Here is a 144,179-nt window from a genome sequence, read left to right as displayed (position 1 = left end):
GATAAGAGCATTTATATATAAGATGTACCAGCGGCGTATCTACCATGCTTTTATCATGATACACCTGTCCCATGATTTAATCACATCCCAAAACCAATCGTTTAACCAAATCGTTTATCTCGTTTAATTTGTTTCAAATCGTGTAACTCATCCCACAATCGTTTAACTCGTTTTAATAGTGAAAATACTTTTGGTCGCCTCGCTAATAACATTCAAACCTTCATGACTCGCCTATCTCGCATTAACAAACCACCAAAGGGTAAGTTAACAATCATCAGGTTCGGTCGCTACCCACCTAACCCACACATAACCATGGGTGCAGTCTGATAACGGGATTTGTCAGATCCTATGGTACCATAACCTAATACTGGTCGGCTCGGCCAAAGCTAATGAATGTCATTCGTTATGTAATAACAACCAACAAGTCTTGTTCACCTTATTGAAATCGTTATTAGTTTAGTATAAACCATTGTTTTTGAAATTATCGTTTAAACCTTGAAATTCGTTTTGTACATATGAATCACCCCAAAACAATTGAAAACAGTAAAATAGTGGAACTATGTACTCACCTGAGAATGCTTAGCGGTCTTTGAACAACAACCAAGCAAAGCTAGAGGGAGCACGGAATCAATCGGCAACCTAATAACTATATAAATAAACCGGACCTAAGTCGGAGGATCGGATAGGATGAGGTCTTGTAAACCAAAATGAGTTATAGGAACTCACATGACATGGTTTGACAATGCCTACATACTAGATTGAAACCTACCTAAGTGCTTTCGACCCGTTATGACCCATTAAGGTAGCTTATGCTACTTTAACGCGTCATTCGCGCAAACGCGCATTCGAGACGTCTAACTAGTCCTATGACAAGTATTATATGCCTAAACATGTTTAAATATGTTGTAAAATCAGCTAAGTGACAAAAGTTTGGTTATATATGCTTAAAGTCCAATTATGCATGAAAAGGGCCTTTTGGTAATTTACCTAAGGCATATAATCTACCTATCATATAACTACTTAAACTCGGTGACCATAAGGTATAACCTCGGAAGGTTATTCCCTATACAACTATGGTCACTAAACATGCTTGGTCGGATCCTAAAGATCGACCAAACAGGTCGAGTTCGAAAGTCTAAGCGGTGGTTTAGACCGCTTGACTTACGACTCTACACAAGCACTAAACTAAAAGTGACGAGCTAAGCATGTTAAAACATGCTTAACTAAGTTAGAAAAACAGGTTTTGATATCAAAAAAAAGTGTTTTGATACCTAGAGTAGTTTGGTTGCAAAATACGCTTAAATGCGCATTTTGACCGAAACTACGACTCGTCACTACGCCTAGTCAACGTGGTAATCAATGGGTATAGTCACTAAGGATTATAACCAACATGATTACGCTCACGTTGTGAAGTTCAAACGAACTTCTCGTTGACCAACTCGTGGTCAAAGCTGAAAGTCAAACTAGGTTTGACTTTCGAGCTAGGAAAGCAATAAAAGAATGAAAGAAGGCTCACTAAGGGTCCTTGCTATCTTTTCTACAAAGAAGACAAAGTCCCAAATGCTTGAGAGGGCTCCCAAAGCAGATGTGAAGAAGAGAAAGAAGAAATGAGCAAGGAACAAGTGAAATGGGATGGCCTATATATAGTTTTTCACAACCGTTAGGATCATTTCTTGGAGAAGAGGGCATGATCTAGGCCATACAATTGTCAAAGAATGATTGGGGGACTTGTTCTCCACACAAACCAGCCCATAGCATGAAAAACCATTGATCAAAACCATTGGAACAAGAGGAAATGACCAGATTCAGTGTTTCTGCAATTCTGCTGATCTGGGGACTGCTTACGGACCGTAAGCACATGTCCATACGGTTCGTAAGGGACCTTCAGACCAGAATCTTTAAAAAATGACAATTTAGCCCCTGAACTTGCAAAACTTGCATTTCGGCTCATTTTTGACACGTTTAAGCCTCGTTAACCTCATTTCAAGGCTCTAAAATGAAGTTAAAGTATAGAGAACTCAAAACATACTCAAAAACATCTTGGATGTCGGTTCATTTGGTCGTACGATCGCGTTGTTCGGTTAATTACGACGGAAGTCGTAACGAACGCAAAAACGGTCCAAATTAAGCGACGAATGGAATTTTATCATGCCAATCACTAAAATAAAATATTTTAATGATTACATAAATTTTTGAATGCCCGGATATATTCAGAACGTAAGATATGCGCGAAAATGCAAACTTGTGCACTTTTTGACGCTTTTAGTCCCTGAAAGATCAAATAAGCATATTTTCGCACACCGAACCCCTCAAAGCTTATTTCTAAGCTATGTTTAGGTTATTTATGGTATGTTTAGCTTATGATCAAGTTCCGGACTGTTCGTTACAGTACGAATCGGCATACTTTTGCAGTTTGTCGAAATTAGTCCCTGTAAGCGAATAAACTTGTTTTCAACACACCAAACCATCCAAAACTTATTTCTAAGTTATGTGAAGGTTATTTAAGGTATTTTAAGCTTATTTCACTATCCCATAGTGTTTGTCGCATTAAACTGACTGCGTTTACACACCAGTTTTGCGTATAACTTTCAAGAAAGCGATTTAGAGCTTGAAATCGAACGAGAATTGATATGTGCAAATGATACACATATTTATACAAATTCCAAGTATGAAATACAATATTTCATTGATTTGGTATCTGTTCGATGGTCTTGGTGGCACAGATGTCACAGTCTGCCCTACTTCAGAAAATTTCGTCCCGAAATTTAATCAGAGGAAACTTGTGAGAGCTCGAAACATGATGTCGAAAAGATAAGACAATACTGGTTGGGTTCTGAACTTCTAGTAACTTTAGTAACATTATGCTTGCAATGTAAGAGGGACACTTATATACAAGTATATGAAGTGCCATTGGTGCGTCCACCGTACCTCCATTACATCGTTCACATTCCGTTATTGTTGCCACTATCAGTTCTTACACATGATAAATCTTACTGTGGTTTCCGTGCACTGATTTTCATAATTATGTACGCGTCCATAATTACGTAATTCCTTGCATAGTCCACACAGTGTATTTGATAATGTGTAGGGAAGAACCAAATGAACGAACCTGTGATGAGTGTGACTAGACCATCATTGAGTCCTTTAGATTAATAAATGATCTTTTAAAACAGACTACCTAGAAGTCTTTCCAGCTATATCACATGTCATTCCTGACCAGATTTGAATTAATCTTTTTACTAGACCGCTCAAGGGGTCTTTTTCGTATTATGGAATGGTACTATATAATCCAAGGGTCTTAACTATCATGTAGAAGCCCATTAAGGATTTAAGGTAGTACCTTTGGATATCCTACTATGAATCCCTCATATGAAGATATGGAGGATTCTACGAGGATTTGGATAACAAATAACTCGGATTACAAAAACATAAAAGAAACACATAATCACATAATCGTTTAACTTGACCTTTAATTTGTTATCTTTGGACACGGGTATTTAAAGCATACCAGGAAATCCAATCCATGGATTTCATTTGGCACTTTAAACATCTTCAAAAATCTAACTATGAAGATAGAGAGATCTTGATAGGAATTCGGCTTGTCCTTATTGAATTTTAATGTACGTATTAAGGCGTACAAAGAATCCAATCAAAGGTTCCGATTTGAGCGATAATCATCCACAAGGATCTAATTGCAAAGATAATAAGATCCTATATGGATTTCGGAATTCGAATAGCAGGGGATGCTTCGAAACCTTGCACTAGACGTGCTTAGGTCGACACACGAGGAAGAATCCTCATGAATTTGAGGTGCTAGCTATGCCAAGGCGACATATGAAGCAGAATTTGGAGGTTGGGTACAAGATTGAAAAAGTAAAACCCTTAGTTATCTGACCAAGGATTTAAAGTGATTACTCCAAATGTCACTTGTATTCGGTACTTCGTTTCTTGAAACGAGTATTTAGAATTTTCGAGGAAATCATGAGCGATCACATGAATGGAAGAACTACAAGAGTAGTTTGTAAAGAACATAATTCTTTGGTGTAGGTATTATAGGGGTATGCCATACACACGTGTAACTACACTTGTACATCAGAATTGTGATCAACGATTTATTTATAAACCAAACAGGTTGTTTCAGAGTTCAACAAAAGAAACAAAAGCATAAGTTTCTAATTATTTCAAGCATCAGCTTCTTCTAATCAGCCCAATGCTCATCCGTGGGTCAGATTTGCATTGACAAACTTTGGGTATTCGTCCCTGAAATGACTCGTCTCGTCATAGAAGTAGCAAGTTCCAGGAGGAAAACGAGCTTGTGCTGGATTTGCTTGAAGTTGAATAGGGTTCTGAATAGTTTGGTTTAACATAGCAACTGAATGACAGTCTCTTGCCAAATGACCAACAAGTCCACACTTGAAGCATATTTGGCATCTGACACTAGCATGGTGATGGAGGTTACACTGATGGCACAAAGGGGCTGTTCCTTCGTATGGTGCTCGAGTAACAGTAGGACCTGCAACAGCTTTGTTTTGGATGACAAAACGACACATGTTAACCAAATTTCCCCATCGCCCGCAGTGGGTACATTTGAAACAAGGTGCTTGATTCGGATGATGGCCATTGCATTGATTGCAGAAAGGAGCAGTTCCCAAGTACCGCTTCTTGGCTGGTGGTGTTGCCACCTGACCAGGTCCTGCTTGATTTGGTGCAACGGCTGGAGGATTCTTTAAGGTCTTACGCTTCTTTGACCTTTTTGAAGGCTTGGCTTTTGCTTCCTTTGATGCATCTCCGGTGGTTTCATCCTGGAGACGGGACATGGCAATAGCTAATTCAGCAGTCTTCAAGATTACCTGTCACACCCCCAAAATCCACATGCGGAACACCACCGCTTGGAGGCGTGACTGACCAGGATCCAGCCACCAATTATACTGAGCATTGAATTAATAGTAGAAATATTTGATAGCCAAAGTAGTTAGCAACATCATAGTTTAAGTTCGATAATTAGTTTAACAAAACAGCGGAAGCATAAACCCAATAGTTTTAAAGACAGTCCTTAGTTCAAGATAGTAAAGCCCAACACATGGGTTTGACGAACACTACACATCCCCAAGCAGCAGCTCCTGAGTCACTGGTTACCTGCAAAGCATGCAGTAAGGGGTCAACAATAATGCTGAGTGAGTTCACTAGTTGTCCAGTTTTAGTTTACCAAAATCTTAAGTTGTTTAGATAAAGCATTTATAATCACGTTGTGGGGAGCTACCCCATCTGTAAGCTCACTAAACTGTAGATACCGAAACTGTTGACGGAATATTATCGTGCCCCGAGTCAATGTCTATCGTCATTGACCATGTTGCAAGGTCTACTAGTTCACGCCCGATCCCCCCGGTCACGGTGTGAGGTTGTCAAACCTAATAGCGCTATCAACTAATAACCCGTTCGCCCCCGGCGATTAATCGGTACTATAAGCAGGGACTTAAAGTGATAGAGTTTCGTTTAGTATGGCTAGTTGTGATTTATAAATAATATCCAAACGTATCTCCCCCGGAGATAGTAATTACCCATTCTGATTTCCCCCGGAGTAATGGGTCAAAAGTGTTTTCCCAAAGTTGGTAGTTTGTTCGTGTCCCTCCGCGGGACGCATGCTTTTAGTGTGTGAACTCACCTTGGGTTGCTCGGCAGATTAGGTTACTTGTCAAACACGTTGGTCACCACGTCCTACCATGGTTACCGGTATAGGTCAGGTTGGGTGTACAAGCATTCACGTAAAATCTACACATAACTAACACGTAGCATGAATACAATTTAGGCAGTGGGTTATTGGGCCGGTCCTATCATGCACACATTCAAACAGAACACATAGTCCAGTTAACAGATAGCCCATATTACACATAATGGCCCAATAACCAAAATGGACAGCCCAGTCGCAACCAGGTGATCTCGAGTCGCAACCATGAGGTCTCGGCTTGTCACGCTATGGTTGCGAGTCGCAACCGCCGTAGTCTCGAGTTGTCACGCTGTGATTACGAGTCGCAACCGTCGTAGTCTCGAGTCGCAATTGTGTGCTTTCGAGTTGTCACGCTATGGTTGCGAGTCGCAACCGTGTGATCTCGAGTTATCACGCTATGGTTGCGAGTCGCAACTGTGTGGTTGCGAGTCGTAATGCTGTCCCTTTCATGTTCACGTGTTGATTCAGATACATCAGTCCAAAATGTACTATGTAATCAGACCCAAATCAAGTAATAGCCAATAAGGTTTCACTAACACTTTTCCTAATCTGTCTATTAGTAAAAAATGGATCAAACAGTTAGGTTTTTCAAGTATTCATTTTAACATTCAACCATCTTCATCACATATTCATCATTCTAGGGTTTTCTCATTCACACAAAGTAATTATAAACATGCATTTTATGAGTCCCAACACATGTTTTAACAAGATCATTATGCAAGAAAACAAGAGAAATATACTTTTGTAACATCAAACATGAATTTGGTTGATTTATCATAATTCCTAAAATATCATTCTAGCCATTTTGAATCATGTTATCAAACACAATATCACATAATGATTTACACACATCATTAAACCCACAATTCACTTCAAAGATCGTGCATAACATTTTTAACTCTCATCTTTCTAGCATTCAAAGTAGGCATCATAGTTCACTTAACATTTAGTAAATCTCAAAACTAACCGGTTGAGAAGAAGGAGCCGAAAACAAAGAAAAGGAACCGAGAAGATGGAGTGTCCGAGTGGTGATGAGCTTGTCCGAGATTTCTTGACCGAGATCCAAGCTTGAACCGAAAGAAGAAGAGAATGGGTTGTTGTTTGGGGTTTCTAGTGAGAGAGATTAAGGAGTGTGTTTGTGGTAACTAAAGAATGAAGAATGAGGGGAGGTTGGTATTTTATACAAGGTTCAAAATAGGCTAAGGGGGTTTTCGGCCCAAGCCGGTTACGGCCCACTCGAGACCGAGTGGCCCACTCGCAACCGAGTGGTTGCGAGTCATGGTCTCGACTCACTAGTTTATACACGTATACTTATATATATATAATATATACACAACGCATATCATGCAAAAAGATCACGTTTTCATTTAATAACATATATATACACAAAATATTACAAGGTGTTCGTTCGGAAAAACCTAGAGTGTCACATTATCCCCAAGTTTTAAGAACTTTCGTCCCGAAAGTTAAAGCAGCCACTGTCAAGCTAGAGTGTTTCAGCGGGGTGTCACATCATCCCCCCGTTAGTTTGGAATTTCGTCCCGAAATTCGGTTGTAGCTTCAGTGCTGGGGTTTTCGTTAGGGAACAACTGGGGATACTTGGACTTCATCTGGTCTTCCCGCTCCCAGGTAAACTCTGGGCCACGTCGTGAGTTCCAACGAACTCGCACGAGAGGTATCTGGCTACGTTTGAGGGTTTTGATCTCTCGATCTGTGATCTCAATCGGTTCCTCAGTAAAGTGTAGCTGTTCATCAATAGTGAGTTCCTTGAGAGGAATTATGAGTGTTTCATCTGACAGACACTTCTTCAGATTAGACACGTGAAAGACATTGTGTACTGCACTCAGCTCAGTAGGCAGGTTCAATCTGTAAGCCACCTTACCGACTTTCTCGGTAATTTCGAATGGTCCAACATATCGCGGATTCAGCTTGCCGCGTTTACCGAAACGAACCACACCCTTCCAGGGTGAGACTTTAAGTAGAACCCGGTCCCCGACCTGGAATTCTAGCGGTTTCCTACGCTTATCAGCGTAGCTTTTCTGACGGTCACGAGCTGCCGCCATGCGTTGCCTGATCTGGGCAATCTTTTCCGTGGTGTCTACCACCAGTTCTGGGCCTGTGAGTTGACTGTCACCGACTTCCGCCCAGCAAAGAGGTGATCGGCATTTACGACCGTACAATGCCTCAAAAGGTGCCGCCTGAATATTAGTGTGGTAGCTGTTATTGTAAGAGAATTCCACCAGCGGTAGATGTTTCTCCCAGTTCTTGCCAAAATCGATCACACATGCTCTAAGCATGTCTTCCAGGGTTTGGATGGTGCGTTCAGACTGCCCATCCGTTTGTGGGTGATAAGCGGTGCTCATGTCCAAACGTGAGCCAAAGGATTTGTGCATAGCTTGCCACAACTCGGAAGTAAAACGAGCGTCTCGGTCGGAAATAATAGAAGTTGGCACCCCGTGCCTCGAAACTACTTCCTTTAAATAGATTTCTGCCAAGGTAGAAAACTTGTCTGTTTCCTTAATGGCCAGAAAGTGTGCAGATTTAGTCAATCGATCTACTATCACCCAAATAGTGTCATTCCCGCGTTGGGATCTAGGTAGCCCCGTAACAAAATCCATGGAAATTTGCTCCCATTTCCACTTCGGGATTTCGGGTTGCTGGAGTAGGCCTGCTGGTTTCTGATACTCAGTCTTGACTCTTGCGCAGGTCAAACATTTGCTAACGTAAGCCGCTATGTGGGCTTTCATACCAGGCCACCAGTAAGTGGTCCTTATATCGTAGTACATCTTATCTGAACCAGGATGTACTGAATAACGGGACTTATGGGCTTCGTCCATCACAAGCTCTCGTAGATCTCCGTAAAGTGGGACCCAAATGCGCCCTGCCACATAGTAGGCGCCGTCTTCTTTTTGCTCTAGTCGTTGTCTCGATCCTCGCAGGGACTCAGCCCTGATGTTTTCCGGTTTCAGAGCTTCAATCTGAGCATTTCGAATCTGGGTAGGGAGGTTAGACTGGATGGTAAGTTGTAACGCTCGCACGCGCTTGGGCGTAGTGTCTTTTCGGCTGAGGGCGTCTGCCACGACATTGGCCTTGCCCGGATGGTACTTGATGGCGCATTCATAATCATTCAGGAGTTCGACCCATCGGCGTTGTCGCATGTTTAATTCCTTTTGCTTGAAGATATGCTCGAGACTCCTGTGATCGGTGTAAATGGTGCACTTGGTACCGTACAGGTAATGTCTCCATATCTTAAGCGCAAAGATCACCGCTCCTAGTTCCAAGTCGTGCGTAGTGTAGTTCCTTTCGTGCGTCTTAAGTTGTCGAGAGGCGTAAGCAATAACTTTGTCGCGTTGCATTAGCACACAACCGAGCCCATGGATGGATGCATCGCAGTAAACCACGAAGTCGTCAGTGCCTTCAGGCAGCGAGAGAATAGGAGCACTACAGAGATTATCCTTTAGTTTCTGAAATGCGGTTTCCTGAGCTTCACCCCATTTATAAACCGTACCCTTCTGGGTAAGAGCCGTGAGAGGCTGAGCGATCTTTGAGAATCCCATGATAAATCTTCGATAGTACCCTGCTAGTCCTAAGAATTGGCGGACTTCGGTCGGAGTCTTAGGGGTAGGCCAATTCTTTATTGAGTCGATCTTTGCAGGGTCGACGTGGATTCCATCCTTGTTAACCACGTGCCCAAGGAAATGGACTTCTCGAAGCCAGAAGTCGCATTTCGAGAACTTGGCATACAGTTGCTCATTGCGAAGGAGTTCGAGGATAAGGCGTAGGTGCTGTTCATGCTCTTCTTGACTTTTCGAGTAGATCAGGATGTCGTCTATAAACACGATCACAAATTTGTCGAGGTAAGGTTTGCACACTCTATTCATGAGATCCATGAATACCGCGGGCGCGTTGGTCATTCCAAAGGGCATAACGAGGAATTCATAATGACCATAACGAGTTCTGAATGCAGTTTTGGAGATGTCTTCATTACGGACCCTTAGTTGATGATAGCCTGATCGCAGGTCAATCTTAGAGTAGTAGCTTGATCCTTGCAGTTGATCGAATAGGTCGTCGATTCGCGGGAGAGGGTAACGATTCTTGATGGTAACTTTGTTCAGCTCACGATAGTCAATGCACATTCGGAACGTGCCATCCTTCTTCTTAACAAAGAGTACCGGTGCTCCCCAGGGTGATGAACTAGGGCGGATAAACCCTTTATCCAATAGTTCCTGTAGTTGAGTAGAGAGTTCCTTCAATTCTGCGGGGGCTAGTCGATAAGGTGCACGAGCTATTGGCGCTGCTCCGGGAGCTAGCTCGATTTGGAATTCGACCTGACGGTGGGGAGGGAGTCCAGGTAATTCTTCAGGAAATACCTCGGGGTAGTCACGCACTACTGGAAAATCTTCAATCCTCTTTTCCTTTTCCTGCGTGTTGGTGACAAGTGCTAAGATAGCGGTGTGCCCTTTTCGTAAACACTTCTGGGCTTTCAAGAACGAGATAACGCCGGAGATTTCTCCACCTTTGCTACCTTGTACAATAAGAGGGTTGCCAGAACGGCGGGGAATACGAACTGCTTTCTCTTGACAGAGGATCTCAGCGCGATGCTTGGATAACCAATCCATACCGATAACGACGTCGAAGCTTCCAAGGGTAACAGGGAAAAGATCGATGCTAAACGTCTGACCAGACAATTCTAGTTTGCAGCCTTTGATAACATGTGAGGCCTCGATGTTTCTACCATTAGCTAACTCGACGATATGAGGTGAACTTAGTAACGAAAGCGGACGCTTAAGCTTCTTACTAATACGTAGGGACACATAACTAGCATCGGCTCCAGAATCAAATAACACAGAAACATAACGATCATCAAGTAGGAACTTACCCGCCACGACATTGGGGTCATTCCTTGCTTCTCCAGCTCCAATCACAAAAGCCCTTCCTCTAGCACCATTCCCAGCATTGTTGTTCTGATCGTTGTTTCCAGCTCCCTGATTGTTGTTGCGGTTCTGGTTCAGTTCAGGGCAATTCTTCTTATAGTGCCCCTCAGCTCCACACTGGAAACATCCCTTAGCGTTCCCGTGATGTTGCTGTTGCTGGTTCTGCCCCACGGGACGTGGACTCCTACAGTCCTTGGCCTCGTGCCCCATCTTGTTACATCGCTGACACTGACCTTTCCCACACGGCCCGCTGTGATGTCGATTGCACTTGTTGCACTTGGGGTGGTTACCACGATAGCCACCCTGTTGTTGAGTGCCCTTGTTGTTTTCCGTTTTCCTTTGCTGTGCTGGGGCCTGAGTGGGGTTAGCATCCTTGCTTTGATTTCCTTCCCACTTACGCTTGTTGTCACTAGAAGTTCCGACAGTAGCACTGATCCTTTTGGGCAACCTGCCCTCTTCTACGGCCTGATCAGTAAGTTTGTGAGCAAGTCGGACGATCGGCTGAATGGTAGTGAGGTTGGCTGAAGTTACATGGCTTCGAATTTCTGGAGCCAAACCCTTGACGTACAACTCGATTCTTCGATACATGGGTCGAGACATGTTTGGGCAAAGAGCAGCATAGTCGTTGGACAGCTTGGTGTAGGTTTCAATCTCTGACCCAACCATCTTAAGCGCATAGTACTCGTTCTCAAGCTTGTGGATGTCATCCCGGTGACAGTACTCCTCCTTAATCATGTCCTTGAAATCCTCCCACGCAGTAGCATTAGCAGTTTCCAATCCAAACATCTGAATTTGCGCCTTCCACCAGGAAAGCGCATTTCCTTCAAGCGTAGCAGTAGCAAACTTCACCCAATTCGCAGGGGGACACTCACAGATAGCAAAGACAGCTTCAACTTTCTCAATCCAGTGCAGAAGACCTATGGCACCCTCAGTGCCGTTGAAAGGGAGAGGCTTGCAATCCATGAAAGTTTTGAAAGTACACACAGGTGGTTGCGCAGGTGCATGCTGACCTGTTCGTGAGAAGCGAAGCGTACAGATTTAGGGATAAAAGGCGATGTGGCGGTAGGATCTAAACATCCTAGGGTAACGAGTTTACCTCCAGGGTGAGCTGCGAAAGCTGCAGCCACCGTGTTAAGCAGGTTAGTGAATTGAGCCTGAGTCATGTTGATGTTTCCTCTTCCGCGTCCACTCATTGTCTTCATAACCAGAAAACACAGTATGAGTGTGATGTTGTAACGTAGCGAGAATGAGATAGAAGAGAGAGGTGTATCTATCTAATTAGGCACACTTAGTATGTATAGTAAAACAGGAAACATAAGGTAAGCAAACAAGTAAACACTGGTCCGAGCTATGAGGTCAAAAGTGTTGAGCCTTGCACTTGGAGTGTAGTGTCGTCGTGAGTCACAGGTTATAGTCTGGTTTTTCCAAAAAGATTTTCCCCTTTTTAAAACCAAGTTCACTATAACCAATGGCTCTGATACCAATCTGTCACACCCCCAAAATCCACATGCGGAACACCACCGCTTGGAGGCGTGACTGACCAGGATCCAGCCACCAATTATACTGAGCATTGAATTAATAGTAGAAATATTTGATAGCCAAAGTAGTTAGCAACATCATAGTTTAAGTTCGATAATTAGTTTAACAAAACAGCGGAAGCATAAACCCAATAGTTTTAAAGATAGTCCTTAGTTCAAGATAGTAAAGCCCAACACATGGGTTTGACGAACACTACACATCCCCAAGCAGCAGCTCCTGAGTCACTGGTTACCTGCAAAGCATGCAGTAAGGGGTCAACAATAATGCTGAGTGAGTTCACTAGTTGTCCAGTTTTAGTTTACCAAAAACTTAAGTTGTTTAGATAAAGCATTTATAATCACGTTGTGGGGAGCTACCCCATCTGTAAGCTCACTAAACTGTAGATACCGAAACTGTTGACGGAATATTATCGTGCCCCGAGTCAATGTCTATCGTCATTGACCATGTTGCAAGGTCTACTAGTTCACGCCCGATCCCCCCGGTCACGGTGTGAGGTTGTCAAACCTAATAGCGCTATCAACTAATAACCCGTTCGCCCCCGGCGATTAATCGGTACTATAAGCAGGGACTTAAAGTGATAGAGTTTCGTTTAGTATGGCTAGTTGTGATTTATAAATAATATCCAAACGTATCTCCCCCGGAGATAGTAATTACCCATTCTGATTTCCCCCGGAGTAATGGGTCAAAAGTGTTTTCCCAAAGTTGGTAGTTTGTTCGTGTCCCTCCGCGGGACGCATGCTTTTAGTGTGTGAACTCACCTTGGGTTGCTCGGCAGATTAGGTTACTTGTCAAACACGTTGGTCACCACGTCCTACCATGGTTACCGGTATAGGTCAGGTTGGGTGTACAAGCATTCACGTAAAATCTACACATAACTAACACGTAGCATGAATACAATTTAGGCAGTGGGTTATTGGGCCGGTCCTATCATGCACACATTCAAACAGAACACATAGTCCAGTTAACAGATAGCCCATATTACACATAATGGCCCAATAACCAAAATGGACAGCCCAGTCGCAACCAGGTGATCTCGAGTCGCAACCATGAGGTCTCGGCTTGTCACGCTGTGGTTGCGAGTCGCAACCGTCGTAGTCTCGAGTTGTCACGCTGTGATTACGAGTCGCAACCGTCGTAGTCTCGAGTCGCAATCGTGTGCTTTCGAGTTGTCACGCTATGGTTGCGAGTCGCAACCGTGTGATCTCGAGTTATCACGCTATGGTTGCGAGTCGCAACTGTGTGGTTGCGAGTCGTAATGCTGTCCCTTTCATGTTCACGTGTTGATTCAGATACATCAGTCCAAAATGTACTATGTAATCAGACCCAAATCAAGTAATAGCCAATAAGGTTTCACTAACACTTTTCCTAATCTGTCTATTAGTAAAAAATGGATCAAACAGTTAGGTTTTTCAAGTATTCATTTTAACATTCAACCATCTTCATCACATATTCATCATTCTAGGGTTTTCTCATTCACACAAAGTAATTATAAACATGCATTTTATGAGTCCCAACACATGTTTTAACAAGATCATTATGCAAGAAAACAAGAGAAATATACTTTTGTAACATCAAACATGAATTTGGTTGATTTATCATAATTCCTAAAATATCATTCTAGCCATTTTGAATCATGTTATCAAACACAATATCACATAATGATTTACACACATCATTAAACCCACAATTCACTTCAAAGATCGTGCATAACATTTTTAACTCTCATCTTTCTAGCATTCAAAGTAGGCATCATAGTTCACTTAACATTTAGTAAATCTCAAAACTAACCGGTTGAGAAGAAGGAGCCGAAAACAAAGAAAAGGAACCGAGAAGATGGAGTGTCCGAGTGGTGATGAGCTTGTCCGAGATTTCTTGACCGAGATCCAAGCTTGAACCGAAAGAAGAAGAGAATGGGTTGTTGTTTGGGGTTTCTAGTGAGAGAGATTAAGGAGTGTGTTTGTGGTAACTAAAGAATGAAGAATGAGGGGAGGTTGGTATTTTATACAAGGTTCAAAATAGGCTAAGGGGGTTTTCGGCCCAAGCCGGTTACGGCCCACTCGAGACCGAGTGGCCCACTCGCAACCGAGTGGTTGCGAGTCATGGTCTCGACTCACTAGTTTATACACGTATACTTATATATATATAATATATACACAACGCATATCATGCAAAAAGATCACGTTTTCATTTAATAACATATATATACACAAAATATTACAAGGTGTTCGTTCGGAAAAACCTAGAGTGTCACAACTTCGCCTATTCGTTGGGCAACTTTACTAGCCTGTTCGGACATCTGAGCGTCGTTGCGATGAAGTGACATTCTGAAGGAAAGGAAAGACAAAGGGGGAAATGAATGAAAGGCTACCGAGTAATCAAAATAGAATGGCAATGCATAAAAATTGCGATCATTTGTTTGTTACCTAAGGCAAACAAATGAGACGGTGACTAATCAAAGTAAATGGGTCATATTAATGTATCACTGAAGACATGCTCGCCTATAAGTGAACACTCACCCCAAGAGTTCCCAGGTAAGAGTGACTGGTCCGATACTGCGGATTTGTACGAACACTCTAGCCTTAGACAGAAAACTCAGGGTACAGGCATTGACTCTTCTAGTTTGCACGTGTTCACATTATTTAGACCCGAACTTTGACGAGATTTTGAAAACTCAAAAGGCATAAAGCCAAAGATGAATCAAACCGGAAGGGTTCAAAACCGTATAACAAAGGGTTCAAAACCTAGTAATCAATCATCCTAGAACAAATGATTAATTTTCGAAGCGGATTCGAAAGTTATGTTCATATTGTGGTTGTCACCTAAGGATAGGTGACGGTATTGTTTTAAAATCTAAACACAAGAATCTTGTGTTAGGGTCCTAGGAAGGTTATAGACTAGGTCAAAGCATTACTGATAACCTAATTCTCTATAACCATGAGCTCTGATACCAACTTTTCTGTCACACCCCGACCACGTTAAAACAACAAACCGTGGCGGAAACGTCGGGGAGTGTTGTAACAGAATCATTGTTTCAAAACACACGGAAATTTGAAGTTTTGTTTTATTAAACATTAAACGTTTACATCGTCTTGAAATCTAACAAAGAAGTTAAACATAGTCTATCATTGTTATTAAGTCACTAAGGCCTCGTCCAGTCCTATATGAGTGTGCATTCTAGCAATCGACATCAATCAACAATACCTGAAACATATGTGAAAACAAAGTCAGCAAAGAAATGCTGGCGAGTATATAGGTTTTATGAGAGTGTCGAATTCATGGCTAGTTTATATGTTGCAGTACCTTGTTAGACTACAAGAGTCAAATACAAACCTTGTTTTGAAAAGTGTATTGCAACATAAATAACCAACTCAAATCAAATTGGTTATAGTTTGTTATAAAATCTCGTAGCCATGATTCTTAACCCAAAACATTTGTCTTATCAAATCAAATTGTAAAACGTCTCGTAAAAACTTGTTAATAAAACTTGTATGGTTTATATCATTTCAAAAACCTCGTTGTGTGACATCGTTTTAAAATCGTTTCCCCGATGAACTAAATAATGACACAAAATGTAGTATGATAAGAGCATTTATATATAAGATGTACCAGCGGCGTATCTACCATGCTTTTATCATGCTACACCTATCCCATGATTTAATCACATCCCAAAACCAATCGTTTAACCAAATCGTTTATCTCGTTTAATTTGTTTCAAATCGTGTAACTCATCCCACAATCGTTTAACTCGTTTTAATAGTGAAAATACTTTTGGTCGCCTCGCTAATAACATTCAAACCTTCATGACTCGCCTATCTCGCATTAACAAACCACCAAAGGGTAAGTTAACAATCATCAGGTTCGGTCGCTACCCACCTAACCCACACATAACCATGGGTGCAGTCTGATAACGGGATTTGTCAGATCCTGGTACCATAACCTAATACTGGTCGGCTCGGCCAAAGCTAATGAATGTCATTCGTTATGTAATCACAACCAACAAGTCTTGTTCACCTTATTGAAATCTTTATTAGTTTAGTATAAACCATTGTTTTTGAAATTATCGTTTAAACCTTGAAATTCGTTTTGTACATATGAATCACCCCAAAACAATTGAAAACAGTAAAATAGGGGAACTATGTACTCACCTGAGAATGCTTAGCGGTCTTTGAACAACAACCAAGCAAAGCTAGAGGGAGCACGGAATCAATCGACAACCTAATAACTATATAAATAAACCGGACCTAAGTCGAAGGATCGGATAGGATAAGGTCTTGTAAACCAAAATGAGTTATAGGAACTCACATGACATGGTTTAACAATGCCTACATACTAGATTGAAACCTACCTAAGTGCTTTCGACCCATTACGACCCATTAAGGTAGCTTACGCTACTTTAACGCGTCATTCGCGCAAACGCGCGTTCGAGACGTCTAACTAGTCCTATGACAAGTATTATATGCCTAAACATATTTAAATATGTTGTAAAATCAGTTAAGTGACAAAAGTTTAGGTTACATATGCTTAAAGTCCAATTATGCATGAAAAGGGCATTTTGGTAATTTACCTAAGGCATATAATCTACCTATCATATAACTACTTAAACTCGGTGACCATAAGGTATAACCTCGGAATCACTAAACATGCTTGGTCGGATCCTAAAGATCGACCAAACGGGTCGAGTTCGAAAGTCTAAGCGGTGGTTTAGACCGCTTGACTTACGACTCTACATAAGCACTAAACTAAAAGTGACGAGCTAAGCATGTTAAAACATGCTTAACTAAGTTAGAAAAACAGGTTTTGATATCAAAACAAAGTGTTTTGATACCTAGAGTAGTTTGGTTGCAAAATACGCTTAAATGCGCATTTTGACCGAAACTATGACTCGTCACTACGCCTAGTCAACGTGGTAATCAGTGGGTATAGTCACTAAGGACTATAACCAACATGATTACGCTCACGTTGCGAAGTTCAAACGAACTTCTCGTTGACCAACTCGTGGTCAAAGCTGAAAGTCAAACTAAGTTTGACTTTCGAGCTAGGAAAGCAATAAAAGAATGAAAGAAGGCTCACTAAGGGTCCTTGCTATCTTTTCTACAAAGAAGACAAAGTCCCAAATGATTAAGAGGGCTCCCAAAGAAGATGTGAAGAAGAGAAAGAAGAAATGAGCAAGGAACAAGTGAAATGGGATGGCCTATATATAGTTTTTCGCAACCGTTAGGATCATTTCTTGGAGAAGAGGGCATGATCTAGGCCATACAATTGTCAAAGAATGATTGGGGGACTTGTTCTCCACACAAACCAGCCCATAGCATGAAAAACCATTGATCAAAACCATTGGAACAAGAGGAAATGACCAGATTCAGTGTTTCTGCAATTCTGCTGATCTGGGGACTGCTTACGGACCGTAAGCACATGTCCATACGGTCCGTAAGGGACCTGCAGACCAGCAACTTTCAAAAATGACAATTTAGCCCCTGAACTTGCAAAACTTGAATTCCGGCTCATTTTTGACACGTTTAAGCCTCGTTAACCTCATTTCAAGGCTCTAAAATGAAGTTAATGTATAGAGAACTCAAAACATACTCAAAAAATCTTGGATGTCGGTTCGTTTGGTCATACGATCGCGTTGTTCGGTTAATTACGACGGAAGTCGTAACGAACGCAAAAACGGTCCAAATTAAGCGACGAATGGAATTTTATCATGCCAATCACTAAAATAAAATATTTTAATGATTACATAAATTTTTGGATGCCCGGATATATTCAGAACGTAAGATATGCGCGAAATTGCAAACTTGTGCACTTTTTGACGCTTTTAGTCCCTGAAAGATCAAATAAGCATATTTTCGCACACTGAACCCCTCAAAGCTTATTTCTAAGCTATGTTTAGGTTATTTATGGTATGTTTAGCTTATGATCAAGTTCCGGACTATTCGTTACAGTACGAATCGGCATACTTTCGCAGTTTGTCGAAATTAGTCCCTGTAAGCGAATAAACTTGTTTTCAACACACCAAACCATCCAAAACTTATTTCTAAGTTATGTGAAGGTTATTTAAGGTATGTTAAGCTTATTTCACTATCCCGGAGTGTTTGTCGCATTAAACTGACTGCGTTTACACACCAGTTTTGCGTATAACTTTCCAGAAAGCGATTTAGAGCTTGAAATCGAACGAGAATTGATATGTGCAAATGATAAACATATTTATACAAATTCCAAGTATGAAATACAATATTTCATTGATTTGGTATCTGTTCGATGGTCTTGGTGGCACAGATGTCACACTGGGGAGATCAAGTTTCAAGAAAGCCGGCTTCATGAATAAACTTATCATGCTTACCTTGAGGAGACTGCTTCTTATCGCATGGTGTGTGAGTGGCATAGAATGCATAAGGATTGGGAGGCTTTCAGGGTGTCACAGAAGAAGTTTGCTAATGATGAAAAGCGCTTGGCTCAGTTAAAAGCTAAATTTGAAGTTGATCAAGCCAAGTTTGAGGCTGATCGTAAAACTGACGAGTGGTCTGTTGCGGGTTGGAAGAGGAAAGCGGAAGCCGAAGCCGCCTTCCTTTCCGAAGAACACAAAAACTGGAAGAAAATTTGCGAAAAAGATAATGCTGAGAAGGTAAATCTCCGAATGTCGTCACTAATCTCAAGGCTGAGATTGAAAAACCGAAGAAACAGGATGCGGAGGTAGAAAAGTTGAAAAAGGAGAAGGCTGATGCAGAAGCTGCGCTAGAAGAAGCGCGTTCTCATAGGGAGCGCAGTGTGCAACGAGAGGTACAAGCTTGCGCCACTCTTGCTCTTAGAGATAAAGAGTTAGAAGAACTTACTGCTTTTCTTTCTGACCAGGAACAATTTAAAACGGATCTGGAACTTGCGCATTCCGAAAAGGCTGAAACCTCTCGCCGTTTGACTGAAACCGAAGAAAAATTGGAAAATTCTGAAACGGCGCGGGCCACAGCGGAAAGCGAGCTTGAACCTTTAAAGAGTGATATGGCATGGCTAAAAGATCGTGGAATTTCCTGTGTAAGTTGCTTCTTATTTTTCGTTGCGGGAATGTTTTTGTGCCTTCTTGTTATTTACCCTTTCTTATTTTCATAGGTTGTTGAATCAGTGTTGAATTCTGAGGAGTTGGATAAAACCGTTGAGCGTTTAGTTGTTGCTGCGCGAAAAGGACGGGTATGCCCAACGATACGCTGAGTGTTCTCAGCATGTGAATAGCGCTTTGAAGGTTGATTGGGATATCAGCAAATCCGCGACTTATGGCGTTAACACTGATGTTACGCTTACTGCTTTGAAGGCAGAATTTAACAACTTGCAGCTTCCCGTTATGGATCTTATAAATGTTGCGCTGCAATCTGACGATCACGTGGCACAACTAAATGTTGGGATTGAACCCTAACAGAGGAATAGATAATGTAAAGCCAAAATCGGATCTCATCAGTAGACCATCAATAAGCAGCAGTTTACCCTATGCTCTCCCCTTGACAGTGGTTATCTAACAGCTCATGGATTTTAAAGTGCTGCTCAAACCAAACTCTGATGATTACTTAACAACTGCTGAAGACTAACTCTGTTGCTCTATCTACTGCTGTGTTCTAAGTACTGCTGAAGACTCATGCACTGCCCTCTCAAAGACTGATCACCTTTGAAGAAAGCACTGAAGACTCAACATCTGTGCTAAGGCTACAACAGTGGAACGTGAAGCAATAGTTTCCTTATGTTTTGTACTTTAGTGATTATCAGATATTACATAACAGTAGTTTGTATAGAACAGTATTTATAGTTTGTTAGGTCGTTAGATGTCACTATCATGGTGACGTCAGCTGAAGCATATCAGTAGTTTGGTTTGCCTATAAGAATGACAGTACTCTGTACTGTTACACTTGATCGTTTTGAGTGAGTTTTTCTCCTCAATTCATCCTTTCATCTTGTGCAACCAACTCTGGTATATCAGGCTGAGGGGGAGTTTAGATTGTAAGCCTGCACTGTAATCTTTTGCTTTTATGTAAATCTTTTGACTCAATGAAAAGCAATTGTTTATCAATCTACACTTTCCTTTGTTTGTGTTTGCAAAGTTTGCTACTCATTTCCGCTGCACTTATTTATGCAAACAAACACAATCACAGACAGCCCTTAGATCCTAACAATTGGTATCAGAGCTTGGACAGTCAAATATCTTACAATCAATTTGACATAACCGTTCAGCTCAAAAGTTATTGATACTAAAGGGTTGGTTGTATCCAGTTGAAAAACAGAGTAATGAGTGAATCATGGTCAAAATGGTTATTCAAAAACTCTGTAAATCAACCAAGATGTCATATGACACACAAATCTCACACAACAAGTGTTTTCATGCATGTCACTCATAGTTTTCAGATCTGTAAAATATCTGATAAATTATGGGATCGTTCGATGCTTTCAAAATTGATTTCAATTGTTGTTTTGATATTTGTGATGTTTTCAATAAACAACTAAAGTATGTACCTCAGTTCAGCAAAACTTGTGTTCATCTAAAACACTAGAATACTGCTGAAAAGGAAAAGAGGGAATAAAACTTTGGTCAAAATCTCTCATGTGCTCAAAGGCAAGTTGAGTACCTTCAAAAGGACCAAATCGACTTTGTCTAAACATATTGAGAAAATAAGGTGTCAAAACAGTCCTAATCATAGGTAATGTGAGATCTGTAATGAAACATGATCAAATATGGTCAGATCTCTCAAAACATTGCTTCAAAGTGATTATGGACAAAGCATGTTCAAAATATAATCTCCTAGTGAGTATTTCTGAACGTGTAAATAAACAGGGTAAAAAGGGAAAATGGACAAATCTCAAAGTGTAGCTATCTCAAAACTTTTGAAATCAAAAGAAAAGAGCATAAGCAGAAAACACTTTTGAGGTTAAAGTTAGGTCATCAGTGGTCATCATGCAACTGTGTGCATTTATCAATACAGAAATTGTTCCGGTAACAATGGCATCTCAAGTGATTGTGCTTAAAATGGATTTACAATCAATTGACAAGAAAATGACCCAAACAATGGTCAAAATAACTTGAGAATAATATGATCATGAATTTACTGGAAAGTTGTCGGATCCTTTTGATTTTTTTTTCAAAACTTCCTTTGATTTTGTTAAGGTGTTTTCTTCTATATTAAAAACCATATGTATTTTATTTATTTTAAAATATATTATGATCTTTTTACTCATTTTTTATAGTAAAAGTTCATCTCTGATCTGGATGTAATTACCTTATTATTGTGTGTAATTACTATCCTTAAATTTAATCAAAAGGAAATGGCACACATATCGAGATCATATTAAGCTCAAGTTAGGTTTCCACTGTTCATAAATTGATTACAAATTGACTTAGACTACTGAGATACTCATGTTCTAGTTCCAGTAATTAGACACAAAATGAGCAGCTCTAGTAGAAATGTCTTCATCATCTGGGATGCTAAACCACTGTCTGAAAAATAGACAGATGGCAAAACCTTGAACAAAATTTCTGAGAATCACTGCTGACAATTTAATCTTGATATTATGCATCTAAAATGTGTATTGTTAAGAATAGCATTTCTGGTACTCAACAGATGATAGACAAGAGATTGTGCTTTTACAAGAACAAATCATTTTCTACATCTGAACAAACAGGTGCTAAAAGAATTTGTCAAAAGTCAAAACACTGCCGCACAAACAGTTGTTAAACATATGATCCTCATTGGTTTTTATCCACTGTTGTTCCTAAAATGCTGTTGTGCCATAACATCTGCTCTCTAAAGTCTGTCCACTGCTATAGTGTCAACCTCTGCTCTTCAAAAACACCGATGTTTAAAATCTTTGTTCCATCCACTGTTACACCCACCGTTTCATTTTATTACCGTTGTAACTACTGATACTTTGTGACAACCCTCACTAAACCAGGTATCCGTACGACTTAATTAATGACTAATTACTGCTTAATTACTGTGCTTACTTGAAATTACTGATGAACTGCTACTTGATTTCTGATACTTGTATATTCCTGCATCATACTTTACATACCGTCACTACATTATTTACATACTGAACTCTAGTGACAAACATGATGCACAAAAGCACAGTAGCACTATGAACGGATAACCTATTGTGTCACACCCCCAAAAATCCACCTGCGGAGTATCACCGCTTGAGAGCGTGACTGACCAGGATCAAGCCACCAATCATACAGAACATTGTATAAAGTAAAAGTAATCACATTATAATCCAAACCATTTCCATATGAAAGGTGTTTCCAAAACATAAGTAAGTTAACATTGTTTAGCGGAAGCGTATTATTGTAAAACCCATAGCAAATAAGTATCAGACATCAAAAGTGTTTAACAAGGTGATCACGATCCAAGCCCCACAACGACCAGCTCCTCCGTGTGCAAGCTCCAAGTACCTAACGATCTGCAAGGCATGTAACAGAATGATCAACAAACTAGTTGAGCGAGTTCACAGAAAGTAAATGCGTAATAGTAAGTTCGTTTGCAACAAGTGGCTCTACTGGGCCGATTGTATGTTCTATTGGTGGTGGTGTTCCACGTTACTGGTGGTGGTGTTCCACGTTTCCTGTGGTGGTGTTCCACGTTTCCTGTGGTGGTGTTCCACGTTTCCTGTGGTGGTGTTCCACGTTTCCTGTGGTGGTGTTCCACGTTTCCTGTGGTGGTGTTCCACGTTTCCTGTGGTGGTGTTCCACGTTTCCTGTGGTGGTGTTCCACGTTTCCTAACCACTAGACTACTCGTAACTATAGGTATCCTTCACAACCGAGGATAGTGATGTGGTAGTCTAGTCATAGTGTCAATAGAGTATCTAATCAACCTTCCAATCCCATTCCCAACCCCGGGAACCCCATGCCTTGGTAAGAGTGTGAACTCACCTTGGTTTGCTCGGTATGCTAAATAAGTGCTCACAGTTAATTAATCACGTCCTATGTATACACGTATAGCAAATCAGTTCATGCTCGAAATGTTACGCATGCAATTAATTGGTTCACATAGCAGTCAGTTTGCATATCAGTACAACACGTAGTATTACACGAATAAGTTCATCACCAAGCATGGCATGTAAATTAATTCAACATATGTTCCTCTGTTCAAAGCATTTTCAAAACCCTAGTATCTTTCGATTCATAATTCATCCTTCGACAGTCCATTATCCTTCGGACCGAAGGTTATGCTTCGGACCATGCCATCTTTCGGTCCAACTATCTTTCGGTCCAACTATCTGTCGGTCAAACTATGGTTCGGTCAACGAGTATCTTTCGGCCAAACAATCCTTCGGTCAACTACTATGGTTCGAGGGATCGGTATCTTTCGGTGTATTGATAAGTAACAGTTACGTTTATCCGATTAACCATTAACACAATTTTCACAAATCTGCTAACATCAACAAGATCAACCAAGCATGATTCTCATGTTTATCAAGAACCCTAATCTGAAACAAGATCATTCAAACTATCCGATTAACACATATGCGCCGATTACATAAACGTGTCCGATTACAATATTCTAAATCACAAGTTATCATCAAATCGTATTACCAATCATCCATTTAACAAACATAAATTTCCTATCCGATCGATCACCCTGACTGGATTAACTAGCCGATTAACAAAACGATTCGTAACACCGAACATGAAATCATTTGACCATAATCACAACAGATCCAATGTGCATACAATTCCGATTAATACCCATACACAATCATCTTACAAATCAGTTAACATACAACCAACATATTTACATACGATTGATAATTCAAGAAATCATGTACTGTGGACACTAACCGGGATAGTAAGCAAAAGAATTGATCAGCAAAGTCTCCGTAAGGGTTGTGGTTGCCGTCACAAATTAAAAGTGTTCTAGGGTTTTTCTCAAAAAAAAAACTGCCGACTATGCATGTGTTTCGTATATAACATTTCACAGTAATGGGCCAAGCCCATTTAAAATGACTGGGCCGAAACATATCGAAGGATATGTTTCGTGATTCTTCGGGCCGAATGATGTCGAAGGATATGTTTCGTGCTCGAAGGATATGTTTCGTGGTCCTTCGAGTCCTTCGAATCCTTCGAACTATGTTTCGATCTAGACTAAGTGTTTAATAATAATTCTAATAATAATTCCAATATTATTTTCTATTATAGCAAGTAATCACATATAGGCACAATGACGATATGTCTCATTAAAACACAACGAGTACAATTACAAATCCATAATTCAAACAGCTAGACAGTCAAAGTCAACGCGCATTAAATGCGAAAGTGAAAGTCAGAAACTCAAGTTGTCACATTATCCCCAACTTGAAAGAAATTTCGTCCCGAAATTTGGTACGCACTCACTGAGGAAGCTAGGTAAGCTGTATTATTCACTGGTTTTTCCCTGGGGTGTCACATCATCCCCCCGTTGATTTGGAATTTCGTCCCGAAATTCAGTAGTCGTAGCTTCAGCCTCAGTAGTGGTTGCATGGTTTTCGAATAACTGGGGATACTTTTCTGTCATTTGATCTTCGCGTTCCCAGGTGTACTCTGGGCCACGTCGGGAGTTCCAACGAACTCGAACAAGAGGGATTCTCTCGTGTTTGAGGACCTTAGCATCCCGGTCCGTGATTTCAACTGGTTCCTCGACGAACTGCAACCGCTCGTCGATAGTCAGTTCCTTAAAGGAACTATGAGGGTCTTATCTGACAGACACTTCTTCAGATTCGACACGTGAAATACATAGTGAACTGCACCGAGTTCAGTTGGTAGGTTCAGTCTGTAGGCTACTGGGCCTATTCCTTCAGTGATTTCAAATGGTCCAACATACCGTGGATTGAGTTTGCCTCGTTTACTAAATCGAACCACACCCTTCCAGGGTGAGACTTTCAATAAAACCCGGTCCCCGACCTGAAATTCCAAGGCTTGCTACGCTTGCCCGCGTAGGCTTTCTGACGGTCGCGTGCTGCCGTCATGCGTTGTCGTATCTGTGCAATCTTTTCTATAGCGTCCACTACAATCTCTGGACCCGTAATTCGACTATCCCCCACCTCTGCCCAACAGAGAGGTGACCGGCATTTACGTCCGTAGAATGCCTCGAATGGAGCGGCTTGAATGCTGGTGTGATAACTGTTATTGTACGAAAACTCCACTAAAGGGAGGTGCTTTTCCCAGCCGTTGCCGAAATCAATAACACACGCTCGAAGCATGTCTTGAATAGTTCGCTCAGACTGCCCATCCGTCTGAGGGTGATATGCTGTGCTCATGTCTAAACGTGAGCCAAACGCTTTGTGCATCGCATGCCGTAGTTCTGACGTGAATCGTGCATCCCGATCCGAAATAATAGAAATGGGCACCCCGTGCCTCGAAACAACTTCCTTGAGGTAGATATCTGCGAGAGTGGAGAACTTATCCGTTTCCTTAATAGCCAGGAAGTGTGCAGACTTGGTGAGTCGATCCACGATCACCCATATTGTGTCGTTCCCACGCTGAGATCTCGGTAGGCCTGTAACAAAGTCCATGGAAATTTCTTCCCATTTCCACTGTGGTATCGTAGGCTGTTGAAGTAGGCCAGCTGGTTTCTGATATTCGACCTTGACTCTCGCACAGGTCAAGCATTTTCCAACGTACGTAGCAATGTGGGCCTTCATACTAGGCCACCAATATGTAGTGCTGATGTCGTGGTACATTTTATCCGACCCTGGATGTACCGAGTAGCGAGACTTGTGTGCTTCGTCCATTACGAGTTCGCGTAAACCGCCATAGAGAGGGACCCAAATCCGGCCCGTGACATAGTAGGCGCCGTCCGCCTTTTGTTCCATTTGTTGTCGTGAGCCGCGTAAGGCTTCAGCCTTGACGTTTTCGGGCTTCAGGGCTTCTGTCTGAGCAGCTCGTATCTGAGCAGGAAGGCTAGACTGAATCGTAAGCTGTAGCGCTCGCACGCGCCGTGGTAAAGTGTCCTTTCGACTAAGGGCATCCGCCACAACATTGGCTTTGCCTGGATGATACTTGATAGCGCATTCGTAATCGTTAAGTAACTCGACCCATCGTCGTTGACGCATATTCAAATCCTTCTGCTTAAGGATATGCTCGAGACTCCTGTGATCGGTGTAAATCGTGCACCTGGTACCGTACAGGTAGTGTCGCCATATCTTAAGCGCGAAAACAACAGCTCCCAGCTCTAAATCGTGCGTCGTGTAGTTGCGCTCGTGAACCTTGAGTTGACGAGAGGCGTAAGCGATAACCTTGTCGCGCTGCATTAACACACATCCCAGTCCCCGAATGGATGCATCACAATAAACCACGAAGTCGTCTGTGCCCTCTGGCAATGAGAGGATAGGTGCATTGCAAAGTCTATCCTTTAGGTGCTGAAAAGCAGTCTCCTGGGGCTCTCCCCAGCGATAGGTAACACCCTTCTGTGTCAGTAGCGTAAGTGGTTGCGCGATCTTTGAAAAGTCTCTAATAAACCGTCTGTAGTAACCTGCCAGACCCAAGAATTGACGTATTTCTGTCGGTGTACGCGGTGCAGGCCAGTTTCGGATCGAATCTACCTTGGATGGATCGACATGTATCCCATCCTTGTTCACTACGTGGCCTAAGAAGTGGACTTCACGAAGCCAGAAGTCGCATTTAGAAAGCTTGGCGTACAACTGTTCCTTCCGAAGGAGTTCCAAAATAAGACGAAGATGCTGCTCGTGCTCCTCCTGACTCTTGGAGTAGATCAGAATGTCGTTGATGGAGTCAAGAACATTTTTGTCTAGGTAGGGTTTGCACACTCTGTTCGTAATGTCCATAAATACGGCGGGTGTGTTCAATAATATCAAACCATTTATCACATCAATCATAAAATATAGTAGTTGAAATAATTCATAAAACCCAAAACATTTGATGTTCAAACCAAACTTTGTTCGAATAGCGGAAACATAATAATGAAAAACCCCAAAAAGAAGTCATAAGTTCAATTAGCGTTCATTGCGTCTCCTCCTCCTAACATGAAAACTCGACCTCTTGCCTCGTTGCCATTGTTATTGTTGTTTCCCCCGTTGTTGTCGTTGTTCCCGTTGCCCTGGTTATTGTTGTGGTTCTGATTCTGGTTCAACTGAGGACAATCGCGTTTGTAGTGTCCTTCTGCCCCACACTGGAAACATCCCCGGTTTCCACGCTGTGGTTGCTGCTGCTGGTTCTGTGGAGCTGGCGGTGGGAGTTGCTGGTTCTGATTTGCAGGCCGTGGACTCCTACAGTCTTTGGCCTCATGACCCATCTTGAGGCATCTTTGACAACGAACCTTATTACACTGGCCACTGTGATGTTTGTTGCAGGTGTTACACTTTGGAAGGTTTCCTCGATACCCTCCTTGTTTATGGCTGCTAGAGGAGTGCTGACTTGGACTCTGGTAGCTGTCCGTCTTTCGCTGCTGAGACTGCGCCTGCACTGAAGCTGACCCCTTGCTAGAATCCCCCTCCCATTTTCTTTTACTTTCACTGGGAGTAGCAAGTGTAGTAGAAGCAGTAGCGGTAGCAGTAGCACTGATACGCTTTGGCAGTTTGTTCTGATCCACTGCCTGATCGGTGATGCGATGAGCGAGACGCTGGATCTCCTGAATGTTGTTGAGGTTAGCCGAGGTAACGTGGCTCTGAATCTCTGGTACAAGCCCCTTGAGATACAACTCAATGCGCTTGTATGGTGGGTCTACCATGGTTGGACATAGCACAGCCAACTCGTTCGACCTCTTGGTGTAAGCTTCAATCTCTGAACCCACCATCTTCAAGTTGTACAACTCATCCTCCAACTTGTGAATGTCTTCTCTAGTGCAGTATTCCCTCTTGATCAGTTCTTTGAATTCATTCCAGGGTGTGGCGTTAGCAGCCGCCAACCCTAAGATCTGCACTTGTGCGTTCCACCAAGTGAGCGCAATCCCTTCAAGTGTGCCAGTGGCGAACTTCACCCTGCGAGCCTCAGGGCATTCACACATTTCAAAAACCGACTCGAGCTTTTCAAACCAGTGGAGGAGTCCAACTGCCCCCTCCGTGCCGCTGAACGAGCTAGGACGACAGTCCATGAAATTCTTGAATGTGCACCCAGGTTGTTGCTGAGCGGGTTGACCTATTGTGTACGAATAGGGCAAAGTTAGGTACGAGAATTAATGTAGGATCTAAAGATCCTAGTGTCTATACTGCAGGGTATACTACCTGCTTGGGCGGCTGCAACTGCCGCAGCAACGAGAGCCTCTAGCTGGGCTTGAGTCATGGTAATTCGTGCGGCCATTGATCTTCACATCAAAGGCAACATAAGTGAGAAAGGTTCGCGAATAGTGCGATGACAGAAGAGTGTAAGCACATAAGTATTCTCATGCTATGACAAGTTGTGAGCAAGGTAATGTAAGCATACTACGAGCAAAGTTCTAAGCAAATTCTAGCATGTAGGCAATAAACATAAACCTTATTACCTAAGAAGTTGAGTCTTGCACGTGGAGCGAAGCGTCGTTGTGGATCGTTGAGAGCACTGTTCTGGTTATAGTCTGGTTTTAATAAAAACGTTTTCCCCTTATTAAAACCAAGTTCTCTATAACCAATGGCTCTGATACCAATCTGTCACACCCCCAAAAATCCACCTGCGGAGTATCACCGCTTGAGAGCGTGACTGACCAGGATCAAGCCACCAATCATACAGAACATTGTATAAAGTAAAAGTAATCACATTATAATCCAAACCATTTCCATATGAAAGGTGTTTCCAAAACATAAGTAAGTTAACATTGTTTAGCGGAAGCGTATTATTGTAAAACCCATAGCAAATAAGTATCAGACATCAAAAGTGTTTAACAAGGTGATCACGATCCAAGCCCCACAACGACCAGCTCCTCCGTGTGCAAGCTCCAAGTACCTAACGATCTGCAAGGCATGTAACAGAATGATCAACAAACTAGTTGAGCGAGTTCACAGAAAGTAAATGCGTAATAGTAAGTTCGTTTGCAACAAGTGGCTCTACTGGGCCGATTGTATGTTCTATTGGTGGTGGTGTTCCACGTTACTGGTGGTGGTGTTCCACGTTTCCTGTGGTGGTGTTCCACGTTTCCTGTGGTGGTGTTCCACGTTTCCTGTGGTGGTGTTCCACGTTTCCTGTGGTGGTGTTCCACGTTTCCTGTGGTGGTGTTCCACGTTTCCTGTGGTGGTGTTCCACGTTTCCTGTGGTGGTGTTCCACGTTTCCTAACCACTAGACTACTCGTAACTATAGGTATCCTTCACAACCGAGGATAGTGATGTGGTAGTCTAGTCATAGTGTCAATAGAGTATCTAATCAACCTTCCAATCCCATTCCCAACCCCGGGAACCCCATGCCTTGGTAAGAGTGTGAACTCACCTTGGTTTGCTCGGTATGCTAAATAAGTGCTCACAGTTAATTAATCACGTCCTATGTATACACGTATAGCAAATCAGTTCATGCTCGAAATGTTACGCATGCAATTAATTGGTTCACATAGCAGTCAGTTTGCATATCAGTACAACACGTAGTATTACACGAATAAGTTCATCACCAAGCATGGCATGTAAATTAATTCAACATATGTTCCTCTGTTCAAAGCATTTTCAAAACCCTAGTATCTTTCGATTCATAATTCATCCTTCGACAGTCCATTATCCTTCGGACCGAAGGTTATGCTTCGGACCATGCCATCTTTCGGTCCAACTATCTTTCGGTCCAACTATCTGTCGGTCAAACTATGGTTCGGTCAACGAGTATCTTTCGGCCAAACAATCCTTCGGTCAACTACTATGGTTCGAGGGATCGGTATCTTTCGGTGTATTGATAAGTAACAGTTACGTTTATCCGATTAACCATTAACACAATTTTCACAAATCTGCTAACATCAACAAGATCAACCAAGCATGATTCTCATGTTTATCAAGAACCCTAATCTGAAACAAGATCATTCAAACTATCCGATTAACACATATGCGCCGATTACATAAACGTGTCCGATTACAATATTCTAAATCACAAGTTATCATCAAATCGTATTACCAATCATCCATTTAACAAACATAAATTTCCTATCCGATCGATCACCCTGACTGGATTAACTAGCCGATTAACAAAACGATTCGTAACACCGAACATGAAATCATTTGACCATAATCACAACAGATCCAATGTGCATACAATTCCGATTAATACCCATACACAATCATCTTACAAATCAGTTAACATACAACCAACATATTTACATACGATTGATAATTCAAGAAATCATGTACTGTGGACACTAACCGGGATAGTAAGCAAAAGAATTGATCAGCAAAGTCTCCGTAAGGGTTGTGGTTGCCGTCACAAATTAAAAGTGTTCTAGGGTTTTTCTCAAAAAAAAAACTGCCGACTATGCATGTGTTTCGTATATAACATTTCACAGTAATGGGCCAAGCCCATTTAAAATGACTGGGCCGAAACATATCGAAGGATATGTTTCGTGATTCTTCGGGCCGAATGATGTCGAAGGATATGTTTCGTGCTCGAAGGATATGTTTCGTGGTCCTTCGAGTCCTTCGAATCCTTCGAACTATGTTTCGATCTAGACTAAGTGTTTAATAATAATTCTAATAATAATTCCAATATTATTTTCTATTATAGCAAGTAATCACATATAGGCACAATGACGATATGTCTCATTAAAACACAACGAGTACAATTACAAATCCATAATTCAAACAGCTAGACAGTCAAAGTCAACGCGCATTAAATGCGAAAGTGAAAGTCAGAAACTCAAGTTGTCACATATTGAACATGCTGATAAGCCAGCATCAGGAAGATATTGCCTCTAAGGCCTGTATGAGCCAGAAATATTTCACTACACCCATAGTGAGTGTAGGGATACCAGGGTTGTAGAACTGCGTCTCTAGGGATAAGATACAATGACAGGATGTGCCTAGGACATACACTAAGCACAAAACTTAGCACTTTAATCAACAATTCAGCTTTTAGCTAACTAATAAAGTGCCAAAACATGAGAAAAATATTACTAGACACTTTCCAAAGTGTCGGGAATAAGTTGTGTCACTAAAAATGGTATTAACGACACTTAAAAGCTTTGTTAAGCACTTTAACGGATTACTATCCAACCGAACAACCGGACTATACCCGGAACATAAAAATATGGTCATTGACATTATCTGTCTTTTTCTGAGCCAGTTAGGGTCCCTGAATACCCTAACACCCGCTTTAAAACACAACACACAACTAACCGGGTTAATATTTAACTAACTAACTTAACCTAACTAATAAGCTAACTAATAGTTGAAAAGGGACTAGAAACCCCCCCCCCCTTAGAAACCGTCCCCAACTAGGGGACATACTTGGTCCTTCATAATAATATTTTAATCTTGATGTTTAATATCCTAAAGACATATGATCCATTGGTTATTAATCTTACATTTGTCTATAAGTAATTGAAGATGGCACTTGAATATTCACATTCCATAAACATCACAAGAACTACTCTCTCTCTTGCACTACAACTTCGGCCGAACTCCCCTATATATCCATCAATTTTTCGAGCTTCCTTCATCACATTCCAACATCACACAAACGTTAAGGATCGCATATAAGGAGTCTTGGTGCACTCGGAGCTCGAAGGACCTCATTCGCTAGCTTTTATCCTCTCATTTTGCGCTTAGATTCTTCCCTAGCCCCGAGCTAGTGGTATGTTGCTTAAATCACTTACTCGAACTATTTTGAAGTGGTTAATATGATGTGTAATGGTTAAAACTCGAAATCTTACAAGTTGATACTTCAAAGTCTACTAAAAACACAAATAAAGATGGTTAAAAGCTCATATGGTGTGTAAATGTTGTAGTATTTATTTTGTGTGGATATTTGGACCCGATCTATGTTGTGGTAGCTCGGGTCATCATTTAACCCGGGTTGGTCATGATCATGGATCATGACATAAAGTTGTTTTGAATGAAACAAGGGTTAAAGGGTGAAACTCTACCACACACGAATCATGAACTTGTGTAAAAGCGTTTTACTTGTAAAATAGTGTTTAAAACTAGCAGATCTACGTATCTGCAAGCGGTATTTTCAAAGAACCACGTATCAAAGAAATCATGTTTTCTAAAAACGGATCTTACACTAACAAGTATGATTTTTAGAACACACAAGTGTAAGCACTTGTGTAGCACAAAAGTTTCAACAAAATAACAATTTTTGTAAAACTGACGAGAAGTTGTAAAGACGGATTTTCTCTAAAAACGAGGTTTTTACGAAACCGGACTAACTTATATAAAGATCCACTAAAAGTAATGAGATTTACTTCGTATTTTGAGTAAATCACAAGTTCATGAAATTTATGCGATTTACATAATTATTAACTAGTTTGTTGTGTCGGAAATTGTTTTGGATTGTATAAAGAAGTTGTTGAATTGGTTTGTAAAAGAAAATGATACGCTTGAAAGCGTGGCCACCTCCAGTTACAGAGGAAACTCTGGCGAAATTTTTCTAAAAACCTAACACTTAGAATTATTTTCATTATAAGTGTTAGAAATACTTTTCGACATATTTTCAAAATATAAGTTTCGCCACGAATATATTTACAAAATTATCGGAGGTGGGATTTCACGAAATAAAACTTGGTAAATATATATTTAATATATATATTTTTCATAAATCACTTGATGTGTGTTTATGATTATTTTGTGAAGATACATAAATATTATTTTTAGAATAAAAATAATATTTTCGAACGTTAACGAGTCCAAAATAATACGAACGCCTCCACGACAAATATATAAGTTACATCGGTAATTATTATTACTACTCGATCGATAAAACGTAACTTACGCATTATACGGAAATATTTATGAACACGTATTTTTGTTAAAGTATTATTTTTGGGAAATTATGTGACATGAAAATATAATATTTTTGAGAAAAATACTTATATTTTGGGAATTAGAAGTAAATATATATTAAGTAAGGCTTAATATATTTCGTACACACATGTATTAAATCCCCCATCCTTGGGAAGGAAAATAATTACCAAGTATATACCAAAAATAAACACGAAATAGTTGTCTAACTATTTCCCAAAAACTTAAACCATAAAGCTAAGGCACGGCCGTCCGTCTAATAGAGTTAGTACATGTAGGTCGTTGCACAGCTGCTTGATTCGGAGTATACTTGGTAGAGACGCACCGACTGTGAGTTCATGTCCCCCTTTTCTCTTAACTGTTTTAGGTTTTCTAAACTGCGGGGGTGAAATACATGTTACTTTGATTATGATTACTTTATACATGGTATGGTTAGCGTAAGGAGGGTTACTATTTAGATCATGTGAATGGGTAGGCGGAAACTTGAGGTCATTAATCCTCAGGGTAGGACCGAGGGGCAGGAGCGATAGATCTATTTGGGTGTAGCGAGCCCAGTCCCAGGCCCAGCATAACGGACCTCGGGATGACTTTGTACCCGACACATAAATCTGCTAGGTTTGAGCCTTCCTACTTGCATTTTACACATATCAATGGCCTTGCAAACCATTGGTGATCTTTTTTTTCGTTATTTGCTACATACCAGGATTTTGATAAATACAAAGGTTTATTTACTCACTTACACATGAACTCGCTCAACATTATTGTTGATTTTTCAAATTACATGTATTTCAGGGAATTAAAGGATCTGGCACGGTATGGCACGTTTTCCCGCTGCACTATTTCCGAGGTCATCCGGGTTTAGGGAATGTGACTCTTTCCTGGACAAGTCACAGTCCTTAAACCATGTTCACGTTATGTTTGAGTTTGATATGTTTGTTGAACAATGTTTATGTCGTTAGGTTGTGTTACCGTTAAAACAATGTTGTTGTTTTTGGATTTTTAAACTTAATCGAATGGATGATCTTGCATGATTTTTATTCATATAGCTTTGTTATGGTTAAGCTATGGTATTAAGAAGTCACACCAAATTAATCCACGCTTCCGCAAAGCCAGGGTGTGACAACTTGGTATCAGAGCTCTGATCATAGCGAACTAGGATTTCTTCTCGAGTCTAGACTATGATCACTAGGGCTCTCACGAAAACATTTTTACTGCATACCACTTAAGTCTAGATCCAAAACGTTTTTACAAACAAATGTTGAGCACATTTTATTTATTTATTTTTAGGCTCAGTCTTGGAGGCTGAGGCTCGGTCTTGGAGGCCGAGGCTCGATCTAGGAGATCGAGGTAGAAGGCTAGTGAGACTAGGATGAGTAGGCTCAGTCTTGGAGGCTGAGGCTCGGTCTTGGAGATAGAGGCTCGATCTAAGAGATCGAGGTAGATAGCTAGTTGGACTAGGGAGAATATGCTCAGTCTTGGAGGCTGAGGCTCGGTCTTGGAGGCCGAGGCTCGATCTAAGAGGTCGAGGTAGATGATAGAGCAGTCTTGGAGACTGGGAGGAATTTGGCTAGTGGGACTAGGAGTGTTAGTCTAGGCGACTGGGAGGCTAGTGGGACTAGGAAAATTATGTGATTTCTTACTTGGTGACTAATGTGTTTGCCTGATTATATGACTGATTCTTTGTGCATATTTGTGTTATGCTACAGACATATGGACTCGCCCGGTACAGGCGACTCGGACACCACAGGACCCAGACCTATTGTATCTGATGACCTAGCATCTTCAGAGCACGAGGTGCACACGTCGGACGTTTCTAGCACGGATGAGGACGACTTCCAGCCCTTCGCACTACCTGACGGGGCTGATGAGCTCACCGATGGCCCTCTTGTTGAGTACCTACCGTTAGTGGAGATTCCTGCTCCCATACCCCTAGCTGTTTATCCTGCGTATGATTTACTTCTTGACGCCGAGGCTGACGGCGACATTGATCTGTATGATGATGAGCCCATCGAGGATGAGATCCAGGGCGAGGCCCTTCTTCCTGCTGGCGATCTTCTGATGATCGCAGATGCTCCCGCAGAGGAGTCACCCGCACACTCTCCGGTCCCAGACTCCTTTGAGTCTGTGGCATCCGCACCTTCCCACACTCTGAGCGCACAACACTTTTCGCATGGTTCAGATCCTGACCAGGCATCCTCTGTTGCTCCTATTCCTAGTTTTGCGTTTGACCATGATGATGTGGAGGATTCTGATCCTATCTTTCCCCCAGGGTTCGATCCCGATCAGGATATAGAGTTTATACCTATGGATCAGCCTGTGTAGGATCCAGTCGACCCAGCTGACCCAGTGGATCCCATCGACCCCGAGTTTGACTTTGAGATGGCTTTTGATGATCCCGAGCCTGCCATGGCCCCTGAGCAGGCAGCTGCTTTAGACCCTGCGTTTGAGGATGACCCAGTTCATGCTGACGCACCCCTTATTGAGACAGTGTTTGCTGACCCACCTGTAGATGATCACCCTGTGGATGCTCCATTGTTGGAGGGCGATCATGTCATTGCTGCTGGTCATGTTGATCACCCACTTATTGCTGATGCACCCGTTCACCCTTTTGTTGCTCCCCCACCTGATCCCGTTCCATTAGAGCCCGAGCATGCACTGTTCGCGACACACATGGATCAACCAGATGAGCACGCACAGCACGGGTGGATTCCTGCTGATGATGATGTTCCACCTATTCCCCCTCATATCCCTGATGCACGTCACGCTGATTTCTCTTTTCCATTTCCTCAGTTTACACCTCCAGCGCGACCTGGAGAGGGTTCCTCGGCCCATCCCTTTGGGCATGTGCCGACCTCTGTTCCCTTCATGCCACAGTTTCCACCTGTTTTACCCCCTGTTTCTCCATATCATGTGGCACCTTTTGATCCAGCCAGGGAGCCGTTTCTCTGGTCATCACCGCCTGTCATGCCACCGACTGACCCCTACCATCCCTTCCATGTAGGGCATACTATTGAGGACGTTTTGATGTCTTTTGTTTTTCAGCACGAGGCACACACACAGCGCATTCAGGAGCTTGAGAGAGCTTAGCCGCCGCCGTGTCAGTGCCAGGGTCAGACCCACTCTCTTTTGCAGCCTTCTCGACCTGTACCCCCAGATTATGCTGCACGCCTCTTTGCCCTAGAGCAGCAGGTTGCTTCTTTTATTCGTACTCAGAGAGCCATGGAGGAGGACTAGCTCCAGTTGCGTCGTTTGTTTTACACTCACTTTCCCCCTCCTCCACCGCCATCCGTATAGAGCTCATCAGTACCGTTTGGGTAGACGGTGGTGAGAAGACCGCGATTGCTTTTGACTACACAGCATTTTTGGAGACTACTTTCTGATTATGACTTTTGTTGATTTTGTACATGGGATGTAGTGACACTGATTTGATATAGTTTTTGGACAGGGGTGATGTAGCCCCTAGTTGATTGATGTTGTATGACACTGTGATGTACTGATGCACTTACTATGTGGTCTCGATATATGGCAATCGCAGTATTCTCATCATATTTGATGCTTGATTGATTATTTATGTTTTGATGACATGGGATGTTGTGTGAATGATATTTGTGATAAGAGATGATATGTGAATGATATACTGATAACATGAGATGTTATGTACTATTACTATTATTATATACGTGCGTTTTATTATGGCCTGACCGACGTAAACACATCTTTAGAAGATGCCGCCGAGACGTCAAGAACCGCAAATGCCTACCAATCAGGCAGAACTCCAGCAGATCATTGCTGCTGCCATCGCACAATACGCCGCCTCTCAAGGAGGGATTAGTGGAAGCAACTCTGGCAACACTGGCAACAACAACAACAACCCACCTCATGGTAATACTAAGTCATTTAGACATACCATGACCTAATTGGATATCTGTAGCAAAGATGCTAATGCCGTTCACATGTTAAACTGTACGTGCAGGGTGCACCTACAAGCAGTTTTTGGACTGCAAGCCGGTCAACTTTGATGGCACAGGAGGTGCTGTCGCCTTTGTTCGTTGGGCTGAGAAAACTGAATCTGTTCTTCGCATGAGCAAATGCGCACTAGACCAGCAAGTCACCTATATCTCTGGGCTATTCTTGGATGGAGCCCTATCTTGGTGGAATTTGCAAGTACAGACACTTGGTGAAGTTGCTGCCTACGCGCTAACCTGGACCGAACTGAAGGAACTTATGCGCAAAAAGTACTGTTCCCGCGCTGAAATCCAAAGATTGGAGACAGAGTTCTGGCATTTAAAGATGGAAGGGCCAAAGATCGCAGAATACGTTCAGAGGTTTCATGACTTATCGCATGTGGTACCCTACATGGTCACTCCGGAGTTCAAAAGGATTGAACGTTTTATTTGGGGATTAGCTCCTCAAATCATAAGCATGGTGACCTCCTCCAAGCCTGCGACTATTACTGAGGCGATTGATTTGAGCGTGGCTCTCACAGAGGAAGCTATTCGCCTGAACAAGTTTGATGAAGCGGAGCCAAAGAAGAAAGAGACTCATGTGGAGTCATCAGGAGGTAACAAGCGGAAGTTTTCAAACTTCAAGCAAGGCACTAGCGGTGTGGTTAAGAAAGGGGAATCAAGCACGCCAGCTCAGGTTGCAGCTGGTAGTGGGAAGAAAGGAAAAGGATTCATGGGCGCCCAACCCAAGTGTAATACCTACCAGCGCCACCATTCTGGCCGCTGTGGTTTGAAAATTTGTTTAAGCTTGTGGAAGGACTGGCCATTTGAAGGATTCTTGCTGGGCCAATATGGGCCAGAGAGGTCAGGGAGGATTCGGAAACAGAAACACCAACCGGGGCGGAAATGGAAATCACCCACAAGGGAACAATGGAGGTGATGGAAATCGAGTTAACAATGCTAATCAAGCGGGCGCTGAAAATCGTAACCAGAGGAACAATCAAGTTGGAAATGTTGGTGGAAATGGGCAGAGATCCGGATGCTTCAACTGTGGTGATCTTGGGCACTACAAGAGGAACTGCCCGGAGTTGAACCAAGCCCGTGGAAGGGTTTTCAACCTAGAAGCGAGGGAAGCGCGCCAGGATCCCAACGTTCCCTGTAAACCAACGCTATGCATCCGTTTTATTTGATACTGGCGCCGATTATAGCTTCGTATCATTAGAGTTTAAGAATATGCTTGGTTTAGCCGCTAGTAAGTTAGACATTCCATACTCGATCGAATTGGCGAATGGAAAGCTGGTAGAAGCCAATGAAGTTATCAGAGGTTGTGTGATCGAATTGGGAGAGCGTGAGTTTGCTCTGGATCTACTATCAGTCCAGTTGGGAAGCTTCGACGTGGTGGTAGGAATGGATTGGTTGTCAGGCAACAAGGCAAAGATAGTTTGTCACGAAAAGGTTGTTCGTATCCCAACTGAAGATGGTGAAACGATTGTGGTTCATGGAGAGAAGCGTGATACGCCGTTGAGGATTATCAGCTGCCTCAAAGCGCGAAAATGTTTACAGAAGGGATGTGCTGCCTTTCTGGCACACATTGTGGATAAGAAAGCTGAAGAACCGAAGATCGAAGACATCCCTGTCGTGAGGGAATATCCAGAAGTCTTCCCAGAGGACTTGCCTGGATTGCCGCCTCAGAGACAAGTGGAGTTTCGCATCGACTTAGTTCCAGGCGCTGCGCCTGTGGCTAAGGCACCCTATAGACTTGCTCCGTCTGAGATGCAAGAACTGTCGACACAACTTCAGGAGTTGTTAGACAAGGGATTCATCCGACCAAGCTTCTCGCCTTGGGGAGCTCCAGTTTTGTTTGTCAAGAAGAAGGACAGTAGTTTTCGTATGTGCATTGACTACCGGGAGTTGAACAAGCTGACGATCAAGAATAGATACCCTATGCCAAGGATTGATGATCTGTTTGATCAACTGCAAGGTTCGAGCTTTTATTCAAAGATCGATCTTCGATCTGGATACCATCAGTTAAGGATACAAGAGGAGAGTATCCCGAAGACAGCCTTCAGAACTCGATATGGACCCTACGAGTTTCTAGTCATGTCGTTTGGGTTGACAAACGCACCTGCAGTGTTCATGGATTTAATGAATAGAGTTTGCAAGCCGTACTTGGATAAGTTTGTGATCGTGTTCATCGATGATATCTTGATCTATTCAACGATGAAGGCCGAGCACGAACAACATTTAAGAGCCATTTTGGAGCTGTTGAAGAAGGAACAGCTGTATGCCAAATTCTCGACGTGCGAGTTTTGGCTGCGTGAAGTCCAGTTTCTTGGACACGTGGTAAATGGAGATGGAATTCATGTTGATCCCACCAAGATCGAAGCGATCAAGAATTGGGAAACGCCAAAGACGCCAACCGAGATTTGACAATTCTTGGGTTTGGCTGGCTATTATCGAAGGTTCATTGAGAACTTTTCAAAGATCGCTCAACCATTGACGCTCCTCACGCAGAAGGATAAGAAGTTTGATTGGGGAATCAAACAAGAAGAAGCGTTCCAGATATTGAAGGATAAGCTCTGCAACGCGCCAATCTTAGCATTACCGGAAGGTACGGAAGACTTTGTGGTATACTGTGACGCCTCACGTCAAGGATTGGGTTGCGTGCTGATGCAACGCCAAAAAGTTATTGCTTACGCGTCACGCCAACTGAAGGTACATGAAAAGAACTATACCACTCACGACTTGGAGCTTGGCGCAGTAATTTTTGCTTTAAAGATCTGGAGACACTACCTTTATGGTACGAAGTGCACAATCTTCACAGATCACCAGAGCCTATAGCACATATTCAACCAGAAGGAGTTGAATATGAGGCAGAGAAGATGGGTAGAGCTGTTGAATGATTACGACTGTGAGATTAAGTATCACCCAGGGAAGGCGAATGTGGTCGCCGATGCCCTAAGTCGAAAAGAAAGGATCAAGCCCATAAGGGTTAGGGCTTTAGAGATGATAATTCAGACCGATCTTTCCTTGCGCATTCGTGCCGCGCAGAAAGAAGCTCTCAAGGAAGGGAACCTTGAAGAAGAAAATCTCCGTGGGATGGAGAAGTTATTGGTACCAAACGGGGAAGGAACGTTATGTTTTGAGAAAAGGATTTGGGTTCCTTTGTTTGGAGGTTTAAGGAAGGTTATTTTCGATGAGGCACACAAATCGCGGTACTCTATCCACCCAGGAGCGGATAAGATGTACCAAGATCTTAAGGATTACTACTGGTGGCCTAGGATGAAAGGCGATGTGGCCGTTTATGTGAGCAAATGTTTAACATGCGCTAAGGTTAAAGCGGAATACCAGAAGCCTTCAGGACTTCTGCAACAACCGGAAATTCCCAAGTGGAAGTGGGAACAAATCTCCATGGATTTTGTTACGAAGTTGCCAAGAACGCCAAAAGGCCATGACACTATTTGGGTAATAGTGGATCGATTAACGAAGTCAGCGCACTTCTTACCTATCAGAGAGAAGGATAATACGAGCAAGCTGGCCGAAATTTACATGAGAGAAATTGTTACACGCCATGGAGTACCTCTCTCAATCATCTCTGATAGAGACGGAAGATTCGTCTCAAGGATTTGGCAATCCTTCCAAGAAGCTTTTGGCTCGCAATTGAATATGAGCACCGCGTTTCACCCGCAGACCGACGGGCAAAGCGAACGGACGATACAGACCTTGGAAGACATGTTGAGAGCTTGTGTGATGGATTTGGGCGGTAGCTGGGATAAGCATTTGCCTTTGGTCAAATTTTCATACAACAACAGCTATCACTCCAGTATTGGTGCTGCGCCATTCGAAGCTCTTTATGGCCGCAAGTGCAGATCACATTAGTGCGGCTCGTGACCGTCAGAAAGCCTACGCGGATCGAAAAAGGAAGCCTCTGGAATTTGAGGTAGGAGATATGGTTTTGTTGAAGGTATCACCCTGGAAGGGTGTGGCACGCTTCGGGAAGCGTGGGAAGATGAATCCGCGGTATATTGGCCCGTTCAGAATTCTGGAAAGAATTGGATCCGTAGCATACAAGTTGGATCTACCTGCCGAACTGAATGGTGTTCACGATACGTTCCACGTATCAAATTTGAGCAAGAGTCCAACGCAAGATACCGTTGTCATTCCTACCGACGAAATTCATGTTGACGACACGCTCCACTTCGTTGAAGAACCAGTTGAGGTTACAGATTGGAAAGTGAACAAGACCCGCCGGAGCAGTGTCAAGCTCGTCAAAGTTCGTTGGAATGCCAGACATGGTCCTGAATACACCTGGGAACGTGAGGACCGGATGAAAGAGAAATACCCCCACCTATTTCCTAAGAACCCTGCGACTAGAAGCAGAACTTAAAATTTCGGGACGAAATTTTTCTAACGGGGGGAGAATGTGACAACCCTCACTAAACCAGGTATCCGTACGACTTAATTAATGCCTAATTACTGCTTAATTACTGTGCTTACTTGAAATTACTGATGAACTGCTACTTGATTTCTGATACTTGTATATTCCTGCATCATACTTTACATACCGTCAGTACATTATTTACATACTGAACTCTAGTGACAAACATGATGCACAAAAGCACAGTAGCACTATGAACGGATAACCTATTGAACATGCTGATAAGCCAGCATCAGGCAGATATTGCCTCTAAGGCCTGTATGAGCCAGAAATATTTCACTACACCCATTGTGAGTGTAGGGATACCAAGGTTGTAGAACTGCGTCTCTAGGGATAAGATACAATGACAGGATGTGCCTAGGACATACACTAAGCACAAAACTTAGCACTTTAATTAACAATTTAGCTTTTAGCTAACTAATAAAGTGCCAAAACATGAGAAAAATATTACTAGACACTTTCCAAAGTGTCGGGAATAAGTTGTGTCACTAAAAATGGTATTAACGACACTTAAAAGCTTTGTTAAGCACTTTAACGGATTACTATCAAACCGAACAACCGGACTATACCCAGAACATAAAAATATGGTCATTGACATTATCTGTCTTTTTCTGAGCCAGTTAGGGTCCCTGAATACCCTAACACCCGCTTTAAAACACAACACACAACTAACCGGGTTAATATTTAACTAACTAACTTAACCTAACTAATAAGCTAACTAATAGTTGAAAAGGGACTAGAACCCCCCCCCCCTAGAAACCGTCCCCAACTAGGGGACATACTTGGTCCTTCATAATAATATTTTAATCTTGATGTTTAATATCCTAAAGACATATGATCCATTGGTTATTAATCTTACATTTGTCTATAAGTAATTGAAGATGGCACTTGAATATTCACATTCCATAAACATCACAAGAACTACTCTCTCTCTTGCTCTACAACTCTCGGCCGAACTCCCCTATAAATCCATCAATTTTTCGAGCTTCCTTCATCACATTCCAACATCACACAAACGTTAAGGATCGCATATAAGGAGTCTTGGTGCACTCGGAGCTCGAAGGACCTCATTCGCTAGCTTTTATCCTCTCATTTTGCGCTTAGATTCTTCCCTAGCCCCGAGCTAGTGGTATGTTGCTTAAATCACTTACTCGAACTATTTTGAAGTGGTTAATATGATGTGTAACGGTTAAAACTCGAAATCTTACAAGTTGATACTTCAAAGTCTACTAAAAACACAAATAAAGATGGTTAAAAGCTCATATGGTGTGTAAATGTTGTAGTATTTATTTTGTGGGGATATTTGGACCCGATCTATGTTGTGGTAGCTCGGATCATCATTTAACCCGGGTTGGTCATGATCATGGATCATGACATAAAGTTGTTTTGAATGGAACAAGGGTTAAAGGGTGAAACTCTACCACACACGAATCATGAACTTGTGTAAAAGCATTTTACTTGTAAAATAGTGTTTAAAACTAGCAGATCTACGTATCTGCAAGCGGTATTTTCAAAGAACCACGTATCAAAGAAATCATGTTTTCTAAAAATGGATCTTACACTAACAAGTATGATTTTTAGAACACACAAGTGTAAGCACTTGTGTAGCACAAAAGTTTCAACAAAATAACAATTTTTGTAAAACTGACGAGAAGTTGTAAAGACGGATTTTCTCTAAAAACGAGGTTTTTACGAAACCGGACTAACTTATATAAAGATCCGCTAAAAGTAATGAGATTTACTTCGTATTTTGATTAAATCACAAGTTCATGAAATTTTTGCGATTTACATAATTATTAACTAGTTTGTTGTGTCGAAAATTGTTTTGGATTGTATAAAGAAGTTGTTGAATTGGTTTGTAAAAGAAAATGATACGCTTGAAAGCGTGGCCACCTCCAGTTACAGAGGAAACTCTGGCGAAATTTTTCTAAAAACCTAACACTTAGAATTATTTTCATTATAAGTGTTAGAAATACTTTTCGACATATTTTCAAAATATAAGTTTCGCCACGAATACATTTACAAAATTATCGGAGGTGGGATTTCACGAAATAAAACTTGGTAAATATATATTTAATATATATATTTTTCATAAATCACTTGATGCGTGTTTATGATTATTTTGTGAAGATACATAAATATTATTTTTAGAATAAAAATAATATTTTCGAACGTTAACGAGTCCAAAATAATACGAACGCCTCCACGACAAATATATAAGTTACATCGGTAATTATTATTACCACTCGATCGATAAAACGTAACTTACGCATTATACGGAAATATTTATGAACGCGTATTTTTGTTAAAGTATTATTTTTGGGAAATTATGTGACATGAAAATATAATATTTTTGAGAAAAATACTTATATTTTGGGAATTAGAAGTAAATATATATTAAGTAAGACTTAATATATTTCGTACACACATGTATTAAATCCCCCATCCTTGGGAAGGAAAATAATTACCAAGTATATACGAAAAGTAAACACGAAATAGTTGTCTAACTATTTCCCAAAAACTTAAACCATAAAGCTAAGGCACGGCCGTCCGTCTAATAGAGTTAGTACATGTAGGTCGTTGCACAGCTGCTTGATTCGGAGTATACTTGGTAGAGACGCACCGACTGTGAGTTCATGTCCCCCTTTTCTCTTAACTGTTTTCAGTTTTCTAAACTGCGGGGGTGAAATACATGTTACTTTGATTATGATTACTTTATACATGGTATGGTTAGCGTAAGGAGGGTTACTATTTAGATCATGTGAATGGGTAGGCAGAAACTTGAGGTCATTAATCCTCAGGGTAGGACCGAGGGGCAGGAGCGATAGATCTATTTGGGTGTAGCGAGCCCAGTCCTAGGCCCAGCATAACGGACCTCGGGATGACTTTGTACCCGACGCATAAATCTGCTAGGTTTGAGCCTTCCTACTTGCATTTCACACATATCAATGGCCTTGCAAACCATTGGTGATCTTTTTTTTCCTTATTTGCTACATACCAGGATTTTGATAAATACAAAGGTTTATTTACTCACTTACACATGAACTCCCTCAACATTGTTGTTGATTTTTCAACTTACATGTATTTCAGGGAATTAAAGGATCTGGCACGGTATGGCACATTTTCCCGCTGCACTATTTCCGAGGTCATCAGGGTTTAGGGAATGTGACTCTTTCCTGGACAAGTCACAGTCCTTAAACCATGTTCACGTTATGTTTGAGTTTGATATGTTTGTTGAACAATGTTTATGTCGTTAGGTTGTGTTACCGTTAAAACAATGTTGTTGTTTTTGGATTTTAAAACTTAATCGAATGGATGATCTTGCATGATTTTTATTTATATAGCTTTGTTATGGTTAAGCTATGGTATTAAGAAGTCACACCAAATTAATCCACGCTTCTGCAAAGCCAGGGTGTGACATACTTGATCCATCAGTAGTTGTCAAAACAACTGTCCTCCATCATTTACCATTCCATCAGATGTTTGACACGTGGTCAGTTTTTAGCCTTCAGATCAAAATAACCGCTGCCACATCAGCAATCACTTTTTCCCTAAATAAAACCATGATTAAATCCAAACAGGGTTTTGCTGTCGAATTGAATTCCAAAAGTTCTCTTCTCATAACAGTTTCCCTCTCATAACTCCAAAAACTTCTTCGGTCTTCTTCATCCAAAATGACGAAACCAAAATCGAAGTCAAAATCAAAACCAGCATCTTCTTCCACAACAGCAGATGCCACTCAAATGGCTGCTGAAACACCGGAGATTCGCTACAAATCTCCACACAACTATGTAGGTATATTCACAAAACCTACCGATAACCACACCTTCGATTCCATCCTTGACATCCTTTCTGCATCAAAGTTTACAAAACTTTGATAACAGCAGACGCTCCTATTTACCTTGACACCCAGAGAGAGTTCTGGAAAAATGCCACCCTTAAAAACAAGGAGATATCATCGCCGCAATCAACTCCTTGATACAGGGTAAGAAGGTAAATATCTCACCAAAATCCATCTCTGAAACCTTTAAACTCGATGATTTAAATGGAAAAACCTCTTTTACAAAAGACGAGTTGGTAAAGGATTTCATGAAAAGGGGCTATGGAGAACAACCAAACAGGGACACCCTACAAAAGGGTTACTTCCCTTCTGCACCCAGATTTTTATTCCACACACTGCTCATGTGTGTTTCAAATAAAACAACGTCCTTCAATGAGATACCAACAAAAATCCAATGCCTGGGGTATGCAATTTTGAACAATGAAAACTATAACTACTCCCAGGAAATATTTGATGATTTGGTAAAGAACGTTGATAATAAGGCATTTCTGCTCTTTCCGAGGTTTCTAAGTTACTATTTTGAACAAAAATTTGTCGAGAAAGAGGAAGAAGTGCCCAAACAAGGTGTCTCATCCAAAATAAACAGTTTAACAATAGAAACTTTTTCAAGAATGATGGCACCAATAAAATTAAAAACAAAAGAGGGTGAGCAGGTCTTAGAAACTGCCACTGACCCTCAAGAAACCACTACTGAGCCCACTGCTCCAGGTGATCAGAGTAGCACACCCACTGCTCTGAAACCCACACCTGCCACCACCAAAAAGACCAAAAGAAAACCATCCAGAAAACCCACCAAACCCAAAACAAAGGCAACTCTGGAAGATGAGATCCCAGAGCAACTGCCAGTGACAACACAAAAGTCACCAGAAACCACTGCTGCTACTTCCTCACAGCAGATGGAAGAAAGATCTCAACCCCAGCCTAAAACTCCTCTTGCATCCTCACAAAAGGATCAGGTTGTAAGCACAGGGACACCAAATTATGAAGCTCTGTATCCACTCGGATCCATCTTCCACAGTCCTGATCCCAAGGACATGTCTCTTTCAACACCCATACCCTCACCAATCACATTACCACAATCAATAATACCCCTGTTGCATGCAGTTGATATGGCACAGACACAAACCAGTTCCTCTCTATCACCTGTTACTGAGAGTATACCTCCACAAGTGATTGGGTCTAATGCTCATACCTCTGCTATCCCAACAACAGCTGAGGAGGTTACACCCCCTGAGTTACAAGTAACTCTCGGTGGTAGTTCAAGTGGAGCAGCAACTACAACTGATGGATCAACAGATCTTCAGTTGGACAGTTGTTACATTACTAAGACTCCCTTGAAGGCAATTTCTTCTATAGCAACATCAGTAACCACCAGCAAGTTATCTTTAGCTACTGGTAACATCAAAGGTTCATCGATTGCTGAAGAAAGAAGTCCCCAGTACCAAGAAAAAGGGGCATCATTGGATGACTTTTGGGCTACAGCTCCTAAGTCACACATTGATACAACCACCGCTGGTGGGGATTCTGATGATCCTGTTAATTCAGGTGATGATTCAAAATACAATGAATTGACGGCCAGAGTTGAAAATCTGGAATCTACAGTTGCAGAAATAAAAGATATGGTGCAGCAGCTGTTAGAAGCTCAAATAGCCCAATCTTCTGCTCCTCCTGCTCAAGCACCTGCTCCACAAGCATTTGCTGCAAATAAGCTTTGGAATGTCTTCCAACCCATGCTTGAACAACAGCAACAAATGGCTGATAAAAAGCATGCTCTTCAAGTAAAAATGCTGACCAACATGGTGGAATCAAGGTTCAAAGACACTCAAGCAGATATCAAAGCTATAAAGGCTAGTATCCAAAAGACTGCTCAGAGTGAAAAAGCTCCATCTACCATTTTCTTCACGGATACACCCCTGGCAGATAATGCCAAAAAGGGGGAGAAAACCAAGCTGAAAAAGAAAGGTATAGAAGATGGGATATACTTTGAACCAGAAAAACCCAAAACCACAAAAACTTCAACAACTGATACAGCAGTAGTTACAAAAACTGATGTCAGTAGCCAAACAGCTGCCATCTCATCAACACACACACCTCCAACACACACAACTACTGTTTCAACAAACACCACCACAACTACTGCTCCACCTCCATCATCATCTGTGTCTATAACACAAAAACCACCACTATCATCATCTACAATCACATCACCACCACTGCCTCCTGCCATAGAGCAGAAGACAGCAGATGTTATAACATCTGTTGTAATGACAACAGTGGTTGAAACACCAGTTGTTTCAACTACTGTCAGTCAGTCACAGTCACAAACCACTGATCCACCCAAAACATCATCAGTCTCCCCTCCATTAAAAAGGAGAAGGGTTTTCATTCCTGATGATGAGTCACCACCACCATCACCACCATCACATCCTTCATTTCCTGCTTAAAAGCAGAAGACATCTGCTGATACATCAGCAGTTGTAATGACAACAGCAGTTAAGACACCAGTTGTTTCAACAGTTGTTAGTCAGCCATCCACCACTGCTCTATCCTTTCCTATATCTCAACCAAGGCTCTTTAGCAGAAAAAGAAAACCTATTACTGCCGATGAAGGGATACATGATCCAAATGCTGAAAAATATCCACTAGAGCTTGATGCCATCAAAAATGAGATGAGGCAGTTTTATACCTAAACAGATCCTTCAAAAAGAAAATTCTCCTCACTCATTGGCTACATAGCTCCAGAAGATATAACTGATTATCTTAAGTTAAAGGCTAGGCAAGCTAAAGTTAAAGCTAAGGTTGACAGTGAAAAGGAAAGACTAAGCGAAGTAGGCATCGCTAATAGACTGGAGTTCTACCTTGCAAAGGTTAAGCAGATCGAAGAATTTGCACAAGAGCTAGACAAAGAAAAGGCAGATCAAAAGAAGAAATTGAGATAACAACTTCTAGCCTTCATCATGAAAGAAAAGTTATATCCTACTGAAGAATCCCAGTTTAAAGAATGGCCTTTAGTAGCTTTGAAGCATGAGGCTGAAAGGATCCAAAGAATCAAAAATGATCCTTCAAAGAAGAAAACTGGTCCAAACTGGAGTAAGTACAAAAGACTCATTGCTGATCTCACTGCTGAATATAAAGGAAAGAAGAAGGAGTTAGTGGATGCTAAAGTAGACACTACTGAAGCCATATCAAAATGGTCTAGGCAGCAAACTGTTGATGCCTATGAGAGGTTGAAGAAAAGGAAGAAGAAAGAACCAATGATGAAGATGGAACAACAAATTGAAAACCTCAAGACAATGCTAAAATCAGCAGACAGTCCTACACTTGGGTCAAAACAAGATGAAGGCAAACAGCTGACTGAAAAAGAGGTCAAGGAAAAAGAAGCAGAGTTCTTCAAAGACACCATCATGAAAATGGGTCTGAAAGAAGATAGCTCATCAAAGCTTCAAAGCCTTTTTGTGAAATTATTAAACAGCCCTGCATCCTCAAACACTGCAACAGGCATGATAGAAAATGAAAAACAAGAGCTTACTGGACAAGAAACTGCAGAAGACATAGCTGCAGCAAACAAAGTCATAGAAGAAGCTTTCAAAAGAATGTCCGAGAGTTTGTATGTGTTTTCAAGGCCATTATCCCTCAACTCATCAGAAGATAAATCTCTCCCAAGAAACCCATTAGGCTTTAAATACTAAAGTGGATGTCTGATCAAAAGACCCACGTATTGACCCTGGTCAGAGCCAATGGTGAGGTGAAGCATATATCAAGGAAAGAAGCACTAGGCCTTAGTGTTAAAGATTTGCAGGATCTCCTTGAGCTCTCACTGTGCAGGGATGAAGATGACCAGAGTGCCAAAGAATTTGAAGCTGAATTCAAAGAACAAGCTAAGGCACTCTTGATGAGTAATAAAGGTCCTGAATAAGGAAGGGTTTTGGCATTATCTGTTCCAGGGGGAGATTGTTGGGATTGAACCCTAACAGAGGAACAGATAATGTAAAGCCAAAACCGGATCTCATCAGTGGACCATCAATAAGCAGCAGTTTACCCTATGCTCTCCCCTTGACAGTGGTTATCTAACAGCTGATGGATTTTAAAGTGCTGCTCAAACCAAACTCTGATGATTACTTAACAACTGCTGAAGACTAACTCTGTTGCTCTATCTACTGCTGTGTTCTAAGTACTGCTGAAGACTCATGCACTGCCCTCTCAAAGACTGATCACCTTTGAAGAAAGCACTGAAGAGTCAACATCTGTGCTAAGGCTACAACAGTGGAACGTGAAGCAGTAGTTTCCTTATGTTTTGTACTTTAGTGATTATCAGATGTTACATAACAGTAGTTTGTATAGAACAGTATTTATAGTTTGTTAGGTCGTTAGATTTCACTATCATGGTGACGTCAGCTGAAGCATATCAGTAGTTTGGTTTGCCTATAAGTATGACAGTACTCTGTACTGTTACACTTGATTGTTTTGAGTGAGTTTTTCTCCTCAATTCATCCTTTCATCTTGTACAACCAACTCTGGTATATCAGGCTGAGGGGGAGTTTAGATTGTAAGCCTGCACTGTAATCTTTTGCTTTTATGTAAATCTTTTGACTAAATGAAAAGCAATTGTTTATCAATCTACACTTTCCTTTGTTTGTGTTTGCAAAATTTGCTACTCATTTCCGCTGCACTTATTTATGCAAACAAACACAATCACAGACAGCCCTTAGATCCTAACACTAAAGGAAATCTTTCCGGATGAAGGTGAAGATTTAGTGTAGGTTCTTTTGAAATTGTATTGAACAATATTCTGTAATATTTGGGATGTATATCCCTTTCTTTGTTGGTGCGCTGTTGCGCAAGTAACTAAAACACTGCCGTGTTTGATAGTTTTAAGGCGTATTTGTAGGCCGATAATATTATGCTGTGTTTTTAGTTTACAATATTTTGCATGAAATACAATTACTTTGATTGAGTAGGGCAAATGAAGTTGGTATAAAGCTCATGTGTGAACTTATGGTCATTTGTGACGTAATCACTGACCGTTCATGAGGCTTTGTTTTGTAATTAACATAATGTTTTTGCGCTTACTAAAAGAAATTGCATGCACTTTGTAAGAAAAACACAAGAATAATAGAAACTTTGCTTGTTTATTTCGGGGTAGGGTACAGAGGCCATTACAAAGTTTGCTAATAAATATACGAGACTTAACTTACTCTATTCTCCCGCTTTGTCTTGATAAATCATGTCTTTCTACGCGGAGACCATAGAGTTTCTTCTTAGTTTTTCTCCCTTTTGCTCGGGTCTTCCTCGCCTCGAGTTATCTGCTTTATTTCCTTGTGCACGTTTTGTAGCAGATGTGTGAGCTCACCGCTTTTAAGGGCTTTCTCAATCTCGGTGTGCAAGGAAATGCAATTGTTGGTGGTATGGCCACTGTCCTTGTGATATTCGCAATACTAGGCCGGGTCTTGTCCACGCTTGCTTTTCATGGGGATCGGTGGCTTGAACTGATAATCTTCAGTGCTTAAAACTTCCGCGGGGGTTTTACTTAAGGGAGTCCATTGCCTCTCCCTGTTCTCCTGTTTCATTTTCCTCTGCGTGGCAAGTTTATTGATCGTTGCCCGAGCATCCTCAGATGAATGGTTTCCCGAGCCAGAATCGCGCCATCCCTTCTTGAATTTCCTTCCGCCACTTGAACCTAAGTCGGAGGGTCGGTTATGTGGTGGTGGCGGCCTATTAGTGGTAAGGTTCTTTTCTGTTTGTGCGTAAACCTTAGCTGCTGCCATCACTTTCTCCCAGCTCTTCGGGAGGCCTTCTGTCCCAGACAGGACCTTGATCATATCATCGCATCTGACCTCATATTTGAACTGTGCGCGAATCAGTTGCTCGTGAACTCCCCCGATCTCCAGTACTTCTTTGTTGTATTGAGTGATAAAGTCCTCCAGGCTTTCGTCTCATGACGCCAAATGTTCATCACATCTGATGTGTCTCGGATAGATCGTCGTTGTCGACTGAAATGAGTCAGAAATTTCTTGCGCAGATCTTTTCATGATGTGATTTTCCCGATGGGTAAATTATCGAACCAGATTCTTGCAGCGCCAGTAAGGGTCTGTACGAAAAGATGGAACCATAATGGTAGAGTCCAGCCACCTACTAGCCCTGCGCTTGTAAAAACCATCAAGTGGTCATCAGGGTCTGTCAGCCCATTAAATTTACCCACGTTGGACGGTAGTTTAGCTTTCTCAAGCGGAGCCAAAGCTATTTCCATGATGAACTTTGAATTTTCCGCTGCTTCCGCAGGGCGGTAGATCAAATCATAGTTGTGTTCACCCTCGGGGTTGTAAACCGCACGGGGTTTACACTTGTTATAGTTCAACCGACTAAACACACTGACGTTGTCACCTATGCGATAGGTTGGATCATCTTCACTGGTGTAGGTATTTCGTTGAGAACCCAACCTAGTGTGAACTGATGCTCTCCGGTAGGAATGTGACTCATCTCGATGCTCTCGTCGACAACTCCCAGATTGGGTATACTCATATCTTGACGGAGATCTGGAGTATACCTCTGTGTCTTCGATGTGAGACAGGCCCTCACGTTGAGAAGCATGAGCACGAGATCCTGGCCTTCGCGACTGAGTTTGAGGAGCAGTATGTGCACCCAGCTGTGTGTATACTGCATTTAGTGCCCCTTGAGACCTGACGTACCAGGAGACTGGTGTCACACCCCAACCAATGTTGGAAACATCGGGATGAGACGAAGTGTGAAGATTGCTAGAGACATCATAACGCTATTTGTGACAATATTTAAATAATCCCAATTTCATTTCATAACTTCAAATAGTCAACATTACACAAACTCAAATGACAACAAGTTCCAAAAGCAATACATAACAACATAAGCAAAATTGATACAACATATTAAACCTAAACGTCTATATGTGTATCTAGGCATCAACGCTACTTCTTTTCATAGCATCGTCATCATCAACCTGTAACATGTTTAAAAATACAATTCAATGCAAAAGCAAAGGCGAGTATACAAGTTTGATACATACATAGCAAGAGATAAGTTTTAAACAATTCCTCATAGCAAGCATGTGATTCAAGATGAACATTTAAATATGGTATGTGTCCAACATATCAAACCAAGAAAACGCAATATGCTCATGACATTACCGAAGATAAAGAGGCGGGTCGTTAATCCTATAGCGCTACATATGTCACGGTTTGGCTCGTACGAAGTTAATGATAAATTCAACACATAAGATAAATCCAAGTTTAAAGCATCAAGCCATCACGTATACAAGCATGTTATAGGAATGTTCATGTGTTTAAGCAAAATGTTCATGTGTAAGTTTGTTGATAGATAAACATGTTACACCCCAAAAGTGGTAAAAGTAAAAAGGGGAATACGAGTATACTCACAAAGTTTGCATATGCTTTCCAATTATCCAATTATTGACGAGTTGATGATGTTAGAAGATTGAATGTGTAGGGTTAAAGTTCAAGTATGCTTAGAGTCGAGATTCGGTATTTAAAACAATATAAAAGTAAGATATGAGAATAGCATGTGAAAATAATCATCTTCAACACTTAACACTTGTATGACACTTGGTAACCACAAGGGTTATGATAATGTTTTCATGAGTTGAACACCCATAAGAATCACAACAAGGTTCAGGTCTTAGGTGATGTTCTACTACTTTAACATATAAACACAAGTTCAACATCAAAGGTTCGAATGAGCGTATATATATATCTAGGTTAAGTACTACATATTATTTAGTCCAATAATTCAAGTAGGAGGTAGAAGATTAGGATCTTCATTTAGGCATCTCGTGTTATCATAGATGTCATGTATGGGGTAGGAAGAACATGCTTCCATTTAGGAACCCCTTGAATGTTCACCACTTCACTTGATGTAAAAACAACCAAGGAGGGTCACGAACTAGGATTAGCACAATAACATAAACAACCTAACTATAGAGAAATCATCAAATCATGTGAGGATTGTATGTAGGACAACCCAAGTTGTTCCATAATCACTCATTCATCAAGATCTAAGCTTGACATGATTTGTGGGTTAAATACCCTAACAAAACAGAAAGTATTTGAGGTTTTAACCTCTGATTTATAGTGTCTCAACCTTGTTTTTAAGCTTAACCAACCATAAGTGAGGTTGTAAGCATTAGGACATAGGTTTGAGATGAGATAGACTCAAGTTTGGTAAGAAATAACAAGGATTTCATGAAAACAAAAACAATTAGTGGACTTTGGAGCCTTTTTGCCGGAGTTCCAGGGACTTATTTACTGTGAAAAACCCATGGAAACGTAGATAAGGTCAATACAAAGTAGTAGGAAAAATAATCGAGTGAATCGGATAAGAATTGAGTAAGTTATGCTCATTTTCGTGAAGGGGTGTCAATCTGCTCGAGCCCTTGCTTTCAGCTACGGTTTGGAGGATGTTTTGAGAGTTTTTAGTGTTGCAAAAGTGGTAGGGGGGCTGGTTATAAGTGGTATTTATAGGCGGAAGGATTAGGGTTTCAATGGGTTGGGCTTTGGAAGTGTTTAGAAGGGGTTACACCTTGAAACTAGCCCACAAAACCCAACTATATGGGGCTGAATTTTGCTGAATTGGGGTTGCCATATTTCTTTATTTTTTTTATTTTTAAAACATTATAACGAGTAATTTTGTTAATGAAGTTGTGTAATAATATGCAACAATGTTTCCCCTAACTTGTAACAAGGTAAAATATGAAATAAAACATGATTTAACTAGGTAAAAAGTGTAATGTACAAGTATGTAACATGTTTGTAAGTGACAAGTATATGTCACATATTAGATGATTAACCGTTGTATAAATAAGCATATTATTAGAGGTTTCTAGGTATCAACAATTTAAGGACAAGCATGGACATGCATCGTGAATAAGTATCGTATAAGTATGAATTACAAATAAGGATTCGATGTACAATGAATTTGAACGTATGAACATGTATGAATATGTAGATGGTGAATTTAAAGAAATACGAATTTTATTTATGATCCAAGTCTCGGATTTTACAACGAAAAGACGACTACAATAATACAAGATTTCCAAAAATAGCATTACAAGTCGAGCTTTCTAACTATGGAAAGTATGAAAAAGCAGGGCGTTACAGTCTCCCCTCCTTTAGGAAATTTCGTCCCGAAATTTATTCAAGAGGAAGACCTTGGAGAAAAAGCATTTTGGCTAAAAGAATCGAGACTTGGGAGTTTTGAAACGTTTAGAAAAGTACGAAATTTTGAAGAACGATAGGATAGGAATTTGTTTGACTAAAATGAGTTGAGGCATTTAAGCATAGGTAAAACGTGTATGCGTGCGCATAGGCAAAGGAGTTTAAATAAGTTTGAATGTCCCAGAATGGAGAGGTATCTTTAAAATATGATATCCAAGAAGTATAACTTTCGTATAATGCGTTTAGTATTTTGATGAAAAGTGTGGTAGTTTGCATGGGGAGTCTAAAGCATAGTATAAAAATCACATTTATGTAAAAATTGTTTATTGAGAGTAACGAAAAGATTTGGTACTTTGAATAACGCGTTAAAGGTATACTAAGTACATTTACATAAGAGTAAAGAATAGGAAGACGGTTTTAAAGGTAATGAGATAAGTTAGGATTTGAATGTTTAAACAAGCTTGATTGCGAATGGGGTTCATATGAAAGAAAGGATAATGGAGAATAATAGGAGTATGGGGTGAACAATTGACACTAAATGAATGCAAGTATATGAATGATATAAGTATTAGATAGACGAAAGTAGCGTGTTAAAGATGAAGTCTCGTCATGGATAATCGGATATAATGCGTTTGTGAGTTATTTAAAGTTTGTATTAGGTCAAAGGGTCTGCAAAACACTAAATTTCTCATGGCACGTTTTACGACAGTTTGGTAACATGGTGAAACACTTATATATAGGAAGTACCAGTGGCGTATCCACCATGTTTTGACCATGTCACGTCTGTCTCGTATTCGGTTTCAGGTTACGTTCCGTGTCTTACCATACACTGTAGTACACTCTATGGTTCTCATACGCCTATCACTATAATCCCCTGTGCACCCGCGATTATTTTGATCGTCGCATGATCTGCATAGCTTGTACTAGTTGTGTATGAATCCGGGTATACATAAAAATTTAGAATGTGCACGTGTAAGAATGTAGTATGTAAGCAAGTCCATGCTTAAGTATGTATGGACCCACGCAAGCAAATATCTTGGATTACCCTCGCGTATAGGTACGAATGTATGAATCATGAGTATGGATGAAAGTATGAGCATAAGTTTAAGTATGAATACGCATGTATGTATGAGCATAAACATAAACGTGTAAGTAGTATGTGTATAAGTACAAGCATAAACGTATGAACATAGGTGTAGGTATGAATAATAAATATTGCGTATATAGTGTACGTTGAGACATTGCGAAAAAAAAAGGTTAAGTATGTAGATACGAACGATATAAATGATGTTATCGCGAGATATCAACTAAAATGTGTATGATGATGTGCATGTATAGTTGTTTAAACAAAACGTTGAGTTTGTCGAATCAAAATTAGATTGAGCTTGGTTTGAAAGGTAGAATATAGGTTGTATATGTAAAGGAACATAAAGTACTCGTTGGTTATGCATAACGTATTTTGTAACAAATAGAAATGCTAATTTTGTTTAAAAGGGTTTACGTAATCCGAAAAAAATGGTCGGTCCCTATGAAGTCTTCTTGCCCACGTGTTTTGTAAATTGGTGTAGGAAAAAGGTTTTCATTAAAAAGTAAGTTCGTTTCATCAAATATGAAATTTTTAATTTAGTAGGTTCTTGTGAAAACTAGGATTCTTAGAAGAGAAATTTAGCAAAAGCACTTAGTGATTAAAAAAAAATTAACAAATGATTTGTTGATGTTAAAAAGGGTATTTGGTAAAACAATCATATAACTTCTATAAGATCTTATAAGTATTTGAGAAAGGTTGGTTGGATTTTGATTAAAAGTAGAAGGTGAGCATGTTTTAGTGATTAAGTCGAATATGAAGTTCATGGTCAAGAGTTTCATTGAGCCGATTAAATTGATAGGTAGCATTTCATATGGTTTTGAAGTTCGAGCAATAAAACGTTTTAAGACATGATTATGAATCTCGTGTATATGAGTTGAGTGAAAATAGATTGTAGAATAAGAAGTACGTTTGATAACACAATGCATTTTGAAATCGGTATGAGTGGGTATTTTGAATAATGATAAACAATTTGGGTATAAAATATGATCGAGTTTGCATCATAAGGTATTTTGATGAGACGTTTTGGTAACGATCACCTAGGTAAGGGAATCACCCCTAACTCGTTGGTGAGGTCGTTTTTAAGAAAAGGGGAGTGGAGTTAATCGTCAAGGTAAGGAAATCACTCCAATCTTAATGACATGTCTCCACTCGTCGTTACAAGGAATATGAATTTAAACTATGTGAAATCATGCATATATATAAATGTATGGAAAAGGTTCAATATGTTGTGTCCATGGAAAGAGAATATCGAAAGTATACTCGAGTTTGAAAGATTGCATCGTATAAAATAAATATTAGGAACACATGTCGATCAAAATTTGGATGGTTCCAAAACGGAACTTTGACTAACCAAAGTGGTCGAAAAGTCTTTTGAATTTGAGGAGCATGCTTTGGCCTAATAGGTAAAATACTCTCGCCGACAAGTCGGTTAACAGTATTTACCCTTCCGGTTACTACAAGTCCCAAATCAATCGAAATTTCGAGACTTGGCGGGATTTATAAAAAAAATACCAAGGAGTGGAACTAGTCGACAAGGTGCGGGTTTCACCCCTAACTTGACGATTTCGTATCCTAAGTGTGGTTGGTACTCGTCGGGTCAAAATTTAATTTCGACATGTTGACAAGGGTCCACTAGAATTTGAAATTTGAGTTTTACCATTAAGATGTGGATTTCACTCCTAGCTTAATGGCGATATCTCGTGTAAAAAAAAGAATATGTAGATTGAGAGTCGTTCACCAAATTGTGGGTTTCACGCCTATTTTGGTGAATTCGTCTCGAGTGTTTACGGATTTAGAATAGTCGAGTAAAATGCATGAGGGAAAGAGTATGTTAAAGGAATAAACAACAAATATAAACTCACAATGAAGCATATTAAAAATAGCACATAATGAGTGTGACAATAAAACATGTATTAGCACATAATAAAGCAAGTATAGCATGTCAAGTGTTAACACATAAGCGACATATATGCTTAAAAGATCAAAAGAGAATAAATAAGAGCAAATAAGGTAGCATGCAAGTAGTTTCAAGTAAAACATAAGAATAAGGCTCTAAAACTATAGACTAGGCTAAAGCATTCCTACTTTTCCTAATTCCCTATAGTTATGGCTCTGATACCAATCTGTCACACCCCAACCAATGGCGGAAACATCGGGATGAGACGAAGTGTGAAGATTGCTAGAGACATCATAACGCTATTTGTGACAATATTTAAATAATCCCAATTTCATTTCATAACTTCAAATAGTCAACATTACACAAACTCAAATGACAACAAGTTCCAAAAGTAATACATAACAACATAAGCAAAATTGATACAACATATTAAACCTAAACGTCTATATGTGTATCTAGGCATCAACGCTACTTCTTTTCATAGCATCGTCATCATCAACCTGTAACATGTTTAAAAACACAATTCAATGCAAAAGCAAAGGCGAGTATACAAGTTTGATACATACATAGCAAGAGATAAGTTTTAAACAATTCCTCATAGCAAGCATGTGATTCAAGATGAACATTTAAATATGGTATGTGTCCAACATATCAAACCAAGAAAACGCAATATGCTCATGATATTACCGAAGATAAAGAGGCGGGTCGTTAATCCTATAGCGCTACATATGTCACGGTTTGGCTCGTACGAAGTTAATGATAAATTTAACACATAAGATAAATCCAAGTTTAAAGCATCAAGCCATCACGTATACAAGCATGTTATAGGAATGTTCATGTGTTTAAGCAAAATGTTCATGTGTAAGTTTGTTGATAGATAAACATGTTACACCCCAAAAGTGGTAAAAGTAAAAAGGGGAATACGAGTATACTCACAAAGTTTGCATATGCTTTCCAATTATCCAATTATTGACGAGTTGATGAGGTTAGAAGATTGAATGTGTAGGGTTAAAGTTCAAGTATGCTTAGAGTCGAGATTCGGTATTTAAAACAACATAAAAGTAAGATATGAGAATAGCATGTGAAAATAACCATCTTCAACACTTAACACTTGTATGACACTTGGTAAGCACAATGGTTATGATAATGTTTTCATGAGTTGAACACCCATAAGAATCACAACAAGGTTTAGGTCTTAGGTGATGTTCTACTACTTTAACATATAAACACAAGTTCAACATCAAAGGTTCGAATGAGCGTATATATATATCTAGGTTAAGTACTACATATTATTTAGTCCAATAATTCAAGTAGGAGGTAGAAGATTAGGATCTTCATTTAGGCACCTCGTGTTATCATAGATGTCATGTATGGGGTAGGAAGAACATGCTTCCATTTAGGAACCCCTTGAATGTTCACCACTTCACTTGATGTAAAAACAACCAAGGAGGGTCACGAACTAGGATTAGCACAATAACATAAACAACCTAACTATAGAGAAATCATCAAATCATGTGAGGATTGTATGTAGGACAACCCAAGTTGTTCCATAATCACTCATTCATCAAGATCTAAGCTTGACATGATTTGTGGGTTAAATACCCTAACAAAACAGAAAGTATTTGAGGTTTTAACCTCTGATTTATAGTGTCTCAACCTTGTTTTTAAGCTTAACCAACCATAAGTGAGGTTGTAAGCATTAGGACATAGGTTTGAGATGAGATAGACTCAAGTTTGGTAAGAAATAACAAGGATTTCATGAAAACAAAAACAATCAGTGGACTTTGGAGCCTTTTTGCCGGAGTTCCAGGGACTTATTTACTGTGAAAAACCCATGGAAACGTAGATAAGGTCAATACAAAGTAGTAGGAAAAAGAATCGAGTGAATCGGATAAGAATTGAGTGAGTTATGCTTATTTTCGTGAAGGGGTGTCAATCTACTCGAGCCCTTGCTTTCAGCTACGGTTTGGAGGATGTTTTGAGAGTTTTTAGTGTTGCAAAAGTGGTAGGGGGGCTGGTTATAAGTGGTATTTATAGGGGGAAGGATTAGAGTTTCAATGGGTTGGGCTTTGGAAGTGTTTAGAAGGGGTTACACCTTGAAACTAGCCCACAAAACCCAACTATATGGGGCTGAATTTTGCTGAATTGGGGCTGCCATATTTCTTTATTTTTTTTATTTTGAAAACATTATAACGAGTAATTTTGTTAATGAAGTTGTGTAATAATATGCAACAATGTTTCCCATAACTTGTAACAAGGTAAAATATGAAATAAAACATGATTTAACTAGGTAAAAAGTGTAATGTACAAGTATGTAACATGTTTGTAAGTGACAAGTATATGTCACATATTAGATGATTAACCGTTGTATAAATAAGCATATTATTAGAGGTTTCTAGGTATCAACAATTTAAGGACAAGCATGGACATGCATCATGAATAAGTATCGTATAAGTATGAATTACAAATAAGGATTCGATGTACAATGAATTCGAACGTATGAACATGTATGAATATGTAGATGGTGAATTTAAAGAAATACGAATTTTATTTATGATCCAAGTCTCGGATTTTACAACGAAAAGACGACTACAATAATACAAGATTTCCAAAAATAGCATTACAAGTCGAGCTTTCTAACTATGGAAATTATGAAAAAGCAGGGCGTTACAGCTGGAGTTTCTCCTGGAGGCAGAATTGAGTGAACAGGGATTTCTGGCTGTATCCCCGGAGTGATAGGTTCATTCACACGATTGGATTGCACCTCGTTGTCATCCGAGGCATCCTCTGGAATTCCTTCAACCTGAAAGTTGTTTCCGACATTCGACCGAGGGCCGGTTTGCCGATGAGACGACATTTCTTCCATATGCAAATGGAATCAACATGGTAGATAAAAAAACGAGAGAAAATTGGATGAGACAGAGAAATCGGTGGGCGCCAATGAAGAAACACTAGATAATTGACCGGAATCGAATTATCTAGGGGTTTTGGATCTGCATAAAAGGGGGTTGTTCTCTCTCGTTTGATTCGATGCAACTGACCTTCTTCTCCGGTAAACTCTGCAAAACAAAGCACCGTTAGCCTTGTCAAGGGGAGAAGAGGGGTTCTCTCCTTGACCCGACTCCGGCGTGAGAATAAGTATGTGTTTATGAAGAAGAAGAGGTATTGACGAAGTGTGTGTAACTTGAATTTCATACCTGAATTGTTCTTATATTTATAGCCGAGAGTTTTGGGCAGGAAAACTCGTTGGTGAAATGCTGACGGAAGATGCTAACCCCGTAAGCGGTTACATTTCCTTCCGTTAAGCTTCTTGATCTGACGTGAGTGCACACGGGTCGCTGTTTAGATCCATGGCTGGGGGTTTGCCACGTGGAAAGTGATCAAGTGGAGGTTTCTCTCCAATTTCATACCATCATCGTGATTTCAGGGATGCCTGAGGTGATAACACGTATCCAGACGGTTGTAACCGTTTAGTGGTGCACGATTGGGTCCTTCTAGATGGTTATTGCCATAATCCTGTGTGACTCTTTATCGTGTGGCACCAGTTGGGTAAATAATATCCAAGTCTGGATATTATTAGGCGGAAGTGTTTAACTTAGGATTTTCATCCTTTGTTTATGGAGGAAAGCGCAAGGATTTATGATTTCCTGTTGGCGCGCAAGTGTTGTCTGCTATCTGTCTCTTAAGCCTTCTTTGTAGGACCAGTGCGCGGCCGCGCAAGGTCAAAAAGGGCTGAAAGACAGGGTTGTGGTATGGTCCTAAGTACTTGTTACAAGTTTTTTGGGACCTTACCCCTTCAAGTATCAATACGAAAGCTACATTATGATAGTTGTGAGGTTTGCATGGTCACAACAAAGTCACTCTTACCTTAAACTCTCATATTATTTGTCATCACAATCTGGATGGAAACCTTATAAGATAGAACTAGATGATACTACACGTGTTAAAAGCCTTAATGTTTAAATGGCTATGGGAATAAATCAAGTTCCATCAGAAATTATATTTCATTGGAACTTATCCCAAAATGGAATATTCAGATATAAGTCATTTATCATTTCAAATAATATTTACTTGTGTCTAACATGTCCCTTATGGATCAAGGTATTAAAGAAATTAATTCATATATACTATGATTCCATCTTTTTATGTCCCTCAAATATTTTATAACATCTGGACATTAAGGAAATCAAGTCATATATGAAGGGTTCCCACAACACGTACATCACTGAAACTTATCTTGTAGCTTTCCTAGAGATCTAAAAGGTTAGTGGGAGCATTAAGTGTCTAAATCTTAACTTGCGAGAGTTGCAACAGGTAGGGGAGTGAAAACTTGTTGTTACCTCAATTTGTACCTCTTGTACAAGACATTGCTCCTTCACAAATTTTCTATTTAAGAATCTACTGCTGCTCTAACAAAAATTTCATTGTTGCTTAAACGTGGGCACACTCAGATTTCTTACCAAAATTATAATCCTCAAATAGAGAAACTACAATGAGTTACATCATTAACTTGTTTCTCTATTAGAATCTATTGGCATTCTAATGTTGACCATAAGCATGCTAAATTTCTAATGATTTCTAAAATTAGTGGGAGTTGTAAAAGTCCTTATCATGACTTATAATCATTTACAGCTACATTATATGAACATTAAAACAACTTTCCTTATACAAAGACTTACATGTTCATAAAATAACCTGAAAGTTCTAAAATGAAGGTCAAGAACACTTACTTTGTAAGTCAATTAATTCCATGTATGGGTTTAAGGCAAACATCAAAATGTGATGAAATCTAAATGCATTCTTTTCATCAAGAATTAAGTGGATTTATGTACCTACCTCAAGATGAGTGGAAGCAACTAATGTAAACTTATCCTTATATAGATAACGGTTTTTGGATAAGTATATGTTACACAAGTCAAATAATTTCTCACACGTATTTTGATATAATGAATCTCGGAGATACCACTTACGTGAGAGATATCAAAATATACCGAGATAGACCTGTTACAACCCGCACTTTCGTGCGTTGTTACTACTCGTTACACTCGTTACGCCTAGTACTAGAGATTCGGATCATAATGTAACTATGTCAGATATATCGCAAAATCGAAGAATAATCAAAAAATTACGCTTATTCTATCACTATTACAAAGTTATTTTCATAAATCATAACACTCACGATGATGTTGAGTGAGGGCTTAATCTACCCTCCTTGATAACCGTGAGGTGTCAAAACGTAAACAAACAACACTAACAAAGACTATTGGGAGAGTACCATGTCTCCAGCCTTCGTGACGATGACGGCAATACGAGCAAGTAGTACCCCGATAATCATTGTGGCACATCACATCGAAGAACGCACTCGAAGGCACGATTGGTTATATAGATACGTATATACGACCCTTTTGTGATTAATTATAATAAATAAATAAATAATAATATAAATATATGAAAATATGGCCCAAACTATCGCAACGCACCAAAAACGAGGATCGAAAGGCCTCCGTACGGACGGGCCAGCCAAACGGCTGGGCCAGTCGATCGAACGGGCCAGCCGATCGGACATGCCAGCCGAACGGCTGGGCCGGCCGATCGAACGAGCCAGCCGAACGGCTGGGCCGGCCGATCGGACAGGCCAGCCGGACGGCTGGGCCGGCCGATCGAACGGGTCGTCCGATCCAGGCCACTTTGCCCTCCTTTCCTCCCTCCTTGCCTATAAATACCCCTTATTCACCCCCAAAACACTTGTTATCACTGTTGCTGCTCAACCAGACGTTCCAACCCCTTTATCTCTCGATTTCTCGTGATTCTTGTAAGTTTTCAACTCAAATCTTGTACTTCCTTGATCTATATGCATTCCTTCACCTTTCTATCTTTCAATTTTCGACTTTTAACTGTGAAATCAATGGATTTGAGGTGTTCTAGGGTGATGTCATCATGGATTTCTTATGAACTTCAAGTGTTGGCCTCATTCCACCAAGAGCAACTTAGATCTAAGGGATTTCCACACGAATAAACAAGGTTTTCATATCAAATCTATACATAATCATGGATAAAAGGATTGAAGGATGGTTTTCTAAACTTTCTTTCAACTCTTTTACTCTCAAGGTATTCAAAAACGGTAGAATCAGGGCTTATATCGACCTTCTACTCATTTTTAGTGTCGTGTAGGTCAAAGATCTGATTCCTAGCAATGAAACAACCAAATTCGGGTTAAACAAAGGAAAACCTCCAAGAACGGCAAGTCCTGATGGAACGGGGTGATTCCCGGCCGTTAGAACAAGTCGGAATTGATGGAATTTCAGTTGTTCAACACGTCACAGCAAAACGTCTCGACCAAAACCACAGAAAACATGTAAAATTGTCGAAAACAGCTGGACGGGCCAGCCGATCGAACAGCCCAATCGATCGGACAATCTAGCCGATCGGACAGGCTGGCCGATTGGGCGGCCCAACCGATCGGACAGGCTAGCCGATCGGACAGGCTGGCCGATCGGACAGCCCAACTGATCGGGCTGCCCATTCGATCAAATAGTCTATTTGATCGGACAGCCCATCCGAATGGGCCAACCTTCGATCTAATTTTCGTCCAATTCCGTGTATTCCGATACCATTTAACGCGTAATCCAATACTCATGTAATCAGTCTGAAATCAGGGCATTCTCAGGCATTATCCCGTCAATCCAACCAAATACGCACTGTGAGTATACTTGACCCCCTTTTTATCGAATTTTGGGTGTAACATACGTTCCTTATAAATCGAACTCATCAACGAATCATTTAATCAGTCAATTTATCACTTGCGAATAACTGTTTGCATAGATATACGTGATGCTAGTTACATATGTGCTAGGACTTATACTCGTGACGTCCCACCACGACTAGTATAGTACTATTGTGCCCGACGGGGTCTAGTTATGCCATCGATGAATCGAGCATCAAGGACTTAGCTGGTAGTATCAGTTTTGTGAGTATATATGTCGTGTATTACGTCTATGCATGTGGAAATTCGCAACACTTTTAATCTATTATACTATTACATATCAAACCTATATACTCGCTAATACTTTTGTATTGACAATATTTTAACGTATGTTATAGGTTTAGTTGAAGTCTACATCAAATCAAGCTAGGAAGTCTAGAAACTCACCTAAAATCTAGGTTGTCGGATTTGAATTGTTCGAGAGGACAAGAAATCTGTGATAACTTATGTGACTGTATTGTTTGTTAGTATGGGATAACAATGTAATGAATATTATCGCAATATAGTTGTTATGGATTCTCTTGAGCAATCTGATTCTGTTGGTGCAGTCATCTGTCGTCTTCGTCTTATGTCGAGTATCGGGTTCGTTGTTGAATTGATCAAGCATGATGTCATCATATTCAAAGATGACATCATAATGGTGACATCACATATTGCATCATCACATAGAATTCTACATGAAATGCAAGTCTCATATAAGACAAATTGTGAATGGTCCAATCATGTGGAGCTAACCGTTTGAAATATCCAATGAGAAGGTTCAGTTTGAAGGCCCAATCGTTTGAAAGCATGCAACTGTTTGAGTAGTGACCGTTTGATTAGAAGGTTCCGTTTGAAATGTCCAACCGTTTGAAGTACGCTTACGTTTGAACTTGTAACCGTTTGAGGAGTTTCAAACGGATAGGTCTTGTACTATATATAGATCTCAAACGGATTCATTTGTAACGGTCAGGCAAGTTGATACCGAAGTTCTGCCGGTATTTCCTCTCATTGTAAACACTGTTATTTGAATATACAAGAGGATTAGAGTGTATTTCAAGCTGTTTTTTCGCCTCTGAAACGGACTAGAGCTCTTCCGAACGACTCATTCAGGTTGAAATCGATCCTACAAGTGGTATCAGAGCTCAGGAGGAAGAGATTTCGCAAAAACAGCTCGTTTTCATCACTTTTTCTGTTTCTACACCATTCTTTTTCAAAAATTAAAATTTTTCATAGATAAAATCGGCTCAAATTCACACATCTTATGCGTAATCATGTATTAACAAATCCTGGAAAGTTTTAGACCATAATTCGACTTAAAACTGATCGAAAATGTTCATACCGTTTGAAAATGTTCGACAAATAATGATGTCATAGACCATTCCGTTTGAAATGCACTTGATCGTTTGAAATTGGGCATGTACGTTTGAAAGTATCGTTTGAAGTCTCGCTTGAAACTGACACACCGCTTGAAAAATAGCTTCGTGTTTTGTGTATATCATTAAACGAGGGTGTCAGTCGGTTTGAAAAAGAAATCATGTGAATGTCAGGATTGAATCGGTGGATCAGTTTTTGCATGTTACTTGTCTGAACATGTATATTGCTGTTCAATAGTTTGTGAAATATCGATTTATGTGACACATTAAACAAAAATTGTCAGCATATTGGAAAAGACATCACATGTATTGTGTCAGCCCACTACATAAAATCGGCCCAATAGTATTGATTTGAACTTGATGATTGTCGGCTGCATGTTGTGCCCATGTGAACTAAATGTTATCAAACATTAATAATTCTTGTCGGCTATCAAGTTTGTTTGTCACTTCATTTCTATACTCGGTCCAATCATAGTTGTGATTAGCAGCCCACTTTATGACATAGGCCAATATAGTAAAGTTTTGTCAATCCACTATATTTTGAGGTCCAATCAGCTTGACAAATATCACGTCCCAATAATCAGCTTGACAGATCTGTTAGTGAAAGTTTGTTTTAAAAAGGTTGTTGTCAAAATTATATTTTGAAGGTCAAATAAACTGAATATTAAAAAATGTCGGCCCAATCCCATGTTAAGTTTTTGCGGCCCAATCAGTGATTGACAGTTAATGGGATTCGTTTAAAAAATAAAAGGGGTGTCTCAGGTATACAAATTGAATATTGTTTGCGGGTATTATATGATGACAGTTTAGTGGGTATCGGGCCAATCAGATTTTTAGTTGTAGCAGCCCAATCAAAGATTATTTGAAAGATAATATTCTCGGCCCATGTTTCATTATTGTCAGCCCATATATTCAGCCCAAGAATTCTCATTTCTATTATCTTGTTAAAGATCCATTTCACTTGAATTTTGAACCCGGTTGGTTGGAAGTCGGGCAAGGTCGTTTGAAAGTCCATCAGTTCGTTCATAGTGAATCCGGTCGTTTGAATTTAATCTGGGTCATAGTAGTTCGCATGTTTTGACAACAATCTCAGTTCGCATCAAATTCAGTCCGCACAGTGTGTCAACCCTCAATCCGCACAGAATTATCACCTGTTCGAGTATCAGTTTTATTCTGTTAATTGATAAGTTTTAAACTGATTTTTTGTTTGTTCGTTTCAGGTATATGTTTACAAGGTGAACCAGTTCGTTTGAAAGCTAGTTTGGGAAATTCTTCGATATCAAATCATGAGTGAAGATTTTTATAACGCGTTTGCTACAACTCCTGCTAGTCCATCCGATATTGCTAAGAATATGACAATGGAGAATGAAACCGGAACAATGCAAAAACCCCCGAAACTTATGGGAATTGAAGATTATCACGGATGCAAGAAACGGTTCGAGAATTGGGTGCAGGCGAATCATTTAAAAGCTTGGGAGAGCATCGAAACTGAATATGAGAGGCCAAAGAATTCAGTGGGTGTCGATAAAATCATTTCAGAATTCACGGAGCAAGAAAGAGATAGTTATAAAGCAGAAAAGATGATGATTAATTTGCTACAACAAGCTGTTAAGGAAGATATATTTGTGTTGCTTCAACACAATGAAAATGCTTATTCTATCTGGGAAGCTCTTAAGAAGAAGTTTGAGGGAAGTACGGAGATGCTACAGAGTAAAGAAGCTTTACTAAAGAAAGAGTTTGAATTGTTTACGTGTATGCCTGGTGAAACGACAAAGACTCTCATTGAGAGATACTGTCATCTTGTACGCACCATGTCACAGTTAAATATTACAAAAACTCCAGCTGAATGGATTGAAAAGCTTGCTGATGCATTACCGCAAAAGGAATGGGGCACATATCTGATGATATTAAAGAATTCCGGACAGTTTAGCAGGCTATCTATTGCACAATTTATCGAGAAGCTGGAGGCACAAGATTTGGAGCAGCAGAAAATTGCTAGAATGAACAGTTCTACTCATCAACAAGATATTAAATTGTACTATAAAGGAAATGTTCAAACTGCTGAAACAAGTCCAAAGATACAAACTGCATTCAGTGCTGGAAATCAATTTACACCAAGCAGTCAAGGATCAGTCAACACTAGTGGGTTCTCAACGGTGAATCCTCCAAGTGTTCAAAGTGAATCTGCTGGAAATGGACATTCGATTCAGTGCAATGTAGCTCTACATCTTCAAAATGGTCAAAATTATTCTGAAGAAGTTGTAAAGCATCATATGGGATTACTGGTCACTGCATTGGAATCTTATGAAGGGTTGATTGCAGGAAGAATTGGCAATCCGATGCTGACAAAAGAAGATTATGACCAGATCGATGCAGAGGAGCTAGAATTGATGGACATCAAGTGGGCCTTGGCGAGTGTTTTGAGGAGAGCTGAAAAGTTTAGATTGATTACAGGGAGAACTGATTTCTTGGATGCAAACCTTTCTAACTTAGGATTTGATAAATCTAAAGTTCTTTGTTTTCGTTGCAGGGAGAAAGGTCATTTTAAAAGAGAGTGCAAGAATCAGCAGCCAAGAGGAGAAAAGGAATCGTCTGGGAAAGATGATTATTATAGGAAGACAATTTATCAGCAAATCACTCACCAACCGCATCAACAAAAGGAACCTCAAACGACACATGGAAGAATGATCGAGGATGCAAACAGGAAAGCTTATTATGGCATCATTGATCAAGATGATGAGAAAATGGCTGAAGGTTTTAGTTGGGACAAGTTTATTCCAGCTGATTCAAATGTTAAAGCGTTCATTGCACATATTACTCGAAAGCCAGAAATGCTGAAAGAATGGATGGAAGTGTTTGTCACACCCCCAAAATTACCACCTAGGGAGTGTCCCTGCTAGGCGTGTGACGACTAGCAATGAGCCACCAATTACATTGAATCACAAGTTTGAAATAAAACTTCATTATTTAAAGATACTGAAATCCCAACATAAGTTATTCAAAAACCATAAGTTTAGCGGAAGCGTTAATGTATCGTAATATAAATGTTATCCAATCAATCATAGTAAACAAATGTCTAATAATAAATCCATCAAGCAACCATGACCACTCGCGCCCTCCAGCCAGCAAGTTCCTGCTTTCCAAGTACCTAAGGACCTGCGAGCATGTAACACGTGTATCAGACAAAGCTGGCGAGTTCACAGTTTTAGAAAACGTTTGATTACCCGTTGTATATAAAATAGTTCAATACCCAATGCAAGTAATATTGTTAATATCTCATTTCCAAACACGGACGGCTCCTGAAATACATGACTGCCCTTCCCACGTACTCCTATCTAGTACTGGGCCAGACTGGGTCATTAGTTCACCTCCGTCCTCTACAGGCACGGGGTGAGGGTGCCAAACCTAAGTAGCGCTACTAACTAATACCCGATGAGGGACTTACAAAAGATGATAGGTGAGAATATTAACCAATATACTCGTTTTTACCCAAAGACTCATCCCCCCCATGGGATACCCACTGACTGTCCCCAACCACTGGGACGCATGCTCGAATGTAGTGAACTCACCTGGGATTGCTCGGTAGAATTAATTACTCTTTTAACAACAGTGATTTACCAAGCCCTATGATAGTTACACATAACAGTCAGTTTGCATACAAGCACAACACGTATCATTTCTCATTTAATCATTCGACACATTAGTCATCTTTCGATTCACAGTTATCATTCGACAACAACAGTTATGTTTCGGTACACTCATCTTTCGAACACAACGGATATGTTTCGATACACTCATCTTTCGGTCATAATATATATATGTTTCGGTACACTCATCTTTCGATCACAACAGATATGTTTCGAACCAACTGCTATGTTTCGAACCAAGTGCTATGTTTCGAACCAAATGTCATGTTTCGAACGTGCCAGTTATCCTTCGACTACCACAGTTATCTTTCGGTTACACTTAACAATTAACAATCAATTACAGCATCTTTCGGTTACAGAAACCCTAATCATACGATCCAGCAATCACGTTTTGTGTTTTCACCAGGAGTCGGTCTGTGAACGTGTGTGAATGAGTGCATACTTGTGCTCTAATGTACGATGTAATGTTCAAACAGATCATGATAACCGAACAACAATAATCAATAGCCTATCCGATTGGCTAGAATACAACCGATTAACCCTAGTCCGGTTCTACAACGACCCGAACCCATTCACCAAATTAACCCTAATCGATTGAAACAAGAGCGTGGAACAATAACATCAATCAACATTATATCACAGAAATCGTCAATCAATCACCTACCTGTTAAACCCTAGTTCCATGCATGAACTATCTATCAAACAAGATCATGTAATTGAGAGCATCACATAGGAACAATATGCAAAGGATTATACTAACCGAATGATGGATGAGAATATGATGATGAACACAACAGGAGGTTCCTGATTTCTGCCGTCGCCCAAAAGGTTTCTAGGGTTTGGAATTGTTCGATTGACTCTATGCCTTCTACGTAACTGCTGTTTAATATAGGTGGGGGTTTGGGCCGGTAACAAGTTGGGCCGAAAGTTAAGGCCTCACATCGAAGGATTGGGTCTTGGCTCGAAGGATCCTTCTTAGTCCGAAGGATTGTCGAAGGGTCCTATCCTGGGTCGAAGGATAGATCTTGGGTCGAAGGTTATGTTTCGTGATCCTTCGAAGGCTGGATCTTTCGGTTATATGATCCTTCGAAGGTTGGACCTTTCGGTCGAAGGATCTTTGGTTGAAAGATGTCTTAGCAAAATCCAGTATTCCAATACGTTACTCATTAACAAGTACAGGTTTGCAACATATACTCACTAACACACTGATCTAGGATATGTAAATACAACAAAGGAGTCGGGGAATAGGATAATACTAACCTCAAGAAGTCGGGTTGTCACATCATCCCCAACTTGAAAGAAATTTCGTCCCGAAATTTGGCAAGCAGGTACAAGAGAGTGAAGTGACGATTCAAGATTGTTGCGGATTTTCCTCAGGTGTTACATCATCCCCAACTTGAAGAGGAATCTCGTCCCGAGATTCACTAGTTTTGCTTGACTCTGCCTTGTCTTTGGGAAAGAGGTGAGGGTACTTTAGTTTCATCTGATCCTCGCGTTCCCACGTGAACTCCGGTCCACGCCTTGAATTCCAACGAACCCTAACAATCGGAATTCGACTGTGTTTACGCACCTTGACCTCCCGATCCATGATTTCAATAGGTTCTTCAACAAACTGCAGCTTGTCATCCAACTTGAGCTCTTGAAATGGCACAACCAGTGTCTCATCAACCAGACACTTCTTTAGTTGCGAAACATGAAAGACATTGTGAACATTACCTAATTCCGCAGGTAACTCGAGTCTGTAAGCGACTTTACCGATCCGCTCAAGAATTTTGAATGGCCCAATGTAACGTGGATTAAGCTTGCCACGCTTCCCAAAGCGTACAACGCCCTTCCACGGTGAAACTTTCAACATAACCCGATCATTAACTTCGAACTCTAAAGGCTTTCTACGCTTGTTAGCATAACTCTTCTGACGATCACGCGCTGCTGCCATACGATCCCTTATCCGAGCTATATTTTGCGAAGTTTCCAGAATGAGTTCAGGACCTGTGAGTTGACTGTCACCTACTTCCGCCCAACAGAGAGGAGAACGACATTTCCGCCCATACAATGCTTCGAACGGAGCTGCCTGAATACTTGTGTGGTAGCTGTTGTTGTAGGAGAACTCTATTAACGGCAAGTGTCTTTCCCATCCCTTCCCAAAATCGATCACACATGCCCGCAGCATGTCTTCAAGTGTCTGAATAGTGCGCTCACTCTGACCATCCGTCTGTGGGTGGTAAGCGGTGCTCATATCAAGTTTCGAACCGAACAATTTGTGCATAGACTGCCATAATTCAGAAGTAAAGCGCGGATCTCGATCTGAGATGATAGAAGTTGGCACTCCGTGCCGAGCAACTACCTCCTTAAGATATACTGCTGCAAGCTGCGAAAACTTATCTGTTTCCTTGATTGCTAGAAAATGTGCCGATTTCGTGAGTCGATCAACAATCACCCATATAGTGTCGTTTCCAGCCTGAGTTCTTGGTAATCCAGTAACGAAATCCATGGCGATCTGTTCCCACTTCCACTTAGGTATTTCTGGCTGCTGTAGTAGACCCGAAGGCTTCTGGTGTTCCGCTTTAACTCTAGCACAAGTTAAGCATTTACTCACGTACGTGGCGATGAGGGCTTTCATATTCGGCCACCAATACATAACCTTAAGATCGTGATACATCTTGTCCGATCCCGGGTGAATAGAATATCGTGACTTGTGTGCTTCATCCATTACAAGTTCTCTAAGATCACCAAACAGAGGAACCCATACTCTTCCCATGATGTAGTAGATGCCGTCAGATCTCTGTTCAAACTGTTTTTCCATACCGCGCAAACCCTCAGTTTTAATGTTCTCTTCCTTCAATGCCTCAGTCTGGGCCGTACGAATCCTATCAGGAAGGCTGGAATGGATAGTGAGCTGTAATGCGCGAACGCGTTTAGGTTTCGTTTCTTTGCGGCTAAGTGCATCCGCCACAACGTTAGCTTTACCTGGGTGATATTTGATGGCACACTCGTAATCATTGAACAATTCCACCCAACGACGCTGTCGCATATTCAATTCTCTTTGGTCGAAGATATGCTGAAGGCTCTTGTGGTCGGTGTAGATTGTGCATTTCGTACCGTATAAATAGTGCCTCCAGATCTTTAGCGCAAACACTACTGCTCCTAACTCCAAGTCATGTGTCGTGTAGTTCCTCTCGTGAACCTTCAACTGTCGAGAAGCGTAAGCTATCACTTTCTCGCGTTGCATCAACACGCAACCGAGACCCTGAATCGAAGCATCACAATAAACTACAAAATCCTCAGTACCATCTGGCAGAGATAAGATTGGCGCGCTGCATAACCTTTGCTTCAAAAGTTGAAAAGCATCTTCCTGCTTAGTTCCCCAGGAGTAAACTACTTTCTTCTGTGTTAACGAGGTGAGTGGCTGTGCAATCTTTGAGAAGTTCTGTATGAAACGACGATAATATCCTGCTAGACCGAGAAATTGTCGCACCTCCGAAGGGTTCCTTGGTGCCGCCCAATTCCTAATGGCGTCAATCTTGGCAGGATCCACATGTATGCCCATCTCGTTAACTATATGCCCCAGAAAATGTACCTCCCGAATCCAAAAATCGCACTTTGAAAATTTCGCGTACAACTGCTCCCTCCTCAGGAGTTCTAGGATAAGGCGTAGATGCTGTTCATGATCCTCCTTGTTCTTGGAGTAAATTAGAATGTCGTCAATAAAAACGATAACGAAGTCGTCAAGGTATGGCTTGCACACGCGGTTCATGAGGTCCATGAAAACCGCTGGTGCGTTGGTTAACCCGAATGGCATAACCAAGAACTCATAGTGACCGTATCGCGTCCGAAACGCGGTTTTGGGAACGTCTTCCTCTCTGACTCGCACTTGATGATAACCAGACCTTAAGTCGATCTTAGAGTAAAAGCTCGACCCTTGTAACTGGTCAAACAGGTCGTCAATACGAGGCAAAGGATAACGGTTTTTGATCGTCATCTTGTTGAGCTCGCGATAATCTATACACATTCGTAAGGACCCGTCCTTCTTCTTCACAAATAAGACTGGGGCTCCCCAGGGGGAAGAGCTAGGTCGGATGAAACCCCTATCCAACAGCTCTTGGAGTTGGTTTGATAATTCCTGCAGTTCTCCTGGCGCAAGACGATAAGGAGCACGAGCAACTGGGGCTGCCGCTGGGGCGAGGTCAATCTGGAATTCCACCTGACGATGTGGAGGTAAACCAGGAAGTTCCTCAGGAAATACGTCAGGATATTCCCGAACAACTGGAAGATCCTCGATCTTCCTTTCATCAGACGATGAATCGGTAACAAGAGCTAATATAGCAGGATAGCCCTTACGCAAATACTTCTGAGCCTTCATTGCCGAAACAATGCTAACTGGGGTCCCGCTGCGATGACCTTGAACTGATAGAAATTCCCCACTGGGAAGGGGAACACGTATGATCTTCTCCTTGCAGAGAATCTCTGCTTGATACTTGGACAACCAGTCCATACCAACGATCACGTCGAAGCTTCCAAGAGTAATAGGAATCAAGTCAATGTCGAAAACTTGACCCAGAAGATCGATTTTACACCCAAATAGAACATGTGTAGCTTCGATTGTTTTACCATTTGCGATTTCTACTATGTGTTTCATTACAAGAAGTGTAGGACTTAACCCTAATTGGGAGCTAAACTCTAAAGACACGTAACTCTAGTCGGCACCAGAATCAAATAAAATAGAAGCAATAACACCGTTTACTGAAAACGTACCAGTAACCACGTTGCCGTCGTTCCGCGCTTCCCCAGCTCCCAGCACAAACCCGCGCCCACGCGCAACATTACCCCCGTTGTTCCCTGCATTGTTATTCCCGTTACCACCCCCTGTGTTCTGTCTCAGCTGAGGGCAGTCTCGCTTGAAGTGCCCCTCGGCCCCACACTGATAACACCCTTTCTGATTACCCTGAGTTTGCTGAGGCTGTTGCCTACCCGCCTGCTGCGCTGGCTGCTGCTGAGCTGGAAGTGTGGTCCTACAATCCCTGGCCTTGTGCCCCGGTCGATTACACCGATAACAAACTCGAGTACACTGCCCCTTGTGATGAAAATCACACTTGCTGCACAAGGGTAGCTTCCCCGCATATGATCCCTGCCCTGATCTGTTACTCGAGTTCTGATTTACTGATGCCGTCTGGCTGAAACTGCGGGTGCTGCCAGTATCCGTCTTCTTCTGAGGCTGTGTAGAGTTGGACCCCTTGTCCGTATCGTTCCACTTACGTTTGCCATCTGCAGCAGATGCAGTGGAGGTAGTGGCAGCTGTGGCAGTGCTAGAAATACGAGGTGGCAATGAGTCGCTCTCCACCTCCTGGTCAACGATTTTATGTGCCAATCTAACAATCTGGGTTAGGTTATTGAGGTTCGCTGCTGTAACTAAACCCTTCACCCGTGGAGGTAACCCCTTAATAAACAACTCGATTCTTCGGGGCATGGGTCGGGACAAGTTCGGACACAAATCAGCTAACTCATACGACCGCTTCACATACGCCTCGATTTCAGACCCCACCATTGTCAGATGATAGTACTCATTCTCTAACTTCGCTATTTCATCTCGAGGACAGTATTCCTCTCTCATCAGTTCTTTAAAATCATCCCACGTAGTGGCGTTTGCCGCCTCAATACCTAGCAGTTGGACCTGGGCATTCCACCAGGTCAAGGCACCATCCTGAAGCGTGCCTGCTGCAAACTTTACTCTATCCCCAACTGGGCAGTTACATATCGCAAACACTGACTCCGCCTTTTCGAACCAGCGTATAAGTCCTACAGCCCCTTCAGTGCCACTGAAGGTCTGTGGCTTGCAATCCATGAAAGTTTTAAAAGTGCAGACCGGTGGGTGAGGCTGGTTTTGTGGCGCCGGCTGACCTATTAACGAGAGAAAATAAACCAACAAATAAGACTCAAGTTCACGACTCAAAGGAAAGGAATGTCTGGTACATGTCATACCAGCCTGATAAGCTGCCAAGGCTGCAACCACCTGGGCGTTGAGTAATGCCTCTAGCTCAGCTTGAGTCATATGGATTTCGCCTTGTCCGCCACCGCGGCCTCCACCGCGCCCACCGCGTCCACCACGACGACCTCCACCACGTCCGTTCATGATTCTATAAGTATGGGAAGAAGTAACAAATTAACAGACCATTTCAGGCGAATGTCAAGTATTGCTATAGTATTCACAGTTTTCGAGGTTCTAATACAACATTGACTAACAACGCGGGATTCCTTTTTCACACTAGTCGAGATTTACTGGGACTCACATGCACCCCACGTTGTTATTATGTGTGCACCCATAATAATAACCTGATTTGCATGCTTATCTCAGTTCCTCCCTACTCATGTTAGAAGGTTTCCCCTAATTCATACAGTACGACCGTCGATATCACAACATAGATCATGTAAACACAAGAAGAGTCCTACTCTTAAAAACACGTAGTATGGACAGGTAGCATAATAATTCGTATTGTAATGGCATGTGTGCGTTCGAGTGTGATATCAATCATGAGTATGTACTAACTGTATTATACAATAGTAAACAAGAGACGAACCTTGCTGCCTGGAGCTGAGTGTCATGGTCCATGTCGTATCAGTATGTCGTATCAGTTCAGTTATAGTCTGGTTTTATAAAACACTTTTAAAACCAATTCACTATAACCAGTGGCTCTGATACCAAACTGTCACACCCCCAAAATTACCACCTAGGGAGTGTCCCTGCTAGGCGTGTGACGACTAGCAATGAGCCACCAATTACATTGAATCACAAGTTTGAAATAAAACTTCATTATTTAAAGATACTGAAATCCCAACATAAGTTATTCAAAAACCATAAGTTTAGCGGAAGCGTTAATGTATCGTAATATAAATGTTATCCAATCAATCATAGTAAACAAATGTCTAATAATAAATCCATCAAGCAACCATGACCACTCGCGCCCTCCAGCCAGCAAGTTCCTGCTTTCCAAGTACCTAAGGACCTGCGAGCATGTAACACGTGTATCAGACAAAGCTGGCGAGTTCACAGTTTTAGAAAACGTTTGATTACCCGTTGTATATAAAATAGTTCAATACCCAATGCAAGTAATATTGTTAATATCTCATTTCCAAACACGGACGGCTCCTGAAATACATGACTGCCCTTCCCACGTACTCCTATCTAGTACTGGGCCAGACTGGGTCATTAGTTCACCTCCGTCCTCTACAGGCACGGGGTGAGGGTGCCAAACCTAAGTAGCGCTACTAACTAATACCCGATGAGGGACTTACAAAAGATGATAGGTGAGAATATTAACCAATATACTCGTTTTTACCCAAAGACTCATCCCCCCCATGGGATACCCACTGACTGTCCCCAACCACTGGGACGCATGCTCGAATGTAGTGAACTCACCTGGGATTGCTCGGTAGAATTAATTACTCTTTTAACAACAGTGATTTACCAAGCCCTATGATAGTTACACATAACAGTCAGTTTGCATACAAGCACAACACGTATCATTTCTCATTTAATCATTCGACACATTAGTCATCTTTCGATTCACAGTTATCATTCGACAACAACAGTTATGTTTCGGTACACTCATCTTTCGAACACAACGGATATGTTTCGATACACTCATCTTTCGGTCATAATATATATATGTTTCGGTACACTCATCTTTCGATCACAACAGATATGTTTCAAACCAACTGCTATGTTTCGAACCAAGTGCTATGTTTCGAACCAAATGTCATGTTTCGAACGTGCCAGTTATCCTTCGACTACCACAGTTATCTTTCGGTTACACTTAACAATTAACAATCAATTACAGCATCTTTCGGTTACAGAAACCCTAATCATACGATCCAGCAATCACGTTTTGTGTTTTCACCAGGAGTCGGTCTGTGAACGTGTGTGAATGAGTGCATACTTGTGCTCTAATGTACGATGTAATGTTCAAACAGATCATGATAACCGAACAACAATAATCAATAGCCTATCCGATTGGCTAGAATACAACCGATTAACCCTAGTCCGGTTCTACAACGACCCGAACCCATTCACCAAATTAACCCTAATCGATTGAAACAAGAGCGTGGAACAATAACATCAATCAACATTATATCACAGAAATCGTCAATCAATCACCTACCTGTTAAACCCTAGTTCCATGCATGAACTATCTATCAAACAAGATCATGTAATTGAGAGCATCACATAGGAACAATATGCAAAGGATTATACTAACCGAATGATGGATGAGAATATGATGATGAACACAACAGGAGGTTCCTGATTTCTGCCGTCGCCCAAAAGGTTTCTAGGGTTTGGAATTGTTCGATTGACTCTATGCCTTCTACGTAACTGCTGTTTAATATAGGTGGGGGTTTGGGCCGGTAACAAGTTGGGCCGAAAGTTAAGGCCTCACATCGAAGGATTGGGTCTTGGCTCGAAGGATCCTTCTTAGTCCGAAGGATTGTCGAAGGGTCCTATCCTGGGTCGAAGGATAGATCTTGGGTCGAAGGTTATGTTTCATGATCCTTCGAAGGCAGGATCTTTCGGTTATATGATCCTTCGAAGGTTGGACCTTTCGGTCGAAGGATCTTTGGTTGAAAGATGTCTTAGCAAAATCCAGTATTCCAATACGTTACTCATTAACAAGTACAGGTTTGCAACATATACTCACTAACACACTGATCTAGGATATGTAAATACAACAAAGGAGTCGGGGAATAGGATAATACTAACCTCAAGAAGTCGGGTTGTCACAGTGTTATCTGATGAAGAGAAGAGTGAAGATGAAGGATCTGTTTCTTCTGAAAACAGTTCATCAGAAACAAGTGATAGTGATGAAGAAATTGAACAGATTAATATTGGAAAAACTCACTTATCTTCTGATAGTTTTGAATTTTATTTTGCAGAAAAACTGAAGAAACTGAAAGAGAGGAAAACTGCAAAGGAAATGAAAGAAGTCAAAGTGATTGAGAAGATTGTGGAAGTTGAAAAAAGAGTTGAAGTCGAGAAGATCGTTGAAGTCACAAAACCCTGTCTTACATGTTTAGAGTCATGTAAACAATGTATAGAAAAAGATGAGAGGTTTAGTGAGTTAGAAAAGTTGAAAGAACAATTGTTGTTTGATGTAAAGAACTTGAAAAAGTCATATGATGTATTGAACAGGCATGTGAATAGTCTGGAGAAGACTAACTCTGAAAGAGAAAAAGCGTTGAAGATGATGAATGCTACAATGATGACAAAGCAGAAAGAGATCAACTTGTACATAGAAGAATATGCAAAGTGGAAGAAAGAGTTGGATAATGAAGCAGCTGAGAATGAAAGAATCAGAAGACTACTGCAAAGTTACAAAGGCTGTGACTACATAATTGATAGAATTTATCCGACAGTTGAAGGTTTTGAGGCATTTAAAGATGAACAGCCAAAGAAGAAGAAGGATACTGGTAAGAAACAGGGTGTTTGTTATAATAAGTGTCCGCCTCCGATTTGGGAAGGGTACTCGCCTAGAAAACCTAATGAGGAAGAACTAAAACAGGCGGTCAATATTAAGCTAGAATCCGAGATAACCAATGTTTTACCGGACAATATTGACGTCACGTTCACAGCGTCCGACACAGATCATGAGTCCGAACTGATAAAACGAGTGGTCGATCAGGTGTTGGATAAGGATGAGGAGTCAAAGTCTGAGTCCGAAAGTTCGTGTCAGTCAGTCAGGAGTTCGAGTTCGTCTGAAAATAGTTCTAAATCATCGGGAAAACGGGTTTACAGTAAAGAGTTTTTATTGTCAAAATCTAATTTGAATGATGAAACGTTTGAAGTTGTGTATACTTTGAATGATTCTGACAAATTATATTTTGATAAAGAGTTTCCAATAAGAGGTGTCAAAACTGATTTGATAAGAAAGGTTTTCAAACTAACAGAAATTAATATTTCTGAAATAAAAGATTTAAATCTTAATGGTAAACCTAAATTTTACACCTCAAGAGTTCAACAAAGATTAAACAAGAAAAAAGGTTACAATTCTGGTTCTGGTTTTCAAAAGAAACCAAACCAAAATCGTAGCTACAAAAAGAAAGGACTTGGTTTTACTCCACCAGAAAACTATAAAAATGAAAAATTTTCTAAAACAAATACAAAATTTGTTTCAGGTACAAGCTCAGAAGAGGAAGCAAAAAGCCCATTCTGGAAACAATCTAACCAAGAATTTCTTGCCGAGAAGAGAAAGAATGGAGCTTATGTGAAGAAAGAAACCAGAACCTGTTTCCGATGCAATGAAGCCGGTCACAATGCATGGAACTGTCCGAAAGCGACAAACACAAAACAGGAAGTTTCTGGAAAACTGAAACAAGTTGTTGTTGATAAAACCGAACCACCAACTGAACAATTTAAAGTTTTCAAAAATTCAACATTTGAAGTTGGTGAGTGTTCGAAGAGATTTTACAGGCGTAGTGTGAAACTTGACAACCAAAAATGGGTTGTTAAGAAATCTAAGGTAAAATCTGGCGATGAATCTGATTCCACAAAATCAGAGGAGCCACAGTTTGATGAGAGTGATGAAAACTCAGTTCCTTCAATGGATGACGAGAACTTTCCACCATTGAGGACTGAGAATTTTAAAAGAAAAGTTGGAAAGACTGAAATCTCAAATCAGAGTTATTCTAAAAAGGATAATTTTGATGTTGAGAAAGCATTGAATGGGAATGTTAAAAAGATTTTCGAAAAAATGGTTGATGGGAAGGTGAAAGGGGTAAAGGATTTCTACGCTAAAAAGAAAGCAACTTACACCCCAACTAAATCCGAATTGAAATCACCCAAGGCTGGTCAGGCTTGGGTGGACATTTTCTTTGCTTGAAAAACCTGACTTGCCGGAGATCCCAAGTTTGTAATCGTGGATTAGGAATCGGCATCATTTATGTATTATGAGTTTGTATGAAGAAATTCTTAAAATTGTAATAATTTTACAGGTTGAATGACTACGCCGGAGCTTCCAGGTTGGTAAGTGTGAAGCAGGAATCGGCATTCCTACAAGTGATATTGTTTGGTTATTTTCACAAGTGGTACAGGTTACTTAATTGCAAAACGGTAAATCAGGGACATTAAGTTGTACTTGATTTACTATATTTGATAAAACTGACAAGATAATGAACCATATCCCCGTACTTAAACAAGTGGTAAACTTACAAGTGGTGAAAACAAATTCATTTTCCGGAAAAATCATTTTGATTAAAACAAACTTAAGTGTTTTGAAATCTAAATGAGAAAATGGTTTGTGAAAGGGGGAGTTCAGATTGTTTTTGCCTAGTGAATGGCGAATTGAGGCGATTTGATATCGGTTGTCATGTTTTCTGTACAGTTTGTTTTGAATTTTCTTCAAGTGGGTCTAGATTTTAGATAGTTTTCAAATTTTGTTAATGTGTTTGCATTTTAGGGGGAGTAGAAATTTCAGAAAATCCAAAAACATTAGAAAATTTGAAAAAGCCAAAAACATGATAAAATCAAAAATGAGTTTCGTTGTGAAAAGAGGAAATGATAGTACATCAGTGGACTGTCACAACATGCTAAAGAATTGGAAAGTTAAAATGTGATAAACAATCTCATTGTGGATATGCCAGTAGGTTTTTGCACATTTAGTAGATTGTGATGAGATATAAACCTAAAAATTCAAACTTGCTTATTCTGTGGGTTAACAAAACTGCTTGGATATATAGTAACCCCTGAAATCTTGTTTGAAAGGTCCCTTATTCTGAGATACTAGGTCTTTATGCTCAGTGATATCTGGGGCATTATCCCAGGACTTCTGCTGTATGGAAGTACTGACCTAGTCCCCGGATAATACTTTCTGCAAAGCTTAAAAAAGCATCGCCCTCAGCAAGCTGATGAAACAATAAAATTGATAGTCGCTGCTGTTGAAATCAAAAGATCCTCTAAAGGGGACACACCAAAAAGTCGAAGCCGTCATCTCTCTGTGTATACGGAAGTATCGACCTGAGCTCTCACGGCCCTCGCATTTAACCCCTGAACAGATATCATCTGTGGTATACTCACCTGTAAGACTGAATATTGGGATCTAGATACGGGAGTATATTCAAGTAGTGGGACACACGGATAAAGCTGATGATGCTGATGATCTGAAGAAATGCCAGCATATCGCAAGGGCGAGTCTGAAGACCTGCAAGAAAAGACTGAGAGTGAAGCCTAGAGACAGATCAAGACTGAAGATTGTGAAGACTCGATACTTAAGACACGTCAACATCTGAGGGGGAGTCTCTTGGTGCAGTCATCTTTCGTCTTCGTCTTATGTCGAGTATCGGGTTCGTTGCTGAATTGATCAAGTATGATGTCATCATATTCAAAGATGACATCATAATGGTGACATCACATATTGCATCATCACATGGAATTCTACATGAAATGCAAGTCTCATATAAGACAAATTGTGAATGGTCCAATCATGTGGAGCTAACCGTTTGAAATATCCAATGAGAAGGTTCAGTTTGAAGGCCCAATCGTTTGAAAGCATGCAACTGTTTGAGTAGTGACCGTTTGATTAGAAGGTTCCGTTTGAAATGTCCAACCGTTTGAAGTAGGCTTACGTTTGAACTTGTAACCGTTTGAGGAGTTTCAAACGGATAGGTCTTGTACTATATATAGATCTCAAATGGATTCATTTGTAACGGTCAGGCAAGTTGATACCGAAGTGCTGCCGGTATTTCCTCTCATTGTAAACACTTTTATTTGAATATACAAGAGGATTAGAGTGTATTTCAAGCTGTTTTTCGCATTCGTTTCATAGTTTCCGCATCTGAAACGGACTAGAGCTCTTCCGAACGACTCATTCAGGTTGAAATCGATCCTACAGATTCGCCTAGTGCCGCGCCCCAATGATTCTGCCATCGGTTGGGGTGTGACAGATTGGTATCAGAGCTATAACTATATGGAATTAGGCAAGACTCGACCTAGTCCGGGTCGACGTCTTAGAAATAGACCTAGTCTATATTCTAAGCACCCACAGGCTGACTCGTATGAACCCAGTAGGGTTTGTATTGCGCCTACCTGATGCTTTCGATCGAAATTGCAAAAAACTACGACTTTGTGTGAACCCCGCATACTACAACTTCACACGAAGAAGCCTTTCCTAAGGCTGGAATACTACCAAGCCTTTCCTAAGGCTGACACAATACACATGTTTTCGAAAACACTCGCATCTCACAACCGAGTAATCCAGTCGAGGCCTGGTGTGAAAACCAATAACTCTCGACAGGATTGCTCACTCAGCGCATTTTTCTAGCACGAGAATCTATCGTCGAGTTAGGAGTGACATCCATACCTTGACGAAAGCCTCCATTTCGAAATTCTAGTGGAGCTCTTAGATTCGTTCGATGAGCACAACCACAATCGGGAACGAAACTTTTAAGTCAGGGGTGAAACCCGTACCTTAATGAACCGTTCCACTCCCTAAAAATAGTTTTCAAAAAGCTCTCACCAAGGACTCGACCACCACAATGACTCGAGCGACGCGATGACTAAGAGGACGAATGACATGAGCTGCATCCCAGTGGAAGCATAAGTCTCCAAAGTCAACGTGCGTGCGCGAACTTGTTGGGTGTGATTGGGTTACCTTGGGTAGTCGATGCCTAAAACACCCGAGGCACTCCGAGTACTTTATCAAGCCTACGACTCGCCGGATTTTACGCTTGGATGAACTTAGTTACGTTTATGTGCTTAATTACGATTATCAATTTCGCTCCCTGTTTTACAAAACACACAAATCGCACAGCCATCGCAATCCAAAACAAAGATCGAATGTTCGCAACAAAACTAATGTCTAATTGCTCGCTTTCCTCTCTCAATCTCTCTCTCAACGCGTCCTCGCGCATTCTAAGCCATAATATATGTGTGTAAGTATAAACTACAACTAACTATGTCTAAGTACAATCAAAACGTTGTGTGAGAATCTAGGAAGTTTCGTGTCTCTTATGTGGCTCCTATGTGAAGTCTATTTACATTGCACATTACAAGTTTCGATCACGCTCAATCGCATCGTAATCTCAAAATAATTATAATCGAATCTCATTCCAACTCCCTCTCTGTCTAGATGCCTTCCAACAACTCTACCTCGAGACGAACAGCTAGGAGAAGAGCCAAACGAAGCGCCGATAAGAGGATTGCCTCGCTTGTGACCAAGGAAGTGGTCAAGCTCATTCCTAAAATTGTCACTCAGGTGCACTCTCTCAGCAACTCTCGAGCCTCGAAGGACTCTAGGACGGAAGCGCCACAATCTACTTTTCTCTACAAACACTTCAAAGCCTGTGACCCGATGGAATTCACAGGTGAAGGAGGTGTGACCCAACTACTCCAGTGGTTCGATTCTATCGAAGTTACCCTCCGTCAAAGTGGGTGTCCTGATAGTTTCCGTACTACTTGCGCTACCGGAGCTTTTCAATCACGAGCACTCGACTGGTGGACCGCCGAATGCAACAAACGTGGGATCTCCGCAGCTTACGCCCTCTCTTGGGACGAGCTGAAGGAACTCATGAAGGAAGAATATTGTCCTCCTCACGAAGTCCAGAGGCTAGAAAATGAATTTTGGGAAATCAGACAAACCGAAGGTGAAAATGTTGGCTATACTGCAAGGTTCAAGCAGCTTAGTACAATCTGCCCAAGTCAAGTCAACACTTCAGAAAAAGCCATTCCAAAGTACATCCGCGGCTTGCCTGAGTGTGTGGGTGATTTTGTCGAAGCTGCAAGACCTGCTACCATCGAAGAAGCCTACCGTTTAGCCGCAGAGATCAACAGCAAACGAGTCTTGGACGGATCTTTCTCCAAGAAGCCTGTCAAACAAGCTCATCAAGCAATCATCATCAACTCCTCTAACGATTCCTCTGGCGAATCGGCTGATGGTTCATCTAGCGACTCCTCAGAAGGTTCTTCTGAGGATTGTTCTGAGGATGTCCCCAGCGAATCCCCAGACGAATCCACCGACAACACCGCATCATCCTGTGAAGATCAACCCAACCGCAAACGGAAGACCGTGAGCCCAGACTCTGCAACAACTGGACTGTCGCAACCAGAACCTCTCCGAGCAGTCCCGGTTCAACTGAAACGTGCTTACAATGGGCCCCATCCCCTGTGCTTCACGTGTACGTATCATCACCCGCCAGAAGCAAATTGTCATTATTGCACAAATTGCCACTGGAATGGTCATCATACGCAGCACTGCCGCGCAGGACCGCAGCTTTGAGGAAATTCAGCAACAACCGCAGTCTCCGCAGGAGTCCTCCCCAACAACGTTATTTTGTTTCTAATGTTGTTGTAATAATACGACTTATCACCGTCATTTTCTTTTATGTGTGGATTCTATTTCTCTTATACTCGCGCACCATCTAAACGCTAGCACTATGTACTATACAATGTATTTTACCCTTACAACACTCTTAGAACGAGGTACGATAGACGTGCAAGGAACAACTAATCGTGGGTGCACACGGGATTATTTTGGTCAGTGCACGGAGATCGTAGTGAAATTCTAATGGTGCCATAACGTTAAAAGCATGGTCAAGGGTGGTGGATACGCCGCTGGTACTTCCTATATATAAGCGTCTTGGCCATGTCAACAAAGCGTGACACCAAATCACGGGGCATAAGTAGTAGGGGTAACGCAAGGTGTGCTTTACCATACTACCGAAGTTTCGTGAAGAAAGTGCCATATGGAGTTGGACGTTATTAGACCTATTATATTATTATGGTTATTTTCGACACAATATAAATTGATCGCAAGGCGTAACAAAACCAAATCGAATCTCTGCGAGACTTCTCGTAAGTCTGCGTACGCAACGAAATTGCCACATCGATGGACTTGGGAAAGTTCACCCCGAAGAGCAACAGGAGCAACGCAAGACTGGTCGTAAGTCTACATCGCAACTCAATCGCAGTTTTGCTCGATCTATCTCGCAATCAAAATCACTCATTATTGTGACACCTGTGTCACTGTGACCGTCAAACAAATGCCAAACCAATGAAATTTTGTGTTTCATACTTGGTATTTGTGAAAATATGTGTATCGTTTGCACATATCAAATTCTTATTCGATTTCGAGCCTTAAATCGCTTTCTGGAAGGTTATACGCGATCTGATGCGTAATATAACCAGTTTAATGCAACAAACACTCCGGAATAGTGACATAGGCTTAACATACCTTAAATAACCTTTACATAACTTAGAAATAAGTTTTGGATGGTTTGGTATGCCGAAATCAAGTTTATTCGCTTACAAGGACTATTTGCGTCAAGTTGCAAAAGTCTGCCGTTTCGTAAGGCAACGTATAGTCCGGAACTTGATCATAAGTTAAACATACCATATATAACCTAAATATGGCTTAGAAATAAGCTTTGATAGGTTCGGTGTGTGAAAACATGCTTATATGATCTTACAGGGACTAAAAGTGTCAAAAACGGCGTAAGTTTGCATTTTCGCGCATATCTTACGTTCTGGACACATCTGGACATCCAAAATTTTTGTACACACTAAAATATTTTTATTTTAGTGATCGCCATGCAAAAATTCCATTCGTCGCTTAATTTGGATCGGTTTTGCGTTCGTTACGACTTCCGTCATAATTAACCGAACAACGCAATTTTACGATCAAACGAACCGACATCCGAGATGTTTTTGAGCATGTTTTGAGTCCCCTATACTTTAACTTCATTTTAGAGCCTTGAAATGAGGTTAACGGGGTTTAAACGCATCGAAAAAGGCTTTAAACACGTGCAGGGACCATTTCTGCCATTTTTGAAACTTTGCTGAATCTGATACACCGTAGCGTAGCGCGAGCCCTCCTGCCTATGCCGTCGCGCTACGCGAGCGCCACATCTGGGCAGAAAGTGTGTTTTCAGCATCTGTTTGTAAATTCAGGGGCCAATCTTGCAATTTCTTTGTGTGGTAACCAAGTTACCACCTCTCCAAGGCTTTGCACCTGCTCCTAACAAATGTATGGTTGTGATTTCATGCTTAATGGCTAAGAAAAACAAGTGGAATGATCTTGTTAATCCACTACAACTATAAATAGCCATCAACTTTCATTCATTCCATGCTCATACCTCATTCTTCTCCTCTCTAATCTGCTTTGGAGCTCTCTTCTAAGCTTTTTGGGACTTGTCTTCTTTGTAGAAAAGATAGCAAGGACTATTGTGAGCCCTCTTTCATTCTTTTATTTGCTTTTTCCTTATGTAGTGCAGAAAGTCAAACGGTTTGGCCAACAGTTTGACTTTCGGTTTTGACCATCAATTGGTCAAGTCAAAGTTCAATTGAACTTTGAAACGTGATTGTAATCACGATAGTTATAGTCCTTCGTGATTATAACCGCTGATTACCACGTTATCTAGTTGTAGTGTCGAGTCAAAGTTTCGGTCAAAATGTGTGTTAGCACGCATTTTGCAACGAAACTACTTTAAGTGTATCAAAACACTTTGTTTTGATACCAAGTCAGTAGGTTAGACATGTTTTGACATGTCTAACTCGACACTATTAGTTTGTGCTTGTTTAGGGTCGTAAGATAAGCGGACTAAACAACCGCTTATACTTCCGAACCCGACCTGTTTGGTCGATCTTTCGGATCCGACCAAGCTTAGTAAGTGATCATAGTTTCATAGGGAATAACCACTGAGATTATAACCTTATGATCACCTAGGATTGGTTAGTCATTTGCTAGTTAGCTTGTATGCCCATAGGAAATGACCAAAATGCCCTTTTGAAGCTAAAATCCGTATTTTGACTATGTGAACATATTTTCGACATATAATCTGATTTAGTAACATGTATAGGGATAATTGGGCATGTAAGACTTGACATAGCACATAGTTAACCATCCGAACATAGTTCTACGCTAACGACGCCTTATAGTAGCTTATGTTACCATAATGTGTCGAAACGGGTCAAAAGCACTTAGGTAGGCCTTTCAATCAGAATGTAGGGTCTATTAAATCATACCATATGAGTTCAATTACTCATTTGATTTATAGAACCTCATTCTATCCTATCTCCCGATTTAGGTCCGGTTATTTACATAGTTACCTATATAGGGTGCCGTTTGATTCCTTGATCACTCTAGCTTTGCTTGGTTGTTGTTCAAGACTTCTAAGCACCCTCAGGTGAGTACATAGTCCCCTCTTTTACTGTTTTCAAACTGTTTTGGGGTGGAACACATGTGCCTACTTGATACTTTCATGTTTCCCATGTTTTTATATCATATACTTACTATGTTCAATAGTACATTATTAGTACACGATTTCATTATGTTTTGCTATGTATGTTCACTTAACATGCTAGCACATTGATTTCCATATACTACATTTTGTCGCATATGCTCATCCAGCATATGGACACATTGTTTTACATTTTGAACCGTTGTAACCATATAATCATTTGAACCGTTGTAACCATTTGATCATATGAACCGTTGGTAACCATTTGACAATGTGAACCGTTTGTAACCGTTGATTATGTGATCCGGTGGATTATGTGAACCGTTTGTAACCATTTGACTATGTGAACCGTTTGTGACTATTTGACTATGTGAACCGTTTGTAACCGTTGATTGACACGAACTGTTTGAATCTGTTTGAACCGTTGGGTTAGGGAAGTGATTAGGTAACGGGGCGGGTATAATGTGTTAAAAGCATGGTGGATACGCCGCTGGTACTTCCTATATATAAGTGCTTTTAATACATTATATATCGTTGCGTTATCTAGATCACTTGGGCAATGGTAAACAAAACAAAGTTGTAATACAAGGTTTTCCAACAATATATTATACTATTCGAGTTTTATTCCATAAACGATTTACAAATCTGGATTTAATTAAACAAATGTTTTGGGGTTAAGAATCATGGCTACGAGATTTTTATAAATTATAACCAATTTGATTTGAGTTGGTTATTTATGTCGCAATACTATACTTTTCAAAACAAGGTTTTTTTTTATAAGTATTGCAATATGTAAAACGAGCCATGAATCAGAAACTCATACAAAACCTATGTACTCGCCGGCATTTTTATGCTGACGTACCTATTTTCACATGTGTTTCAGATACAATAGTTGATGATGCTTGATATTTTCACATGTGTTTCAGGTACAATAGTTGATGATGCTTGATTGATGATATTGGTGTATTCTCACATAGGAATGGACAAGGCCTTAGCGACTTTAAAACTTGGAGGATAATAGTTGTATTTATCTAATTTGTATCAAAACATTTAGTTCAACAATTCAATAAAACGAAACTATTTATTCCATGGTTGTGAAACAATGATTCTGTTACAACACTCCCCGACGTTTCCGCCACGTTTTGTTGTTTTACGTGGTCCGGGGTGTGACAGAAAAGTTGGTATCAGAGCTCATGGTTATAGGGAATTAGGTTATTAGTAATGCTTTGACCTAGACTATAACCTTCCTAGGACCCTAACGCGAGTTTACTTGCGTTTAGTCATAAAACAATACCATCACTTATCCTTAAGTGACAACCACAATAAGAACATAAATTTGATCTGCCTTGAAAACTAATCATCTGTTCTAGGATGATTTATTATAAGGTTTTGAACCCTTCCAGTTTGACTCATATTTGGCTTAGTGCCTCTTGAGTTTTGAAACTCGTCAAAGTTTGGGTCTAAATAATGTGAACACGTGCAAACTGGAAGAGTGGATGCCTGTACCCTGGGTCTTCTGTCTAAGGCTAGAGTGTTCGTACAAATCCGCAGTATCGGACCAGTCACTCTTACCTGGGAACTCTTGGGGTGAGTGTCCACTTATAGGCAAGCATGTCTTCGCGATACGTTATATTGACCCGCTTACTTTGATTAGTCACTGTCTCATTTGTTTGCCTTTGGTAACAAACAAATGGTCACAATCTTCATGCGTTGTCATTCTCTTTTTACTATCTTTCGCTTGTTCCCTCCTATGCCTTCCATATTCTTCAAGATGCCTCTTCATCGCAACAACACACGAATGTCCGAACCAGGTGCTGCAGTTACCCAGCAAATAGGCGTCGTACTCCAGAGGACCGTTGTTTTAGCTATCACCATGACTCGCCTCAGGGATGAAACCGTATAAGGGAGCTGCTCCTTGGTGAAATCAACGTAGCCGTCATCATCCGAATCAAATACCCTGTTTCAAGTGTACCCACGGCGGACGATGGGGACATTTGGTTAACATCTGCCGCTTTGCGATCCAAAGCAAAGTTGTTACCAATCCTGCTGCTACTCAACCTTCAAATTCTGCTTCATATGTCGCCTTGGCATATCTAGTGCCTCAACCTCATGAACTTTCTACCTTGTGTATCGACGTAAGCACGCCTAGTGCAAGGTGTCGGAACACCTCTCGTTACACAAATTCCAAAATCCATGTAGGATCTTTCTATCCTCATAATTAGATCCTTGTGGATGGGTATCGTTCATCGGAGCCCTTAATTGAATTCTTTGTATGATTCAATACGTACATTACAATTCAATAAGGACAAAGCCGAATTCCTATTAAGATTTTTCCTATCTTCATAGATAGATTCTTGAAAATGATTAAAGTGCCAAATGAAATCCACGGATTGGATTCCTGGTATGCTTTAAGTATCCGCGTTCAAAGATAACAATTTAAAGGCCAAATTAAACAATTATGTGATTATATGCTTATGTTCTCCCTTTTATGTTTTTGTGATCCAATTTTGTTATCCAAATCCTTGTAGAATCTTCCATATCTTCGTATAAGGGATTCATAGTAGGATATCCAAAGGTACTATCTTAAATCCTTAATGGACTTCTACGTTGGAGTTGAGTCCCTTGGGTTATGAAGTACTATTCCATAATTAGACCCCTTGAGTGGTCTAGTTAAACAGATTGATCCAAAATTCTGGTTAGGAATATCATGTGATGATATAGCTGAAAAGACTCCTTGAGTGGTCTAATTAAAGAGATCTTTTGTTGATCTAATTAAAAGGACCCTATGGTAGTCTAGCCACACTCATCACAGGTTTGATTTTTCTTCCCCTACACATTATGAAATGAACTGTGCAGACTGTGCAAGGAATTACGTAATTATGGAGGCCTACATAATTATGGAATTTAGTGCACAGAAACCACAGCGAGTTTTGTCATGCGTCTAGAGTGAACCCTGTTCATTTCCAATTCTGAAGAAGCAACCGTTGAGAAGAATGAACTAGCTATTCATTTTTCACTTCTGAAAGAATATCCGTTGATGGAAATGAATATCCGTTTGTTTAATCCTTCATTTCCGTTCTGATGAAGAATCCGTTGAAGAAAATGGATCAACCATTCATTTTCGCTTCTGAAGAATATCCGTTGATGGAAATGAATATCCGTTTGTTTAATCCTTCAATCCGTTGAAGAAAATGGATCAACCATTCATTTTCGCTTCTGAAGAATATCCGTTGATGGAAATGAATATCCGTTTGTTTAATCCTTCATTTCCGTTCTGATGAAGAATCCGTTGAGGAAAATGGATCATCCATTCATTTTCGCTTCTGAAGAATATCCGTTGATGGAAATGAATATCCGTTTGTTTAATCCTTCATTTCCGTTCTGATGAAGAATCCGTTGAGGAAAATGGATCAACCATTCATTTTCGCTTCTGAAGAATATCCGTTGATGGAAATGAATATCCGTTTGTTTAATCCTTCATTTCCGTTCTGATGAAGAATCCGTTGGGGAAAATGGATCATCCATTCATTTTCGCTTCTGAAGAATATCCGTTGAAGGAAATGAATATCCGTTTGAATATCCTTTTCATTTCTGTTTTGATGAAGAATCCGTTGAGGAAAATGGATCATCCATTCATTTTCGCTTCTGAAGAATATCCGTTGAAGGAAATAAATATCCGTTTGAATATCCTTTTCATTTCTGTTCTGATGAAGAATCCGTTGAGGAAAATGGATCATCCATTCATTTTCGCCTCTAAAGAATATCCGTTGAAGGAAATGAATATCCGTCTGATTATCCTTTTCATTTCCGTTTCTGAGGAAACATCTGTTGAAAATGACTCCGTCTGTTCATTTTCGTTTCTGAAGAATGTCCGTTAAGGAAATGATAGGATTATGCTTTGCATATCTCTAGGGGTTATTTGACACAAAGTCACAGACAGACTCCTACGAATAAATTTCGGGACGAAATTTCCTAAAGTAGGGGAGACTGTGACACCTGTGTCACTGTGACCATCAAACAAATGCCAAACCAATGAAATTTTGTGTTTCATACTTGGGATTTGTGAAAATATGTGTATCGTTTGCACATATCAAATTCTTATTCGATTTCGAGCCTTAAATCGCTTTCTGGAAGGTTATACGCGATCTGATGCGTAATATAACCAGTTTAATGCAACAAACACTCCGGAAAAGTGACATAGGCTTAACATACCTTAAATAACCTTTACATAACTTAGAAATAAGTTTTGGATGGTTTGGTATGCCGAAATCAAGTTTATTCGCTTACAGGGACTATTTGCGTCAAGTTGCAAAAGTCTGCCGTTTCGTAAGGCAACGTATAGTCCGGAACTTGATCATAAGTTAAACATACCATATATAACCTAAATATGGCTTAGAAATAAGCTTTTATAGGTTCGGTGTGTGAAAACATGCTTATATGATCTTACAGGGACTAAAAGTGTCAAAAACGGCGTAAGTTTGCATTTTCGCGCATATCTTACGTTCTGGACACATCTGGACATCCAAAATTTTTGTACACACTAAAATATTTTTATTTTAGTGATCGCCATGCAAAAATTCCATTCGTCGCTTAATTTGGATCGGTTTTGCGTTCGTTACGACTTCCGTCGTAATTAACCGAACAACGCAATTTTACGATCAAACGAACCGACATCCGAGATGTTTTTGAGCATGTTTTGAGTCCCCTATACTTTAACTTCATTTTAGAGCCTTGAAATGAGGTTAACGGGGTTTAAACGCATCGAAAAAGGCTTTAAACACGTGGAGGGACCATTTCTGCCATTTTTGAAACTTTGCTGAATCTGATACACCGTAGCGTAGCGCGAGCCCTCCTGCCTATGCCGTCGCGCTACGCGAGCGCCACATCTGGGCAGAAAGTGTGTTTTCAGCATCTGTTTGTAAATTCAGGGGCCAATCTTGCAATTTCTTTGTGTGGTAACCAAGTTACCACCTCTCCAAGGCTTTGCACCTGCTCCTAACAAATGTATGGTTGTGATTTCATGCTTAATGGCTAAGAAAAACAAGTGGAATGATCTTGTTAATCCACTACAACTATAAATAGCCATCAACTTTCATTCATTCCATGCTCATACCTCATTCTTCTCCTCTCTAATCTGCTTTGGAGCTCTCTTCTAAGCTTTTTGGGACTTGTCTTCTTTGTAGAAAAGATAGCAAGGACTATTGTGAGCCCTCTTTCATTCTTTTATTTGCTTTTTCCTTATGTAGTGCAGAAAGTCAAACGGTTTGGCCAACAGTTTGACTTTCGGTTTTGACCATCAATTGGTCAAGTCAAAGTTCAATTGAACTTTGAAACGTGATTGTAATCACGATAGTTATAGTCCTTCGCGATTATAACCGCCGATTACCACGTTATATAGTTGTAGTGTCGAGTCAAAGTTTCGGTCAAAATGTGTTTTAGCACGCATTTTGCAACGGAACTACTTTAAGTGTATCAAAACACTTTGTTTTGATACCAAGTCAGTAGGTTAGACATGTTTTGACATGTCTAACTCGACACTATTAGTTTGTGCTTGTTTAGGGTCGTAAGATAAGCGGACTAAACAACCGCTTATACTTCCGAACCTGACCCGTTTGGTCGATCTTTAGGATCCGACCAAGCTTAGTAAGTGATCATAGTTTCATAGGGAATAACCACTGAGGTTATAACCTTATGATCACCTAGGATTGGTTAGTCATTTGCTAGTTAGCTTGTATGCCCATAGGAAATGACCAAAATGCCCTTTTGAAGCTAAAATCCGTATTTTGATTATGTGAACATATTTTCGACATATAATCTGATTTAGTAACATGTATAGGGATAATTGGGCATGTAAGACTTAACATAGCACATAGTTAACCATCCGAACATAGTTCTACGATAACGACGCCTTATAGTAGCTTATGTTACCATAATGTGTCGAAACGGGTCAAAAGCACTTAGGTAGGCCTTTCAATCAGAATGTAGGGTCTATTAAATCATACCATATGAGTTCAATTACTCATTTGATTTATAGAACCTCATTCTATCCTATCTCCCGATTTAGGTCCGGTTATTTACATAGTTACCTATATAGGGTGCCGTTTGATTCCTTGATCACTCTAGCTTTGCTTGGTTGTTGTTCAAGACTTCTAAGCACCCTCAGGTGAGTACATAGTCCCCTCTTTTACTGTTTTCAAACTGTTTTGGGGTGGAACACATGTGCCTACTTGATACTTTCATGTTTCCCATGTTTTTATATCATATACTTACTATGTTCAATAGTACATTATTAGTACACGATTTCATTATGTTTTGCTATGTATGTTCACTTAACATGCTAGCACATTGATTTCCATATACTACATTTTGTCGCATATGCTCATCCAGCATATGGACACATTGTTTTACATTTTGAACAGTTGTAACCATATGATCATTTGAACCGTTGTAACCATGTGATCATATGAACCGTTGGTAACCATTTGACTATGTGAACCGTTTGTAACCGTTGATTATGTGATCCGTTGGATTATGTGAACCGTTTGTAACCATTTGACTATGTGAACCGTTTGTGACTATTTGACTATGTGAACCGTTTGTAACCGTTGATTGACACGAACTGTTTGAATCTGTTTGAACCGTTGGGTTAGGGAAGTGATTAGGTAACGGGGCGGGTATAATGTGTTAAAAGCATGGTGGATACGCCGCTGGTACTTCCTATATATAAGTGCTTTTAATACATTATATATCGTTGCGTTATCTAGATCACTTGGGCAATGGTAAACAAAACAAAGTTGTAATACAAGGTTTTCCAACGATATATTATACTATTCGAGTTTTATTCCATAAACGATTTACAAATCTGGATTTAATTAAACAAATGTTTTGGGGTTAAGAATCATGGCTACGAGATTTTTATAAATTATAACCAATTTGATTTGAGTTGGTTATTTATGTCGCAATACTATACTTTTCAAAACAAGGTTTTTTTTTTATAAGTATTGCAATATGTAAAACGAGCCATGAATCAGAAACTCATACAAAACCTATGTACTCGCCGGCATTTTTATGCTGACGTACCTATTTTCACATGTGTTTCAGGTACAATAGTTGATGATGCTTGATTGATGATATTGGTGTATTCTCACATAGGAATGGACAAGGCCTTAGCGACTTTAAAACTTGGAGGATAATAGTTGTATTTATCTAATTTGTATCAAAACATTTAGTTCAACAATTCAATAAAACGAAACTATTTATTCCATGGTTGTGAAACAATGATTCTGTTACAACACTCCCCGACATTTCCGCCACGTTTTGTTGTTTTACGTGGTCGGGGTGTGACAATTATGTGGCTCGAAATCGCAATCACATCTTGCGTTATCTCGCAATCTCTACCGCTGGTTATCAACCATTGTGTAATCCTCTACCGCTGGTGTGGATCGCTTATCGTGGATCGCTAGACGAGTATCAAAAATCACTCGCTGCTTTTCGCTTTAACGCATTTCACGCCTATTTCATCAACTCGATACTCTTATCGCGTGTCGCTATCACTCATCGATATTCGTGTTATCTGTGTTATGTTAGCACGTACGACCTCGCTTCACGAGACAAAACTAAATGGGGCTGAAACATGGTGGTGTTTTAACCATATTAGCAGATTTCCGTGGAAAAAGGCTAGGTGAGCTAACATTGGTTAATGTTTGTGGTGTATTCAACTCAATCGAATCGCATATCGCTCGCAACGCAACAATCGTCACTTATCATTTATTTGGGGTCGAATTGCTTACCGCTATTCAAATCATCGTTCATCGCTTGGGAGTCATCGCAGTCATGTAGTATTAGGGTGCATGACATCGCTTCACGAGATAAAACTAATATGGGAAAACGTGGTGGTTGCCATATTAGCAACTCTCGTGGAAACATGCCATGTGAGTTTTTATGTGGAAACAAATCAAAATCGCGTCAATCGTCGTCTAACCCAGTGGGCCATATCAATGTTTCGTATAATCGAACTACTCGCACTCGCTATCTATGCTTTGTTTGCATCTGACTCGCTTCTATTCACGACTCGGTCTAGCATCCTATCGCTTGGACTGAGGGAACGAAATTCTATCTGTGTCTTATCAGCACGCGTGACACCGCCTCACGAAACAGAGGTAATATGGGTAAAACATGGTGGATACGCCGCTGGTACTTCCTATATATAAGTGTTTTAATCATATTAACAAACTTTCGTGGGAAAGTGCCACGTGGGGCTCGATGTAAGTTATTTTTCCGTACTGTTAAAGAAAACCAATTTTTATAAAATTTTATTTTATTAAAACCATTGGACGAGTGAAATTTCCTTACGACATGAAGAAAACATCGAATCAGTTTAGCTCCATGCTCAATGGAAGTTCCATAAGTCCAGTTTTCCTTAAAACTTTCGCAACTACTAAAAGAAATCTTCCCGAAAATGATGGTTCGACAATCAAGTTTCAGCTCGAACCCCCGTTATAGGAGAGCTTTTCTTAAAACTAATTCTACCGCTAAATCCTTTAAAATGTATAAGTCTTTTACTAAACTAACAAAAACCCTTCCTGTAGGATCGTTCTCGGCCCTGTTTGAGTCGTTCAGAGAAGTTCGTGTCCGAATTAAGAGGCGGAAACTAATAATTCGGTGCTATTGAAGCTGTATTCACTTTAAACTTGCTGTATTATTGATATTGAACGCGATTACAAGTTTTGACAGCACTTCGGCAGCATACCGGAACAAACACCTTCAACTATGTGTTTCTGGATCGCTCATATGGACCTATATATAGACAAGCTGGTTCGCTTATACGTACATGTACGTATAAGCGATCCTACATCGTGACAGAAAAGCGATCCTAACCTAAACATGACACAAAAGCGGACCTAGAACATGTATACATAAGCGATCCTATACAATTCACCATTTCTAGGATTCCGTGCTATTTCCGATTTGTTCTACTTCAAGACTCGATGGAAGACGTAGTCAGCAGACGTAAGTGCACCAACAGACTCCCCCTCGGATGTTGACGGAGTCTTCATAGAGTCTTCACACATGTCAATCTTCAATCTTCATCAGTCGACAATCTGCCTCTGAAATATCTGTCGATTCAAGAATCCTCGTTTTCTTTCTTCATCATCACCAAACTCCTCACTCTCGACTGTTGACACGGTGTCTTCAGACTCCCCCTCTCATACAGCTGGGATTGTAGTCTGGAATTCAAACTTTCACTAGTTCTAAGATCGTTAACAGGCTCCCATCAGGTTCCAGATCGATACCTGGCTCCATTCTCTCTCAGGATCAATATCTGGCTCAAGTCCTGCACAATCTCTACCGAACCATAAGTTTCTACAAAGATTAAAATTTTTCGACAAATTAGAAACTATGTTGAACCAAAATGGTAATGATTTTGCATTCAAGAATTTATTACTAGTTCTTATCAAAACACCTTTACGATCTACACACAAACACTTCCCAAACTAGTTCTTTTAGTTTAGCACTTTGAATTTCGAAAATCAGCATCTCAACACCAGTTGTCAAAAATCTTTTTGATTTTTCAAAATTTATGCTAAAACACACCAAAAATCTTTTTGGATTTTCTGAAAGAAAGTAAATGCAGAAATGAAATATTTACAGACAATATTTTTGTTAATTTGTGCAAGAGGATCATATCAGTTATGAAACATATCACTAACACCATTAAGCTTGATTACATATTGAGTTCAAAACAATTTACCTAGATTGTCAGTATGTTTGTCCACTTAAATTTTCACACATATTTCAATTGATTCGAGATACGATATTAATGTTTTAGAGACTTAAACTTAATTATGTATCACTCCACTTGAATATACTCCCGTATCCAGATCCCAAATATTCAGTCTTACAGGTGAGTATACCACAGATGATATCTGTAAAGGGGTAGATGCGTAACCGTGAGAGCTCAGGTCAGAACTTCCGTTCAGCAGAGAGATGACGGCTCGACTTTCGGTGGGTCCCCTTTAGAGGATCTTTTATTACAACAGCAAAGATTATCAATTTTATTGTTTAATCAGATTGCTGAGGGCGAGCTTGTGTTTCAAAGCTTTTTGCAGAAAGTATTATTCGAGGACTAGGTCAGTATTTCCATACAGCAGAAGTCCCGGAATAATACCCCAGATATCACTGAGCATAAAGACCTAGTATCTCAGAATATGGGACCTTTCAAACAAGATTTCGGGGGTTACCCATATATTCAAGAATAGTTACCCACGAATTAAGTAAGTTCGATTTAGGTTTATATCTCGTTTCAATTTACTAAATGTGCGAAAATCTACTGACACATCCGCAGTAAGATTGTTTATCACACTTTGGCTTTACAATTCTTTAGCGTGCTGTGATAGTTTACTGATGTACTATCATTTACTCTTTTATGCAACAAAAACTCATTTTTCAGTTTTATCATGTTTTTGGCTTTTTCAAATTTTCTGATGTTTTTGGATTTTCTAAAAATTCTTACTCCCCCTAAAATTCAAATACATCTGAACATTAAAAACAAACTGTACATAACATGACAACTGATATCGAAATACTTCAATTCTCCATCCGTTTGGCTTAAACAATCAGAACTCCCCTCACAACAAACTATTTTCCCATAATGATTTCAAAACACTTAAGTTTGTTTTAATAAGAATGGTTTTTCCGGAAAATAAGTTTAGTTGCTTTTATCTTTTGTAAAAATGGGGCAAAATCATCACATTGTTTACCAATTTCATGAATGATAGTTAAGTCAAGTTCAATTTAAGGACCTTGATTTAACCACATGTAAGATTTACAACAATCACAACCATACAACCACTTGTAGGTTCTGCAATAAAACATTTCAAACCTGTTTTTCAACCAATTACCATCTTTTGGTTGAATTCTCATAGTGCCGATTCCTACTCCTCGCTTACAAACCTTGGAGTTCCGGCAAGTCCTGCAAAAAACCTCACAAACAGATTTAGAAAGATGCCGATTCATGATCCACAATACCATCTTGGGATCTCCGGCAAGTCAGGTTTTTATTCTTGAAAAAATATATCCACCCAAGCCTGACCTTCCTTGGGTGTAACCTCATTGTTTTCATCTTTCCTTTCAACCGACTTGTAAACCCATCCTTTGGAAGCATAAAGATCCTTAATGCTTTGGGCCTTACCACTGACCATTTTTCCAAAGATGCGTTTTACATTTCTGTTGAAAGTTTTTTCAACATCAATTTTCTTCTTGTCAGAATAAAATTGATTTGAAATTTCAACTTTTCCAATTTTAGATTTGTAATTTTTAGCATTCAGTGGCGGAAAATTCTCATCGTCCACTTTCGGAATTTTTCTTACAATCTCTTTCTCAACATGTGGCTCCTGTGATTTGATGGAATCAGAATCATTACCAGACTTTTTACCTGAACCTTTTACAACCCATTTCTGATTTGTAGCATTGTCTATTCTTTTGGAAGCACTCTTTGAACATTCTCCTTTTTCATAAGTTAAATTCTCAAAACCTGTGAACTTCCGGGTTGACAGTTCAGTCTTCTCAACAATTTTTTCTTTCATTTTTCTTGAGACTTCTTGTTTTGGTCGAAATGTCTTTGGACAATCTTTCACAACATGACCCACAGCTTTACACTGAAAACAAGATCTCTTTTCAACCTTCTTTGGATCTTCCTTCTTCTTCATGTCCTCTTGCTTTTTAGCAAGGAATTCTTGATTTGTCTGATTTCTGAATGATTTTTCTTTTTCAGCTTCTGTTGTTTTTCCTGCAACAAACATTGTTTTTGGTTTATAAACTTTTTCATTTTTATAGTTTTTCTGTGGAACAAAACCAAGACCTTTCTTTTTGAAATTACGATTATGGTTTGGTTTCTGTTGGAAACTATAACCACAATTGTAACCCATTTTCTTGTTGATTCTTTGTTGATCTCTTGAAGTGTACTGTTTGGGTTTTCCATTAAGATTTAAATCTTTTATTTCAGAAATCTTAATTTCTGTTATTTTGAAAACCTTTTGAATCATTTCAAGTCTGACACTTCTTATTGGAAAATTCTCATCAGAATATAATTTGTCAGAACCTTTCAAAGTATATGCTACTTTGATCGATTCATCATTCAAATTAGATTTCGAAAGTAAAAACTCTTTATCATAAACCCGTTTGTCCTTTTTGACTGTTGGCTTTGACACACTTGACCCAGACTTTGACTCGGGTTTTGACTTCGGTTTTGATTCCTCATTGTCATCTGTGTCTAACACCTGATCGACCATACTTTTTATCAACTTTGACTCATGATCAGTGTCTGATGACGTATATGTGACATCAATACTTTCTGGTAAATTATCCGACGACCCAGACTCCCATTTCAAATTGATCGCTTTATTGACTCTTTCTGAATTTGGTTTTCGAGGTGAATATCCATTTTCGACCGAGGGCGGACATCTATTGTAGGATACACTCGGTTTCTTACCAAAAGCTTTCAACTTTTCTTCAATATTTGTCACACTTTTCTTTATCCGATGTCTCCTCTTCTTTGAACGTCTTCAAATCTTTCACCACCGGATAAATCCTGTCAACCACAAAAGTAGAACATGAGTAACTATCTAATAATTTCTTGACTTTTTCAGTTTCTATCTTTTGTGTTGCCAATTCCAGCTCGAGATCTGCACATTTCTTTATGTTATAGTTCGCCGTATCAAGCTGTCTCAGATAAGCTATCTTCAAAGTATTCATAGCTTCAGCTTGTTCACCATCAGAATCTGTATATTTGTTGATTTCTCTGTTCATAGTATCATACGATTCTTTCAACTTATGAATATTATGCAGCAGCTCATTGTTCTGCTTAATCAGCGAATCACAGTTTAAGCACTTTTCAGAAACTTCAACTCGTTCTGCATCAATCTTCACTTCATATTCTGGAACTTCTTTGACATTTCTGCTCGGTTGTAAAAACTCAGCTCTTCTTCTTTTCTCAGCTTTCGCTTCTTCCTTCAATCTTTCTTCCTCTTCTGCCTCTTCTCTGTTCCTTCTTCGTTTTTCTTCAGCAGCTTCCATGACTTTTCTGCACCTTTATGCACATTTCAAATCATAAGCATTAGCAAAGAAAGCATGAGAAGTATTTTTGGACATCTCTTTGGCCATAAGATTTTGATCTGGACAAAAATCATCCCAAGTAAAGCCTTCTGCCAACTTCTCATCATCTTGTTCAGCTAAGCACACTTTGCTGTCTTTTGGAAGATACTTTTCCCAGGTAAAATTATCATATTTTCCCTGACTAACAACACATGCTCTTTTCGAATTATCCATCACATCTCTCCCATGAGCTGTTTGTGCCTGCTGTTGTGCTGGTAATGTGATTTGATGATAAATGGCCTTTTTGTGATAATCATTGTTTCCGAAAGGATTCTGGGCACCGGTAGCTTCACGATTTTTGCACTCCCTCTTGAAATGCCCCTTCTCTCTACAACGAAAACACGTAACTTTAGATTTATCAAAACCCAAAGCTGAAACGTTTGCATCATGAAAATCATCACGGCCAGTAATTTGTTTAAACTTTTCAGCACGTCTCATCACACTTGCCATACACCATTTAATGTCCATCAATTCCATTTCCTCAGCATCAATTTGATCGTAATCCTCTTTTGTGAGCATTGGATTACCGATCTTTCCTGCAACAAAACAACTATAAGACTCTAAAATCATCCCTAACAAAGACATTTGATTTTTAGCAATCTCTTCAGTGTAGTCTTGATCATTTTCAAGGCTTAATACAATGTTACACTGAAGTTTTCTACCATTCTTTGTTACAGAGATGTTAGGATCGAAAGATGAAAATCTTGTGCTGTTGCTTGATCCTTGAGATGCCTTCTTCTCAGAAGAATCTTTAACACTGTAAGCAGTTTCGATCTTAGGAGAATACTTTGTTGAATCAGTAGCACCATGCTTGTAGTACAGACTGATATCCTGTTCTCCATCGTAATTCTTCATCCTAGCGATCTTCCTCTGCTCCACCTCTTGAGCTTCCAAATGCTTTATGAAGTCTCCTAGTGTCATCTTTTTATATTTTGCTTTGTTGGACTTCAGCATCATCAAAAATGTTCCCCATGTTTCATATGGAAGCGCATCTGCAAGTTTTTCAATCAATTCATCAGTATCTTTCTTAACACCTAACTTTGTCATATTTCTTACCAAGTTACAATATCTATCAATAATTTGCTTGGTGTTTTCATTTTTCAATCCCCGAAACAAATCAAATTCTTTCTTCATGAGAGACATTTTGTTCTTTAACATATCATCACTTCCTGTAAACTTTGCTTCCAATTCTGTCCATATTGAATATGCAGTTCCGTCATGTTGAAGCAGTATCAAGATATCTTCTTTTATAGCTTGCTGAAGCAAACTCACCATAAGCTTTTCATCGCGATATTTCTTTTTATCTGCTGTACTCATCTCTCTAAGTGTCAATGGAGTACCATTCACAACATCATTCTTTGTGGGTTTGACATATGGCTCTTCAGTGTGTTCCCACACATCTAGATGATAAGCTTCAACCCAATTTCCGAATCGTTCCGACCACACGTTATAATCATCAATATCCATGAGTTTAGGTGGTCTTTGAGATGTTCCGGTTTCATTGTCGATCAAAGCACTTTGAGTAATCGAGGTTGGAGTAGCAAAAGCGTTATAAAATTCAGTATCCATCGTTTACAAATTGTTCACAAATTCACAACAATTTCCTAACTTTGACAAACTGTTCAAATAAGCGAAGTGTTCCAAAAGCGAACCAATACAGTGTCTTAAACGCGAACCACAATGTTAACCTTTGGAGCGAACCAGTAAATCTGATCAATAAGCGGACAAGTTGACTTGGCCAGATAAGCGGACCAACTGGACAAACCGTTCGAGCGAACCGTCAAATAAGCGGACCTGATTTTGTCGATACGAGCAATCCTGATGAGCTGACTAATGAGCGGACCAATCTGATGTCGTTGAAGCGGACCACACTCAATGTCTGTTCGAGCGGACCAGAAGCTGTTCGTTCGAGCGGACCCACTGAAATTTTCGAGCGAACCTAACCCAAAAATGTTCATTGGAGCGAACGAGACAGGTATTTTAGAGCGGACCTGATTGATGACGTCACTTTTTGTGCGAGTATGTAAAAGCGAACCCCCTAAAAATCAACTTTCTAGGTCGATTTTAGATCTAAAAACTTCAAGGGTTTGTTAATTCATGATTCCGAGTGCACTGTGTGATTTTGAGCTTGTTTTTCCGAAAAAAATTTTGAAAAACGTGAAGAAGGTGTAGAAAATCAGAAGAAATGCAGCTAAAATGGCAAGAACTCCTCCTCTTGAGCTCTGGTACCAATTGTAGGATCGTTCTCGACCCTGTTTGAGTCGTTCAGAGAAGTTCGTGTCCGAATTAAGAGGCGGAAACTAATAATTCGGTGTTATTGAAGCTGTATTCACTTTAAACTTGCTGTATTATTGATATTGAACGCGATTACAAGTTTTGACAGCACTTCGGCAGCATACCGGAACAAACACCTTCAACTATGTGTTTCTGGATCGCTCATATGGACCTATATATAGACAAGCTGGTTCGCTTATACGTACATGTACGTATAAGCGATCCTACATCGTGACAGAAAAGCGATCCTAACCTAAACATGACACAAAAGCGGACCTAGAACATGTATACATAAGCGATCCTATACAATTCACTATTTCTAGGATTCCGTGCTATTTCCGATCTGTTCAACTTCAAGACTCGATGGAAGACGTAGTCAGCAGACGTAAGTGCACCAACACTTCCCATAGCGCTGGTGTGGACATCGAAGCAGTTAACGCCGTGCCGTGGGGAGATTTTCTTAAAACATCTTCGAAGGTTAATCGACTATCCGTAAGTTTAAAACGCTATGCAATCGCTTTCGTGTGTGTTATCGCCATTGGTTGTTCGAATCGTATCTTCTCCCCGCTCTCGCTCGTCGAATCTTAATCGACCGCTCGCTAATCTAAACGTTTTAATCACTACCCTCATTCGTATCAGCTCCTACAACCCTACTGGTGGATTAATTTAGGGACGAAATTTCCTAAAGCAGGGGAGACTGTAACAACCCGCACTTTCGTGTGTTGTTACTACTCGTTACACTCGTTACGCCTAGCACCAGAGATTCGGATCATAATGTAACTATGTCAAATATATAGCTAAATCGAAGAATAATCGAAAAATTACGCATATTCTATCGCTATTACAAAGCTATTTTCATAAATCATAACACTCACGATGATGTTAAGTGAGGGCTTAATCTACCCTCCTCGATAACCGTGAGGTGTCAAAACGTAAACAAACAACGCTAACAAAGACTATCGGGAGAGTACCATGTCTCCAGCGTTCGTGACGATGACGGCAATACGAGCAAGTAGTACCCCGATAATCATTGTGGCACATCACATCGAAGAATGCACTCGAAGGCACGAGTAACTCGATCATTGCACCGAATATTGGTTATATAGATACGTATATACGACCCTTTTGTGATTAATTATAATAAATAAATAAATAATAATATAAATATATGAAAATGTGGCCCAAACTATCGCAACGCACCAAAAACGAGGATCGAAAGGTCTCCGTACGGACAGGCCAGCCGAACGGCTGGGCCGGCCGATCGAACGGGCCAGCCGAACGGCTGGGCCGGCCGATCGGACAGGCCAGCCGAACGGCTGGGCCAGCCGATCGGACAGGCCAGCCGGACGGCTGGGCCGGTCGATCGAACGGGCCGTCCGATCCAGGCCACTTTGCCCTCCTTTCCTCCCTCCTTGCCTATAAATACCCCTCATTCACCCCCAAAACACTTGTTATCACTGTTGCTGCTCGACTAGACATTCCAACCCCTTTATCTCTCGATTTCTCGCGATTCTTGTAAGTTTTCAACTCAAATCTTGTACTTCCTTGATCTATATGCATTCCTTCACCTTTCTATCTTTCAATTTTCGACTTTTAACCGTGAAATCAATGGATTTGAGGTGTTCTAGGGTGATGTCATCATGGAGTTCTTATGAACTTCAAGTGTTGGCCTCATTCCACCAAGAACAACTCAGATCTAAGGGATTTCCACACGAATAAACAAGGTTTTCACATCAAATCTATACATAATCATGGATAAAAGGATTGAAGGATGGTTTTCCAAACTTTCTTTCAACTCTTTTACTCTCAAGGTATTCAAAAACGGTAGAATTAGGGCTTATATCGACCTTCTACTCCTTTTTAGTGTCGTGTAGGTCAAAGATCTGATTCCTGGCGATGAAACAACCAAATTCGGGTTAAACAAAGGAAAACCGCCAAGAACGGCAAGTCCAGATGGAACGGGGTGATTCCCGGCCGTTAGAACAAGTCGGAATTGATGGAATTTCAGTTGTTCAACACGTCACAGCAAAACGTTTCGACCAAAACCACAGAAAACATGTAAAATTGTCGAAAACAGCTGGACGGGCCAGCCGATCGAACAGCCCAATCGATCGGACAAGCTAGCCGATCGGACAGGCTGGCCGATCGGGCGGCCCAACCGATCGGACAGGCTAGCCGATCGGACAGCCCAACGGATCGGGCTGCCCATCCGATCGAACAGTCTATTCGATCGGACAGCCCATCTGAATGGGCCAACCTTCGATCTAATTTTCGTCCAATTCAGTGTATTCCGATACCATTTAACGCGTAATCCAATACTCATGTAATCAATCTGAAATCAGGGCATTCTCAGGCATTATCCCGTCAATCCAACCAAATACGCACTATGAGTATACTTGACCCCCTTTTTATCCAATTTTGGGTGTAACATACGTTCCTTATAAATCGAACTCATCAACGAATCATTTAATCAGTCAATTTATCATTTGCGAATAACTGTTTGCATAGATATACGTGATGCTAGTTACATATGTGCTAGGACTTATACTCGTGACGTCCCACCACGACTAGTATAGTACTATTGCGCCCGACGGGGTCTAGTTATGCCATCGAAGAATCGAGCATCGAGGACTTAGCTGGTAGTATCAATTTTGTGAGTATATATTTCGTGTATTACGTCTATGCATGTGGAAATTCGCAGCACTTTTAATCTATTATACTATTACATATCAAACCTGTATACTCGCCAATACTTTTGTATTGACAATATTTTAACGTATGTTGCAGGTTTAGTTGAAGTCTACATCAAATCAAACTAGGAAGTCTAGAAACTCACCTAAAATCTAGGTTGTCGGATTTGAATTGTTCGAGAGGACAAGAAATCTGTGATAACTTATGTGACTGTATTGTTTGTTAGTATGGGATAACAAATGTAATGAATATTATCACAATATAGTTGTTATGGATTCTCTTGAGCAATCTGATTCGCCTAGTGCCGCGCCCCGATGATTCCACCATCAGTTGGGGTGTGACAAGACCCAACAAGACATTAGTTTCATCCCATAAGCTTTACTCTAAAGCGGGCTCTTACATGTGTAACAAACAATATAGCTTTCCTTTAGAGGATAAAATGATAAAGGAGATTATTTACTTTTGCTTCATTAATTAGAAGCCATACGAAGGTTCAAGTCTATACTCGTTTAGATATTGCTCACATTGATGAACATTAGACCACTCTAGATTATCGTGAAGCATCTTACAATATCTCTAAGAAACGAGAAAGACTATAAGAACAGGTTGATTATTCTTACCTTGATTTTTTAATATTCAAAAGAAACTAAAAGTCAATTTGGGGTAATCCTTATGTCTGCGGACAAATCTATCTCATGGAGGAGTCATAAGAAACTGTTAACAACAACCTAAATTATAATGACATAATATGTTGTTAATTAACAACGCAATTGTCGCTAAATGTTGTTGACATTTTATCAGTGGACTCATAAACTTATTAACTCCATATAAATACTATATTGAAAACTTACTGTGAAAAGTCAGCTACCTTATTTCCTCGAACAGTAACAGTTCGAGAGGTGCTACATTAAGCTTCAATACAAAATTATTGTTCGTTTATGAACAAGAAGAGGAAACTAAATATCTGTATCGAATACATTTACATTCATGATATGCTTGCGGATCCGATAACTAAGGTCTACACTCAAAGTCTTTCTAAGAGCTCATAATGAAGACGGGTTTTACTAAAGGCCTTTCATAATAGCATATCGTACATATGAATGATTAGTTATTATTTTTTCCACAATTACACAATTTCTTTGACTATAAATATGTATGTGCACCTGATGACGTATAGACAAGAATTATACAAATTAATTTCAAAGGGCTTACCTCAGTAGTTTTGGTCTTAAATTTACGTAAGTTTTGATTTGGGGTTGTAACATGATTAATGGGGGTCTTGAGTTGACAATAACTCAATGACTGTATTTTTCTGTTGCAATTTCAATTTGAAACATTGACTAATGTTTTAACTTGGCCAAACTTACTTATACTTATCACAAATGATCATCGGCCAAGTGGGAGAATGTTAGAAATAACCCGTTGATGTGGCCTTACGGATCATTTGGTAACATTACCAATATGACATAACTAGTCCCCAACAATTACTTGATGGTAGTAATTGAAATTATTGATTAGTTTAAGGGGCAATTATGATTTCCCTTTAGGTACCTTTAATAGAGAATGTAAAGAGTTTTCATAACTGATCACTATTCATGATCATCATTCAGTTTGATGTTAAATATATATTGATCATAAGAGATGAACAACTTCATAAGAACACCAATACTAAAATACTAAAATTCTCTCTAAGGTGATCCATCAACCCAAGGTACCATAACGGGAATCATGACTTCATCTTTATCCTCAAAGATAATCATCCTTACAAGTAAGTATCTCTAACTTGGTATCTATATTTAGATCATGATTGAATAAACATGATTTGGGTTCTATGTTTTTAACCCATGTTTAAAGATATAATCAACAACTAATTCAATTATTGTAACACCTCGAAAATTCCTGCCCAATAAAATAAAGACACGTGTCCTGTAAGGCCAACGTGTCAGGAACCCGGGTCAAATAAAGATGTATGGTAGGATTTAAAAAGGGCGTCATGTTATTAAAGATACCTCTGAACGACCCAAGGGCGACATGTTATTAAAACACCTCTGAGCGACCCGAATCATAAATCCCAAGATCCTTAAATCGTTATGATAAGCATATGATATTAGCCGGTTGTTTTAAATAAATAAAATTCCATCTTATATGGAAAATCTGATTTCTAGAATAATGTTGTAAACATTTGAAAGTTGGATTCTTGTTTTGAGAAACTAAATTCAATAAGAATTCATGTCCCTATGTTCCGACACTTTCTAAAGCTTGTCACAAGAGGCCAAATGGTGTAAGGGCATGCAAAGCATGCAAAGGCTGAACAAGGGACCCTCCTACTGCAGAAAAAGCATGAAAATTCGGAGTCCACGACGTTGAATGGTCAAGGCTTGAAATTTTTAAAATTTTTGGTTCTGGTCAACGGTTACGGATCGTAAGGCCTAGGCTTACGGTCCGTAAGGTGCACACCTGGAAGATTTCAGCAAAGGTCGGTTACGGACCGCAACCAATTCAGCATACGGTCCGCAAGAGAAGCATACGGACCACAAGAGCTTAGGCTTACGGTCCGTAAGCATGTCGCTGGCGGCAGAAAATGGACAGCTGCCTGTTGAGCCTGTTGCACCGCCTTATTGAGATGGTTTTCGAAACAAGGGACTTGCTAGGCAGTATTTAGCCCTCTAGGGACACCTGGGGTGATCACACAACAATTGTAGAGTTGCATGTCTTGATCTTGAGCTCAGTGGTGCACTATATAAGAGCATGAGTTGTAACCATTTTGGACATTCATTTGCAACTTCACCTCTAGAGCTCTCTGGTCAACAAGCCATCTTCCTAGTGATCTCTAGCAGTAATTAGGACTCTTGTAAGTGTCCTTAACCTCCCTTAATCCATTTTAGCTTAGTTAATTAGCTAAAAGTCAAACCGTCGTAATTAAGGTTTGACTTCGAGATTAGTCCATAATTACTTAGTCAAATCTCGAATTAAAAATACCTATAAGTAGGTAATTATGTGGGTAACAAACCCTTAAAAGGGTGTTTCCAGATTCCCACTCTAACCATGTTAATTGTCGAGTCAAAGTATACTTTAAAAAGTCAACAGAATGCTTAAATCCAAATTAACTCATAATTAGCAATGTAGGATACATGCAACCTGTTTGATCATTAATATAACTTGGTAACTAATGTAAGAACATGTCTCAACATGTTCAAGACCCGGTTTAGAACCGAAAGTCGCATAGTTTGACATTCGCTTTGACTTTCAGTTCTGACCCGTTTTAGTCAAGTATAAGATTGCCTTAGAGCTTCTTTTGGACCTAGTAATATGTTAGTATAACCCTCTGTGATTATACGGCTTAGTTCACTAGTTGTCTAATTATTATGCAAATTTCCGTTAAATGCCCATATGTTGACCATTATGCCCAAATGTCCATAAAATATGATTTTTGAAAATGTAAAAGGGTAGACATCTTAGTTACTGAATTATAGACTTGTAACCAAAATTTGACATCAGTTTGAGGTCTAGATTAAGAGTTATGCTCATTAGCGTAATTAGAAGCTTTCTTAGTAATTAATTAGCATAATTAGCATGTAGCCTATCTAATCCCAATTTTTATATCAAAACTTTATACCCACTGATATATAATAATATTTGGGAATTTTAAAGATTTTTATTTATTTTTAGGCTGAGCATAACTTAGAGTTTTAAGCTTAATTCGGCTAATGCCGGTTTTGACCTTTTGGGCTATAAAATGAGTTTTATAAATCTTATTCACCTCAAACCTTTTTCTACTGATTTATTATGTTAAATATATTATTTTGAGTCTTCTGGAATTATAAAAACATCAGTTTTTCTTTCAATACCCGGAAATGGCTCCAAATCGCCTTTTTAGGCATTTTTACGTCATAGTATGTATCAAAACTAGTTTATATATATAAGAGCTGATACCTACTAAAATATTTAGTAAAATTTTATATTATAACAGTAAACTAAGGTTTCAAACTCAGATTTCCAGTTTTGACCTTTTAGGCTTATGTGAAATTACCAAAATGCCCTTTTGGTGCATAGGACGGTTATAAATAATAGAATTCACATATGAGTAATACCCTACTGTTATAACTTAGTAAAATGAGTATATTTACTGATTTATTCAGACCTGTAAATCAGAATATCATTTAAACTCTTTTACACCCTTTAAAATGACCAAAATGCCCTTATGAGGCATAGTTTGGGTTTAAAACCATTTGGCGCATAATGGAAGGTATCTTGCTGATATCACAACATATTTAGTGCATATAATCTCAGGAAAACTTGTATATGATTTATATGGTTACCCGTTACGCACTCCCGCGTTCGAATCGGTTTATGTAACTAGTTTACACATATTAGCCGAAACGGGTCAAACCGTATCATCTTTGTCTCAAAATCCAGAATGTGTTTAATTTACCCATATTATACAAGTCTCCAAACTTGTTGGGTCTAAATCACATTCCTTCCCGGTTTTCGCCTTCCATGCGATTAAACCGTATTTATTCCTTGAAACTAACCGGTCTAAGCTTAGGCTATATTAAAGACCCGTTAGGATTCTAATAGGTTATTATAAACCTTCGTTCCAGAATAGGAGACCAGTAAAAGACACTTGCATTTGCTTATTGTGGTTTATACTTGCTCAGGTAAATACTTTTAACTTATTTTCCCTTATACGGGCTTGGGGTACGGTATATAAAATACCGCTTGGTCGGGCAATTGACCCTAACTCATTAGTAGTTGGGTATTATCAATGTGACCCGTTTAAAAATTGGTTTTGTTTGTTTTACGCCTTTGGGAGTTTAATGACCATGTCCCGGATATCCTTGGCATCATTCATGAAATGTCCACGACCTTGACACGCGGGTGTAGGCGTACACCCGACAATGTCTCCATATTATTAAGGTATAACCGTTGGTTTCCCGCCGCGGATTTATACTATGTGGTGTGCTTATTAATCTTAAACCCGGCATGAACCGGGCGACTAAACGCATAACAAACATGTAATTCTTTTACAAGTTTAAATTTGATTAACTATCCCAAGTTATAAAAAGTTTTGTGCCATGTGCATTCAAATCAATTTTTAAAAGATTTTCAAAATGAGTCAGTTAAATTGTATTTACCAGTGTAAACTGACGTATTTTTCGCAAAAAGATTAAGTGCAGGTTCTACACGTAATAGGTTGGCCACTCCTTAGCATCGTTAGAGTCTCGCAAGTTTGGATGCCATTATCTGTTGAACAGTTTCTCCTTTTTATTTTGATCCGCCTGTGGATCTATTTCAGCTACATTGTGACACTTGGATATTACATTTTGTTTGGTTGAAATAAATCTGTTTTATTGCTTCCACTGTGCATTATAATTTGTGTTGTTTGACTATGATGATATCAACTACGTCACGATACTCCCCCACCGGGCCCACCGGTGACACGTGGAAATAAGGGGTGTGACAGGTTGGTATCAGAGCCAACACTGAGTGAATTAAACACTAGCCTTTTGTGTTTAATCTCAATGCACAAATTGCACATTCCTTGAGTTCCGAGTCTAGACAAAGAACATAGGACAAATCCTGTTTTTGTTTTATTTTACGTTGTCTTTATTTTAAATATATTTGTTGTTATTATAATCATGTTTGCTCAGGTCAAAAATGCCGCCAAGATTTTTGAGAGGTCGAGGCAAGGGCCCAGTTACGGGCCATGATCATGAGGCCGGACCATCGCACCGGCGAACGCCTTCAATTACCATGAGTACTAGCCCCCAGGAGCCATGGAGGCTCTACGTTGAACCTGGGAGGCGGTCAGTCTCTCTCAATTCCTCACCTTCGTATCAGCATTCTTTTGGGCCCCAATCAGAGAACGAGCCCAACAACCAACCACCTTCTTTCATACCCTTGCAGAGGTCGAACTCACACCATTCTTTTGGTGACCCTACCCCAACTTTCCAAAGCCGGTTCAACCCGGCTAATCTCATTCAAGAACCCATGGTTTTTAACCCACTGGGACCTGAGGATCACTTCTCGGGTGAAAATGACATTGACGAAGACACGGATCCCGTGGAGCCTGCGTCCGGAACACCGAACCACCCCATCGAAATCTCCGAGGGGTCATCTTTCCATGGATCACCTTATCGTGGTCCTGACAGCTATGAGGCGAGGTTCAGGCAGATTGACTGGTATTTCACGCCCTCTAAACACTCGTCCCCATACCAGCAGCAGCAGCAGGATCCTTCCGAGGATCACCGATTTGTGGCAGTCACTCCGCCACCACCACCACCACCACCACCAGTGGAACAGCAACCACCTCCGGAGCCACCGAGGCAGAGAAGGTCAAACGCACGGATGTCCGTGCGAGGAGGAGTCCGCATCAGCACTCCTCAGCCCTCGAGTGGCAGTCATTATCCGCCACTCCAGGAAGAAGAAGAACCACAGATGGGAGGTCCATCAAACCCCATCCCAGAGATCAACTCTGCGCCTATGGCGCCACCAGTGGGTTTTGACAACCCAATCCCTGCCTACGCCGGTTCAGCGGCGTATAACCCTTTTGAGCAGCCGGCGCATACCCATTACAACTATGCTGATGTAGACCCATACCAGGAAGCATGGGACTACAATGCTAGTCACCCAGAGGGACCCTATAGTGGTCTTTGGACCACTGGTTACCCAACTTATGGGTACCAGCGTCCGCCACCTCCTCAACCTCTGTACCAGCCACCGCAGCCGTAGTTGATCCCGCCAGAGCGCCAGCAAGAGGTCCTTGAGAGATTGGACCGATGTGAATGGGAAATCCGAACAGAGCGCAGTAACACACGAGGCTTCTTCAAGGGATTATCAGACTTCATCAAAGGGAAGTCCAAAAGAAGGGGTCATTGAAGACCTTTTGTTTTATTTATTTTAGTTGTAATCAAGTCCCTGCGTGGACTTTTTGCTTCAGTACTCAGTCCCTACGTGGGCTTGTCATTTTGTATTCTGCCCCTGCGTGGGCATGTCTTTTAGTTGACCCCTGCGTGGGCATTTATTTTCGTAGAAGTCCCGTTTAAGGCAAAAGATGTATTTGTTAAAACAATTTATGAGATGTTCTAGTTTAAATTTTCACTTTTATTTATTTATTATTAATTATGTGCATAAAACATGAAATAAATGAAAATAATTAAAAGATCTGCCGTCATATTAAAATGGTAAAATCTAAAAAGGGACAAAGACCTAGCCAAATGTTATCATAAAACAAGGCCAAGATGGTAGTTCCGTAATTAGATTAAGATCCATATTAACATCTTAATATAGGACTATTCTGTGTTGATTATTAAAGGAATCTTAGAGGTAAAACCTAGCCTTATGTTGTTGCAGACATGGCTAAGATGGTAGAACCCACATAATAGATTCCAATTATTGTTAACATCTGTTAGTATGTTAACATTTTTGGCAAACTGTGAATCAGTAAAGTCACACAGGCTATCCTTTAAAAAGGGTTAATTTATATTCCCTTAATTATATAACCACTTCTTAAGGGCGAAGTGCCTATGGGCAATAATTAAATGTCCTCTGGGACTAAGAACAGTGGTAGCTTATGACTCCCTGTAAATAACAGGTAACGAACTATGGTTCAAACCTGAATACCAGGACTCTTTAAATTTCTGGTTCATAATTTTGTCCTTGTGACTAGGCCTTATGTGCTATTATTTCATAATTTAGGGTAATAATAAAGATCCTAAAATTTTAACAAATTAACCTAAAATGGCAATTTAAAACCATGGTTAATAGAATAAGAAATACTGTAAAAACCTCTAAATAAAACCTTGCCCATTTATTTATATGTAGCAATTGAAGCTACATGGTGGGGTCGGATGAATAAATAGCCATCCGGTGGAAAACCATGATAACGCCAGAATACAGTTGACTGGTGTGGAGCTGCAAGCACTAGTGGACAACGCCGTTGCGAAAGCTTTGGATAGACAGTACAGTGAGTCCTCTGGGACCCAAAGTAGAACTCTGTCTACACCTCATTCCAAGCCAAAGACCCATTCTGAGGCTCATAGCAAACCACCCTCTGTCCAGCCTAAGTCTAAAAGAAGGATGATGACCGACACTCATCAAATGAGAACAGTGTTCACCCCAAGAAGATAGTGTTCGATGATGCACCCCGCTCTAAATGATGCACATACAAGTATTTTGTATCATGAAAGCCCTGAGAGTTCACTGGGGAGAAGGGCGCTGTGGATTGCATGACCTGGCTGGATGAAATGGACACTGTTGTGGACATTAGTGGTTGTGCTGAAAGGGACATGGTAAAGTTTGCATCCCAGTCATTTAAGGGTGAAGCCCTAGCATGGTGGAGGTCATTAATCCAAGCCTCTGGAAAAGTTGCCTTGGACAACATGTCTTGGGTGCAATTTGTTGCTCTTATCAAGGAAAACTACTACCCTCAGCAAGAGGTTAAAAAGATAGAATCTGATTTCCTATCGCTGGTCATGAAGAACTTGGATTGCCAGGCTTATCTCACAAGTTTCAACACCCTGTCAAGATTGGTTCCGTACCTTGTGACCCCGGAACCCAAAAGGATCGCACGTTTCATTGGGGGTTTAGCCCCAGAAATCAAAGCTAGCGTGAAGGCCTCTTGGCCCGCTACTTTCAGATCTGTAGCTGATATATCTCTGTCTCTCACTCTGGATGCAGTGAGACGGAGATCATTGAGAAATGCTGACACAAAGAAGAGGAAACGTGAAGACGATAATTCACGTCGGTCAAGCAAGAAGCATAGGGGGAACCGTGTCACACCCCCAAAATCCACCTACGGAATATCACCGCTTGGCAGCGTGACTGACCAGGATCAAGCCACCAATCATATTGAACATAGTATATATAATAATCAAAGTAGTTTGTAAAACCCAATTCAATACAATTGATGTTCAAACCAAACATAGTTTAAGTAGCGGAAGCATAACATGAAAACCCAAAGTATGTAATAAGTTCAAGTGTTATAAAGTTTAACAAAACATCCACGATCCATGCTCCACAACGACCTGCTCCTCCCTGTGCAAGCTCCATGTATCTAACGACCTGCAAGGCATGTAACAGAGGATCAACAACTAGTTGAGCGAGTTCACAGTTTATAGTTCAGTAATTGTAATAGTATAGTAAGCCTTGTATTCGTTCATTAAGTCATGTATCGTAATAGTTCGTATCGCGGCCCTCTAGGCATGTATGCGAAGATTAAGCAAAGTTCTCAAGTATTCTAGACTAGGTATATTTGTATCGCGGCCACCCGGCATCTGTGCGAAGTTTAGTGAATAGTTCGCAGCCTCTCTAGGCGTGTGTGCGAAGATCAGTCATATTATCGCAGCCAACCCCGGCGTGTATGCGAAGATCAGTTCTATTAGTATCACTAGTCTAGCAGTATCTTAACCAATCACCTTCCTTACCCGAGGATCATATCACTACATTCCATTATCTAGAGATGTACAAATAAATATTCCAAATCCCATTCCCACCCTGGGAACCCCATGCCTTGGCTGTGTGAACTCACCTTGGTTTGCTCGGTATGCTTAACTATGTGCTTGCAATTAATCAATCAAGTCCTATTGTAAGCACGTGTACTTAATCAGTTCAAGTTCGTAAAGTTTCACATGAAATCATTGCCACAAAGTGTTTGGTAATTAGCATCATACATCACATAAACAGTTAATCGTGTTCACATAATTCATGCGTCACATCTTTGACTTCACAGTTTAGTCTAACATGGATATTAACATAATTGCCACAGTTAACATACTTAACAGAACCATCATACTAATCAGAGTTTACAACTTAACAGGGTTGCATAAATAATTTCACAGAGTTAATATAACATCAGACCAACAACCCCCCCCCCAAAACTCGGACATAGGGTCTCCCCCCCACAAGAAACTCGAACAGGAGGGGATGTCCTTCACAAACTCGGACTAGAGGGGGGTGGGGTTCCTTGCAAAGAAACTCGGACATAAGTGTGGGGGGTTTAAAATTCGGACAGGAGGGTGGTGGGGGCTTCACAAGGTCGGACAAAGGGAGGGGGCTGCCCCTTCTAAAACTCGGACCCCCCCCCCCCTTGAGTCCAAACAAAAGTCGGACCCCCTTTCTAGGGTTTAAAAGTCGGACCAGGGTCTTGGAGTTAAAACTCTGACCATTGATCAAGAATAAAGCTCGGAAAACAGTGTAGGTTATAAAATTCGGACATACATAGTCAACTAAAAGTCGGACTAGCATGCCATCCAAAAATTCGGACCACAACAATACAACTAGTGTATCAAAACTCAGACTTGTTTCCTTGGTATAAAATTCGGACAGTATGATGTTTAAGGGTTTAGACTTTTAATCCAGAAACTCAGACAACAATCAAAACTCAGACTATAAACAATAACAAAAGCTCTGACCCTTGTGACTTCACAAAGCTCTGACTGTCAACATACGTTATCTCCAAAGCAAATTCACAGGATCAATGTAACAGTTACATTCTATGTTCATACGATCAGGAAACCCTAACTTCATACATTTGCATTTCACTGATCACAACAACAATCAATATTTCTACATATCATGCATCTAAATCATCAGGCAATTGATTATATGACTAATCAACATCATTATCACAATAATCAGAATCCAATCAATAATCAAAGAATATCATATGAAGAACTAGGGTTTTCATGAAACACACAATCAAGAATCAAAACAACAAACAATCATTAATAATTACCTTGAATTGATTCTAGATAAAGAGAGGAAATCGAAAGTGATGAATATCTTGTGCCAATGATGATGGTGATGATTGCCAGAGAAGATCAGAGAAGTGCAAGTACGTGTTTTGGTTTTTGTGTAGTGATTAGTAAATGATTAGGGATAAGAATGAGGAGAATTTCACTAATTACTCTATACATCCCTAAGTATCATATTTTACACAAGTACACCATCTCAAAATAGTTCACAGTTTCACCACCAAGTTCATACATTTGACAAATCTTTCATAATTAGCACATAACCATGTTCAATATACAATATACTTAACTGAATCAAAATGTTACAGTTTCACAGCAAACTAATTGTGTAAGTAAACGATTAAACAAACAGTGAACGTGCAATAAATGTGAAAATAGAATCTTGGAAACTCGAGTTGTCACATCATCCCCAACTTGAAAGAAATTTCGTCCCGAAATTTAGCATGTGGTTACTGAGGAAGCTAGGTAGTTGTATCGTTTACTGGTTTTCCTGGGGTGTCACATCATCCCCCCGTTGATTTGGAATTTCGTCCCGAAATTCTGCAGTAATAGCTTCAGCCTCAGCAGTGGTTGCACGGTTTTCGAATAACTGGGGATACTTGAGTTTCATTTGATCTTCTCGTTCCCAGGTATACTCTGGGCCACGACGGGAATTCCAACGAACTCGTACAAGAGGTATTCTAGTGTCTTGAGGACCTTGACATCCCGATCCGTGATTTCAACTGGTTCCTCGATGAACTGCAACCGCTCGTCGATAGTGAGTTCCTTAAAAGGAACTATGAGGGTCTCATCTGACAGGCACTTCTTCAGATTCGACACGTGGAATACGTTGTGAACTGCACCGAGTTCAGCTGGTAGGTTTAGTCTGTAGGCTACTTTTCCTATTCTTTCAGTGATTTCGAACGGTCCAACATACCGTGGATTGAGCTTGCCTCGTTTACCAAAACGAACCACACCCTTCCAGGGTGAGACTTTGAGTAGCACTCGATCCCCAACTTGGAACTCGAGCGGTTTTCTGCGTTTATCAGCGTAGCTTTTCTGGCGATCACGAGCTGCCGCCATGCGTTGTCGTATTTGTGCTATTCGTTCAGTAGCGTCAACTACCATTTCTGGACCTGTAATCTGACTATCTCCCACCTCTGCCCAACAGAGAGGTGACCGACATTTACGTCCGTACAATGCCTCGAATGGAGCGGCTTGTATGCTGGTGTGGTAACTGTTATTGTACGAAAACTCCACTAACGGGAGGTGCTTTTCCCAGTTGTTGCCGAAATCGATAACACACGCCCGAAGCATGTCTTCTAGAGTTTGGATCGTGCGCTCAGACTGCCCATCCGTCTGAGGGTGATAAGCTGTACTCATGTCTAATCGAGATCCAAAAGCTTTGTGCATTGCTTGCCATAGTTCTGAAGTGAATCGTGCATCCCGATCCGAAATAATAGAGGTTGGCACTCCGTGCCTCGAAACAACTTCTTTCAAGTAGATGTCTGCTAATGTAGAGAACTTATCCGTTTCTTTGATAGCCAAGAAATGAGCAGATTTTGTGAGTTAATCTACGATCACCCAAATAGTATCATTCCCGCGCTGGGATCTAGGCAAGCCAGTAACAAAATCCATGGAGATTTCTTCCCATTTCCACTGTGGTATCCTAGGTTGTTGCAGTAGGCCTGAGGGTTTCTGATACTCTGTCTTGACTCTCGCACAAGTCAAACATTTGCCGACGTAAGTTGCAATGTGGGCCTTCTTGCTAGGCCACCAATATGTAGTTCTAAGATCGTGGTACACTTTATCCGAACCTGGATGTACCGAGTAGCGAGACTTATGAGCTTCATCCATCACAAGTTCTCGTAAACCGCCATATAGTGGGACCCAAATACGTCCTGTTACATAGTAGGCGCCGTCTTCCTTCTGTTCTAATTGTTGCCTTGAGCCACGCAAGGCTTCAGCCCTGACGTTTTCTGATTTCAATGCTTCTACCTGAGCATCTCGTATCTGTGCAGGAAGATCAGACTGAATAGTAAGCTGCAAGGCTCGTACACGCCTAGGTAGAGTGTCTTTTTGACTGAGAGCGTCAGCCACAACATTGGCTTTGCCTGGATGGTACTTGATGGCGCATTCGTAATCGTTAAGCAGCTCGACCCATCATCGTTGACGCATGTTCAGTTCCTCCTGCTTGAAGATATGCTCGAGACTCCTGTGATCGGTGTAAATAGTGCACTTGGTACCGTACAGGTAGTGTCGCCATATCTTGAGCGCGAAAACAACAGCTCCCAGCTCTAGATCGTGTGTCATGTAGTTCCGTTCATGAACTTTGAGTTGCCGCGAAGCGTAGGCAATAACTTTATCACGCTGCATCAATACGCAACCAAGCCCCTGTATCGATGCGTCACAATATACTACAAAATCGTCCGTGCCCTCTTGCAATGAGAGAATAGGTGCGCTGCAAAGCCTATCCCTTAAGTACTGGAAAGCGGTTTCCTGGGGATCTCCCCAACGGTAGGTGACACCCTTCTGTGTCAGCATTGTAAGAGGCTATGCGATCTTGGAAAAGTCTTTAATGAATCGTCTATAGTACCCCGCCAAACCCAAGAATTGGCGTATTTCCGTTGGTGTACGCGGTGCAGGCCAGTTCTTGATCGAATCTACCTTGGATGGATCAACATGAATCCCATCCTTGTTCACCACATGGCCTAAGAAGTGGACTTCACGAAGCCAGAAGTCGCATTTTGAAAACTTTGCGTACAGTTGCTCCTTTCGAAGAAGTTCCAAGATAAGACGTAAATGCTGCTCGTGCTCCTCCTGACTCTTGGAGTAGATCAGAATGTCGTCGATGAAAACAATGACGAACTTGTCTAGATAGGGTTTGCACACCCTGTTCATTAGATCCATGAAAACTGCAGGCACGTTCGTAAGCCCGAATGGCATGACTAGAAACTCGTAGTGACCGTAGCGAGTTCTGAATGCGGTTTTGAAGACGTCCTCATCCCGGACTCTCAGCTGATGATAACCTGACCTCAAGTCTATCTTGGAGTAGTAACTCGACCCTTGCAACTGGTCGAATAGGTCGTCAATACGTGGAAGAGGATAACGGTTCTTCACCGTTACCTTGTTAAGTTCCCGGTAGTCTATGCACATTCTGAAAGTTCCATCCTTCTTTTTCACGAATAGTACTGGAGCTCCCCAAGGAGAAGAGCTTGGACGAATGAAGCCCTTATCCAAGAGCTCTTGTAGTTGCTTAGACAGTTCTTCCAGTTCAGTTGGAGCTAAACGATACGGTGCGCGAGCTATAGGTGCTGCTCCTGGAGCTAGCTCGACTTGAAACTCGACCTGACGATGAGGCGGTAGACCAGGTAAATCTTCAGGAAACACTTCAGGAAATTCGCGTACAACTGGGATATCCTCCACTCTTTTCTCTTTTGTTGATACATCAGTAAAAAGTGCCAAAATGGCAATGTGCCCCTTTCGTAAACATTTCTGAGCCTTCAAGAAAGAGATGATGCCAACCACAGCACCACTCTTATCGCCTTGAACTTCGAGAGGTTCTTTACCCGGATGTGGAATACGAATGATCTTCTCCTTACAAAGGATCTCTGCCTGCTGCTTGGATAACCAATCCATGCCAATGACGATGTCAAAACTACCCAGAACTATAGGAATGGGGTCGATAGAGAAAGTCTGACCAGCGAGGATAAGATTACAACCTTGAACTATGTGTGTGGCCTCTATACTTTTACCGTTTGCTAACTCTACGACATGTTTGGTGTTTAGGGGAGTTGGTGCACGTTTTAACATTTGGCTAACTTTCAATGACACGTAACTTGTATCCGCACCCGAATCAAACAATACAGTAAATTAAAAGTCATCAAGAAGAAACTTACCCATAACTACGTTGGGATCATTTCTGGCATCACCCTGCCCCAACACAAATGCACGACCCCTTGCTTCGTTGCCGTTGTTGTTCCCACCATTGTTGTTGTTGTTGCCATTTCCCTAGTTGTTGTTATTGTTGCGATTCTGGTTCTGATTTAACTGGGGGCAATCACGCATGAAATGACCTTCAGCCCCACACTGGAAACATTCCCTGTTGCCCCGCTGTTGCTGCTGCTGATGCTGGTTTTGTGGAGCTGGTGGTGGGTGTTGCTGATTCTGATTTGCAGGTCGCGAACTCCTGCAGTCTTTAGCTTCAAGCCCTATCTTGAGACATCTCTGACAACGTTCCTTGCGACACCGTCCGCTGTGGTGTCTGTTGCACCTATTACATAGTGGGTGAATTCCTCGATATCCACCCTGCCCCTGATTGCCTGAAGAGTGCTGACTGGGACTCTGAAAACTGTCAGTCTTTCGCTGCTGAACCTGTGACTAAACTGAAGCCGATCCCTTGCTGGAATCCCCATCCCATTTTCTTTTGTTGTCACTGGGAGTAGCAAAAGTAGTAACAGCAGTAGTGGTAGCACTGATGCGTTTTGGCAGCTTGTTCTGTTCCATTGCCTGATCCGTAATACGATGAGCAAGGCGCTGAATAGCTTGGATATTATCAAGATTAGCCGATGTCACGTGGCTCTGAATCTCTGGCGCTAACCCCTTGAGATACAACTCAATGCGCTTGACTGGAGGGTCCACCATAGTTGGACACAGCACGGCCAGCTCGTTTGACCTTTTGGTATAAGCTTCAATTTCTGACCCAGTCATTTTCAAATGGTAAAATTTATCTTCCAACTTGTGGATGCCTTCCCGTGTGCAGTATTCACGTTTAATCAGTTCCTTGAAATCATTCCAAGGGGTGGCGTTAGCAGCTGCCAACCCTAGGATCTGGAGGAGTCCCACTGCCCCCTCGGTGCCACTGGCGTACTTCACTCTGTTAGCGCTATTCCTTCGAGAGTGCCAGTGGTGTACTTCACCCTGCGAGCCTCAGGGCATTCACACATTTCAAACACTGACTCGAGCTTTTCAAACCAATGGAGGAGTCCCACTGCCCCCTCGGTGCCACTGAATGTGCTTGGACGACAGTCCATGAAGTTCTTGAAAGTACATACAGGCTGCTGAACGTGTTGACCTAATGTGTAAGAACAGAATGAGGTTAAACATAAGAGTTGGTTTAGGAACGTAGGATCTAAAGATCCTAGGATGAGTTACGACTGCAGGGTATACCTCCTGCGTTTGCAGCTGCAAGTGCCGCAGCAACTTGTTCATTGATAAAAGCCGTCAACTAGGCTTGAGTCATGTTAATGAGTCCAGCCATTGTTCTTCATAGTAAAAGTAGTGTAAGCGAGAATGGTTCGCGAGTAGTGCGATGACAGAAGAGTGTAAGTACATAGGTGTTCTCATGTAATAACGAATAGCAAGTAATGTAATCTAAGCATACCACGAGCAAAGTTCTATATATTTCTAGCAAGCAGGTAATAAACATAAACCTTATTACCTAGGATGTTGAGTCTTGCACGTGGAGCGAAGCGTCATTGTGGATCGTTTAGAGCACTGTTCTGGTTATAATCTGGTTTTAATAAAAACGTTTTCCCATATTAAAACCAAGTTCGCTATAACCAATGGCTCTGATACCAATCTGTCACACCCCCAAAATCCACCTGCGGAATATCACCGCTTGGGAGCGTGACTGACCAGGATCAAGCCACCAATCATATTGAACATAGTATATATAATAATCAAAGTAGTTTGTAAAACCCAATTCAATACAATTGATGTTCAAACAAAACATAGTTTAAGTAGCGGAAGCATAACATGAAAACCCAAAGTATGTAATAAGTTCAAGTGTTATAAAGTTTAACAAAACATCCACGATCCATGCTCCACAACGACCTGTTCCTCCCTGTGCAAGCTCCATGTATCTAACGACCTGCAAGGCATGTAACAGAGGATCAACAACTAGTTGAGCGAGTTCACAGTTTATAGTTCAGTAATTGTAATAGTATAGTAAGCCTTGTATTCGTTCATTAAGTCATGTATCGTCATAGTTCGTATCGCGGCCCTCTAGGCATGTATGCGAAGATTAAGCAAAGTTCTCAAGTATTCTAGACTAGGTATATTTGTATCGCGGCCACCCGGCATCTGTGCGAAGTTTAGTGAATAGTCGCAGCCTCTCTAGGCGTGTGTGCGAAGATCAGTCATATTATCGCAGCCAACCCCGGCGTGTATGCGAAGATCAGTTCTATTAGTATCACTAGTCTAGCAGTATCTTAACCAATCACCTTCCTCACCCGAGGATCATATCACTATGTTCCATTATCTAGAGATGTACAAGTAAATATTCCAAATCCCATTCCCACCCTGGGAACCCCATGCCTTGGCTGTGTGAACTCACCTTGGTTTGCTCGGTATGCTTAACTATGTGCTTGCAATTAATCAATCAAGTCCTATTGTAAGCACGTGTACTTAATCACTTCAAGTTCGTAAAGTTTCACATGAAATCATTGCCACAAAGTGTTTGGTAATTAGCATCATACATCACATAAACAGTTAATCGTGTTCACATAATTCATGCGTCACATCTTTGACTTCACAGTTTAGTCTAACATGGATATTAACATAATTGCCACAGTTAACATACTTAACAGAACCATCATACTAATCAGAGTTTACAACTTAACAGGGTTGCATAAATAATTTCACAGAGTTAATATAACATCAGACCAACAACCCCCCCCCCCCCAAAACTCGGACATAGGGTCTCCCCCCACAAGAAACTCGGACAGGAGGGGATGTCCTTCACAAACTCGGACTAGAGGGGGGTGGGGTTCCTTGCAAAGAAACTCGGACATAAGTGTAGGGGGTTTAAAATTCGGACAGGAGGGTGGTGGGGGCTTCACAAGGTCGGACAAAGGGAGGGGGTTGACCCTTCTAAAACTCGGACCCCCCCTTGAGTCCAAACAAAAGTCAGACCCCCTTTCTAGGGTTTAAAAGTAGGACCAGGGTCTTGGAGTTAAAACTCTGACCATTGATCAAGAATAAAGCTCGGACAACAGTGTAGGTTATAAAATTCGGACATACATAGTCAACTAAAAGTCGGACTAGCATGCCATCCAAAAATTCGGACCACAACAATACAACTAGGGTATCAAAACTCAGACTTGTTTCCTTGGTATAAAATTCGGACAGTATGATGTTTAAGGGTTCAGACTTTTAATCCAGAAACTCAGACAACAATCAAAACTCAGACTATAAACAATAACAAAAGCTCTGACCCTTGTGACTTCACAAAGCTATGACTGTCAACATACGTTATCTCCAAAGCAAATTCACAGGATCAATGTAACAGTTACATTCTATGTTCATACGATCAGGAAACCCTAACTTCATACATTTGCATTTCACTGATCAAAACAACAATCAATATTTCTACATATCATGCATCTAAATCATCAGGCAATTGATTATATGACTAATCAACATCATTATCACAATAATCAGAATCCAATCAATAATCAAAGAATATCATATGAAGAACTAGGGTTTTCATGAAACACACAATCAAGAATCAAAACAACAAACAATCATTAATAATTACCTTGAATTGATTCTAGATAAAGAGAGGAAATCGAAAGTGATGAATATCTTGTGCCAATGATGATGGTGATGATTGCCAGAGAAGATCAGAGAAGTGCAAGTACGTGTTTTGGTTTTTGTGTAGTGATTAGTAAATGATTAGGGATAAGAATGAGGAGAATTTCACTAATTACTCTATACATCCCTAAGTATCATATTTTACACAAGTACACCATCTCAAAATAGTTCACAGTTTCACCACCAAGTTCATACATTTGACAAATCTTTCATAATTAGCACATAACCATGTTCAATATACAATATATTTAACTGAATCAAAACGTTACAGTTTCACAGCAAACTAATTGTGCAAGTAAACGATTAAACAAACAGTGAACGTGCAATAAATGTGAAAATAGAATCTTGGAAACTCGAGTTGTCACAAACCGTGACCACAAGAAGGGGTCTGAGACCAAGAAAGATGGGCAACAATCGGGTGATAGGCCCAAGTGCAAGATTTGCAAGAAGCACCATTTTGGAAGGTGCAGGTATGAACAGAAATCCCAATCCCAGCCGAAGGCATGTGGGATTTGCAAGTCCTCTGAGCATAGGACCCTCGAGTGCAAAAAGTTGAAAGATGCAACTTGCTATAGTTGCAACGAAAAAGGGCATATCAAGACTAACTACCCAAAACTGGCGAAGAAAGCTGAAGAAGGGAAGAAGACCAACGCCAGGGTCTTTCAAATGAATGTTCAGGAGGCCATCCAGAACGACAACGTCATAACCGGTACGTTTCTCATTAATGATGTTTTCGCAAGAGTATTGTTTGATTCTGGAGCAGATAAATCCTTTGTAGATAATAAGTTTTGTGAGTTGTTAAGATTACCTGTTAAAGCCTTAAGTGCAAATTATGAGGTAGAATTAGCTGATGGGACTATAGAAACAGTCTCGACTGTGTTAGATGGATGTGTCATTCCATGAGGAACCACTCTTTTCCTTTATCCCTGTTACCCTTTAAGTTAGCCGGTTTCGATATAGTGTTGGGTATGGATTGGTTATCGCATAACCAAGCCCAGATTGTGTGCAACAAGAAGTAAGTGGTGATCAAGACTCCGTCCGGAGAACCACTTACCATTCAGGGAGATACCCATCATGCATTGCCAGAGCAAGTGGCTATGCTAAAGGCATCCAGATGTTTGAAGAAAGGCTGTGTCATTTATATGGCACAGGTGACCATTGATTAACAGAAGCCCAAGATTGAAGACATCCCTGTTATTTCTGAGTACCCTGAGGTTTTCCCTGAAGAACTACCTGGTTTGCCACCAGATAGACAAGTGGAGTTCAGAATCGACATTATTCCAGGAGCAGCTCCTGTTGCAAGAGCGCCTTATAGACTAGCACCAACAGAAATGAAGGAATTGAGGACACAGTTAGATGATCTGCTAGCCAAAGGTTTTATTAGGCCTAGTTCGTCTCCATGGGGAGCGCCAATCTTGTTCGTCAAGAAGAAAGATGCTTCGATGCGTTTGTGCATCGATTACCGTGAGCTTAATAAGGTCACTATAAAGAATAGGTATCCTTTGCCCAGGATCGACGACCTGTTCGACCAGCTTCAAGGAGCGAGCTACTTTTCAAAGATCGATCTAAGGTCAGGCTACCATCAATTGAAGGTCAAGGATGAAGATGTACACAAAACTGCGTTTAGGACTCGTTACGGTCATTGCGAGTTCCTAGTGATGCCTTTTGGACTCACTAACGCACCTGCCGCATTCATGGATGTCACACCCCAACCGATGGCGGAATCATCGGGGCGCGGCACTGAGCGAAACAGATTGTTCAGAAGTTTCCATAACAACTATTTATATAATCCAGTTAAAGATACGTCCCTACCGTATCCCGAATAAACAAACATGTCATCACAGATAATCATCCAAACAAGAAATTTCCGTTCCGACAACTCAGATTCAAATATTATTACAGCAATTGTTTATCTGCTTCTAGACCCCTATTCTGTTGACTTTCTGGCTGTAATGCCAGAGGACAAGATCTACAGACAACTATGCCTCAGATGCTTGTTCTTGGCAGACAACTATTTGTTGGGGGCTTCTAGAAACTTATTCTAGCCTCGCTTTCCAAGCAAATAAGCATCCTAACGGGCTGGTCGATCGAACGGCAGGTTCGATCTAACGGGCTGTTCGGTCGGCTGGTATGTCTGTTTGGACAGTCCTGTTCGATCGGCCGGTAGGCTCGATTGGCTGGGCCATTCGAGTGGATTGTTTCTTCCTCTGGTGTGTTTGTGTTTGAGGATTTGAACTTTTGAAGTTTTCGTTGTAGTATATGAGAACACAAAAATGTCCTTACCTTTCTGGTCGATCGATCGAATGGTCCGTTCGATTGGCCGGCTTAATCGATCGGCTGGGAACCTTAGAGTGATGCTCAACTGGATGTCGCTCGATCGAACGGGCTGTTCGATCGGCTGGCATTCCATACTACGAACGAGTTGTAAAAACGATTAAGTGTTGAAGCATAGTATCTCATGATCCGAAGAGTAATCTTTACCAATCGAGTAGCGTATTCGATCGAACATCACTTCGTCAATAGCATACTTCATAAAATTCGAAAAGTGTGGGACCATGTGCAAGCCGATCGGCTTGCCCGGTCGATCGGCTGGCATGTCCGATCGACTGGGCTGTTCGAACAGCCTAGCCGTTCGGCCAGCAAGTCTGACCTAGTCGGCCTTTCGCCTAACTCTTGGCTGTAAAAATTACTTGTCGTCATATCGAGGTAGTTTTGATAACGAGTTGAACTATGATATCCTCCGTTCCTACTCGTTTCGTCAACTCGGACAGGAATCACCTAAGTCCGGCCGGCGAACGGTTCGGAACGTCGGTTTAGAGTTTAACCCATCGTCGGTGAACCTAGTGTATAGAATCCGAATCTTGAACCTCTTAACTGTTAGAATGATTAGTTAGCCGGTTCAAGCTCCGTTTCTACCGGTTTTAAGGTTTTGAGTGTAAAAGGTTTGAAGAAAGTTCGAAATTATTCATAAAATGTTAAGATTTGTAAGAATCTTAGTTTGTTTATGTGGAAATCGGTCAGATCTAAGCTATTCACGGTTGAATGAGGCCAAAGTTTGGTGTTCTTCAAGAACACCATGATGACATCACCCAAGAACACTTAGATCTTGGTAATTTCACGGTTAGAAATCGATATTTGAAAGATAGAAAGGTGTAGAATCATGTAGTGATAAAAAACGTACAAGAATTAGAGTGAAAACTTACCGGAGTTGAGAGAAATCTGAGAAAAGGTGAAGAAGAAGGCTGGTTCAGTCAGAGCTTTCCAAAAATGGAAAGTGTGACAATGACAGCCTTATTTATTGGCTCCAAAAGAGGAAAGTGGCAGCCGATCGGCCAGGAGCTCCGATCGAATGGGCTGCTCGATCGGCTAGGAAGATGCTAGCCGATCGGCTGGCCTGTTCGATCAGGATGCCTCCTGTTCGATCTGCGACCCACTTTAAGTATTTTACGACGATTTTCGATGTTTCGATTTCGATGGACGATGATGCGAATACGATAGAGTTCCTAGTCAAATTACTTTCACTCCCAACTAGTATATCTAACATACAATCTTCTATAAGTCACGTTTCGATGTCGGTTTCGATTGAGTTCGATTGCTTTTCGAGTTTCGATTCGATTTTCGATTGATTCACTTGAGTACCACACCAAACATACAAGTAAACATGCACAAGTAACATATAAAGCACACACACACGTATAACAATACCAGAGTTCACGTAATTCGAGTCTCGAGTTCGATTGATGAATCGATTAGCTTGATTATTGGTTGATTAACTTTATCGCATTGTTACTTCCTACTATTCACAGTCGTAAATCGGTCGTATTGATTAAACATTCGATCATTTTATTTAAACAACACTTACTCCACATAATACAAAAGTAAAGAGAGGCATTAACAGTCAAAGTTGACTTGGACTTTGACTTTGACTTTGACATTCGAAAACACGGGGTGTTACAGCCTCCCCTTGTTTAGGGAATTTCGTCCCGAAATTAGGTCGAAGGCTACGCAACGCCGTGATTTACCAATTCGATGCTTCAGATCTATTTATTTAAACAACTGCGGGTACTTGGCCTTCATGTTGCTTTCGAGTTCCCAAGTGAACTCCGCGCCTCGTTTGCCTTCCCATCGGACTTTCACGATCGGGATGCGAGAGCGCCTAAGTTGCTTGGTTTAGCGATCCATGATTTCGACATGCTTTTCCACGAAGTGTAACGTTTCGTTGACCTGAAGATCGTCGAGCTGTACGATTAGATCATGATCAGCAAGGCATTTTAGGAGGTTAGAGATGTGGAAAGTCGGGTGGACGTTACTGAGTTCCTCCGGTAGCTCGAGTCTGTAGTCGACTTTTCCGATTCTTTCCAGAATCCTAAAAGGTCCAACATATCGAGGCGCGAGTTTCCCTTTCTTGCCGAATCGGACTACACCCTTCCAAGGTGATACCTTTAGGAGTACGTAGTCACCAACTTCAAATTCCAGGGGCTTGCGTCTTCTATCGGCGTAACTTTTCTGTCTATTCCGAGCTTTCACCAAGTTGTCTCGAATCTGGTGTATTTTGTCAGTCGTTTCTTATAGAATCTCGGGACCGGTTAGTTGCGAGTGACCGATCTCGTGCCACACAATAGGCAATCGACATCTTCTACCATACAAAGCCTCGAAAGGTGCCATTTGGATGCTGGCATGATAGCTGTTAATGTACGAGAATTCCACCAATGGCAGGTGCTTGTTCCAACTACCACCAAAATCTATGACACACGCTCGGAGCATGTCTTCAAGAGTACGGATCGTTCTTTCAGTCTGTCCGTCGGTTTGAGGATGGAACGCAGTACTCAGATTAAGCGACGTACCAAGGGCCGCTTGAAACGTTTCCCACAATCGCGAAGTGAACCGAGCATCACGATCTGAAATGATCTCACGAGGCGTACCATGATTACAAATGATCGTAGATTTGGGCTAGTCGCTCCACCTTGTAGTCTTCCCGTATCCGCAAAAAAGTGGGCTGATTTCGTTAGACGATCGACTATAACCCAAATACTGTCGTGACCTGATGGCGTGGGCGGGAGTTTTGTTATGAAATCCATAGCTATACTCTCCCACTTCCATATAGGTATCGACGGTTGTTCGAGTAAGCCAGAAGGTCTTTGATGTTCAGCCTTGACTCTTGCACAAGTTAAACAACTACCAACGTATAGGGCGATATCTCGTTTCATGCCTGGCCACCAGTACTTGTAGCGTAAGTCCTGGTACATCTTATCTGCGCCGGGATGAATAGAATACCGGGACTTGTGGGCTTCATTCATGATAATCTTTCGCAATTCGGTCCGCTTAGGGATCCAAATTCGATCCAGATAATAGAATATCCCATCGGATTTGCTTACCAACTGAGCTCCATCGTGATAGATTCTCTCTTTCTTCAATGTACGCTCGTTAAAGCAAGCATGTTGAGCTTTACGAATAAGGGTTTCGAGGTTGTGCTGGGCTTGGATGTTTCGGGTACTGAGCACGTAACTCTTTCTGCTGAGTGCGTTGGCAACCACATTCGCCTTGCCTGGGTGATAACGGATCTCACAGTCGTAATCGTTGAGAAGTTCTACCCATCGGCGTTGACGCATATTATGCTCTCTCTGATTGAAGATGTGTTGTAAACTCCTGTGATCAGTGTAGATTGTACACCTAGTGCCATACAGGTAGTGTCGCCAAATCTTCAATGCAAAGACAACCGCGCCAAGCTCGAGGTCATGGGTTGTATAGTTCTTCTCGTGGATCTTGAGCTGACGAGATGTGTAGGCTATAACCTTGTCTCGCTGCATGAGGACACAACCGAGACCAAGGTTAGAAGCATCACAGTAGACAATGAAGTTGTCGTTTCCGTCGGGCAGCGTAAGAATCGGAGCGTTGCACAGCATATGCTTGAGGGTTTGAAAGGCAGTCTCTTGTGCATTTCCCCACCCAAAAGGCTTGTCCTTATGAGTAAGAGTGGTAAGTGGCACAGCGATCTTGGAGAATCCTTCAATGAATCGTCGATAATAGCCCGCGAGTTCGAGAAAAGAACAAACTTCAGATGGGTTCTTAGGCGTAATCCAGCTTTTGACGGCTTCAATCTTCGCGGGGTCTGCATGGATACCCTGGCTATTCACAATGTGACCCAGAAACTGAACCTCCTCTAACCAGAATTCGCACTTGGAGAATTTGGCGTAGAGTTGATTCCCCTGGAGTAACTCGAGAACCAAACGTAGATGTTGCGCGTGTTCGGTTTTCGTTTTGGAATAAATCAAGACATCGTCGATGAACACGATGACGAAACGGTCAAGGTAAGGCTTACACACGCGATTCATCAGATCCATAAAAACCGCGGGTGCGTTGGTTAGGCCAAAGGGCATAACAACAAATTCGTAATGGCCATAACGGGTTCGAAAAGCGGTTTTAGGAATGTCTTCCTCTTGAATCCATAGCTGATGATATCCTGAACGCAGATCGATCTTAGAGAAGCATGATGCACCTTGTAGCTGATCAAACAAATCGTTGATTCGAGGCAAGGGGTATCGGTTCTTGATGGTTAGCTTATTCAATTCCCGATAGTCAATGCACATCCGGAACGACCCGTCCTTCTTTTTGACGAAAAGGACTGGCGCGCCCCAAGGAGAGGTGCTTGGGCGAATAAAGCCTTTTTCGAGTAATTCCTGGAGTTGGTTCGAGAGTTCCCTCATTTCGGATGGTGCGAGTCGGTATGGGGCTTTGGCAACGGGGTTAGCTCCAGGAATGAGGTCGATGCGGAAGTCGATATCACGACTTGGTGGTAGTCCGGGAAGATCGTCAGGGAACACCTGAGGAAATTCACGAACCACTGGAACGTCTTTGACTTCAACTTTCTTTTTCTTTTCCTTCTCCGCTACTACAATGTTGGCCAAGAAGGCTCAGTATTCCATGTGGAGATACTTGCTGGCTTGAATACAAGACATGAGCTTGAGACCTTTCGATGCCGTTTCACCGTACACACACAATAGATCACCATTCGCGAGCGAGAGTCGAATCATCTTTTCGAAGCACACAACTTCAGCATGGTTTTCACGAAGAAAGTCCATGCCTATTATGACGTCAAAGCTTCCGAGTTGCATTGGAATAAAGTCGATTGGGAAAATGTGATTGTTGAGTTCGAGAGTACAATCACGGAGTACTGAATTAACGGCAATAGTTCTTCCCGTAGCGACTTCGACTTCGAATGACGAGGACAGATAAGAGCGCTTACGACTAAGGAGCTTCTCGAATTCAAACGACACAAAGCAGTTATCAGCTCCAGTATCAAACAAACATGATGCATAAATACCATTCATAAGGAACGTACCATTAACCACGTTGTTATCCGCCTGAGCCTGACGGGCATTGATGTTGAAGGTTCGGGCATGGGCTGCTTGCTGCTGTTGCTGAGGCTGCTGTTGTGGTTGTTGCTGCTGGGGCTCTTGCTTAACCACCCTGTTCAGGCACCTGTTTGCAAAGTGGTTAGGGTCACCACATGCAAAGCAGACCCGAGCGTTGGCTGCAGGGGCTTGAGCTGCTTGTTGGCCTTGAGGGGCGGGAAGTAGAGCTTGGTTGACACTAGCTTGAACTGGGGCTTGACGGGGACCATAGCGACAGTTCGCAGTGAAATGACCATAAAGGTTACAGAGAGCGCAAAAACGACAGGCTAGACCCACCGGGTGATGATACGAACACGTTGGGCAGAGTGGGTGAGGGCCTGTGTATGCACGCTTTGCTGGCGGTGCATTGATCACTGGAGTTGAGCGGTGCTGTTGCTGCTGTTGAGCTGGTACAGCTTGTAGAGGAGCAGCAGTGGTTGCGGCAGCACAGCTCTTGTTGCTGGAGCTGTTGTTGCTGTGCTTCTTCTTTCTTCTTGATGTCTTGGAGGGTTGAGCAGTGGTGTTGTCGGTGGATGCTGTTGTAGCTTGGTGCAGAGACTTGGTTTGCTTATCCCAGAAACCGGCCTTTACCCGCTTGTCGTTAATCTCAGCGGCTAGCAGGTAGGTTTCCTCGATCGTTGCTGGCTTGGAGGCGTGAACAAAATCTGCTACACAGTCTGGAAGTGCTCGGATATACTTCTTGATGGTCATTTCTGGAGTCTTGACTTGATCGGGACAGATGATACTGAGCTGCTTGAAGCGAGTAGTGAGAGCAGCGTTGTCTCAGCCTTTCTGCTTGATGACCCAAAATTCATCCTCCAGCTTTTGGCGTTCATGAGGAGGGCAGAATTCATCGATCATAATTGCCTTCAGTTCCTCCCATGTCAGCTCGTAAGCTGCATCATTCTCACGCTTGTTTTGTTCAGCAGTCCATTAGTCTAGAGAACGGGACTGGAAGACGCCAGTAGCATTGAGAGTGCGGAGATTTTCGGGGCATCCACTTTGTCGCAGGGTGACTGACTGAGTCGAACCAGTGAAACATGGCTGTAGGACCATCATCGCCAGTGAACTCTTTTGGTCCGCATGCTTTGAACTGCTTGAAGCTGAAAGCAGCCTTGCTTGAATCCTTAGGGTTTTCAGCTCGGGATTCTTCAGACGTTTTGCTGGCATTTTCATACACCTCACTCATGGCTTTCGCCACTTGCTTGGAGATGATAGCAGCGAGACGCCTGTCTCTCTTTTCTTGGCGAGTCAGACGGTGTCGGGATCCAGACGACGACATGGTCTGCATTAGACATCATCATGAGACTCAACACAACAAAATCGAATCTCACCTCACACGTCTACTACTATCTAAAGCTTAGAATCACGTTGAATCACCTAACATATAAACACAGATTCACAGATATACCTAATCATGGAGCACAGAAGCACATAGAGCACATAGGTCACAGAAGCGCATAAGCATGTAGAGCACAAAACACGGAAACACATAAGTACCTAGGCATTTAACCACAGAAGCAGTCAGAAAACAGAAACCTATCCTTCAAAGCTCGTGTGTCGTTCGAATAGCATGTCGAATAGCATCGTATTAACCTAACTTAGTCGTATAGCATAACATAGTATGATATCGTCTAGAACTGCGACAACTGGTTGTCGAATTGAGATAGAACAGCAAATGCGAGTCGTGTGTGTCGATTGAAATGATAGCTAAGTCGAATAACATCCAAAAATATAAACACAAAAACAGAGAAAGCACACGTAAACACATAAAAATCAACGAGTCATCAGAGTACACGGTTGCGGTTCTCAGAATCGAAACACATAAAATCGAGAGATAGATTGTCTGCGGCTACTAGACATCGACTACCCAAGGCAACTCGACTATTCACTGTAGACTTGTCATCATTTTCGACTCTAGAGGTCGTGTTTCTGCCTCGATTCTTGGGCATTCCACACGTGTTCCCTAGGTCATACTTGTGAGTTCAGGTCGTTGGAGTCCGTCGAGTACTTTGGTGAGATAAAGTTCGGAACAAATTGTCAAGGTTCGGGTTTCACCCCTGACTTAACGACCTCTGTTCCTGAGCTTTTAATAAAATAAAGGAGATTATTCATCAAAATATGGATTTCACTCCTGATTTGGTATAATCTCCCTTGTTTATTGGTGAAAATAATGAGATAAGCAGGAATAAATGAATAAAATCAGCATAAGTCAGGCAATTTGGTCAGGAGTTTGCGGCTTTCACACCTATTCCTATCCAAATCGCTGAACTTTAAGTGGAAATTCGGGTGCAGTGATAGTGAAGAATTGCAGGATAAAGCACATAAACTGGGTCTGTTGGTTCCTAACTATAGCCTAGGCCTCTAAGACAGCGACCCAGACTAGGTCGTGTCTAACCTAATTCCCTATAGTTATGGCTCTGATACCAATCTGTCACACCCCAACCGATGGCGGAATCATCGGGGCGCGGCACTGAGCGAAACAGATTGTTCAGAAGTTTCCATAACAACTATTTATATAATCCAGTTAAAGATACGTCCCATACCGTATCCCGAATAAACAAACATGTCATTACAGATAATCATCCAAACAAGAAATTTCCGTTCCGACAACTCAGATTCAAATATTATTACAGCAATTGTTTATCTGCTTCTAGACCCCTATTTTGTTGACTTTCTGGCTGTAATGCCAGAGGACAAGATCTACAGACAACTATGCCTCAGATGCTTGTTCTTGGCAGACAACTATTTGTTGGGGGCTTCTAGAAACTTATTCTAGCCTCGCTTTCCAAGCAAATAAGCATCCTAATTACCTGTCACATGCGTTAAAATAAAGTCAATACATAAAATGTAAAGGTGAGCATACAAGTTTGATAATAGCATATACAGTTCGAATAGTTTATGCATAACCAACACGTACACAGAGGAAAACGAAGCATGTTAATTATCGACATGGACCTATCGATACCAATGACTGCGGGTTGACCGTCCGAGACGGTTCGCAATACATGATTACCACCGTAATCCATGCAAGTAATTGTCCTTAACATCCCCCGTGTGAACGGGAGTCCAAACTATAGTACTACGTCGTTAAGGCAGGTAGACAGCATTCCACGTGTAAACACAATCAACAAGAATTCATTAAGTCACGTAATACATGCATATTGGTTAGCGTTCAAATATTTTGAGTAGTGTGATCGTTTATGTTTTGATATAAGCAACGTATGTAACACCCAAAAGTGCTAAAAGCAAAAAGGGATCGAGTATACTCACAGTGATTGATTATGGATTGAAGGGAGCGCTGAGAGTAGGGTTAGCCTGAATAGTTCGATAGCACAACAATAATTACGTGGAAAATAAGACAAGTGTGAATGGATCGAATGGGCTGGTAGATCGAACGGCAGGTTCGATCGAACGGGCTGTTCGGTCGGCTGGTATGTCCGTTTGGACAGTCCTGTTCGATCGGCCGGTAGGCTCGATCGGCTGGGCCATTCGAGTGGATTGTTTCTTCCTCTGGTGTGTTTGTGTTTGAGGATTTGAACTTTTGAAGTTTTCGTTGTAGTATATGAGAACACAAAAATGTCCTTACCTTTCTGGTCGATCGATCGAACGGTCCGTTTGATCGGCCGGCTTAATCGATCGGCTGGGAACCTTAGAGTGATGCTCAATAGGATGTCGCTCGATCAAACGGGCTGTTCGATCGGCTGGCATTCCATACTACGAACGAATTGTAAAAACGATTAAGTGTTGAAGCATAGTATCTCATGATCCGAAGAGTAATGTTAACCAATCGAGTGGCGTATTCGATCGAACATCACTTCGTCAGTAGCATACTTCATAAAATTCGAAAAGTGTGGGACCATGTGCTAGCCGATCGGCTGGCCCGGTCGATCGGCTGGCATGTCCGATCGGCTGGGCTGTTCGAACAGCCTAGCCGTTCGACCAACAAGTCTGACCTGGTCGGCCTTTCGCCTAACTCTTGGCTGTTTAATTACTTGTCGTCATATCGAGGTAGTTTTGATAACGAGTTGAACTATGATATCCTCCGTTCCTACTCGTTTCTTCGACTCGGACAGGAATCACCCAAGTCCGGCCAGTGAACGGTTCGGAACGTCGGTTTAGAGTTTAACCCATCGTCGGTGAACCTAGTGTATAGAATCCGAATCTTGAACCTCTTAACTGTTAGAATGATTAGTTAGCCGGTTCAAGCTCCGTTTCTACCGGTTTTAAGGTTTTGAGTGTAAAAGGTTTAAAGAAAGTTGGAAATTATTCATAAAATGTTAAGATTTGTAAGAATCTTAGTTTGTTTATGTGGAAATCGGTCAGATCTAAGCTATTCACGGTTGAATGAGGCCAAAGTTTGGTGTTCTTCAAGAACACCATGATGACATCACCCAAGAACACTTAGATCTTGGTGATTTCACGGTTAGAAATCGAGTTTTGAAAGATAGAAAGGTGTAGAATCATGTAGTGATAAAAAACGTACAAGAATTAGGGTGAAAACTTACCAGAGTTGAGAGAAATCTGAGAAAAGGTGAAGAAGAAGGCTGGTTCGGTCAGAGCTTTCCAAAAATGGAAAGTGTGACAATGACAGCCCTATTTATAGGCTCCAAAAGAGGAAAGTGGCAGCCGATCGGCCAGGAGCTCCGATCGAATGGGCTGCTCGATCGGCTAGGAAGATGCTAGCCGATCGGCTGGCCTGTTCGATCAGGATGCCTCCTGTTCGATCTGCAACCCACTTTGAGTATTTTGCGACGATTTTCGATGTTTCGATTTCGATGGACGATGATGGAATACGGTAGAGTTCCTAGTCAAATTACTTTCAGTCCCAACTACTATATCTAACATACAATCTTCTATAAGTCACGTTTCGATGTCGGTTTCGATTGAGTTCGATTGCTTTTCGAGTTTCGATTCGATTTTTGATTGATTCACTTGAGTACCACACCAAACATACAAGTAAACATGCACAAGTATCACATAAAGCACACACACACGTATAACAATACCAGAGTTCGCGTAATTCAAGTCTCGAGTTCGATTGATGAATCGATTAGCTTGATTATTGGTTGATTAACTTTATCGCATTGTTACTTGCTACTATTCACAGTCGTAAATCGGTCGTATTGATTAAACATTCGATCATTTTATTTAAACAACACTTACTCCACATAATACAAAATTAAAGAGAGGCATTAACAGTCAAAGTTGACTTGGACTTTGACTTTGACTTTGACATTCGAAAACACGGGGTGTTACAATGGATCTCATGAATCGCGTCTGCAAGCCTTATCTAGATAAATTTGTCATCATCTTTATCGACGACATTCTCATCTACTCGAAGAGTCAAGCTAACCATGAGAAACATCTTCGATGTATTCTGAAGTTGCTACATCAAGAAAAGCTCTATGCCAAATTTTCTAAATGCGAGTTTTGGCTTCGAGAAGTCCAATTTCTTGGACACGTTGTGAGTGAGCGTGGTATCCAAGTGGATCCCGCTAATGTTGAAGCTGTCATGAATTGGTAGGAGCCAAAGACGCCTACGGAGATTCGCAGTTTCCTAGGACTAGCAGGATACTATAGACGCTTTATCGAAAATTTCTCAAGAATTGCAGCACCCCTGACTCTTCTAACTCGCAAGAATAGCAAGTTCAATTGGGGGCCTAAGCAGCAAGAATCCTTCGATATTTTGAAGCTGAAGTTGAGAAACGCTCCAGTTCTGACGTTACCTGAAGGAATTGAAGAGTTTGTAGTTTACTGTGATGCATCACACACCGGGATGGGTTGTGTGTTAATGAAAAAGGCAAGGTCATTGCCTACGCTTCACGACAATTAAAATTTCATGAAAAGAATTACGCGACTCATAATATGGAGTTGGGTGCCGTTGTATTCGCACTAAAACTATGGAGGCACTTCTTGTATGGAACCAAGTGTGTGATCTAATCTGATCACAAAAGCCTTCAGCATCTGTTCAATCAGAGGGATTTGAATATGAGGCACCGACGCTGGATGGAAACTCTGAACGATTATGATTGTGAAATAAGATACCATCCAGGCAAGGCCAGTGTAGTCGCAGATGCCTTGAGCAGAAAAGAAAGAGTGAAGCCAATCAGAATCAATGCCAAGAGCATTGAAATCAAGAATAATCTGAATGAAAGGTTGTTAGCTGCACAGAAGGAAGCTGTGTCAGAAGCTAACTATCCTAATGAAAAGCAAGGAGTAACTGAAGAACAGTTATCCTGTGGCAAGGATGAAATCCTGAGATTAAATGGAAGAATATGGGTTCCTGTTTATGGAGGACTTCGAGACGTTATCCTTCAGGAAGCCCACAGTTCCAGATATTCCGTTCATCCTGCAGCGGATAAGATGTACCAGGATGTGAAGGCAAATTATTGGTGGATAGGCTTGAAGAAGTCTATAGCCACCCAGTAGCCAAATGTCTGACGTGTGCTCAAGTCAAGGTTAAGCATCAGAAGCCGTCAGGTTTGCTACAACAGCCTGAAATTCCCACTTGGAAATGGGAAATGGTGACGATGGATTTCATCACCAAGTTTCCTAAGACACAGAAGGGAAATGATACTATATGAGTCATAGTTGACAGACTGACCAAGTCAGCTCATTTCCTACCCATTAAGGAAACTTACAGTTCGGACATGTTGGCCCAACTGTATGTTGATAAAATCGTGTCCCTGCATGGAGTGCCAGTGTCTATTATCTCTGATAGGTATACTAGATACACTTCGCATTTTTGGAAAAGTTTCCAACAGTCTCTAGGCACGCAATTGAACTTTAGTACGGCATACCATCCTCAGACGGATGGGCAGAGTGAGCGTACCATCAAGACTTTGGAAGACATGCTTCGGGCATGTGTAATTGATTTAGGAGGTAGTTGGGATAGGCACCTACCTTTAGTCGAGTTCTCCTATAACAATAGCTATCATACCAGCATTCAGGCTTCGCCTTTTGAGGCACTATATGGTAGAAAATGCAGAAGACCCATTTGTTGGGCAGAAGTAGGAGACACTTAATTGTCAGGTCCCGATCTAGTCTTTGAAACGACGGACAAGATTGTCCAAATTCGTGACCGCCTGAAAGCTGCCCGGGATAGGAAGAAGAGCTATGCTGATAAAAGGCGAAAACCCCTCAAGTTCGAGGTTGGTGATAAAGTTTTGCTCAAAGTATCACCCTAGAAGGGGGTGATGCGATTTGGTAAGAAAGGTAAGTTAAGCCCGAGGTACATAGGACCATCCGAGATTATCGAATGTGTTGGGTCAGTGGCTTATAAGTTAAACTTACCTGAAGGGCTCAGTGGTATTCACAATATGTTCCACGTCTGCAATCTGAAGAAATGTCTAGCTGATGAATCACTAGTCATACCACACACGGATGTGCATATAGACGAGAGCTTGAAATTTGTGGAAAAACCTATGTCGATTGAGGATTGACAGGTAAAAAAGCTTCGAAGGAAGTATGTGCCTATTGTCAAGGTCAAATGGGATGGCCATAGAGGTCCCGATTATACGTGGGAGTTAGAGTCCACAATGAAAGAAAATACCCTCAATTGTTTCAATAAATCTCGAGGTCGAGATTTCTTTTAAGGGGGTGAGGATGTAACACCTCGAAAATTCCTGCCCAATAAAATAAAGACACGTGTCATGTAAGGCAAACGTGTCAGGAACCCGGGTCAAATAAAGATGTATGGTAGGATTTAAAAAGGGCGTCATGTTATTAAAGATACCTCTGAACGACCCAATGGCGACATGTTATTAAAACACCTCTGAGCGACCCGAATCATAAATCCCAAGATCCTTAAATTGTTATGATAAGCATCTGATATTAGCCGGTTGTTTTAAATAAATAAAATTCCATCTTATATTGAAAATCTGATTTCTAGAATAATGTTGTAAACATTTGAAAGTTGGATTCTTGTTTTGAGAAACTAAATTCAATAAGAATTCATGTCCCTATGTTCCGACACTTTCTAAAGCTTGTCACAAGAGGCCAAATGGTGTAAGGGCATGCAAAGCATGCAAAGGCTGAACAAGGGACCCTCCTACTTCAGTAACAGCATGAAAATTCGAAGTCCACGATGTTGCATGGTCAAGGCTTGAAATTTTTAAAATATTTGGTTCTGGTCAACGGTTACGGACCGTAAGGCCTAGGCTTACGGTCCGTAAGGTGCACACCTGGGCGATTTCAGCAAAGGTCGGTTACGGATCGCAACCAATTCAGCATACGGTCCGCAAGAGAAGCATATGGACCTGGTACGTGCGTGACTACACATATTTTTACAATGAAATTACACACGAATTGGTTTTAAATTTATAAAAGTGATTATTACTTTTACATCAAAACACACACGAAAGGGCAAGTGTACCCCGTCATATATGTAGTAAAGTATCGGTAAGAACCAAGTATCGATCCACGGAAATGGGCGGAGAAATAATACTGGACCTTTGCCACTAAATTACCGGTAAAAACATAAATGGTATTGGTTTTAATTAAACTAAAGTAAGCATAAATAAATACTTATAAAACATAGTAAATTATATATAAATAGCCTTGCTTAATACACAACCATAGCATGTCAACTAAGTCAGTTTTGGCACTAGAAGTATTCGGTCAATTTTCCATTTTAAGACAATTAGTATCCCTTTCGGGAATCCTAACATGACAATCATTCGGAAAGTTAAAACGATAAACACACTTTAACCACCTAAAATTGTTCTTTAACGTGCAATTGATTAATGTCTACAAAAATCTCCTAAAAATAAGTTAGTCATCCGTTAGGAGTTTTCTAACCTCACTTAATCAAGGAAAGCAAACACCGATAAACACAATGCAACCACCGAGACAAGCATAGACTAGATTAAATCACAACCGAGTTCATTTTACAAATCTTACGCATAAATTCACCAAGATAGCAATTTTGGCCGAAACTACTAACTAAGCTAACAAATCATGGCAAGAATTCATAACAACACGATCTAACCCGTTAGAGTCCTTCCGTGAGGGAAAGCTTTCTTGATTAACAATAATTACATTTTATTAAACCACTAACCCGTTAGAGTATCATGGTGCCCACATTTTAACCAAGTTAAGCTAGTTAACCAAATTAAAAGTTTACTAATACATGATTAAATAAGCTTCATTTTTCAACTATCTTACCTAACCAAGCACCAATCATCCAACACAATTACTTATAATCAAGAAATCAATATCAATAACAAGGTTGCAAACTAATCATCAAAGATAATCATAGAAAACACTTCCAAATTTCATTACAAACATAGATTAACATACTAATGGTTATAATCAAGCAAGGGATTGTTGTGTTTTTGCCCAAAGGCTACAATAATACATAAATATTAATCTAAATGCTTGAAACATTAACAAAATTCTGGAAAGATTAGAAATCCAAACCATAAACAAGCACAAGATTAAGAATCCGGATAGTAAATGAGCAAAACCGGGCAATGTGGCTTGAATCCGAGTGAAAGCAGAAGCCTTCGGAGCCTCAAAATCGCCTACAAAGCTCTCCAAAATTCCAGAGTTACTAATAGAATGGTTCTGTTCTGTTTTTATGCTTTTTCGGTGTCGCACGGTCGTTCTCCGATCGCACGACCGTGCACTTTAAGCAATTATTGGTGGTGGTCCACCATACTGCATGGCATCAGCAGAGTTGACTGGTCTTTGGTCTCGCACGGGCGTGCCATGGGGTGCACGGGCGTGCATATCCGGGATCGGGGCTGGTCATCGAATCCGCATGGGGGTGCAACCATTCGCACGGGGGTGCAACCAGTCGCACGGGGGTGCGTTGCCGGGATTTCGTTGCACTCCTGATCGCACTGGGTGTGCAACGCCGAGCTGAGCCTTGTTGTCGCATCCGCACGGGGGTGCCACCAGTTGCACGGGGGTGCAACGCCAAGCTGAGCCTTATTGTCGCATCCGCACAGGGGTGCCATCAGTTGCACAGGGGTGCAACTTGCCCAGGTCAGAATTTTCCACAGAATGTTCGCAGTTCATTCGTTTCGCCCGGAAAATCCTCGTTTTCACTATCATCTTGTCTGGTATATTGTTTTAGGCCTGTAAACAAAAGTATACATGATTAAGTATCCGCATGACGGTTTTGCGGCCGAAAACGCATAAAATGGGGATAAAATGGGGGACTAAAATATGTGTAAATTAGCGAATATCAAATCTCCCCACACTTGAACCTTGCTTGTCCTCAAGCAAGCTAAACTAAAATGCAATAAAAGATAGAATCAAACAAGAACGATAATTTACACACTATTTATTAAAAGAACTACAAACGGTTAGCCGGTTTTTCGAAAGACAACATCAAATGAATGAAACCCAAACAAGCATATGCAAATATATGGTGATAACCAAAAAGCCGTGACTTACTTTCAATTGACTTAACATGCTAATCTTCACACAACTCACAATGTTCACACACACTCGGTTTTCTTTGTGAAACATACATAAAATGTGTACGTGTAAACACTCAATGCCTTGTCAATGAAATGTGCAATATCATAAGCTTGTCATAAGATCTCGTCTCCACCAACTAACATGTGAAAAAGTGTAAATCAAGAGGTCTTTACGGGGTGTAACGTTAGGCTTGGGCGAAGGGTATGGAAAGGGATATTTAAAGTGGTGAAACGGTTAAAACTCGGTAGTTACGTTTAACAAGCGCAATACAACAAAACTATACATACAAATGCCTTAAAAAGGCGACTTATGCGACAACGAGCTCATAAACAAGATTTCATCATTTTATTAATCAAAATTGCTCGAATTTTGTCTACTTCACCCTATTTTAGGGTGTTTTATTTTCTGTTTTTTTTTTGTTTTTGTTTTTGTTTTTTTGTTTTTTTTTTGTTTTTTTTTTTTTGCAAACTAATGGATTTATACAATGAATAATAAACTATAAAAAGCGCTAGTTAAACGATTATTTTGACCGAGTTTCAACACTAAAAGGTTTAAAACATAAAAAGGCTAAATTTGGCTAAGTGGGCGATTATGTTGGGTAAACAAAGGTAAACGGGAAGGCTCGACATGGTTAATCCTAAAGGGTAATGTAAGGTGAACGGGGAGCACAACACAAAGAACAAGGTTTACAACAAAGGGGTAATCTAAGTGCCTCTATCACTTTTACACAAATCCACAAGTTCATGGTTTTAACAAGCATTCTAGTGACAAGTTCTAAATTACACATGACATCCGGCTCACTCCTACTCCGAAATGAACAAATACATGACAATATCAAGGCTCAAATATGCTCACGTAACGGAAGGAATGGGTAAAAGTCTGAAAACTATCATGCAAGTCTTTCTTTGTTTGTCACGCTTTACGTTTTTCTTTTTCAAAATTTATTTTGCTTGTCGGGTTTTTATCAAGTCCGAAGCTTTCTAAAACACAACCAACCGGTTTATTTACTAAAATATATACAGAACACGGATATTTTTGGATGATTTTTCTGGTTTTTTTTTTTTTTTTAGAGGACAAACAAAGTTAACCCCCTTCCCACACTTGAACTTCGCATTGTCCCCAATGCGAAACCGAAATATAGAGAAAAAGGATAATAGTACTCCCCTCAAGATGATATCTGATTAAACGAGACTTCCAAAGCTGTGTCTGTCATATGCTCCGGTCCAAGATATGTCGGATCTGCAAGTATGTCACATGTACACCAAAACAGAGCAGTAACAGAATAAACATAAAAACCATAATGTACATAAATAGAAATACTAGAAATCCCAACAAAGACAAGACATAAAGTAAAGTGTTTGAAAATAAAATACAATCCGGGGGTGTTTGAAATACTACGCAAAATGAACACCCGAAATATAAAGTACTGAAATAATAAAAACCATCAACAAACAACACCACCATCTCCTACTCGTCATCACCATCATCATCTCTTGTGAAGGACGCGCCCGCATCACCTTAACCAGGTGGGTTCCACGGTGGGAACTGTGGGGGGTGCTGAAAGTAGTCGGGATATGCATGATGCATCTCCCCGAATAAATATGAAAATCCAGCACTCACTCCCTGGTACAAACTCTCCTGGTTATGCCTAAGCTGATCCTGAGTGGCCTTGAGCTGATCCTGACTAGCCCTGATCTGGTCCTGACTAGTCCTAATCTGGTCGATATAAGTCCCATGCTGCTCCTGCGTAACTCGCATCTGTTGGAACTGCTGGTAAAACTTTGGCCACTCCTGATGCTGGTGGTAATCATGGTGCTGTGGTGAATGTGGTGGTGTGTGTGGTTGGTGCTGCTCGTGCTTCATGCTCAGACGAACACACAGTTATGAAGATTCTGTCAAACTGATCTGGGTGTTTCGCACGGGCGTGCGAATGGACGCATGGTAATGCGTCACCGAGATCAGTGGTGGTGCGGTCTTGATTATCGGAACATGACGGGATTGCACGGACGTCCGACTGGTCGCATCACCGTGCATATCCGGCACCACAGTTAAAAAAAACATGAACGACCCGCATACGCACGACCGTTCCATGTACAAAACGACCGTGCCATTTTCTGCTGATTTTTAACCCCGAATCAGAACAGTCAAATCTTTTTGAAATTTTTCAAGTTTCTAGCGACAGGGGGTTAGGAAATCAGCCGGGTGTTCATGATTTGTGAAGTTCTTGCAAGGGCTAGGGTTTCGATTTGTTTATGAAGGGAACCCTAAAAAGCCTTGAAGAAATCGGAGAATCTAACCCTAGAAAGCGATAAAAACAGGTAATTGACAAGAAAAAAAACAAACCGTGCGAGAAGATCTGAGAAACCGTGCGAAAAATGGTGCGATTTTGGGGAAAAAATTGGCCAGGAACGAGAGTGCAGTATGGTTTCGCGAATGTGAGACGTGGATGCAGATGAGGGCTTTTATA

This window comes from Helianthus annuus, chromosome 9, assembly GCF_002127325.2.
Source record: "Helianthus annuus cultivar XRQ/B chromosome 9, HanXRQr2.0-SUNRISE, whole genome shotgun sequence".
Classification (NCBI taxonomy): domain Eukaryota; kingdom Viridiplantae; phylum Streptophyta; class Magnoliopsida; order Asterales; family Asteraceae; genus Helianthus; species Helianthus annuus.
The sequence above is the reverse complement of the archived record's forward strand: the minus strand, read 5'-3'. Positions refer to the sequence as shown.